The following is a 144179-nucleotide window of genomic DNA, read 5'->3' as shown; positions in this document are numbered from 1 at the left end:
ATGTCGGGTCAAAGCTAAGTACAGGGCTTTTATGTTATATATTTATAGGCTTTAGGCCATATCAATGTGTAATATTTCAATTCCCTGCGACTTGTCCTCAAATCAATGATTTCTCATCAAGCACTCCACAATAAATAATACTATCTCTCATTTTTAATATAAAAATTATTTAACTAATTTGGATAAATTAAGAAAATTAGTTAAGTCAGGTATTTATAATAAATAGCAGTTGATTTTTTAAGCGTGTTTTTCTCTGGATGGAAACCCTTTGCTATGTGTAATGAGCGGGGATAATTCAGAGAATGAATTATAAATTTGAGAGATAAAATGAATTGAAATATTATATTTAGAATCAAATTAAATTCTTAGCTAGTTTTTATATCAAGGATAGAAGATAGTATTGTTTTTAGATTTTTGGGAATAGTGTAATGTGATATAAATTTATTCTTGATAGATAAAAAAATATATTTTCATTAATTCTCATTTAAAATTCAAAAAATTTTCAACTCTATCTCCTTTTAATATACATTATACCTCATATAAACAAAATCAACATAATAATAAATTAAGAGTAAAATTGTACATTCATAGAAAAAATTTCTCTCAGTACCGATAAATAGGACAAAAAAATATTTTTTTTTACTCTATAAATAATACCAGAAGAGTAACAGTACTTGTTTTATTGATTGAAAATAAAAGTACACTTTAACGATGAAGCGGGGAGAGATAGACTTTGGGTCAAAGTTAGATGGGGAGAGAGAGAAACCCCAGCCGTTTGCTCGACTTCTTGAGGAAGCTGTTGTTCTTGTGCACTAGTTTTTCTTGCTCATAATACGGTCTTGTTTATGTAGGAAGCTGTCGGATTAACTTTCTCCACGTGTAAGAAAATGCAGACAATACAAGCTGACATTGTGAGAGCGTGCCTCTTAACTTGGCCTTGTCTTTATGCTTTCCATCTTCAAGTCTTCGCGTATGTTCTTTTGTTTGTGTCTGCCGACCGCAGTGAGGTCCCTTCTTTTGGGCCTTTATTTACTTTGTATTTGTTTTATCCGGCGTAACACAAGTGGGTTGTGCGTGCCTAACCCAAAACAAAACAAAAAGTTGATCTTCCTAATACAATTCGGTAACAGAAGGAGTTTGTGTAGTAAATTAATATTTGAATCCTTACTAGTAGACATACATCTATTTATTGTTTTGAATGGGATTACTTCTACTAGAAGGATAGTTGTACTTAGTTAGAAAAATAAAATACAAGTCACCTTTACTTCAAAAAAAAAATGATAACGAGAAAAATATAAATAAATATTACACAAATAATGTCGTCACTTTTCAATTTTCAAAATTATTGCTTTCCGTCCTCGGCTTGGAACAAGTGACCTGGCATATATGCGACTTAATGTCGCTGTATAAACATAGAACCAGACTGGCTGATATAAGCTCTATTATTTTGGAACCATATATCATGTATGAAATATAGAATATAAAATATATAAAAAAATTACATTAGTGACAAATTATGAAAGTAACAGAGCTAGGGCTTGATAACTGAGACGGCCAGATTGAAAATTAAATATGATGTTGGGGCTAAAATTTATTTTAGAAATCTTTGCAAGTATTGAATCAAAAAAGATGCTTAGTATTATAAGCAAAAAAACAATTTGATTTCAAAGATCAAGTGAAATATTGGAGGTGGGCGATGAGTAAAGTAACCACCCGTATTTACTAGGGTATATAAATAATATGCGTCATTTTAAAAAAAAAAAAACAGATTATTTTTTTTTAACACACAGATCTGCTTTATGAGTCTAATGATCTTCATATAGATATAGGCCCAGAGACATATTAATTATGATCTGCTATACACATTTTCTTCCATATTGGACGGAGAGAGGACAAAAGAAAATTAGGAGCCCAAGCAGATGGTTAAGGATATCTGAAACCACTGGGCTCAGTATTAAGTGGCCCAATTAAGAATGACCAAACAATCAGGGTCATGGCCCAAGACAAATTTTCATCTTAACTGGAATTTTGTTTTTCTTTTTTCAAAATACTTCCAATGTGTGATTTGAATTGCATTAATCTCAATTGAACCATTCTCGATGAGTAATTTTTAACCGTTTTCTATTGGCTAGTTTGAACTTTGAAACTTTTTTTTGCCCAAAAAACTTTGAAACCTTCAATCTAGAATTTGCCGCACGTAAATATGTATACATAAATATTTACATGTATGAATTTTGTTGTTAGTAAAAACAATACAAATCTTTTTCTTTTTAAGTTTGCTGACTTGTAATTGACACATATGTTTTTCTTATTTCAAAAGATATGCCTAACTCCTTTTTATTTTTTGCATGGCATATATTTTTCCAAAAATAGAATTACTTAATGACTTTGATATCTAATTGAAAATAAAATTGTTATAACATGTCATATAGCATAATTTAAGATAAATTAACTCAATATTGCCAAAATTATTTAATATCTTTCATAAAAAGTTAATTAGTGTGATTTATTCAAAATTAGTGAAATATTAACATTATTTTCTCTTTTTTTTTTGGTTGACCTATTGAAACAATTTAAATGGGACTAATTAACTAAAACGAGATGCAACTGCATGTAACATGAAAACAAAGTTATGCAAAATTATGTCACTATTTTTAATCAAACGTGATAAAAAGATAAACTATATACGTGTTCTTTTATTTATATATATATATATATTATATAATAAAACCTTTTGCTGGTCGTTTTCTTTGTTTTGATTAGATTTTTCGTCTGAACTGAAAATTATGGGAGCTCTATCTTCATCATCAAACTACGCACAACCATGATCATAACTTTTCTCCACTTTCCTAAGTTTCTGATTCGTCTAAATTAGACTTTAGATGATATATATGAGTTTATGACACTGAAATCATAGTACGTAGTGGCATGCCAAGAATTGTCGTGCATTATATTTTGTCTTTTATAGCCACCAAACTAGCCATATTTAATTATTTCACTTTCTTCTTCGGTTTTGAAGTCTTGCACTAACTGAAATAATAAGGAATTTGATGATGATTTTTTGTTGGAAGAAAAATCGTACGTACGAGTTTGAAAAGTTTGATTATTTGATTGCTTCCTCCCCACGCATCATCGTGTATATTAATTACAAGGGAATGTCACAATTTGAACGAAGACTATTCATTAGACTTAACCTTCAACATGTGCCCTCCCCAAAATCAAAACTACAACGAATGACTATGACACTGTGTACTTTTTCAAGAAATAGCATGAAAACCTAAACCGGGCCAGACAAGTAAACTAGTTTTTTGACCTGTCTAATTAACACTTTTTGAACAATTCGCCATATTGAATATTATATATATATTTCTTTTATTTTTAAATTTCAAACAAAATCGTTTTGAGTTTTAAAAAATAGAAAAATAGCAACCCATTGTATTTGTACTTAATTATCACTTTTTATTGGATTATGTGTACTTCATATATAAATATCTATTTACTTGTAAATTAAGATATTTTTATTTAAATACTACTCTTTTCAGAGTTATATATGAATATTTTTGCATATTTTAATTAAATTATGTATATTATTTTAAACAACCAGTTTGATCTCGGTTTAACTCTGATTCGAACTACTAACTTTTGAACCGTTGTATCAATAGGTTTGGTTTTACCTTGACTCACGATGTATACATGTGTGTGTATAATTTAAGATAGATTTAATGAGTAAACTACTTTTTATTAATTCCGGTGAGATGGTTATATGTGACTTATATTTTTTGACTAAGTGTAAATATAACAGTCAATTTTTTGTCCTTAAAAAACTGTTAACGGAAAGGGAATGAGTACAGTTAACGCAAAAGAATGTAGAGGGACTAAATTTTGATTAATTTAAGCCTGGTCACCGGCTTTGATCAATAGGTAATTTCTGGTATAAGATTAGCGAGGACTTTGATTTCAATTGAGCTTAATTAGAAGTTGTAAATTACATTCGCTATTTCAAATATCACAATTTAACGGTCAAATAAACAACCGTATATTTATAATATATTTGATTAATTATTATTTAGATGATAGTAATATATTTATATCTGGTTATTGCGGGATTTTTACAATGACAAATTAGATATGTGCCACTTGAATGTGTCCAATTATAAATACATATAATGCAGTTAGCGTGAGTTTAAGTGTATGTTGAACAGTGGCCTGACTTTCAAATTCTGTTTCCTCCTTTTTTTCCTCCAAAATTCAAATGTATTGACTCACTCAAAGTTTCTAGTTGCACTTTCCAATATAGGAAATAGATCAAAACAAACGAGGAATTAATATCCAAAAGAAAGCCCTAATAATAATAATAATAATAATAATAATAATAATAATAATAATAATAATACATCATCCATCAAAGTCTCCTCAGTTCATCACGCTATCAAGTTATCTAATAAGGTGTCTCTGTGTGCATTATATCTATGTCATTAAATAAATAGTGTGTATTTGATATAATTTCTTTGGTTCTTTTTATTGGTCACATAGAGATTATTGTTTTGTCCTTAACAGTTAACACAAATCACTTCATTAAATTTATTATATCAATATATAATTTTATAAATTATTACTTCGTAGACAATTATTTTCTTCAAATATATATATTAAATGAGGATAAAGTTAAAAGGTTAGTAAACTTCAAGGCAGAGTCAATAAGGTTTAAAATTTTTTAATTCTGATAAAATAATTTGTAAATGCCTTATGATTAGAAAAGTATTATAACCAGATATTTCCGCAATTTATTATCTTAGCCATTTTTATTTTCTAGCTTGCAAGTTTGTGATTGAGCGGGAACCGAGAATCAGTTAAATCTCGTTATTACATATATTTTATATTGTAATATTTTATATACTTTCAGTAAAGATAGTAATTTTATTACATGTATATCACTCTTTTTTTGGATAATTTGACAATAAGTTCCCCAAATTTGGACCAATTTTAGAAGAGTACTTGAATTACGTTGGAGATTTCAGGTGGAAATTAGAAATTTGGAAAATTAGAGATTTTAGGGTTGGACCATGGAGAATTGGGGAAGATACTGTTTTGTGTTTCTTGCATCGAAATTTTAACTGGCCAGGAATGTAATTTCAGTTTTCATTGTATAGGACGTTAAAAATTTTGTGAAGAAAAACTAAGAACTTAGGGGGGAAAATTAGATATACAAATTGAGATTATGCTTGAAGGGCAAGTTTGGGAGGACATTAAATCTTGGTTTGGAAATTTATATTCCAATTGGTCAAGGGAAGAATTTCAATCTTCAATGTATGAGGAATTACATTTTTTTGGAAAAATAAAAGTTTGTGTCCCAAAATGGTGACAAAATGAAGGACCCGATTTGAAGCAAAAATCAAAATAAAGATATTGCGGGTCAGTCGGTGTGTCAAATTTGGGTTCCAATTTATCATGGCAGAAAATTTAATTTTCAATACATATACAAATTAAATCATAAATTTTGGAAGGGAAAAAAAACGACGGAATTAATTAAAAAACATTGATTTTCACCCCGATTATCTATTAACATATAGAGATGTTATAAGATGTTTATAGGCTAAGCTTTTATAGCACTTTTTTTGGCCATGGAGATTTTTTAACATCATTTTTTGGGAGATAATAATTCTCTTAAGTTTTCAGTTATATTTACAACTAACTCCCGATTTAGGTAATGTACAAATATATTTTCTAAAATGTTAAATTATGTTAATAAATAATGAATTAATTAATTAATGATAAGAGGGTTAATTGTAAAAATTCAAAATTTTAAAAAAGTTCAAGCAGCTTTATGTACAGTTTAGAAGGTTCAAAACCTCAGACGATTTTGTCAATTGTGCAAAAAGGTAAAACAGCGTGGATACGAATTATTGAGGCCAAATTAATTTGATATGTGACAGGAAAGCTCTACTGCCTCTACACATGACTAGAAGACGAAGCCCACATCGGAATCGTTTAACAAGTCAAAACTCTAAATTAAGAATCAAAACCTCACGTGTTCCCATTTTTTCTTTTTCTTGAGATCACACATGAACCAAGATTAATATTTCATAAACCTGTTCATTATTCACTGAATCCAAACAAAAAGGAAAGAGAAAAAAAGGGTTACATTTACATCTCTATGTATTCACTTATAATAAATGGAATGGTTCAATGAGGACATGACATGATTAGTTGTAATCAACAATAATGTGAATAAGCCGTCAAGTGTCACTTCATTAATAAAGAAAATTAAAGTTGTCAACCAAAAAAAAAAAAAAAAAGTTAACACAAACTTTAAGCAAAAATAATAAATTTGTATTCTTTTAATTCTATTTATAAGATTCTTTTAATATATTTTACACATATTAAGAAAAATTTTAAGCAGCGTTAACTTTTCTTTAAAATATAATAAATTTTTAACTTTATTTTTATTTAATATATACATTTTTAAAAAATAATTATCTACACTATAATAAATAAAAAACAAAATAGTATATTTATACTAAAAGTTAAGTGAGTTGACTTATAAATAGGATAAAAAATTTTCTTTTCTTATCTTATAAATAAATCCGAGGAGTACATAGAACATGATAATTAATGAAGTTATTGTTGTGATTTTGTGAAAGCTTTTGTGGTCGTTTGCCTTCTTTTTCAACAACTAAACAGCGTGTTTATATTCTGAGTATATTCTTTGACTCAATTTATTGCGCTGCGGCTTCATAATTAAATTATATGCCCACAAAGTTTAATTATGTATTAATTATCTATTTATTATAACAACAGTCTTATTCTGTCACTCTCAAACTAGAACACATGTGTATACCTACTGTACCTAATAAATTAATTACCGTGGACATCACCGACGATGAAGCCATATTTTCGAGAGCATTTCGTCCCATGTTCTATGATATTTAATACATTAAAATAGATAACTAATAATTTATATATATTAGAAAAATAATTAAATAATTTATTTATAATAAATATATGTTGGTTTTCTCATAATACCCGTTCTTTAGAATATGAAATGAATAGGATTGTTTGGGAAAATAATCTTAAATTTGTGAGACAATATAAAATAAATTAAAGGCTTAAGAGAATGTGGGGCGTGTACCTTATTTATTTATTCATCTTCGTTCCAGATGATGGTGAGGATGTGCAGTGAATTTATCTAAAATGATGGTAAAGAAATTAAATATGTGGTTACCAATAGATCAAAGGATATTAATTTTTTTTTTCTAAGTGCCATCCAGTTTTTTAAAAGGGCAATACTCACATCAAATTTTTTATACTTATTATGTCGAATTCTCCTATTATATATGGCCATGTGTTCTATTTTTAAAATATTATAATTTAATTATAAACTCACATCAGAAAAAAAATAAATATACTTAGTCATATGTAACTGAAAAATTGGACATAATAGATACAAGGGATTTGATCTCTTTTGAAAATCATATTGGCCTCAGCTGAAAAAATAATACAATAAATTTAATGCTGCATTATATTGTTCCTAGAACTATAAAGTTTTTTTTTTTTCCAAATTCATCCCTGACATTAATTATAGTAGATCCTTGTGAAACGAGTCTAACAATTGCTGCAATGGCTAAAGTAAAAGTTGTTATCTCCATTAAATTATCAGAGAAAAAGCAATGACGATCACATTGCTGTTGCTTTGTTGGTTTACAAGTTCTAATTCACACTTTGAATTTAATGCATTTTAAATTCGTGCGGAAATTAATTAATCCTAAGTCCATAATTTAAGTGTTAAATAATGAAGATAAGTATATCACTTATAATATGCCGATCATAAATAAGTTAACGATTAATTTACTGTTAGATGCATTCTTGCTTTTCAAGGAAAATTCTGATTAAGTGGAACTAAAATTTAGATTGAGATTATAGGAATTGAGATGCATACTTTAATAATGAAAATATTAAAAATAATTACTTAGTTATAGTAAAAAAAAAAAGGCAAAGGAAATTCAAAAAATTGAAATTGCATAAAATAATGGCAAACACGTGACACCTGACATATCTGTCGTTGTCGTCCAATTGGTCCCGCTTTCATTCTTTTTCTAATCAGTTTAGAACACGCACGTTAATCCCTACCTAATTACCAATATAAAATAGCTATGCTTTGAAATTCCGAAAAGCAAAAAAAAAAAAAAATCTTTTTATGATTTATATAAAGCTTCATGTCATGCGCAAAAAATTCGTTTAATGTGGGTCAATATATATATATATAAAACTGGGGGAAATGAGCCTCTTTTTTTTTATTTGTGAGTCGGATATAACTCCCTCCCTCAAATAAAAGCAAGCCACACAATTTAAAAGATATTTATAAAAATTATACAAATAAAAATTTCACATTAACAGTACTATAATTTAGATCCATGATACTCTATTACTCTCTAATATATGCTCCCTCGCGACCAGCAACATGTTATCTGAATGCTGGAAACGCATCAAAATAAATTTTGAAATGGCATTTAAGGTGAAGGCAAAAAAAAAAAAAAAAAGAAAGCACGTGTAAAGAAAATGACTAATCTTCATTTCCAGAAAAAAACCAAAATTTGAGATTTTTTCCCCCAAAAGACATGGTCAAAAATGTCTTATCAGAAAAGTAATCGTACAAATGTATGTAAAGGCCCAGGTCTCGGAGCCAGTCCACTTTACGTTTAGTTATATGCAACATATATCTAATTACGTGCAAATGCCTTTTTATTATGCACACAATTCAAATTAGATTGCAAGCAGTTGAAAAATAATCACACTGCTAATGTGATGATAGGTTGCAATTTAGTCATTAAGCAAATTTCAGATCCGTTATAAACATGACTAACAGACATCAATGATCTCTTCTTCTTCTTCTTTTTTTATAACTCAAAATATTTTCAAATCACTTTAAAGTTGAGACTAATTTTTGTCAGGTCAGGAGTGTTAAGATTAACATTCTCTCAATAAGTGTGTTTTTCAGGATTTAAAATTGTGTTTTCTTTCTTACAGAGTAAAACCGCTTATGATATAGCTTATTGGCCACCAATGCTCTGATTTGTCTTTGTAACAAATAGATCTTTCAGTTCATAGAGACGTAATTTTTTTACTTATAATGGATGCTATAATAATAATTTTTGAAAAAATATTAGTCATTTATTGTGACTTATCCATGAATTCATCTGGCTGCTACACATGACCAAATTGAATTTGCTTCCATAAAATCTTTTTATTGTGAATTTCTTGAAATTTTTGAAAATAGATAAAAAAAATTATATGGTAAAAAAACTGTAGATATGTTTAATTAAGAGCAACGAGCTGAGAGCTTCTACCACTTGCACATACTTCATGTCATGTATCTATATTTGATACAAAGAGATACAACTATATATGCAAAATAATGTCACCGTGTTTATATATACACGTCTAATTATTGATGCCCTTATCATTTATATCTCTCTTTCAATTATTTGTATTTTTAGGGTGTTGCATATATATGAGTGGCCGCCAAAAATCTGACTCTCGCCAGCAACTTATTTGTATATCTATTTGCATACAGAGACCTTTCAATTCATAGACGTGAATTTAGGCTTTGTGGATAATCCTATGATTCAGATAGGTAAGACGAAAATTGAAAAAAAAAAAAAACGGAAAGTTAGTGATGAGGATCTATTCATTAAAGTTGATCAATATATAAAACAAGATATGTAGAGAGAGAGAGAGAGAGAGAGAGTGGCGTAGATCAGGAAGCAGCCTCTGAAATTTCCAGAAAAACGTGAAGCAAAAACATGAAGAAGCGGCCGTGGTGTCATGTATTACGTCTAGTCTTTAATACAAGGTTTTGTTTCACTTTTATTTTGATCTTAATTATAAGATTCCAATCCATTTTATCTCTCATATTTATGTATTCTTTTCCAAGATAGTCTCTCTAATAATAGTAGTTCTAGTCAATAAACTTAATTAGTAATGATATTTTAAGAAAGACAACACCTATTTATTACAAATAATTAATTTAATTTATTTCTTTAATCTCTTCAAATTAGTCAACTAACTCTTATAATTAGGACCGGAAGTAGTACATACATAAAAAAAATATATATATATATGAGGACGATATGCCTACAAAAATTAAAAAAGGGCAAAAAAAAAAAAAACCACAGCAAGACGAGTGAAGACGTGTTTGAAGGAGTGAGAAATACGAACAGTTCTAAAGAGAGAAACGAAGCAGAGAAAGAAAGAAAAGAAAAGTAGTCAATAAATTCAAACCTTTTTACTCTTTTTGTCCTTCGACTTTGGCTCTTCGTAATTTCCCCTCCAGACTTCCATCCTCCATTTTCAAACCTCTCTCCCTTTATAAACACCTCCCTCCCTCCCACGTCTCTCTACCTTCCCTCTTCGTTCACGGCATACTATACGCACAACAACAACAAGTCACAACACACCTCACATCATCGTCTTCTTCAATTCATACAATCCCTTCTGCCAAAAGCCATGCAGCGTCTTCCCGCCAAGCTCTGCCGCAACGTCGTACGCCCCGCCTGCGACGTCTTCATCAACCACCGTGGCATCGACACCAAGAAGAACGTCGCCGGTTTGATCTACCACCACCTCTCCGGCATGGGTGTCCGGTCGTTCCTCGATAGTATGAATATGAAGCCCGGCGACCGGCTCTTTGATCATATTGACAGGGCCATTCGCGGTTGCAAGGTCGGCGTCGCCGTCTTCAGCCCGCGGTACTGCGACTCTTACTTCTGCCTCCACGAGCTCGCTCTTCTCATGGAATCGAAGAAAAAAGTGGTTCCGATCTTCTACGACGTGAAGCCGTCCCAGCTTCAGGTCAGAGACAATGGGACTTGTCCGGCGAAAGAGCTTCAGAGGTTCAGATACGCACTTGAAGAAGCCAAATACACTGTTGGATTGACCTTCGACCCAGTCACAGGGTACGTTCGTTGTTCATTGTTCCTCTTTCATTTCGTGAAATTCACTTAAAATTCAACGAGTATTGATTAAATGAGACTTCTTGCGCTGATTCGGATTTTGTTTTTGATGGGTTTTAGGGACTGGTCGGAATTACTGAAGGATGCTTCAGAAGCGGTGATTACCAACTTGCTGGAGGTTGAAGAAGAACGGAAACGACGCCGTTAGGCAACTGTAACTGTGAACATATACAGAACAGAAAAACACATGGCGGTCGAGGAGTGACAAATTAATTAATTAATTAATTAATTACATAAATTAATCAAATTCGTTATTCTTTGGGAATACATGGGATTAAAAACAAACAGAATATCCCTTGTATTCTTTGTACGTAACATTGCTTACTCATTACTTGGCCTAGATTAGCTTAGTTTAATAATTTAGGCCGGAAAATATCAATTTAATTTGTTGTTTAGACTTTCTGTGGATCAAATTCAATTCGTAGAAAGATCTCAGCACATAATGTTACATTGTTGTGCTCTTTTTTCCCCCTTTTTTCCCTATTCAGTTGTATACTGGGGAATATACGTTACATGTACCACATTCAAATTAATTAATGAATTTTGGTTTCATTTACGTTGCATTAGTTTTTATTCAATTTTGTCTCTGGCTTCTTTATAAGATCCTACAGACTATTTATTGAGAAAATGACAAAAAAAAAAGCTGAAAATTACTAAATCCCAATCAGATTTAGTAACAACATTTTATTTGATGTTGACAACATTGAATTTGCAAATAACAATAAAGTTTTGTTGAAATTTCTTATTTAGTATTTAGTAATTTTCAGCTTTTTTTGGGTCATTGTCCCTATATATTTTACATTCTTCTGGTTCATCAATTAGCCTCGACTGTTCATCATTTTGCATGCATTATGTAAATCTCAATATTTTTGCTAAATAGTATTTATTGAATTAGTGACTTAATTATTATTACTGCGACTAATTCAAGTGCTGATGATTATTAGCAATATGAATAATGTTGAAATCAAATCTTTTGGCCGTAAAGCGAATTAACATTAAATTTTAAATTCTAAAAAGTGATGTTCATTTCTATATATAGCTAACTAAAACAAATTAATTCGCCCAGTATTTGTAACCCTTAAGCCGCCAAGATCAGAACATTCTTATATATATATAATCCCCACCCCCAACCCCAAAAAAGATAAAATAAAAGAAAACACACACACGCAGAAGCAACCATCACAGTTTAAGTTATATATATATCCAAGTTTAATTAATATTAATATGATCAAATATGAGAAGTAGCCATGAAAATTTCAGGAATATAATTAGTAGAGAATGCTTAGAAGGAAAACGAAAGAAACTGTTAACAAATTTCCTTGTTCATACACAGCATGAGCCACAAGTGAACAATAATGCCTACCACACCCACAACAAGAAAACGCCATGTCTCTAATCAGTGCTCCTTAGCTTCACCGCAAAGTACGATATTTACACGTAAATTCTGGGTTGCTTCTTATATTTCCACGCACAAACACACACACTCAAATATATATTTATTTATTTATATGATTAAAGTATTAGCTACATGAAATTTGATACCACTGGAATATCTGTGTGTGTGAGAGAGAGAGAGAGAGAGAGAGAGAGAGAGAGATGGATTAAATTTCAAAAGAGAAAATGAAAGGAAGAAGATGATGATAAATGAAGGCATTTATGTCAATATATGGTTAAACCCGCCGAAGAGTGGAAGAAATTATAAATCTGGCAAGTTTTAATGTGTTGGAAATTTCGCGTCTTCCAACGTTAAGCTGAATTAATTAGTTCCAAGGCAATAAAAAATTAAAGCGCAAAAATCAAAATGACGGAGCCTTGTGATACGCAATAGCAAAATCAAAGAGCCAGGAGAGAGAGAGAGAGAGAGAGGAGGGTTGTGATTTATGAAGCACATGAAGTCATGAACAGAAGAATTTCTTTTTCTTTTTTGGCATACGCGCAAACATAAACCGCAGTTCTATACCCACTAATTAAATCATAATGAATAATAATAATAGTGCTTATTTTGTTATGTACGTTTATGGTTGACCATTTCTGCTTGCGAGTCCTGTCGGTTTGTTTCATGCTTCATCCCCCTGACCGACCACACAATACGAAAATACTCTCTAATTTCTCATCTTCTCAAATTCTCTCCTTCAGCTTAATTTCCAATTATGTATGTGAGCGGCCTACCATCAGTTCAATTTGACTTTTTTATATAATATTAGTAATATTTTTGTTTATTTTTTCCCTCAAAACTACTTACTCGTCAACATCAACATCAAATCTAAACTTTATAAAAACTAAATTCTTCATAATTCGTGAATAATATGTCAACAAAAAAAAGAAGGAAATAAAGTGTAAGCATGTATTGTTTGTACATATATATATTAGTATATATTGTGCATGTATATATGTATGTATCGAATATAAAGATATATGTTCTATATATGCTGTTGAGAAAAATAATGTATCGCCTCCGGTCCTAATTATAAGACCTCATTTATAGACTACAAATGAAGTCTTATAATTAAAATTGGAGGTAACATTTTTATTTATTTTTAAACACTGTGTCTCTATCAATGCAGATACGATTCAAAATCGCATATACATATCAATAATTTATAAATTGATGAATTGTCTAACACCTGACAAAATACATTTTCTTTTCTAGTGAACATAATTTCCAATAGGTTTTATTATATATATTGGTTTGTTGTGAAAATGACAAGCTAGGTCTTATATTTAGGAATGAAGGTAGGATATGTTAATTACCAATAATCATACCTGCCTTTTCTTTTTTAAATTTTATGAATTAATTAACTGGACCTTTATTTGGAGGAACAGAAGAGGCCACTCATTATTAATGAATTTATTGGAAACTTCTTCTAGTCTTTGTTAGTTAAGGCCCTATTGCTCTTGTTTACTTTGTTTCCAATTCCAAATGGACTAATTAAGATCTTGAATTCAATCAAAACCCTTGGATCTTTTTATGATTGCTTTGTAGAACAAATCTTTCGTTACCAAAGAGACAAAGTTGTCCCACTATGTTCCCTCCTCGGGCCCACATGCATCCTCGACACAATCCTAGATTATATTATTAAGAACTCAGCTTAATCAAACATTTAATAATAATCAATGATGGTGATTAAAGTGAAAGTGGCTTAAGCGCCTCATTCTAGAGTTTATCATCATCATCATCATTATTATTGGTGCTAATTTAAAAAAAACTGCAATAAAAGATTCTTATTGATTGGAAACAAATGCTCCAAAATAATAATTTGAGGATAGATATCATTCACCGTGGATCTCTTCAGGACAAAATTAACTTTTTTTGGTTCACTTTTCTTTCGTAAGAAATAAGTATAATAATCAAATGCTTTTAAGTGTTCAAGGTTTACGCGGACAAGCACGTGCCGCTGCTACTTGATTAATTAGGTTCATGTCCTTGTTTATGCTTTTGATTAGGTTTTAATTCATCGTTTTATCTTCTCACTTTTCAGACTGCCTTTTTTTCCCCGTTGCTTTATTTCACAATCTGTTGCGTTTGCACGTGAATCAAGCCCCAAATGCACTAGAAATTAATTAATTGTGGATTTTAGAGATAATTAAAGTCCAGTTTTGCCCTTGAAATATTTTTGAGATTTATTGGGCACCTTAATGGTGATTAAGGGGTGGCGACAATTAACAAGCGTTCAATGATCAGATTACACGTTTATTTCTTGATATGTATTGTTATTGAACGCCAATGACCTTTTTTTTAAAAAATTATAACGCCAATTACCTTAAAATTTGGAATATGACATGTAACTTAGGAATAAAATGAAAATTCAAATAAAGACAACTAAATACGCACCGAGAAAGTTTTAACAAAAAGAATAAGAAATGCATATTGTCGATTTTGTAACGATCTACCTCTTTGTTTTGGCACCACTATGCTTCCTATTATTTCATTATTTGTGGTTTATAGAAACTTCTCACATATCAAGAAGAGGTAAGAATATTAAATAGCTAAAATCTTAAAAATTTGCCCTCATAAAAAAGAGTATTAAATACTCGTATTATTTTTTTTCACTCGTTCTTCACCTGTACTATAATTAATAGGAACAGTATTACAAATGAAGCATTAAAAATGACCAAAATCTTTCTTTACAAGTATCAAAATAATAAGAACCGGAGTGGTATATTTCACAATAAATGTTTGTTATATGTGTGTAGTATATACTCTTACGATCCTTAATATAAAATTTAATTAAGTAATTTGATTAAATTAAGCATGTTAGTTAAATTAGTTAATATGATATATTTTTTCTGAAACACTCTAAGTATCTTTCTTAATTTCTTTTCTTCTTCTCTTACCTGATTGACGGCAGACCTTGGAAAGTTTTAGAATAAGAAGGAATTCGCAATTGTTTAGAAAATATCAATAAGATTAATTTGAAAAAAAAATTAATAGATATTTAAAATAGATATTATATATAGGACTAATATCAGCTCTTTAATTAGATTTAATATTAAGGATTGGAGGAGTATATATAAAATAAAGCGCAAGTCTTTTACTAAAATATAGACTAATCAGAACTAACAAGATCTTTCGCATACTGTTCTTCCCTTGCGAATCAGTCAAAACTGACCAAATGAAATCGGCTGATGAGAGAGACGCATTTTTCAAAACCAATATTTGGGCTTTTATGATTTATATGTATATGTCTTAATTAATTATAATTCCTTTCAACGTTATTTCATGCGCATATGCTTGGATGTTACTTGTAATATTCTTGATACATTAATTAGTCCTTTTTCTTTTTAAATTTCATGGTCTTCATGACAATCCAGTCTATCTCATGTTCAAGCTTCAAACTTGACCCCTCTCTATGGCCATATATATAAATATATGTATGGGTATACGAATTTTGATTCAATATTCAAAGTTATGTTCCTGTATGTACGTAGCTTGGCATTCAAATGTTAGGTGAAACTCCCAGAAATTTTATTTTATTTTTTTATTTTTGTATATATGCGTAATAAAAATAATTCTATAACAGCAGAGCAGGCAAAAATGGACTGTATATATGTGGCTGTTAAATAATTCAATAATTCTTACTACAGAGGACTTGTCAGCACAAAGTGCGAATTTTGAAATTAAATTAAAGCATGTCGAAGTGTCTCACAAGTTCAGAGAATTCATAATTAATGCATTAGTCCATCTAACTAATTTCAAGAGTTTACTATTAATAATATATAACACGCTGTTATTAATAGAATTGACTGTAATGTAAGTAATTAAGAAGGTTTCAAAGTTTACAACAGCAGAGAACTTTATTTTCAGGCATTTCATGCTTCTTTATGATTTGATGTATGCTTAACGGCCTACACATGTGAAACCATTTTTGTTTGTTCAGATGTTTTCAAAATTTATTGCATTTAAGAACCCTAAATTCTAAATATTTGTATTTAAAGATTTTAAATTCAAAAATTCAAAAATATTATATTCAAATGATTTTTTTGGCCAGAATATTGAGATGATCTGATAATTATAAATTTTTTAATTTTTGTATCCTGATGACAGGATTTTGCTTAGAAATTTCATATAAATTAAAAGTCATTACATTAAATCAGCTCTCAAATGTAATTTTCTCTCATGTTTCTCAACATCTCAATTCTTTAATATATGCGTAACGGATTACGTATGTGATGATTGAGAGAAATTTTTTCAAAGCAGTTATAAGGATTTAAATCTTGGGTCATTTTAAAAAATTTTCATATAAATGTCATTTAATTAGCCCGTCAAATGTATAAGTTTCTCTCATGTTCTAAGGCTTCATTGAATGTGCTGAAATATATGTTTCATGGTGGGGCTTGCAAAATAAAGACTCAGTCATTGATTTCAAGAAGTGCATTATCTTGGTCTCTCACTAACCATCAATCTCCACTATACGAACATGATGGAAGATTCCAGACAAAAATATTCAGTAAATTAAAATTTTCGCATTTTGCAAATTTTCATTAAAAATTGCTACAAAATTAAATAAAAAACAGAAGTAGGCTAGAATATGTTTTTATTTCTTATTTTTCAGAGATAACAGTATTTTTCATAACTTTGAAGATTAAATTCATTTTGATCAATTAACTATACCATGGGCACTTGTTTATTTGTCCAAAAGAAAAACAAAATAGTCCGGACAATTTGATTTAGGCTTGTTTGAGCCATTTTGATAATTACTTACAAATAATTATATAAGTCGAGATAAAACTCACATCACATATTTATTTTATATTTCGTAAATCATGATTGAAAAATTATTTTTGAAAGATCCAATTGTTATTTCAAATAAACCCTTCATATATATATATATAATATACTACCTCCGGTCCTAATTATAAGAGCTAGTTGACTAATTTGAGGAGATTAAGCAAGTAAATTAAGTTAGTTATTTGTCCTAAATAGGTGTTGCCTTTCCTAAAATATCCTTGCTAATCAAGTGTATTGACTAGAACTATCATTGTTAGAAGGGTTACTTTAGAAAAAAAAGGTATAAATATAAGAGAAAAAATAGATTGGAGTCTTATATTTAGGACCAAAATAATAGTTAAACAGGATCTTATATTAAGAACCGGAAGTAGTATAAAGTATGTGTCTTTATAGAATAAAATCCCATACTAATTCTAATGAGAGAGAGAGAGAGAGAGAGAGACCAGGGATACTAACCCGCGGCGGAAGACCCTGTAAACGGTATTCGAAGTTAGAGTGTTAGACGACTCTGTTTGATTTGGTAAAGGCCCAATTCTGGCCCAAACCGTGTTTTTTTCCTTTTTGGTTTTTAGTTTCCATTCTCCTATTCCTTACGATGACCAAAACAAAACAAAAAACACGCCACAAAAGAAGCCTGGACTCCTTTGACCAATCAAAAGTTGTCAACAAGCAAATCTCTGTTGGTCTCTCCAATATATTTGACCTTTTGACTTCAACCTGGAAAATTTATGCCCCCTTATTATAATACTTCAAAATTTAACCCTTTGTTTTAAAAAAATAATTCTCTGTTTCTTTTAAAAAAATAATTCTCTGTTTCATCTTTATGGATTTGCAAGAAACAAAGCATGCAGCATGATTATAATCCGCTGACTCATCAGATCCCACAGTGAAAAAGACTGATTTTGTTGTTTTTCTATCTTTCCCTCGTGACTCATGAAACATAAATATATTCTCAGAAAAATGTCGAATAAAATAATTTAAAATAATAAATATTCCATTATCTTCTGTTCAGAAACAATAAAAATAAACACTACTAATTATTAGGAACAATGAATTTGCAAGTCCCTATATCTTTCACCTTATTTTTAATTAGCTTTTTTTTTAATAGTTTTCCCCCTTTTTAATCAGGTTTTTATAATTTCACCTGATTTTTAATTAGATCCTTTTTTTTTTAATCATGTTCTCATAGTTTCACCCGAAGTTCAATCAGGCTATGGAGTAATCTAATTAAATGCAGATTAATTTTTTAATGAAGAGGGGAAAAATTCTTTCTTCATCACACTTTACGAGGAGAAGTGTAGCTGATCTGACTTGCTCAAATTTCCCCTCTCCAATCTAACAAGTAAGATCATTATCATCCACAGAGTTTCAGAAAACTGGTTTCGAAATTCGAACTCACCGTGATGCCAATACAAACAGAGCCAAGAAACAGTGGAAGTCCAAAATAAGCCAAGAAACAGTGAAAGTCCAAAATAATAAGAGTACCTATGTAGCGAAAGGAATGAGAATTATACATTACAAGTTTGTTACTTTGAATCATATATTCAAATCCATTCTTAAAATATCTGATATATACAGAACGAACAATAAGGCACTGCCCTGTCATGTCATGCTAACTAGTAATATTCGATTAATGCCCATATTGGAATGCCTTTTAACCTCTAAAAATGATGATCAACGGTGACTCATTTCCAAGATTCTGAAGCATGAATTAGTAATCAAGCTAAGTATATTGAGGGTTTTCTTTTTTGACTTTTTCCCTTGCTCTCTTGAAAGTATGAGACTTGAGGGCCTCTTCAATGCAGACCACAACTTCTAATATTGGAAAGATACGAAGAAGTAGGAAATCGTCAATAAATGAAATATCCTTTTTCTTGCTCTGCTTTGGCACCATGCTTGGAACCAAGTGAAGCTAGCGCATAAAAGAGCTTGTGAAACTTGATATCAATATGGTCATGTAGCAAGATCCTAACACTCTGCAATATAGTTACAGGAAATGGCTTGTGAGATACTGAACTCTGAATCCCAGAAAATGCAGTCACAAAAAAACAATACTGAGGAAAATATATATGAAAGTTAACCAACCGGTTACTCTCAAGAGGTAGACTCCAAGAAAGTGTCACCAGTGGAAGCATAACCTGCAACGGAAAACCCTTCTCAAAACAAGTGAAGCAAAATATGGGTTACGTTCATCAGAATGATGTCTTCTACCCTCATCTAACAGTCAGTGAGACCCTTGTTTTTACCGTTCTTCTTAGCTTGCCGAATAACCTCTCCAAAGAAGAAAAAGACTCACATGTTGAGGCCATTATGGAAGAGCTTGACCTGACCCATTTTAAGGACACTATAATGGGAGGGCCATCTTTAAGAGTTGTTTCAGGCGGAGAAAGGAAGAGGGTACGTATAGCTCAAGAGCTTTTGACTAACCCAAGTCTGTTACTGGTTGATGAGCCTACTTCAGGTCTTGACTCAACTACAGCCAAAAAGATAGTGTTATCACTGTGTGAGTTAGCAAAAGGTGGAAGGACCATCGTCCTGACTATCCACCAACCTTCTAGCAAGCTATTTTACATGTTTCAGAAGGTTTTGCTGTTATCTGATGGTTATAGCCTTTACTTTGGGAAGAGAGAACATGTGATGGATTACTTCTCCAACATTGGATATGTAGCCATGAATCCTTCGAATTTCATACTTGATCTAGCAAATGATAAGTATATTTCAAATTTTTAACCATGGAAGGATGTTTTCTTTCTTCAACTAGATTTAGTCTACAATGACAGATATCCAAGTCAATCATGAATATACATGTAAACTTGATAGAGATAGGTTTTACTGAAGTGGACTACTTGGGGAAATGAACATTGAAATTAAGCTTAACCTTTGCTGGTTCAAGAATTTTGCATTAAGAGGAAGCTTCTGAGTAATTTGAGGCCATCTAAGATTATTATCTATAACTTCCAAGGTATATCTTGGGGGTATCATAACGAGGATACAAGAGGTGTAAAACAAGCATTGTTATCAGCTTAACCTTAGCCACCAAGTGAAGATGGAACTTCGAGAGAGTTCAATAGATAATAGATATAGCCAATGGTGCACAGCTTTGTGGCAGCAGTTCACTGTGTTACTAGTAAGAGGATTCAAGGAAAGAAGGCATGAGTCCTTTTCAGTCCTCAAAATCTGCCAAATCTTGGCCATTTCTCTAGTTTCAGGCCTTCTTTGGTGTGACTCCAGATTTCATAAATGCGAGATCAGGTATTCTGATGCAACCCCTTTCCATTTCCATATTGCACACCACAACATTTTTGTCTTCTAACAACATCTAGAAACTATAGCCAAAGAGTCAAAAACTCTGGGTGCCTGTTACTTGTTCTGTATGGCAATACAATTTTTAGGTCGTCTACGTAATATTGAATCAGTAAAGTAGTTTGGCATATTAACTCTGTTCTTGTGCAGGTCTCACTGCTATTCTTTTATATCCAGTTCTGTGGATTCTACCCCATGGCTCATTTCATCTTTACTTTTCCTCGTGATCATGATATGCTAATAAAGGAAAGGTCTTCACGCATGTACAGACTCTCATCTTACTTCATGGCTTTCAATATCGTGGACCTTCCAATGTAGCTATCCCTCCCAGGAACTTTTGTTACTATCACTTATTGGATGGGAGGGCTAAAAGTGAATGCCATGATCATCTTCCACACTCTAACTGTGCCTCTTCTCTATGTATTGGTAGCATAAGGTCTTGGACTAGCCATGGGTTCACTGGTTTATAATGAGAGGGCTGCTGCAACAGTTGGGATGACCCTATTTGTTCGCGCCAGTGGCTTCTATGTTCAGAACATACCTTTGATTTTTGTTTGGATAAAGAACAAATTTCAAGCTCTTACTAGGGTCACCAGTCAAGAATAGTGGAACTTACCCTTGCGGAGGACCTGGTGATGATGTGACCTCTTTAGTTGGAAGCAATCTGTGATTAAGCATGCAGGTCTCTGGATAAGCAAGGTCTTTGTATTGTGATCTCAACTACTCTTTCTTCCTTGTTCTATAGCAAGAAGTGAGTCCAGAAGTTTTGGTGTTGGATTCCCAGAAAAACTCAGATTAAATGATGAAGAGGATTCAAGAAGTAATTAATTGGTATCCGCAGATTAAAAAAGCTGTACGGTTCTATCTCTAAATATTACAGGCCAGTGAGTAGTGAAACTATATTACGAAACTCTCCCCAGTACCATGGTGACAGATTTGAGTGTGGTGACTGAAGATGTGAGAGAAACTGATTTTCGTTAACTCTTTAAAGGAATTTCTTCTGAACAACGGAACAAGCAATATTCAGATGTCAAACTGAGGCATTTATACAGGGTGAAGTAAACTAATATACGTAGTTCAACCCCTTCTTGTTGATTCTTTTAAGAGTTCTCGCTTGCACAACTCAGCATGTATATATACTATTTCCGTTACTTAACATAAGAACTAGTTTGACTTTTAATTTAGTTTTAAATATAAGACCCCAATTCATTTTGTCTTTTTATATTTATTCATTTTTCTCAAGGTAATCATTGTAGTAGTTGCACATGTTAAATATTTCCCGTTAACACATATGATTAATAAAGATATTTTAGAAAAGATAATACTTATTTATTACAATTAACTAACTTAGAACAAGGCTTTTTTCGAATAAACCAATTCATTTGGACCCTGCGGATCCACTCTTTTTCCTATTCAAATATCAGCCTTTTGTCTCAGGAAGAGGATTGTAACATGAGAGAAGTAAGGAGGTCAACCTCTTTCAAATATACAACATAGATTCTGGCAATGCAATGTGGTTAGACTCTCATGTCGATCCGAATGAATCATCCTTTCCACGGAGGTAAATCTTTGCCTGTTAGGCAAGAGGATAGCAAGTTACTAATTTTTTTAATATATTCAAATTAGTCAATTAGCTTTTATATTAAAGACAAAAGGTAGTATAATATATATATATATATATATATATAGTGACAGATAAGAGCTTGCCCATTATCAGTTAAAATTTAGAAGGGCCTTTGAATATATACAGAAAATGATGAAAGACACATGTTAGATCGGTTTGAAATATAATAAATTTTGTCAAAGACAAGTATCACTCTTTTTCAAAGTAGGCATTTAGCCTAATTTCGTCTTGTCATTAAGGCTATATATGCTTGCATAACACATGGTCCTCCACGGAGTTTTCTGTCAACAATCACAATAAGTCTCTCCCAGGTAATATTAATATATCATTTAAAGCTAATAATATATACATCTCGGTTCTTTCTAGCATTAGTATCAGAATATATGAATTTAATAATTCAAAGGACGCCAATAATATATATAAGAAGCTAGTATTTGTATCCCTAATAAGTTCCATCAACATGTGGCCAATGATGCGTTAACGTCACCGCTTAAAAGAGATTTGGTAGGAGGCTAAGTTAATAAGAAATGTCATATATAACTTGAGTGCAAAACCAATTTGTACATCTACATAATACATTATTGAAAAAATAACATATGGCCTCTCCTTTTAGTATTTTGTTGATTGTGATGGGAGTAATTAATAATATTGGAAAAATTATATTTATAATCCCAATGATGTCACACAATTTGAATCAAAAGATTTAAAATATAAGACCAATTTAATGTTTAATTTTGTAAGAATTTCAGGGAAATTATTAAAAATTTTAAAATATCTGGGTGTTATCTCTGATGAGATTATTCCTCCTTACAACTAATTATGATTTAATATATAATTAAAGGTTTTTATGGGATTTTCTATATTTTATGTTATATATATAGATGTCAAAACTATTTGCAATACTATTGGGTTTAAGCATGTGAGTATGGTGAGATAAGAGATGGCTTATATGACTCATTGGAATTTATATGTCAAACTAACAAAAATTAAGGTTATGCCAAATATGAATAGCTCTTCTAATTCGTCCACATCCTTGCAGAGAAAATTAGAGAGAAAAAAAACGTTGGAGAATCTGATATGATATATCATTTTATTCAACAAATGAAGAAAAAGGAAAATGATGTATCAATAATATTATTGCGGGATGAGGAGTATCCGATAACTTTGTATGCCAAGGAATTGTTCTCTCTTTTTGGTTAAATTACAAGAGAGATTGAGATCCACTTGGAAAAGTACTGGAATTCAGGACTATAATTACATTTTCAAAAAATGCATAATGTTGACAAGCGCCAAAAAAAAATGTAACCTCACATGTTTTCTATACCATTTTTTAACAATAAATTTAATTAAAAAAATTTTGTTGAGCCCAAAGTATCCATCAATGGTAACAGTAACTAATCTTCTCACACTATAGATTTCTTCAAGGAGCTTTAGTGCTAGAACTTAAGGGTTTATGATGATCAACATTTCAACATTAACTCCCTAATTAATCAGCAACACAGTTTTTTTATATAATATTCATTTCAGAACCTCCACTAATAAGTTTGTAATCATAATATGAAAATTGTGTTGATTTGTATTCATCTAAATACAGAAAACAAAAGAAAAGAAGAAGAAGAAGAAGGGTTGAATTAATATTATACCATATATATATATATATACACGGATATAAAAGTTAATCAGATGAGATATTACTTTGATGGCAGAGTGGTTGGGCACTGATTCGAGATTAAACCCAAGTGGTGGCGGTAATTGCATTTCTCTACAAAGTAATCCTCTCAACTTTTGTTTCTCATTCTATTTCCGGAGAAAAAATAATTAATTGCTAATTAATTAGGCTTCTTCAATTAGCATATCGGCGTTAAAAATATCATGAAATTATTGTTGATAATACACACGCGCATATACACTTAACTTTAGTATTTTTTTCCTTAACAAAATAATGTAGATCATTGAGATTAAAGCACATGGATTACGCGTTAATATTATCTGGACAACTAAACAAGAAAGATTATCACCCAACTCTTAGTTTGGCACTTGGGGTTATGTCCACTTAATTTTCATGAGTCATACCAGTCAAATTAAATCCAAACACTTACCATTTAACGTGGACAATTGGTTACAAAGGCACTGAGTACAACATACATCTTCAAGTAGTATTTTACCTCAACTTTTCCTGAATTTAATTAACAGTATATGTATATTTATTTCCTGTTTCATGTCCAAGCACTAAGAAATCAGATTTACAATCATTAATTATTTGATGGGAAAAAAAAAGAGTTGAGGCTAGAGAAGTTTTATTAATAGTTACTGAAACACACTAACAATTTAATCAGTTTTTGTCTCTTAATTAGGGAAATGGATTTACAGAAAAGAATTATATATGCGATGAAAATTTTCACATAATCTTATTCTACTCCATGAAAATTATCCATATATGTATAATGACTCGTTAAGAACAAATTGTGTCATATATCCATTACTTCCGATTCTAATGCATAATGTTGACAAGCCAAACAAATGTAACGTAACCTCACATGTTTTCTATACCATTTTTTAACAATAAATTTAATAAAAAAAATTTTGTTGAGGCCCGATGGTAACAGTAACTAATCCTCTGGCACTGTAGATTTCTTCAAGTAGCTTTAGTGCTAAAGCTTAAGGGTTTATGACGATCAACAATTCAACATTAACTCCCTAATTAATCAACAACACAGTTTTTTTTATATAATATTCATTTCAGAACCTCCATTAATAAGTTTGTAATCATAATATGAAAGTTGTGTTGATTTGTATTCATCTAAATACAGAAAACAAAACAAGAAGAAGAAGAAGAAAGGTTGAATTAATATCATACCATATGAATATAAAAGTTAATAAGATGAGATATTACATTGATGGCAGAGTGGTTGGGCACCAATTCGAGATTAAACCCAAGTGGTGGCGCTACTTGCATTTCTCTACAAAGTAATCCTCTCAACTTGTGTTTCTCATTCTATTTCCGAAGAAAAAAATAATTAATTGCTAATTAATTAGGCTTCTTCAATTAGCATATCCGCTTTAAAAATATCATGAAATTATTGTTGATAATACACACGCGCACATACACTTAAATTTAAGTATTTTTTTCTTAACAAAATAATGCAGATCATTGAGATTAAGGCACATGGATTACGCGTTAATATTATCTGGACAACTAAACAACAAAGATTATCACCCAACTCTTAGTTTAGTTTGGCACTTGGGGTTATGTCCACTTAATTTGCATTCAATATATTTTTTTCATGAGTCATACTAGTCAAATTAAATCCAAACACTTACCGCTTCCGGTTCTTAATATAAAACTTTATTTGACTTTTATTTGATCCTAAATATAAGACCCCAATCTACTTTGTCTCTAATATTTATACATTTTTTCTAAGGTAGTCCTTCTAATAATAATAGTTATAGCCAACACATTTGGTTATCAAGGATATTTTAGGAAAGACAACATCTATTTATTACAAATAACTAACTTAACTTATTTTTTAATCTCCTTAAATTGGTCAACTAGTTTTTATAATTAGGACCGGATGTAGTACCATTTAACGTGGACAATTGGTTACAAAGGCACTGAGTATAACATACATCTTCAAGTAGTATTTCACCTAAACTTTTCCTGAATTTAATTACATGTATATTTATTTCCTGTTTCACGTCCAAGTACTAGGAAATCAGATTTACAATCATTAATTATTTGAGAAAAAAAGAAAAGAGCTAAGGGCCTGTTTGGGTGACTCCCAAAACCATGGTTTGGGTGGAATGTCACCCAAACTGCATCAATTTTGATGCCATAATCTGAAACCATGGTTTGGGCCAAAACCATGGTTTTCAGGAGAAGTGAATCCATTCTGCTTCTGGCTCAAATTGGAGAGTATGATTGTGCCTGTCAGAGTAAATTTTAACAATAATATGACTTTAACATCTCTCAATTAATTTTTTATAAACATATTAATCTTATATCTTGTAAATATATATACACATATTAATTATTCATTAATTATATTATCTTATGTATTATTAATTATGTTAGTAAAAAATATATTATTAACATTTTATTCTTCAAATTAAAATATATCATAAAATCTATCTTTTATGTAATTATCATATTAACTTATGTCTTTTTTAGTAATTTGTATATATAAAAAGTGCTTCTGATAACAACTATCCAAACACTCTCACTTTTCATAATTACTTTTTTACAACATCTATTCTTCACAGAATCTATTCTCCCCATAATCTATTATCCAGAAGTTATTCTCCAAATCATGGTTTGGTTTCATCCAAACATCCCCTTAATTAGTTTTTGTCTCTTAATTAGGGAAATGAATTTACAGAAGAGAATTATATATGCGATGAAAATTTTCACATAATCTTATTCTACTCCATGAAAATTATCCATATATGTATAATGACTCGTTAAGAACAAATTGTGTCATATATCCATTACTTCCAATTTTAAATATAAGATTTAATTTGTAGTGTAAATTGTATTATGTCTATAGTGGGTGTATGTATATAAATAGAATTTGATGTGACATTTTGATAAATCTCAACTGTATTATGAATTGTAAGTGCAAATACAAGTTCTCATTGTTGGAAGACTCTCTAGACACGTCACGTTATTATCCTTAAATCATCAAGTTGACACTTAATTAATAATGTAATGTATGAAAGATACACACACATATATGAAATAAAAGGATACTAAAATTCTGATTTTTATCAACTGAACATAAATGCACGCTCTTGAATTGATTCATTAATTTGACGAAACAAAGACAAGAAAAGGAACCAAAGTAATAAAAAGGCTGATAATTATTCACCCATTATACTCCTCCGGTCCTAATTATAAGACCCAATTGACTTATTTGAGGATATTAAGGAAGTAAGTTAAGTTGGTTATTTATAATAAATAAGTGTTGTCATTCCTAAAATATCCTTGCTAATTAAGTATATTGGCTAAAACTATCATTACTAGAAGGATTATCTTGGAAAAAAATGTATAATATAAGAGACAAAATGGATTAGGGTCTTATAATTAGGACCAAATAAAAAGTTAAAAAGGGTCTTATAATAAGGACCGGAGGAGTATATATTTATATATATGTATATCATCGTACTCATCAAAATATGATAGTGAAACCTTACATCATCCACCCGCCATATATATCCTTCAATTAGTTTCTTGCCCTCTAATCATCCACGTCCTTCCAGACAAATAATATAGGCCCCGCAAGTTTTGACTTTTGCAAATCAAGCCAAATAACGCGCACGTGCCGTCCATCTTCCCTCTTTTTAATTAGGGAAAATTTCACTGTAGGACCGCAGAAGACAATTAATTTCAAAGAGCCTCCAAAACTTTCTGAAACTTCACTGCAGGACCAAGGGGGCAAACTGATATTAATTCCACAAAGAAAATGACGCTATTGCCCCTCATAATACTTATTGCAGGGTGACATGTAAATGGACTAATTTCAATTGTAAATAAAGGTATGTATCCTGCAAATTGACTAGTTCCACTTGCAAATGGGCTTTCTCACACTTATTCACTCACAGGCACCTTTTTCAGGTGAATGAGGTGATATGTAAATGGACTAATTCTAATTGTAAATAAATGTATGTATGTTACAAATTGACTAATTCCACTTGCAAATGGGTGTTCCCACACTTGTTCACTCACGGAGACCTTTTTTAGGTGAAGGAAGTGACATGTAAATGGATTAATTCCAGTTGTAAATAAATATATGTATGTTGCAAATTGTCTAATCCCACTTGCAAATGGGCTGTCCTACACTTGTTCACCCAGAAACATTTTTCAGGTGAAGAAGGTAATATGTAAATGGACTAATTTTAATTGTAAATATATCTATGCATGTTGTAAATTATCTAACCTCACTTGCAAATGGGTTCTCCTATACTTGTTCACATGAGGGGCAATATGGTCATTTTCTTTGTGGAATTAACATCAGTTTGCCCCCTTGGTCCTGTAGTGAAATTTCAGAAAGTTTTAGGGACTCTTTAAAATTAATTATCTTCTGCGGTCCTTCAGTAAAATTTTCCCTTTTAATTAATTTTGTTTGTTCGAAGTCTTACTGTTACATTTTAGTGATTATATTACCTATGGTGTGAGACAAAATAGTAATTTTCTCGTTTCTATGCACCCTCTTAAGTAAATTAATTCAGGAAATAAGGATCAGGGTCATCATATTTATATAATGATTTCGGTTTCGAGAATCTTATGATTAATGTAATATTTTATTAGTTATCTTTTTTATTTTTTCTTTTTGGAAGCGTTTTTTTGGTTGTTGGATCTATCTTGATTTCGCCGAACTTTTGAGAATGACGTGCAACTCGTGGGAAGTTTTTTTTTTTTTTAAAGAGAGAAAAAAAAAAAAAGTTGTGTGCGCTCTCCGTTTTGTGATGAAAGCGCGTTGTGTGTGAGTCAGGAATGTGTGTGCATGTATGTATGAAAAGCGTGACATCAAAAGCGAAATAGGCAGTTCCCAAATTAAGCTCACAGCCCTCCCACAATCCCAGGGCCCCACTCCATCCTCATTCTTCTTGCGATCCTGTGGTCCCCCTGACGCGTGTCACATGATCCTTCCTCTCTTTCCCACGTGTCACCTTCCGCTGCAGTACATTTATCCCTCCCCCGCCCCCAACCTCCTCTCTCCCTCAACTCTTCCCTTACTCGCACAGGGAGGCTTCGATTTTCAATTCCACAGGTAAGGAAGAGAAATTTTAAAAAAAAAAATTGAGAAAGAAGAGTTTTTGTGTGTGCATGAGAGATTGATTGGATATATAGATTGGTGAAGCTTGGTGGTGGAAGTTATGGATAGCACCGATTCATCTTCAGGGTGTCAGCATCCTCAGCTTCCTCCTGGTTTCCGATTCCATCCCACCGACGAAGAGCTCGTCGTTCACTACCTCAAGCGAAAAGCCGCCTCTGCTCCGCTTCCCGTCGCCATCATTGCCGACGTCGATCTCTACAAGTTCGATCCCTGGGAGCTTCCCGGTAATCTCTTTCACCACACCCCATTTCTTCTTTAATTTCCTTTCCGCTCGTCAATACCCACTCCGTAAATTTTACAGGTAAGGCGGCGTTTGGGGAGCAAGAGTGGTACTTCTTCAGCCCGAGAGATCGGAAGTATCCAAATGGAGCGAGGCCAAACAGGGCAGCCACTTCGGGGTATTGGAAGGCCACCGGAACGGACAAGCCGATATTGTCGTCGGACGGACGAAACCAGAAAGTCGGGGTGAAGAAAGCTCTGGTTTTCTACGGCGGGAAGCCTCCAAAAGGCGTTAAAACCAACTGGATCATGCATGAATATAGGCTCACCGACAACAATTCTTACAGGAATTCTACCCCTAAGCCTCCTCCTCTGCCTTCCGATCCTGCGTCACAATCGACCAAGAAAAACTCCTTAAGGGTACTATAGTTTTATCTCTGAGGGTTACATATATGTGTACGTGTTTGGTCTTCGTTTTTCTGACAAGGATTTGTGATTCTGGAATGTTTCTGGTTTTGTTTTGTAGCTTGACAATTGGGTTTTGTGTCGGATATACAAGAAAAACAACAGTAATATGAATACTAGTCTGCAGAGGCCGCCATTGATGGAGCAGGAGAGGGAGATTTGCATGGAGGCTATGCTTCCCACCATATCAAGTTTATCAATGGTTAATAATACTGCTAACGCCGCTCACCAAATCTCCAACCCTCCATTAGGACTCGAGAATGATGACACCTTGTTCGATGGAATTCTGGGCATCGGCGGCGGCGGCGGCGGTGATCCTCATGATAATCACCACTTGTTGTCGTCAAACTCATCAAAGGCCAATAGTTTCCCTCCTGTGAAACGACCCCTCCCATCGCCGTTTTGGAACGAGACCACGGCTGGGTCTCCGTCAGGGTCGTCTTCGTCAAGCAAGAGATTCCATGGCGATCTTAACAGAACTGGGGTGACTAGTACCACTACCTCAGCTGACGACAACAGTTCCTTCATTTCTCTGCTAAGCCAGCTTCCTCCTCAGAATACGGCGACGTTTCATCACCCAAATGCCCTTCTGGGCTCCGTCGGCGACGGTGTTTTGAGGCCGCAATTTCAACTCCCAAGCCTGAATTGGACCTCATAATAATGTGCTTCCCCTTTAAGGTTGCCGCCATTAATGTTGGTATGTTATTCATGAATAATTAGTTCCTCTTTTCACTGTAACCATAAGAAAAGGAAGAGACGACTCTATATAATATATTAATACACACACATACATACATATATATATATATATATATATATATATATAAAATCTTAAATCCTTGTGCGAGCCCTTTTAATTGGTTGCTGTCTGTGGAAGCAACAATATTGTCAAATTTCATGAAAATGTCAACAGCATGTCTAAAGCAGTATGGGGTTTTGACTATAAATAAATTAGTTGCAGCACAAAATGAAGATGAAACTGAAAGCTCTTTCCTAATTAAAGATCTAAAGTACATGAAATTGGAATCAGATTTGCTTAAATCGTATAGTTTACATAAGTGGGAATCTTTTCATGGCTCTACTTCTACGGAGGCCACCATATCAATTGTCAGAAATGAATATTTCGGCTGTGTGTTTTCGGAACAACACAGATTGTTGCTCTTTTAATCCATTTTACGAATTACAAATTAATTCTGATATTTAAAAATTTTTCGATATTTAACAATGTCAAATAAAAATCGATATTTTTAAAAAGGCCTCATTTAAAACAATATTTCATTAGATTTTAACCCTTTTTTAAGGTTGTAATGGAAGTCTTTTTTTCAAATTTTATTTGAAGTATCTGACAAAGAACTTGACTTTCCTTTTTTTTTTTTAAATATATAAGAAACCATATCGATTCAGCTTCCCTTGAAAAGGCCGAAAATGAAATCATGTTAAAAATCTACTCTCATTTAAAATTCAACAATAATATTCAAATCATCGTAATGATTAATATAGAAAATGATAATTAAAATTTTTAGCCAGCTGGTTAATTAATTAGTTGAAACTAGATGGTCGATGGGTGACGACAAAGATTATTAAAGATGTCAAAACTTTTTATGCGAAGTGGGGGGTATGGTTTAGAAATCAAAATAAAAATGATTAGCAGAAAAGATTTTAGGTGTTGTGAAGAAGGAAAAGGAACGTAATACACACACACACGAGATGAAAAGAATACTATTCCGTCCCTAATTACAAGAACCTTTTGGCTAAATTGTGCTTTTTAAGAAAACAGTTAAAATTAGTTAAAAGCAATCGATATATAACAAATGTAATTTTTTCCCAAATATACCCCTAATAAATGTAAGAGAATAATAATGAGATAAATAAAGAGAGAATGTATGGAGAGAGAATTACATGAGAATTTACTAGGGGTAAAATAGGTAATAATACATTAAATGTTCAGACAAACTCAAAAGAGACCTTATAAAAAGAGACAAATCCATTCAAAAAAAAAAGATCTTATAATTAGGGACAGAGAGAGTAAGGGATTAGTGGGGAATTAATGGCTCAGCTTTGGATGGAATGAGGCATGAGTAGTAATTGGGAATCATAATCAATCCAAGTTTTGATTATAAAAAAATGAATGAATGAAAGCACGTTAGATTTTATAATGAGAAATTTTGTACGATGAGGTTTAATGTATCGCCATCGTATTGGCTCTCAAGAAAGCACCCATGTTGTCGTCGCCTTATCTTCTTCGTTGAAAATTAAGTGCTTCCCTCTTATGTATCGCCGAATTATTGGCTCCCACCAAACCCTCATAACCTTTGCAAATTAGAGGCAATGCCAGCACTAAATATGAGCAATTCTCTCAGTAATGATTCGAGTTTTTATTTGGTTCATCATATTATAAGGGAATAACTCCTTCTGCTAGACCCAGCTTCCATTAGTTATATTCTTTACTTCTAAGACAATTTAGTTTATGTAATGGAAACATCAAATTAATTTATGGACAAGTTTTTAAAATTTATGTTGATGATTGTGACAATTATATGTATTGCTTTTAATGCTTTAATTTTGTGATGAAATTGTCATGGTCATTGTATGAGGGGGAAAAAGCACAAGATGTTTGAACACAGGGAATTATAGCTTTAAAAAAGACATGGTTCTATTTGTTAATTATAATTAACTAATTTATTTAACTTTATTAATCTATACAAATTAATTAAGTAGCTCTTATAGTTAAGGATAAACATGTTTTAATTTTTTTAAAACATTCTAACATAATAAAATAAAATGGACATAAAAGAATAAATTAAACAATTAGGTACGGAACTTGAAAAGACTGAAATTTTAATAGGGAGTCAAATCATATTATTATATTGCAAGTAGAGGCCGTGCTGAGAATGAAACTATGTGCTGAATATAGGACCCATATGAAGTAGTTAATTAGTGAGGCAACAGATGGATTGTATAGAATTATATCGATGATGAAACTAGGGCATAATTAATCAATTACATACATAATCTGGATAAGAACTGAGAGTGAGAGTTCCCACGTAAATAATGGTTTTGCCCAGGCTGACTTACTATGGGACCTTAATTATATATATACGTGTGTGTATGACTCATCATCATTAGGATAGAACTTGACTCAAACCTAATTAATTAGTTAGACTCCTTAGTTGATAAGCACTTAGCCTCCTTTTCCAGAATCAAAACAAACAGCTTTCTAAAAGAGTTGTTTTCATCAACGTTGTCATCTAGAATAACTTCGTCATCACATATATCGATTTTAAATACCACTCCTTGTCATCTTCGTTCGTCCCTTGTACCTGAATAATTATAATAATAATAACAATAAAAATAATAATAATAGTAATAGTAGTAGTAATAATAATAAGTCGGAGAATGAGAGTATGTGTGATTTAATATCTTTTGAGTTATATATGTCTATGCCTATCTCTTTTATAACTTAAATAAAAATAACTTCTAATAGATAATTTTAAAGATTTAGATTTGGATTCTTCTTTAACCTTTATTTATAAATGTTTTATATAATAATTTTACAAGAGAATGACTTAAATCATTGAAAACGCATTATGAATTTGGTCTGATCAGTGGCGATGATTGCAAGAGGTTGCTTTGTTTCAATGCGGTGAGTGATAGCGATTGGCTTATAATTTGGTGCTCAATATTTATAATAGACAAGTTCGTCTTCATTTTCTTAAATTAAATAAAATTTAACATTTTTTATGTTGACAAAAAAATATAATAATACTGATAACGAGCTTTGCGTTATCGTTAATATTTTATAATATCCCACTTTGCAGAAGGCCCCTTTCTCCGTAAATTAGTTTTGTTATATTCATATATTTATACATTCGGGCAAAAAAGACAGAACGATATAGTATTAAATTCGCATTTAATGTTTATATCAATTTTTATTTTCATTTTTTTGGTACATTAATTTTTTGTATATAAAAATAGAGGATGCAAATCACAGATTTTTCATCCTACTCCTCCGGTCCTTAGGATCAAATTCTTAAGTTGGTTTTGGTCCTAAATATAATACTTATTTTTCATATTTATTAATTTTCTCTAAATTACCCCTATGGATACTCTTTCAACTATAATCAAGTAGAAGATGGAGAGGGGTATTAAGAAAGATGATTATGGTGTTTTAAGAAAAATGTGTTATTTTTCTTATAATTAACTAACTTATCTAACTTTCTTAATTTAATCAAATTAGTTAAATAGATCTTATATTAAGGACCGGAGGAGTATTATATATCCCCTTCCTTCTGTTGAAGATTTGAAATCTCTCTCCAACCTGAAGATTTGAAATCTCTCTCCAACCATGGATAGAAGAGAAAATCAGTCCAAAAAGAAAATGGATAGAAGGGAAAAGAACAGAATCAACAGATAACTGGGCGAGGAGTTCACAACAAAATAACGGGCCAGTAGATGACATGGGAATCCCTATCTGGGCCCATATGGGCCTGGGTTGATATGATCCGTATTGTAATGGGCTCCTCCAAATCGAGACCAACAACGAAAAATGTGCGTGTGTCAGCTAGTGTATTGAAAACACGAGAGAGGAGGTTGTTTATATAGCAAAGGGGCTACTTAGTTGATTAGGAAATATCAAAGCAAAGGACATTTAGGGAAAAAAAATTAATCTCTTAGACAGAGAATTTTAATATTAAGGATGATATGGGGAATGTCTTGTAATAAGAATAAGATGTAGTAATTTTTTTCCCCTAATAATACCATTGACACCAATTTTTGTTGAGTGATTATAGTGGAGAGAACGAAGAATTAAAAGAAATTAATAAGATTGGGTTACAACTTATTACATTTAATTAAGGGTATTTTCTCAGAAGAAATGCAAATTGTAAAAACATTAACCAATTTTTTAGCTAATTCTTTTACCTGTAGAAATAGTTGCTTGCTACCCCAACGGGTTTGATTAGGCTGGGCCCAAGAACAAAGAAAACATGAACTACAAAAATAAATTGGTCCCTTCTTTTTGAGCTGAAAATTAGTCCCTTCTAATTGCAAGAGTGAATAGAGCCATTTAATTTGGTGCTAATTAAATACAAGATCAAAATTTACTTTATTTTTAAAATTTATAACTTTTGTCTTAAAGCTCTTCCTATCAATTACAATAATTTACGTATGTTAAAGGATTTTGTTCATTGAAGTGATATATATCTTCCAATACGAACAATAGAAAGACGTATTTTAAAAAAATCAACACATTGTTTTACAAATAACTAATTAATTTTTTTAATTAATCCCTGTAAATTATACTCCTGCATCTAGAATTGAATAGAATAAATAATGAATAGATATGAAACATAGTGGCGCCAAGCTAGGCTGTGAGTACGGCATATTGGCTTGCTTAAGGTTTGCAAATGTCCCTCATTTTTCATTTCTCAATCTCTGCCCATATTTTCTTAATAATCTATATAAATAAAACTGATTCAGATTAATATAATTTTTGGTCTTCAAATCTATCTTAATTTTGGATTCGGTCTCTCAAATTTCAAATAATAGGTTCTGATCCTCAAAAAACAAAATGGTTAAAATTTTTATTAAATTATATAGATGAATGTTCTAAATAAAAAGAAATTTGAGAGATCAAAACTAAAATAAAAACAAATTTGAGAGACCAAAAATTATATTTATTATTTATGAATTATAAAACCTAGTAGTTGATAAGTCATATAGACGGAAGTGCGCAAGTTTCAAAATCTTTTGTCGCTTACGATGTTTGCGTCTCATTTCACCGTGCTAAAATGCAAATGCTACTTTTGCCGTTGCAGAAACGGCTGGGACATCTGATTGCATCCACACCACCAGCCCACAGACAACAATGGTGCGTGCATGCATGCATTATGTCCTTTTCGCAGTATTAATGTTAGCAGTACTACTTCAGTCCTGATAATTTACATTATAAAATAGGTCTTATATTTAGAACCGAAAAAGTACTATTTCTGGAGATTAATATAAGAATTAATTGGGACTTAGATTTGATATTAAATATAAAATTGTAATCTTCTTTATCTCTTAAATTTATGATTTTTTCGTCATAATATCCTATTGATTGTAAATGGTTAGTTTTTACCATCAAGATATAGTTTCGATCCATATGATTAAAGCTTGGTTAAAAAACAAAAAAATCCATATGATTAAAGAGAGTAATCTAGGGAAGTCATCACACATTTTTTTAGACATAACTAATTTTTTTAATATTCTCAAATTGGTTTTCAAGCTCTTGTGTCAAAAAACAAAAGTAGTATATTACCTCCGATCCTTAATATAAGATTTTGTTTGACTTTTATTTTGGTCCTAAATATAAGACCCCAATTCACTTTGTCTCTAATATTTATATATTTTTTTCAAGATGGTCCTTCTAACAATGATAATTCTAGCTAATACACTTGATTAGTAAGGATATTTTACAAAAAACAATACTTATTTATTACAAATAACTAACTTAACTTTTTTTCTTAATTTTCTTAAATTAGTCAACTAGCTCTTATAATTAGGACCAGAAGTAGTATATTTTATAATTTGTTCTTTCAATTTTTTTTTTCATTTACACGTACAACTCGAACGCAACAATTCTCCTAAGAATAGCATTAAAGATTTGTTGGTATTAGAAAGTGATCATACTTGATTAACTGGCAGCAAAGCATGGCGTCGGTGGTTTTTAAACAAAACATCAATTCATATTTGATTATTTAGGTTTCGATTGGAATTTGAATTCAGTTGAAGAGTTTTTTTTTTTTTTTTTGTGGGTTAAGACCATTCTAATGGCCGGCTCTCTTTCTTCAAATTATTTTTTTATATACAACTTTGTGGTACAGCAAATTATAAAAGTTAGTCGCTTAGTTGATAATTAAGTCATGCACATGCTTCAAAATGTTTTGTCACTTAACGATAATTGTCTCTCATGATGTCATTGTGCCCGAAGAAAGAAACGGCTGTGAGATTATTTGATTGCATCCATGCCAGGAACGATTTCAGATAATTAAATAAATTACTTCAAAATATTTATATTTATTATTTTTTTAAAACTAATTTAATTGACTGACTTATAAATTGATATACTCCTTCGGTCCTAAATATAAGACTCATTTAACTAATTTGATTATATTAAGGAAGTTAGATAAGTTAGTTAATTATAAGAAATGTGACACGTTTTTCCTAAAATACCATAATCATCTTTCTTAATACCCCATCTTCCTCTTCTACTTGATTATGATTGAGAGAGTATCTATAAGGGTAATTTAGAGAAAATTGAAAAATATGATAAATGGGTCTTATATTTAGGACCAAAACCAACTCAACAATTGGGTTCTATATTAAGGACCGGAGGAGTACAATCTAATAACGAATATGTATAAGCATTTTTCGAGAGATCATCTTATAATTAATTCAGTTATTTAGCTTATTTAATCTTTTCAAATTGGTTAACCGTGTTTTTATATTGAGAATATTTTTTTTAATGTGCATGTAAATACACAACTTATGACAAGATATATACTAATCACAAACTATAAATGTTAAAGTTGATTTCTTAGAGAGAAAAATTGACTGGCAATAAAAATTTGAATTTACTATTTCTAGTATTAAACCAAATTGGCTCAGAGTATAGCATGTAGTATTATTTATTGGTTGTTTATTATTAATGTTATATCAGGAGTGATTAAATCCTTAAACTTTTATATTGGGACCACATGAAAGAGGTCCATATCTATTGCAGCTTGTCGAATTGGTGGCCATAGAAATGTATAAATATGGTGGGACAACTGATTACTACTAAAGAAGGCAAACTGGCAAAATGCTACTACCTGGTGCCAACGTGGATCACGGAAATTATCCATTACTTAATATGATCAATGTGGGACTATTAAATGAGGGACAATAACAGCAGACAACAACATTTTATAATAATCAATACTCCTCTTTATTAAAACCGTAGTCTTGATTTAAGAAATTAAATTGTGATATAAAAATTGTGTGAATTCTTTTTTGTTCACAAACCCAAAAAAAAAAATCAATACTCTTTGCTTTTCTTGTAGTTGTAGTGTGAAAGCAAAATGGTTATTACCACAGAAGCGGGCTAACCTACTAGTATTCGTACTACGGATGTGTTGAGTTGTCGGTCCATGTTCTTAGTTGGCCTCTAAGTTTAATGTTTTTATGTTTTCAGGTTATAAAAATGCATTGACTTACTCTTAAAACATGTGCTACAATTTTTTATTTAATTATGTTTAATGAATTTTTATTAGGAATTCATAAAAAATTATTTTTTGAATATGGTAACTTAAGGATATTAATAGTTATAATTTCAATTACTTGAATTTGAAATATATTCAAATAAAATTGTTGTCTTTTTTTATATTTTAATTATTTAATTGTATGCTATTAATGCTAATCTGTTAATATAAGTAAACTTTTATGACGTTATGATCCGAGTTTATATCCTCATTACAAGCTTATAACTCATGAGTTTGATAATGTTGGATGGTTTAGCTCTAACCTACCTAAGGAAAGGATCAAATTAACACATTTTCTTTAAAGTAAATTGAAATTGCTATAGCTACCGCTGGAGTTCACTGCAGTTAATGATCAAGTTGATGTTGGAGAATTTTTTTTATTGCCAGATATAAAATCACAATTCATTTTACTTTTTAAATTTATAATTTTTCTCGAGTTATCTTTATTATTCCATGCACTTGAATTATCAACAGGTTGATTAAGTGAAAGAGGTTACTTGTCCATAATGCGACTAATCAAGGATAGGAGAATTTATAATGTTTTCAGGATTGTTTCAAAATTACATATATGTCTATTAAACTTAGATTTCACAATTTTTTGCCTCAGTTCTGAAATTTAAAATTTCGAAACTTGAATTATTATTTTTTTCAGAAATTAAGCACACGCAGCTATCACCCCATCAAATCTACCTATAACAATTATACTATTTCACCAGGAAAAAATTAAAATAAGAAAATTATACTATGATCAACGTCACTATGCTTCATCCCCTTGCGTCAAATTACCACCCCATTCTCCCGTCAAATATATATATATGTATATATATATATATTTTTTTCCATTTTTTGCACACACATACAGCATCTCTCTGTCTTTCTGGTTGCTATTTCAGGGTTATAAATTAAACCTGAGGATTTAGCCAAAAACACATATTTATGACACAATTATGGAGGAAGTCTTGGAGGGCTTGTTATTATTAGTTAGGGATTGATTTTAGTTAGTCTTTTTTTTTTGGTCAGGATTTTAGTTAGTCTAGATTCAATTTAATTTTTTAATGTTTTAAACTTTTTTATTCTAATAGATTCATATAATTTAAAATAAAGATGATCTCATAATTAACAATTCTTAAAAAAATAAATTTATTATTAAAAAATTGAAAATTAAAATTTTTAAATCTGAATTTTCTTTATTATATCTGAATTGTCCAAATTTCACTACAACATTAATGAGCACACGGTGTTTATTAGTGTAGTTTCAATTATGAAACCATGATATTTTTGGCAATTTAACATGATTTGTAAACAAGAAATTTATTATTGAAAATAAAAAATAGCGTGTGATTTATCAGATTTAACAATGTATATTTATATTTATACAGTCTTCAATTCCCAATGAATATATGATGTGTTTGCATGCTTTGCAAAAAAATATTTACTAAGAAAAGGCATCAAAAGTAAATAATATATGAAATTATTGATGGATTTGATTCTTCAGAATCACCAAATACGTTTCCTAGTCAAAAGAATCAATCTCAATACATCACTCCTATATGGCTATATTAATTTTAAGAAATAAAAGGTGAAATAATGATATCTATCTAAATATATCGTTTCGAAAATATCTTTGAAATCTTGAAGAGGTATGCTCTTTTAAATTACATTATTACTCAGATCAAATATTTTTAAATAATGATATCATTCCCTTTTTTCTTTAAATATAAGTAACATTTGCAAGTTGTTTTAGATTTTTGTGACAAATTTTCTATTTTGTCCTATTAATTACTTATTTTAATATTTAATATATTTATTATCTTATTTTTCAAATTATTATCTCTCTTCATCACATATTTTCTCTCTTTCATAATTCTCTCCATTAAAAGAATTTTCTGATTCTCTTTCTTGTACCCTCTCCCCATAAATAAAGCATATTTTGAAAAAAAAAAACTTTCAATTTCTACACATTCATTGTTTTTAAGTAATTTTAGCTAACTTTTTAATCTAGGTGATTGAGTCCAATATTGCTTATAAAAAGAGACCGAGGGAGTATTTCGTAAATCTCAATTAAAAAGATACTATTTAAAGATATTACTGCCATTTCAAAATAGCCCTTGGCCATAGGGTTATTTAAAAGCAGTTTTTTAATTATAATTTATAAAATATAAGACAAGTACTAAGCTGATAGTAAGTTTATGTATCTGAGGAGAAGTTTGGTTTCAAACCCCGGTTCGAACAGGAGAAGTACGCCATGCTAATGTGCCTTGGATGATCCACATTTCAAGGTCAGATGCTGATGAGCACGTTGAACTATCCATGTAGCTAAGAATCCTCACAGTCCGGCACTATCTTATAGACACACTATCATCAAAATAACATTTTGTGAATAGTAATAAAATTGTTACTTTTAGGCAAATCTTATATGTGTTTTGGGACTGCCAAAAAATCTATGTATATGCACACAAATTTAATTTTGTTCGTGTTTGTGTTATGTGTGTAAATTAAAATTGAGGTCATTGCATACGTACGTACGTATTTAAACGAGTGAATGCAGAATTGAACGATGTGACACGAACCCGTATAATTTAATGACTATACGCTGAGTCATTGCCTTCTATTTTGCGACATATCAGACGCGTATCGTCTTCACCTAATTTGCCAATTTAGTTAGTTCATTGCACTAATTTAATTGTCAATTATCAATTTTGAATTTCTTCCATCTCAAAGTTTTTAATTTAGAGTCATAAGTCTACATGGTTAGCCCCATCCATACGCGTCAAACTTTTACATCATACGTACATACAGATTTAAATTCTTTTTTTCTTTTCCTTTTTTACACATGCATCATCTTTTTTTTTTTTTGGTTGCTATTTTAGCGTTCTAAATTAAACCTGAGGATTTAGCTCAAAAACACATATTTATGACATAGTTATGGAGCAAGTCTTGGAAGGCTTGTTATTAATTAGGGATTGATTTTAGTTAGTCTAGATTCAATTTTTTTTTTGTGTTTTAAACGTTTTTATTTTAATAGATTCATATAGTTTAAAATAAAGATAATATCATGATTAGAAATTCTTAAAAAGAATAAATTTATTATTAAAGATAAAAAATTAAAATTTTAAATATGAACTATCCATATTAGATATGAATAGCCCAGATTTCACTACTACAGTGAAGCACACAGTGATTATCACTGTGGTTTCAATTATGAAACCGTGATACTTTTGGCAATTTAACATGATTTGTAAACAAGAAATTTGTTACTGAAAATAAAAAATAACTTGTGATTTATCAGATTTAACAGTATATATTTATATTTATACAGTCTTGCCCAATGAATATATGACGTGTTTGCTTTGCAAAAATTATTCACTAAGAAAAGGGATCAAGAGGTAAACGATATATGAAATTATTGATGGATAGTTACTCAGAATCACTAAATACGTTTGCTAGTCACAGGAATCAAAGTTAGAATCTCAATCCATCACTCCTATATGGCTATATTAATTTTAAGAAATAAAGATGAAATAATGATATCTATCTAAATATATCGTTTCGTAACTATCTTTGAAATCTTGAACAGGTGTGCTCTTTTAAACAAGGTATTAAAACTGCACCGGCAATTGAACTGGTCAAGGTACTAGTGGGTCAAAGATTCACGAATCAGACCAGAGTCAAACCAGGAGTCAAACTGATGAGAAATAAAAAACAATAAAAAATAATTTCAATTTTCACTAAGAACTAGAGATCAATTTAATATCTTGAATCACTAATAAAATAATTATATACTTACAATTTCTTATAATATCACACTATTAAAATAACTAAATATTCATTGCAACAAAATATCAAAATAAACATATGATAATAAAATATTCTTCCTTATAGTTATTTAATCACTAAGTTCTAATTATCAATAGCTTTAAAAAAAATCATCAAAATAATTTTTTTAAAGAAAAAAGCAACCAGGTTAACCCACCAAACCCGGTGGGTTACCTGGGTTATTATCGGTTTGCCTTGGGTTGATCTGGGTCACACCGAGTTGGTTCATTTCCAGATTAAATGCTTGGCTGGACTTGTTATCAAGCCGCTTCACCGGTTCCCGGTCTGAACCGGCAGATTTGGTCCAGGTTTCAATACATGGCTTTTAAATTAAATTATTACTCACATCAAATATTTTTAAGAAAGGGGTTAGAGAACGTTTCTAGTAATCCATTCATTTCAATTTGGGAGCTACAATCGCTATTTATAAATTTAAGTTTGTGATATTTTCAATTTAACCTTCTTAACAAAAGTTACAAGGAAAAATCCCAATAAAATCTGGTTAGACTACTTAAATTTAAATTAATTTCTACACTTTTAATAAATTCTTGATTAGGCTATGAGGCCTGATTTAGAATTTTTTTGGTGTTGTTAAATGACTAAAATAATCTCCTTTGACTAAAAATAAAAATTGATTATTTTACTCCTCTCAAATAATATCTTATCTCTTATGATTATTTTTAGGACACAAAAAAACATAAGTCATTTTATCGTGGTTAAAATTTGTATGCATAATTAAAAGCTTAAAAAATATTCCAATAAAATATTTTAAAGTACATTATAACATTATAAGTACTCTTTAGCTAAATCTTTTGTATTTTCATTTAAAGGTTTTAGTTATATATACAAATTTAAATACTATGAAATTACTTATATATATTTTTTAGTCCTAAAAAATAATCACAAGAGATAATTAGATTGAATAAAATAATTAATTTTTCTTTTTAATCAAAGAGGTTATTTTGGTCATTCAATGATCATCTAAAAATCTCTAATAAGGCTTCATAGCTAAATTAGAAATTTGATAAAAGTGTATGCCTGAATTTAGATTTAAGTATTTTAGTTAGATTTAATTGGGATTCTCCCAAATTGCAAATATGATCCCAATTTTTACATATTAATTTCAATACAATTACATCCATCAACCTTATAAAGTTTTAATTTCAAATAGGTTACTTTATTTATGCTTAATTAAAAAATATACAGCCATACATTGTCAATATTTACACGCATCTCCTCAAATGTTGAGTTTTATTTCAAAAATTAATGTTTTACATGATAATAAATAAATATTCAGTTAGAAATAATATTTTTAATCTGACGTGCATATGACCACAAAGACACGTCATTCCAACAAAATTCTGGTTTGGCTTATATAATAAAAAACGTATGAAAGCGTATTATCCACCACAAAAAAAAAAAAAAACGTTTGAAAAAGAATCCAATTTGTTTTGTTCTCTCCCGCAGGTCTTATCCAGTGTGCTGGAGCCAACCCGTACTACCCCTCCCGAAAAAGCCGGTGCTTCGGTTGACCTGCACCATGCACGTATTGTGATATAATCATCAATATTAATGTCAACAATAACAACAACAATAATAATATACTTCAGAAAAAAAATGTGTTAAGTACTTTTCTTTAATTTTGTGTAATTCATTTTTAGCTACATGTTGAAGAAGAATTATACCGATTGGTAATAGGTTACACTTGAGTTTTATCATCAATAATATTAAATTGAAGGCAAGGATGATCGATTAACTTAATTCTCCAAGGTATGTAGGGAATATGCACTCCAGATTCGATATTGGCCACCTAATTAATTAAACCAGGCTGGTTCAAACTGGACACAATTTATCTAAGTTCAGCCTAATCAATTAAACCAGGGTGGTTCAAATTGGACGCAATTTATCTTAGTTCGATGTATACATTGTGAATTCATTGAAACTGTCAACCTCATTTTGCACAAGCACACCCATAACCATCCGCTTATCGATCAGCTACATTGTAAGGTATACAGTATCTGAACAGTTACCTTATATCATGTTTGCAAAAAAGAAAAAAAGAAAAAAAAAAAGAAAACTAGTATGAGTAGACAAAAACTAGGTCACTATATACAGTAGTTGAACAGCTACCTTGTATCATGTCCAAAGGCCCACTTGTGAATTATGATCATGTAGTTGATAAGTCATGCCCCACAAGTTTGAAGTATCAAAATTTTTTCTTACCTCATCTAGATCTACATTAAATGTGTATTGTTGCAGAAACGGCTCTAAGCATGAAGGTACAAAACAAAGGCAAAAAGTCACACAAACAGAAATATGTCACAACAAATTAAACCAAGACAAATATAGTTTTTATTTTACCTATTAAGATACACATACCTATATTTTATAATAAAAATAAAATCAAATAAATGAAGGAATAATATTGAAATAAAATATAAGAAGACTTGGAAATGAGATGTTCAGGGCTTTTTTGCCACCTTGCTTCGTTTTATTTTGCTACTTAACATCACAAGCCTTAACATCACAACGTCCCCAGACTAATCCGGATGGAGTAATCCAAAAAAAAAAAAAAGAATGTTTTGGCTACAAGTCTCATAGCATTTATTATTATTATTAGGGCTAGAATTTTCTCAATCCAGCCCACCAGGGGAGACTTGTGGACCGAATTTGCCAACTCACCTTCTTTTTTTTTTTTGCAAAAATAAAAATTGACTCATTTTAAATTTTTAAGTAAACTGAAATTGCTATCCATACAGTCATAATTTACAGCTGAAATAGAAATAAATGACCAAAAACTCGTTTTTTCCAACAAAAATGATAATCTGCAACATGTAAATATAATCACACAATCATACATAATAATCTGCAACGTATAAATATAATCACACAATCATACATAGTAATTCGGGTTTTATGATTTGGTGATGAATTATTAAATCAAGGGAGGGAAACACAACCACGCGATGGAAAGATGTAGCTATCTAGGAATTTTCCTACGAAATTTCTCCCAGACGCAAAAAATTGGAGTACACACTGGAGATGGTCCTTCTTCTTCCGGGTTTCCTGTAGTCCTTAGTCCTACATGTTTCATGAAAGTTTCCTTTTTCTCTGTCTCAAATAAAAAATACTTTGAAAAGTTGTTCCGTTACATCAATTATTTTTTGTTTTCATTTCTTTCCTTATCAGTTTGCAATTGGCGTAACTGATAAAGATAATTGTAAAAGCTGTTGAAATTGTTTGCCAGATACAATAATCTAATTAATATAAGAGTTTGGTAATTATTTTAGAAAGATTAATGGTTCGTTTGGAATAGCTTATAAGCAATTTTTTTACTTACAGATACAAAGTAAGTATGTGAAAAAAATTTGGTCGCGACTTACGTGAAATATGTTTATAAGTGCTTATAATTGTGATCCCAAATAAATCCTAAAAAAAATAGTTAATCTAGTTATTTATAAAAAAAACTAAATGTTGTGTTTCTAAAATAGTCTATTTTATTATTTGCATTGAATTTTGAAGAAAACTTTCTTAAAATTTATAAATATAGAAGATAGAATAGATTGAAATATTATATTTATAACCAAATTCAATTCATCATTTAACTTATATATTAAGGATCATAGAGAATATTGTGTGTGTGAGATAGTTAAAAAAACATATTTTGCGGATAAGAGTGAGTACAACCCTTCTTTTTTTTTTTTTTTTTGCCTTCTCCCTCTCTTTATACGGCATGCTTGCTAGTGCCTAGTTTTCTCATTTAAACCTAAGTCAAGGTCAAATACTAATTAATCAAAATTATAAATAGTTGCTTTTCCCAATTTCCACGTCCAGAGACACAAATTATAGTCTTTGTCAAACTAATCCACACGGGTGGTGCGTCAGATTCCGTACGAACGTAAAACACGAGGCAATGTTACAGTGACTTTCATGCAAAATACTATAAATAAAGTAGTTCGCTTCGTGAACTTATCACAGCAACAAAGACAATATCATTTCACATTGCTTTCTTCTTCCCTCTCATTATCACATCTATTGATTTCAAGTTCAATGATGGATTCCTCTTTATCCGGCGTGATGAATCGCAGAGCCCAAAAGATTAAGGGGACGATGTTCTCACCAAACTTTGATCCTTACTCGTTTGTGAGCCCTTCTGCGTACGACACTGCATGGTTAGCTATGATCCCTGATTCTTTTTCTGATGAATCTGATGATCAAAGTTCGAAGCCCAAGTTCAGGAATTGCTTGAACTGGCTGATGAACAATCAGAAAGAACAAGGGTTCTGGGGAGACTGTGATGCATTTGGCAACCCCACCATTGAAGCCCTTCCTGCAACTCTTGCTTCCATTGTTGCCCTCAAAATGTGGAATTCTGGACCGCTGCTTGTAGATAAAGGTATCCCAAGCATTTTTGGTTTATCCATACTTTTTTTTCCCTTCTTATCTATTTATAGATGTAAGATCTGATTAGCAAGATATGCTGCTATTTATAAGTTCTGAATAATGCCGCTCGTTTTTCAGATTCATGTAACGCAAGTAGATTATACTAGTTTATATATATACATATATAAAGACATCAATCTCTTATATTTTGATATCTGCAAGAAATTATTATATATATAAATATAATATTTAGACAAAAATAGAGCGAATAAGTCTTAATACATAAACTCTCTCCATCCCTAAATATATTACATAGTTGCTAATATGTAGTTTAAAGGATCTGACAATGAACTACTGGCTTCTCCGATTTCGGTTAAATTAAGATTTGACAACGAACTATTGGCTTCTTCGGTTTCAGGCTTGTCATTTATTGAAGCAAATGCTGAGAAACTACTGAAGGACGTGAAAAGCTATTGTCCTCATTGGCTTGCCATTGTTCTACCTGCCATGCTTGAGCTTGCAGAGACAAATGGTTTACATGACGTCCTCCCAGAATCAGTGAACGAGACAATATCGTACATCTTTAGCTGTCGGCAAAAGTTTATTAACAAGTACTCTTTTTATCGTATATGATTTCACACACACGCACGAATCTTTTTATAAGTTTTTTTCAATTTGAAGAATTCACTAAAAGAACCTTGTGGTTGAATGAAAATGCAGGGAGAGGCTTGTGGGACACCATTTCCCTCCACTGTTGTTATATCTTGAAGCTTTGCCTCCGTCATTTGCCATAAGCACAGAAGAGATATCAAAAAACTTGAGTGTTGATGGATCATTATTCCAATCACCTTCTGCTACAGCAAAAGCATTTATAGTTACAGGAAAGAAAGAGTGCCTCGTTTACTTGCAGTCTTTAGCTCAAAGATGCCCCAATGGAGGTTCCCGATTATTTTTTAATAATTAATAACCAAACCAACTTTCTATTATATTTCTTTTCGATCTTTACAAATAATTGGATTTAACTGGTATAGTTCCACAAACATTTCCCATGGATGAGGACCTCATAAAGCTGTGCATGGTGAATCAGATAGAGAAGTTAGGCTTGGCTCAGTATTTTGTAGACGAGATCAAAGTGACCTTGGCTCAAATTAACAAGTAAAATCTCACCCCAAGATCAATAAGATATAAATAATTGTCGCTACCAATGGGTATACATAACAGATAAGCTTCCTACTTGATTTGATTTGCAGGAATTTCGTAGATCCAGAATCGTGGGTGAGATCACACAATATGATTGCATCACAACTTCACAAAGACTCTCTGGCATTTCAGCTTCTTCGGATGCACGGATATAAAGTATCGCCATGTACGTCATTATATAATATATAGATTGATTAATTATTTTGATATATGGCTAATTGCTGACTAATTGACCTCCGTCACAGGGTTTTATTTTGTAATTACTTATTAACTTTTTTTTCCCACCTAATTAATTATTACTGCAGTAAGCTTTTGCTGGTTTTTACATAACAAAGAGATCCGAGGTCATGTAGAGAAACATCCTGAGTATTTCACATTTGCGATGATAAGTGTGTACAGAGCCACAGACGTTATCTTCTGTGGAGAGGATCAACTTGAGGAAGCAAGGTCCTTTGCTTGGAAACAGCTTGAGAAAATGACTTCCGCTGATAGAGACCACCGGCCACAGGTCAAACTGTCAACGTTCCCATGGATATAGAATATCTAAGATTGCCAGAAAGTATTTTAACGTTGTCTATAATAATCATATGAGGTCTTATCACTATCAACTAATGAAATAACCGACAGGTCAAACTGTCAACATCGCCAGTCACACATCTCATCTGGATCTTGGTGAGATGTGTATGGTGCATGTCTCTTAAAATGTGCCCCAAATCCGCCCATTCGTACTCATTGTATGTACCAGGTTTCTTTCGGAAAAGACATTGACTATTCGCACTTTTATTTTGTTTGCCTTGTAGATTGAGCACGAGTTGAATCTTCCATGGCTTGCTCGCCTGGATCATTTGGAACATCGAAAGTTTATAGAAGAGAATGAAGCCAATGCTCTGTGGAAAGGAAAGGCCTCATATAATAGGTATTTGATTTGTTCACTCTGTTCTTCTTATAATTTCTGCTAATAAAATAAAGATAATTCGTTTTGTTTGCTTTCCATATGAAATTGAATGATTGGCTTATATACTCTGGCGGCTATTCTCTTATATACGCAGAATGTCATGCGTTTGCAGCGACGAACTGCTACAACTTGCTGCGCAAGACTTTGAGTTAGGCAATCGCTGTTCAAAAATGAGTTGGAGGAGCTGAAAAGGTTTTCTTCTTCTTTTTTTTTTTTTAAAGACCACACGAATACAAACTTTCATAATTGCTTCATCTTAGCACTAATAATTAGTATGTAATTAATTAATAGGTGGTCTGAAGACTTTGGCTTGAGAAGTATGGGATTTGGCAGAGAGAAAACCATATACTGTTACTTCGCTGTTGCTGCAGCCACCGCATCGTCTCTACCCCATGATTCTTGGGTCAGAATGTTAGTTGCAAAAAGTGCCATCATCGTCACTGTAGCTGATGATTTCTTTGACATGGAAGCTTCTCTTCCTGAACTCGAATACCTCGTAGATGCAATAGGAAGGTAAAACCCAATTAAAAAAGAAGAAGAAGTGGGTGTCTTTTTTTTTTTGGGAGACCATAACTATCAGTTTTGACTAAAAAAGTGTTCTTTTTACTGATTAATTCATATATACTTTATAGATGGGATAGTGGGGGCTTAAGCAGCCACAGCAAGGTAATATTCGAAGCTCTTGATGATCTTATGAGTGAAGCTGCTCAAAGATATCGTCAACAAGAAGGATCTGATATAACTAGTAATCTCCGACAGATAGTAAGTTACATAAATCAATGAGTCAATTTTAAGAGTTTAATATCCAGCTGAATCGAGGAGCAAAACATAACATATCTCATTGTGTTAATTAATGAAATCTGTAAAGTGGTGCGAAACATTTAGTTCGTGGCTGGAGGAAGCAAAGTGGAGCAGAAACGGACAGACACCCTCCATTGATGATTATATTAAGACTGGCATGATCTCCATTGCCGTACACACCATTGTTCTTCCAGCAGCTTTGTGCTTTCTGAAGCCCAATTTACCTATTGACAAGCTCAGGCCACCCAATTACGAAACCATAACAAAATTGCTTATGGTTATTTGTCGTTTGTTGAATGATTTACAAAGCTACCAGGTAATTTAAAAAAACCGTATTTATATAGCCAATTTGAGGGAACCTAGCTAACACATTGCTACTGACTTGCTGTATAAGTGCAGAAGGAAAAGATGGAGGGGAAAGTGAACTCTGTTCTGATAAACTTGATCGAGAATCCTGAAGTGGATATAGAAGATTCAATAGCTTTTGTGAGAGAGATAATAGGGAAAAAGAAGAAAGAGTTCATGGAGCATGTTCTAATGGATGAAATGTGTGATTGGCCTAAGCCTCTCAAGCAATTTCATCTGTCATGCTTGAAAGCCTTTCAGATGTTCTTCAACTCGAGCAATAGTTATGACTCAAACACAGACCTGCTGGAAGATATTGATAAAGCAATCTATCTTCCTTTGAGCAGAAATTCGTTGAAGAAGCACATCAACGTTGAAACTGTTCATTCGGGGCTAAACAAGAAATATGCAACAATAAAGTTAAACTCCAACCTCAAATGGCGTCGTAGATCCAAGTGCTTAAGAGTTGTTGCTAACCAAGTTCCTCAGTATACCTTCAGAAATGGAATATTTGGGATGGCACCAAAACTGGTGGGAGGCTTCATATAGAGAAGGCTAAACAAAGTTGCATATCATGTGTGTCTATATATCATGTGTGCCCATATCTGATATATATTTGTGTACTTGCTTATCAGCATATGCATAAACGTACGTTCTTGGGAAGTGATGTGTTGTCATTTTTTTCTGTGCTAGACAAAGTTGAAGTATGGATTATACTTGAGATAAGGTGTGAAGGTGTATATTTTAAATTTTAACTAGTTATGGAGATAAATCTGTATTGTGAGTTTTAGCCATGTACTTGCAATGTAAATATAATAATTACCGACTTACCGTTGTCAATTGGGTTTAATTTCATGAGAATTGATATATGTATATATATATTTCATCTATCTTTTGTTTGGAAAACGGCTATGGGCTTTCCTTTGGCTAATTCCAAGATTCAAAAGCTGATGAATTTCATTCCCGCCGCCTCTCCTCTCTGCTTCTTTCTCCTTCCTCGTAATAAAGACTTGTTCTCAAAATTGAAGCCATATAAATTCCAAGTCCATGTATATGGGATACTCAAGACGTCCTGCTAGCATGCTAGTTCTATATAATTATGGGCCAAAATCTTCTTATATGAAGTTACAAAACCTATATATATAGTCATCCGCTCCATATAAATATATATATGTATGTAATTATGGATCAGTGTTGGGTCTTATTTAGTTTCTGGCGGGGACTGTCCGAGCAGAAAGGAGGAGAAGAATGCAAGCGAACCGCTTGGTTTGAAACTAGGCACATCATGTCCAGCTCCTCGAAATGTGGCAAAAGTAAGCCCCTCGTATTCTTGAAACCACCCGCTTACCTGTTCCAACCACACAAACAAGCCCATGTCAATTAATTATGAAATACTATATCCAGTCCTTGATATAAGAGTTCGTTTGACTTTATTTTGATCCTAAATATAAGACCTTATTATATTTATTCATTTTTTCCCATGATAATCCTTGTAATAATAGTAATTATAGCCAATACACTTGATTAGTAAGGATACTTTAGAAAAGACAACACCTATTTATTACAAATGACTAACTTAACTAATTTTCTTAATCCACTCAAATTAGTTAACTAGCTCTCATGTTAAGGGCACAAGGAAGTAGTTTATATATATATGAATAGCATATGGTAATTAATTACTCCTGATATTCTCAAGGTTAATCACCTCTTTCTCGTGATACCATGGTCTCCATGGCTTGGTGATACGCAAATTCAGAGTGCTTAAGCTGTATCTTGTGGACAGTACCGGCACTCTACCATCGGTGTCTCCGCTGAGGCATAGATTTTGATCCAAGAAATATAGAAAATGTCTAAGAGTGGGACCCATATATGCAAGATATTATGTTTATCAACTCTAAACAGTAAACACCACCACCTTTAAGAGTAATTATTAGTTACCTGTAAACCCAGATTCTAAGTCCTGCCGAAATAAGCTTCTTGTAAATTGGGATAACAGATGGCTTTGAATCTTCCCAGTTGTTGAATATCTTGTAGCTGCATGCATGTAATAATTACAGTATTATATCTAATAAACGATAATAGCATGGGAAAAGAAAGTGATCATCAATTATTAGAGGAACAGCATATTTTATATACTTGCAAATACTCCAATTCTTAAGGCTATGACCATCGCTGGCATGAAGCGCCTTCTGAACATCTGGTCTGTTATAGAAAGCTGTGGCATAATCATCCAAACATGGATCGAAACCACCCATGATCCTAGGCATCTGCTCAAGCAAATCCACTTGAGCTTTTAAAACTGGTCCGCATGTTTTTAAAATCTGACAAGTAATAATCTCTAGACAGTAGATATAGAAAAAGTTGATGGCCTATTTAAAAATTTTTCTTCACTCACCATTTTCAATGTGCGCTTATAACTCATGACGCTTTTTGTAGATTGATCATTGGAACGAGCAGCAGTGGCAAAGCAGACAGGAGTATAGAGACTATACATATCAATCTTGTGGTACTGAGCAAGCAATTCATCCACAGCATCACAACAAGTTTGGTTAATCCATGGGTTACTGCTTTTGAAGTCACAACTTTCTCTGATTTCTCTGTGTGTCTCATCTGATATCACGGCGTGGCTCCAAGCATAATCCACAATACCCATCCAATCCTCAGCGTCAGATGTTTCTGGATTACCCAGCTGTCAACAAATAATATACATATTTTAGTACTTTTGACAAATTACGCCTCTGAAAAAGTCCATAAGATTTAAGATTTTTCTTGAAAGAAAATAATGATGAAATGTGGAAACTTTGCCTTGCAATTTAGAACTCAAGCTAGTTTGATTGTGTTAGTGGGATGTGATGTGTGCGTAACAGATATAATATTTAAAACCTACATATAGGAACTATACTAACAGTCATGTATCTCTTAAAGAAAGATTCCTTTTGCTTTAGCTTATGTTAATTAGCTAGCACCTGACTAGCCAGAGAATACTTTTCAAATTATGTAGGACCATACCAGGATACCCTTAAGATCAATATGAAGCGAAGGGTCCATATTCCTATCAACGATGAGCTCAGCAAGCTCAGGAACATACTTTCCTGAAAATATATTCCATTAATTATCAGATAATCCACATATATCAAACTTAAGAAAATGAGTGTTGCGTAGTTTAAAGATTTCAATGTAGATAAATATATATACCTGCATAACTCTCTCCTGCTATGTAAAATGTCCTGGTTCTGTAAGATGGAAACTTGAGAAACCACTTGTGCAGAAAATTGTAAGCATCATTCGCTGTCTCAGAGACAAATGAAATGTCAACCTTCATTAATTAGAAGTGAATGATAAGACGGAAGCTTAATTAATGGACGGAACAAAATATGTAATGTTAAGGTTAATTGATTTGTAACCTGTTAAGTCATCTCCGAGATGTTCATAATCACTGGTTGTGTTTGAGTAGGAAAAGCCGACACCAACAGGAGATTCCACGAATAAAACATTGGCTTCTGCATCAACACACACGTCAAGAATACTCAGCAGCACCAAATGTTAATAATTGTTGTGGGGACAAATAATGGAGCACTATATACAATAATTAACAACGTGGTGCATCATCAGAATTTTACATGGAAAGTAGTGAGATGGGTCTGCACCAGAAAGTGTGAATTGTGTTAATTATGTTGTGTGTGTGGTGGTCCTCACAAGTCATAATACCTCTGTTCCATGAGAAGTTATTATATTTAAGACCCTGGCCATCACTGTCCACTAAAAAAGGACCAATCTCCTGCGTTGCTCCATATCCCACAGAAGAGCACCCAGGTCCTGCAACAAAAAGGCATCTTGTCACCTCAGCCAAGAACACACATGAGAAAAAGCAACCAACGAGTCTCTCTTTAAGGAAAAGCATCTTTGTCATTATGTTTTCTTAATTTGGTCTATTAGTTCGGCTCTAACTCTGATTCGAACTCCAATCTCTAGCCAGAGACACAACTCCAATACTGTTACGCCTCGCATATCTCATGTGACATGATTATCACGAAAAGAGAGGGATATGATATTATCTCTTTCTTCACGAGACTATATATGACGGGGCGATCCAAATCTGGGGCAAGAAAAAGGATTAATGAAGGACTACCTCTTACCTCCATTAAGCCAAAGGACTAAGGGTTTCTCCTGAGGGTTGGTGATGGCCTCGTAGAACCAGTAAAAGAGTGCTCTTCCATTAGTTTCGTTCACAGTGACATAGCCAGCAAAGTGCTGGAAATCTGCATGAGGCTGACCAGGAAAGCTGGTTACAAGATCCTCGTTATTATTATCCCCAGAACTCATTTTCCTTCCAGGATGATATTGCCTGTGCCTCGAACATGCAACATGCTTCGCACATATTAGCCCAAGAACAATAGCCAATGTGCAGAAAATTTTCACTTTTAATAGAATATCCATATTACAAGTCTCAGAGAGAGACACTTGGATTACTAGATGTTAAGAACCAGAGGCCTGCGTGCCCTTTTTATACTGAAAATTTGCTTCCACTGTACCCCATTGTGGGTAGAAGATTTATAAAAGTAGATTTGGATAAGAATCCTACCTGGCAATTCTCTCTCTCTCTCTATCGATCTCTATCTCTCTCTTCTGTTTGTTCAAATGCTGTGACATCTGTCACGAATGTTAGGTAACTTCTAGATCAGTTCCTGCATGAACATGATTTGTGTAGTGGAGTTTTCCAATTGTGTTATCACATGAATATATATATATATATATATATATAATATGATTTTAGGAAACGTTTTACCTTCAACCGGGGGAAAAAAAAAATTCGTGTTTACACATTCGTTGAACCGTTCAGGGCAGAGAAATTTAAAGTTATTCGGACCGAATATGATACGATTGATTGTCCTCTCCCTATACTGCTCAAGATTCGTTTAGACTTGGATAAGAACTGCCCACATATACGTGTGTGTAAGTCCATTATGTATAAAACAGATTTATACAGATTATTAGTGGAATAGTATGTAAGTATGTTTATAAATGTTTTCTAACAATAAGACCTGCAAAAATCTTATACTAAGCTGATAAGATCTTAGAACTTAACTTACCCAAAACTTTTTGGCACTAAAAAACAAGGAATTATTTTTTTAGTATTTGAATATAATAGTGCTGCCACAGTTTGAATTTTGAAACTAAACAAAAATTTAGAACCACCCTTATATTTCAAATCCTGAGAAGTAATAGATGAAATGTTTTGATTTTTTATGGGAAACACTTCAAAAGATATGAAATATAAGAGAACTAGGAGAAGGTCTTGAAAAAGAAAAATCTAAATCTATGATGAATACTTAATAGTAAAAACTAATGTTGTGGTTATATATATCGTCATCCATCTTTTATTTCTGTATTATTATTATTATTATTATTATTATTATTATTATTCGGCAATCAATTCCGTCAAATGATTTTCAAAATATTCTTTGCCTTCTTACATTTCCCCCCCTAAATTTTGCAGCTTAATTACATGGTGTAGGAAACAGCGTTTAATTATGGGGGACAAGCCCGTCGATATATACTAGAGTGAGTGAGTGAGAGAATTATTCATATGTTCCATTGTTGAGAATAGGATCGATCCTAAAACAATTTTTAAAGCTCAGACTCAATCATGATTTTTTGTAATTCTTTTTTTAGATGCAATGCAACTAGGTTTCTTTTTCATTGCCATTTAAATTTAATACAAAAAATTAGTTTCCTGCCTTTTCAAAATGGAACTCAATGCATAGATAAGATCCTGAATTTGTCCGTCTCTAGGCTATTGCTTAAAGTGAAGTTGGGGACTCAATGATTTGCAGATATATAAATATATATATTTATATAATCAGCTTTTTTATTATTATTGTTGTTGTTTCATGATATACTGTGGATCCTAGGAAAGCAAAGCTAGGCGGCTATTTATTATATATATCCATACCAACCAAAAGAAAATTAGAAGCACGTTAGTTTTGATAATAATTACTATTAAAAAAAGTATTATTTGAAAAGTCTAATTATCCTATGCGTCAGCTTTATTATAAGTCCTACGTTAAAAAACCTCACAAAAAAGGTGGGGTTTATGAATTTAAAAAGTTGTTCTTTTCATCAAGCTTTCTTGTAAAATGGGCTCTCTTGCATTTGTGTTCATGGCACCGTTAATTAGCTCAAATAACAATAGTAGGCTGCCACTTTTTCCCCCAACATTCGAAGCAGAAAATCTTCCCAGAGAGCATATAATAATAAATTTAATTAAATTAGAAAAAATTTCTTTAATTTCATGTCATGTATATGTGCGCGCGCTGTTTAACTTGTAAACTTGATAATGAACTTCGTATGATTTAAGGGGGCAAATAATGAAAAAGACAAATAATGAAAAAGACAAATAAGTTAACAGGGTATGCAATATATATCTTTGGTGGATTAATTTGACAGCCATATCCTGCTGTTGAATGGAGATAAGTGCAATGGAAATAGTATATATTCCAAATTAATTAAACTGGTAGTTTATCCTAAAAAAGTATGTAAAAAAACAGAGACTTAACTTTAACTACTGATTTCTTGTCTCTTTCATTTATTTAATTAAAGAATCTCATCATCACAAAGTGGAAAGGTGGAGTTTTTGTGGCGAACCTTGTGCGTTATGACTCTTCAACCTGAATCCAATATATATATATATATTGGAATAATTGATAACCCATTTGTGTTTTCTCTTTTTTTTTTTTCTTTTTTGATATAACTCAAAGTACCCTTAAGTTATTTTGGCTTGAGACTAATCTTTATCGGGTTGGGAGCGTTAATGTTAAAACCTTCCCAACTAATGCGCTTTTTAGGATTTGAATTTATGTTTTTCTTTTTATAGGGTGAGATTACTTACCATTTCGCCTAACAGATTATTGTTATCCATTTGTTTTTTCTATATATATATGTAATGATAATTAAGAATCCCTAGTTTTCTAAATATTATTTGTAATAGGACGGATGTAATTTTAATTTTAATTTAACTTCAGAAATGCCTTCGCGGAGTTTCAAATCAAAATTAAATTATCTTCCCATGACTGATTTAAAAATTTACACTTTTTATCTATCCATACAAATTATGCATTATTCTTAAACAAGAAAGACAAACAAATTCTAAGAGGAGATGTTGCTCTTATCAAGAGACCCGAGGTACTACAGTGAGTAGTCATCATTATCTTGAAATTATTCTTTTTCTGACCATTTTCTCTCTCTCTCTCTCTCTCTCTTTTTCTTTTCTTATCTGAATAATAATTCGTATATAACTTCCAAAAGTAGTCTTTAATTCTATTTGAAGGTCACTAAATAATCTTTTAGAAAATTCAAAAAGAAAATATTTGTTCAACTTATTCTGATTAATTATCTTGTGCGTTAAGCTGAATGGGCTCATAGATCATTGCTTCTTTTGCAATATTTAAGGTAAAATTCCAACTTTCTTTTTTAAATGAGAATATTAATTAATGAAGTGTATATATGGTGAGCAATTAACACGATCCACAAGGAGACACGTTTTCATTTTGCCACATGAAACATTGAATCTGGTCATTTTTCAGGAGTCTTCTGAGTACAGTAATTTAATTTGGTTGTTACATGAGATCATTTGATTGGCTTAATTCATCTTCTTTAATTTGTCTAATCCATATATACATTGTTTTGGAAACACAAACAATGATAGAGAATGAACGTGGCACTAACTGTGCATGGATCAGAATCTGCATTGACCACATACGTGTGTGTATGTAGTGGCCAAATCAGATCAGCCTCTCATCGTTGTGCTCACATTATTATCATCTTAATTGATCACACATTAGACTATATAAATTTCCACCCACTTACTTACAATTAAATTAAACTTTTTATATGTCGGAATATTTAGTTGAATTTGGATCCGTTGACTAATTATTTAGATAAAAAGAAACATCTAAAAATATTGACAAAGTTGGGATGTCCATTGTGAGCCCTTGATAGTTGAATATAATGTTATTGGTTCAAATGCTACCTAGAGGAAGAGGGTCAAATAAGTAATTATAAATTGCTTGCCGACACATGCCCATTAATAAGGTTTCAATCCAGTTCCTAACTTAAAAGACTGATGAAAGTTTCGTTACCGTTTTTATTCTTCTGATTATAACAAAAATTAAACCCCACTTAAGAACATGTGTTGCCCATTTAACCTACCAAAAATATTGTGAGAGAGGGCATTATTCACTACAAAAAAACAGACTTTAGGCAACGACTTTCGGCGGCAACAAAAAAAGTCGCCGCTAGAAGTTTGCCATTGAAACCAAGACTTTCAGCGGCGACTTTTTTGGTCGCCGCCGAAAGTTGCCATTGAAACCAAGGCTTTCAGCGGCGACTTTTTTGGTCGCCGCCGAAAGTGGACCTTCAGCGGCGACTTTTTTTGTTGCCACTGAAAGTTCGCCATTGAAACCAAGACTTTCAGCGGCGACTTTTTTTGTCGCCGCTGAAAGTGGACCTTCAGCAGCGACTTTTTTTGTCGCTGCTGAAAGTATAATATAATAATATATATTTTATTTTACAATATTAATAAACAAATTCAATCTGGCTCAGCGGCAAGAAGGTTGGACACGAAAGGAGGCGGTCACGAGTTCGAATCTGGAAGAAGACACATTTATGTGGCCGCCGATGGCGATGACGTGGAGGTCGACGGTGATGACGTGGTGGCCGGAGACGATGACGTGGCACCGACGGCGATGACGTGGCATTGGTAAAGCCAATTCTTCTTCTTACTTCAGCGGCGACAAAAAGTCGCCGCAGAAAACACTTTCGGCGGCGACATTTGTCGCCGCCGAAAGTGTTTTCTGCGGCGACATTTGTCGCCGCCGAAAGTGTTTTCTGCGGCGACATTTGTCGCCGCCGAAAGTGTTTTCTACGGCGACTTTTTTGTCGCCACTGACGCCGCTGAAAGTGTTTTCGGCGGCAACACTAGTCGCCGCTGAAACTTCTAAAAGTCGCCGCTAAAAGTATCTTTTAGCGGCGACCTTTTTAGTCGCCACTGAAAGTTTTCAGCCACAGCTGCTATGGCAACGACTTTTCAACGGCGACTTGTCGCCGCAAAAAACTTTCGGCGGCGACTTTTGTACTTTCAGCGGCGACTTTTGTCGCCGCTGAAAGTCAATTTTTTTTGTAGTGATTGATCATTAATTGGCTGAAGTATAGAACTTAAAAATCGATATAAAATGCAAGGATATACAAATAAATAAATAGTAAAGGATTAAATTTTCTTATAAGGGTGACTCAAAAAGTTCACTAGAAGTAGCCAGCATTAGTCACACTACTGCTCACTAATTAACAAAATGTGGCCCAAAAAAAAGGTCAATAGTCTATAATAGACTATAGGTTTTGTCACCAAAAGAACAATCGATAGTCAACAAAAGACAAAAGTAATTGATATTTTTTTTGACCTGACAAAAGTAATTGGTGGTAGAAATTCTTTTTAGTTGTAATAAAATAAAACTTTTGAAAAACTCGTAGACTGGGATACAGCTGATAACTCTATAAAGAAGGTTGCCAAGTTCCAATACTTATACTGCAGAGGTCAACAGGAAGTCTCAGTTATTCTAGAATGGCTTAAAAATAATATCAACTTTTTGTTGTGTTACAATTTGTTACCAATCCGTAACTATTAATCTATTATTATTACTCTGTTTCTTTTATATTTTTACTTTTTTTTTCAGTTCCCATTTTTTTTTAATTTCTTTAACTAAATCCCACTCTATTTGGTTTTCTTATAAACTAATACATAAATTTTTCCATGTGATATTGCAATACAACCACCTTTTTTCAAATAAAACTTCTAAGGTACATGTATTTATGTACTTAAAATGGGGATAACAAAAGTATGAACATAAAAAAAAAAAATCACATTTCAATCTGTGATTATTGATCATCTTTTTTTAAAAAAAAATTCAAAATTATATACATTTTGCAGAACTGCAGTGGTTCTAATCTTAAAGACAGAATCGCAGAAATTTGTGGGTTTTTTTTTAATAAATTGTTTCATATTAAACCTGCGTTTGTTTCTTTCTTTTGTTCTTTTTTTTTTCGCTTGTTTTTTCACATGATTATCTATACGTCCCTCTTCACTGTTCACCGGCTTATAGTCCATCTTTAACAACCCACTAGCATATTAGTACTTTTTTTTTTTCAAGCCGAAGCTAGGATATTAGTACTAGCCAAAAGGCAAGAATAAAATATAAAAGCAATCTGGAATTTCATGTTTTCACTTCTGTTCATGCTAAGTAAATAATTAAGGATATAACTCAATTGAGTAGACTTTATTTTGAATCGAGCTTCACATCTTTGACTGGCGCAATTTTAAACATGTCACATTTTGCGTGTATCTCTTAAATTCCAAAATTCTCAAATTTTGTTTTGAAAGTTCACACTAGCCATAGAAAGTGATCCAGCCCGTCACAAAAGGGATGGCCCACAAGGAGCGTGGGTTGAAATTTTCTTAACCTGCCACCCTTTTAGTGGTGGGTTGATGAGCCGAATGGGCCCACCTTCTTTATTTTTTATTTTGAATAAATATAATCTTTACTTCTTTAAATTTTTTCTTATTTTGGTTTTAGTCTCTCAAGTTTTAAATCATAGGTTTTGGTCTTTTAAAAGGCAAAATAGTCATTGTTTTTATTAGATTATAGATACTAATATTATAAGTGAAAAGAAATTTGAGGGACCAAAACCTATAATTTGAAATTTCAGGGATTAAAACCAAAATGAGAGCAAACTTAAAGGGTCAAAAATTATATTAACCTTTTTATTTTTTATTTTTAATTCAATAATGAGACGTGTAACTATTTTTTATGATAATGATAAATATAATTTATTGCGTAAAACATATCAATTAAAATAATATTCTTTCCAATCATAAATATGAAATCTAGACAAGGAGTTTACTTTCTTCACACACACAAACATATATGTATATATGTATATAAAAGACCTCAATCCATTTTCTTTTTCAAATTCATAATTATTTTTTAAGAATATCCTCATTAATTGCACATATTAAAGAGTTTTTATTAAGAAAGAATTACAATGAGATCTCAAGAAAAAAAATTACCGGTAAGTCTCAATAACAAGTGAGCAATTGTCATTTTCTATATTGAAGCTTGTCTTTGCAGGCTGCTTTGTTGTCATTGAAACTTTTTAATAATTATATTCTTTCATTGGGATTTCATGACCATTCTCCCCTTTATCAATGTGAGTTTCAACATATATGATTGAAGAAAGTGCTTTAGAAAAATTAACACATATTTGTTATAAATAACTAATTTAATTTTTTTAATATTAAAAAATTAGTTATCTAATTCTTATATATTATAAGCATCAAGATAATATACACACACACATCTATATGAACATGTGGCCTCATCTACAGTCAGCTCAGGGGTAAAAAATAGTGGCGTATTTATGTTGTTGTTTTTTCTTCAATTCTTTGTCACTGGTCATTTCTTGCACATGCTTTGTTTATGCAATTTTTCTTTTCTTTCTTTCTTTTTAATTAAGCCAACGTCACTAGGCAACAACTTCGCGTGCTGCATATATAGTGGCTGACATGTAAATGTAAAATTACTCGTGTATAGGCACTTGAGTCCCATCCATATTCTTGTTTTCTATTTTTTATAATACACGGGTACGTCCTTATGACTTGTCACATAATTTTTTTTAAACATATTTTAGTCTAAGATTATCATCTGTAAGTATGCTAATCAATATAACTAGGTATTCAAAAAACCATTAATTATTGTCTAGAGAATGAAAATTGAAAAACATACAAAAATTTTTTAATGTAATTAAAATGAGGTTTTAATCGAATTAAGGTTCAAGTGATCATAAAAGATCCTCATTTCATTATATAGTCTTCATTAGCTCCCTTGATTGTCTATTACCAAACAGCTGGCTATATATATAACCATTCAATTTTTGTCTCCCATCGAGGAAATAACAAAAACTATATACCACATTGATTTTATGGGGACACTTATTATATTTGGTTTTGTCGCTCTTCATATATATAGGATACACAAGACGTCCTACTAGCTAGCATGCTAGTGCTACTTTTATATATATATATATATATATATATATAATAGGGCCAAAATCTTCTTTATATGAAGTTACAAAACCCCATATATATATATATATATATATAATATGAAACATTGTAGAGAGAGTGTTATTTAGTAGAAGGTGGTGATTGTCCAAGCAGAAAGGAAGAGAAGAGTGCGAGTGAATTGCTTGGTTTGAAGCAAGGCACTGCATGTCCCGCTCCTCGAAACGTTGCAAATGTCAGCCCCTCGTGCTCTTGAAACCACCCGCTTACCTGTTCGTTTATTCCAATCACAATTTAATATAGATTGATCAACAAACTAATTACTCTTCATTCTTCATTATTAATAATATGTATGAACAAAGAAAGACATCATAGTAACATCTTTTAAGGTTCATATATTTTACCTCGTTCTCGTGATACCATGGTGTCCATGGCTTGGTGATACGCAAATTCAGAGTGCTTAAGCTGTATCTTGTGGACAGCACTGGCACTCTCCCATCTGTGTCTCCACTGAACCATAGAGTTTGATCCAACAAATATAGAAAATGTCAACATTCCTAAGTTGTCTGGGTGTGCTATATATATATATATATATATCAACTTTGAAACAGTAGACACCACATTTAATTACTAGACAGTAGTCATACTTACCTGTAAACCCAGATTCTAAGTCCTGCCGAGATAAGCTTCTTGTAAATAGGGATCATAGATGGCTTTGAATCTCCCCAGCCGTTGAACATCTTGTCACTGCATGTGAATTTTTATTAATTATATGCTATGGGGGGGGGGGGAAAAGGTGAATTATCAGCGGAACAGTATTTTATAATTACTTGCAAATGCTCCAATTCTTAAGACTGTGACCATCACTGGCATGAAGTGCCTTCTGAACATCCGGTCTGTTATAGAAAGTTCTCGCATAATCATCCAGACATGGATCGTAACCACCCATGATCCTAGGCATCTGCTCAACCAAATCCATTAGATAGATCTGTTACAACTCTTACAACTAAAACATCCTAAGACAAATGGATTTCCAAAACACATGCGTGAAGAATTTCTTATATATACTCACCATTTTGGACGAACGTTTATATTTCATGACGCGTTGTCGGCCTTGGAGGGATTGATCATCATTGGAGCGAGCAGTACTGGCAAAGCAGACAGAGGTATATATGCTATAGATGTCAATCTTGCCGTACTGTGAGAAAACTTCATCCACAGCATCACAACAGGTTTTGTTCTTCCATGGGTCACTACTTTTGAAGTCACAGCTTTCTCTGATTAGAACGTAAGTTTCATCAGAAACCACAGCGTGGCTCCAAGCATAATCCACAATACCCATCCAGTCCTCAGCATCAGATGTTTCCGGATTCCCAAGCTGCCAAAAAGGAAATTATTCAACAAAGTTTCAAGTACACCTTTTTTCCATTGAAGTGCCAGTTATCAATTGACAATACACAGGAAATTTTTTGAAAGAATATTTGTTTTGAGCGGTTAAAATTTGTTGATAGAGAATTGGATTGTTTACTTTTTTTTCTTGAAAGGAAACAATGAAATGTGGAGAATTATTTGCGTTAGTGGGATTTGATGTGTGTGATAGATATTATAGTGTTCAAAACCTACACATAGGAACTTAAACGACAGACTTGCGTGTCCACGTACAAGGCAAATATTCTTGCTAAAGAAGGATTCCTGTGTATAGGGTTGTGTTAATTATAAAAAATTTATGCCAAGCATTTGGCTAGCTGGAGAATGCTTTTCAAATTATGTAGGACCATACCAGGATACCCTTAAGATCAATGTGAAGGTAAGGGTCCTTGTTCCTATCAACGATGAGCTCAGCAAGCTCAGGTACATACTTCCCTGAAAATATATCCACATGGACATTCCATTATCAAATAGTCTTAGGTAAATCAACAACTAAGAAACAAGAGTGCTACTGTTTAAAGATCTTGCAGATAAATATACCTGCATAACTCTCTCCTGCTATGTAAAATGTCCTGGTTCTGTAAGATGGAAACTTGAGAAACCACTTGTGCAGAAAATTGTAAGCATCGTTAGCTGTTACAGAGAATAGAAAAAGCAGCCTTTATTAAAAACACAATATTAAAATTAAAGTTTAATGGCTGCCATTAGATAAGTAACATAAACGTTACAAGTGTTTATAACCTGTGAAGTCATCTCCAATATGTTCATAATCGCTGGTTGTGTTTGAGTAGGAAAAGCCGACACCAACAGGAGATTCCAAGAATAAAACATTGGCTTCTGCATCATCACACTCATAACATTAACAAATATTGTGGGGACAAACAATGGAGCACTATATATACCATAATTATTGTGGTTCATCATCACCAGAATTTTATATTTCCTAGATTGTAGTGAGATGGGTTTGCACCAGAAAGTGAGCGAGTGTGTGTGCGTGTGTGTATGTCTTGGTCTGGTTTGTGGTCCTCATAAGTAGTCATATACCTCTGTTCCATGAGAAGTTATTAAATCTAAGACCCTGCCCATTAGTGTCCACCAAAAAAGGACCAATCTCCTGTGTTGCTCCATATCCCACTGAAGAGCACCCAGGACCTGCAACAAAAGAACATTTTGTCACCTTAGCCAAGAACACACATAACAAAAGCAGATAATGAAAACTGTAGTATGTTTCAGACTATGAAAAGGAAGATAATGAAAGCTATGACAGTTACAAAATTGGCCTTTTCATTTCGTTTTCATTATTGTTTTATTATCTTGGCTTTAAAATTATTCAGATCCCAACTCACATCTTTCAATTCTCAGAGACAACTAAAATAGTGTTGAGCCACTCATTTGTATATATCTCATGTGACATGACTGTCACGAAAAGAGACATATATGCTTATCTCTTTCTTCACGCAACTATGACATTACATGAGAGGAACCAAATCTGAGGAAAAAGAAGAAAAAGATTAATGAAGTACTAACACCCTGCAGCTTACACACGTACACACACTTACCTCCATTAAGCCAAAGCACCAAGGGTTTTTCTTGAGGATTCGTGATGGCCTCATAAAACCAGTAAAAGAGTGCTCTTCCGTTAGTTTCATTCACTGTGACATAGCCAGCAAAGTGCCTGAAATCTGCATGAGGCTGACCAGGCAAGTCGGTCACAAGATCTTCATTACTAACCCCAGAACTCAGTTTCCTCCCATGACCACCCTTATAATATTGCCTGTGTCTCGAAGATACAACAGGCTTCGCACATAATAGAACAAGTACAAGAGCCAATCTGCAGAAAATTTTCATTTTTAATGGAGTATCCATACTAGCTACGAGTCAGAAAGAGAGAGGCTTAGCTTGGATACCACTGGATGGGAAAACTAAAGACCTGCATGCACCTTTTATACTGAAAATTTGCTTCCACTGTACCCCATCGTGGGTAGAAAATAAAGGAAAGTGGATTAGGATAAGAGTACTACCTGGCAACTCTCTCTCTCTCTCTGCGCCTTTGGTTCAAAACGCAGTGACGTTTGTGATGAATGTTAGGTAGCCTCTAGATCATTTCCTGCATGAACATGAACAGTGAGCGGCACTTCCAATTAATAGTGACAACTTGGGTGGTTGATTGGTGCAGTCACATGAATAAATTATATGATGATTTTTGGAAACGTTTTACTTCTTTGGGTGTTCCATAAAATTATTCGTGTGGATACATTTGGTTCAACTTTTATCCATCCAGTGCAAAGAAAATCAAAAGTTATTCGTACTAAATCCGATATGATTGATTGTCCTCTTCTTCTTTCCCTACCCCTTCGTATATATTCGTTATAATTCAGAGATAAGAATTCCACATAATATAATTACAGCTTGCTAGTTTTTCGAATATATGATAGTGCTATCCACAGATTGAAACGAACTCAAAAAAAAAAAAAAAAAAAAAAAGGAACCACCCATATAACAAGTCCTGAGAAGATGACACTTATAATAGATTAATTTTTTTTGTCTCTTTTTTATGGGAAATATTTGAAAAGATATTAAATAGAGTTTATAAGAGAGAATAAAGGGATGGGTGAGAAGACCTTGGTAATTAAATTAATGTTCTGTTCCTGCTAAGTCTTTATATCGTCATCCATCTTTTTGTTTCTCAATTTTATTATTTTTTTCTTTAATTAATTCCCTTAAAAGATTTTCAAAATATTCTTTACTTTTTAATTTTGCAATTAATTCTATGGTGTAGGAAATAGTTCATAATAATATAATGGACAGACTAATCACTATGAGAGATAGAGAGTTTATCGGGTCTATTTATACTAGTATAAAACAATTTCAGCTTTCAGAAGCATTCTTATCCTTCTTCTCTTTTAAGATTTGGAGATATAGACATATTGTATAAACGTATATACAAGTCTCAACAAAAATATTGAAAAAAAAAAGGTTTTATTGAGTTGAAGCATTAGAGAGTTGACTAGCTCAAAGAGCACAATTATGTAGAAATGCTAATATTATTTATGTTTGGTTCTTCTAACAACAAGAGAGTTAAATTCATACCTTTCATTCACGAAAAAAAAAAAATTCATACCTTTCATACATAGAAAAGTTGTTTTGCCCAAATAATTGCTAATGGGTGCTTTTATGCATCAAATGAAATAATTAAGCACATTCTCTCACAAACACACCGAGAAGGAGGGATTTTCCGCCCATAAATATTCAGTAATAGTAGCATAGAATTAAAAAAAAAAAAACATATACAGAACTATGTTCAAAAGTGCAGCATAATAGATATAATCGTCAGGCTTCTTCTTTTTTATGAAGAAGATTTCGATACTTCGCCTTGTATACTTAATATGTACTTTTGCCCAATCAAATCAAAACAAATGGATTTTAAAGTGTTAACAATATTACTAATAACAAGAGTTTGTTATAGAATAAATAGTATATGAAACAAGCACATTAAGTACGTAAGGCTAATTAGTATATAATTTTCTCCCTTTTTGATTTGCAAAGTAGATCAATCTACAATTAATAAATTATAGAGTTATATTCATATTATTTAATCAAGTTGTCTCTAGGATTGTATTCATGATGGATGGCCATTGCGGTCTATGTAGTCCATATATAATCTACACTTCCATATATATATATATATATATATATATGCTTAATGCAGCTTAAGGAAAAATAAATTAAGATAACAAAAAAAAGCTGCATAAGATTATTGCAAATTATCAGGGAGAAATTGATGGATAACTAGTTGGTCATTCTAGCTGAAATATATTTTTACAAACCAGTTTATCAGTAATTTTTATATAGGTTAGAGAATTTATATATACTTGATCCAGTCATTAACCTTTTACTAATATAGTGTTAACTTATTGTTAAATTTTAGAAAAGAATGAAAATTCTGATTCCTCTATGCCATAGCTCTTATCTTCTCCGTTTCGCAAGCAAAACACTGAGGAACCTTATCTTCCTCCTTCAACCGGCAAGCCTCTGAGAACTCATTCCGTTAGTGCATAATTAAAGGTGATATTGTTTGGGGTACAAATTGATTCCATATTGGTTTTTTATTACAAGTGAAGAGAACTTTTAAAAAATCAAAACTAATTTGCTCTTAGTACTCATTCTAAATAAGGTTAGGGCATAATTAATATTTTTATCAAAAGAGGTTAAAAGGAGACATATATTTAGTGGGGAACATCTCGTTTTGCATATTAGCGGGTGACGAATGACAATCAATATATATCATGTATTGATACATCAATATATATATATATATATATCTGTATATAATAAAAAGAAAGAATACACACAACTTTCTAAAATTCTCGTTCTTTACATTTATAATTTCTCGTTCTTTACATTTATAATCACATAAACTAATTAATTTGCTTTTCCTGTTAATTAAACTTTTCTCATACTTAGTGAAGGGACGTCAGAATCTTATAATTTTAATATAAACGTAATTTGTTGGCAAAAAAAATATATAAACGTAATTATAGTTGCCACCGGCCTTTATTGAATGGATCTCACTGTATGGATTAGTGTCGAAACAACATCTTAAAGTCAAGTGAAGTTGGCTAATAATAGATTGGATTGGATTTGCATATATCCATAGAAGAAATCAATCTTTCTACTACTTTTATTATTTATTATTATTTCAAGATATTCTGTATATATCAACCAAAACAGAAAATGCGATATATGTTAAATGTATTGTTTGAAATTTCTTCGTTTTGTGCGTTAAGTCTAATCGACAAAACCACGCGAAGTAGCTCACAAGTAGGAGCAGTAGGCCATGATTTAGCAAATGGATGAGAAATCTCTACAACGTCAATGAAATCAAAAGGCACTTTGTCGAGAGAATATGTTGTCACTATATATAAAATTATTTACATTACAATTCAAAATTTATGATTACGCGTGAACAGAACTTTGTAAGAAAAGACAAATAACGTTACAGGGAATGCAATATGTATATGGTGCATTTGACCATGTTATATATGCTGTAGAGAGGACAAAGCAATGTGCATAGTATATATTCCAAATTAATTAAATTGGTTGTTTACCCTTGAAATAATATGTCACGAAAAGGGAGAAAAAGAGTTAACTATTGCTTTTTGTCTTTAATTTATTTAATTAAAGAATCTCATCATCACAAGGTGGAAAAAGGTGGAGTTTTGTGGCGAACCTTGTGCGTTGTGACTCTTCAACCCCAAATAATAAGTGCTCTCACAAATATTGGACCCATTAATTAATCATCAATTCATGTTTTCATTATATCTATGATCACAACGATAGATATACAACTTTCCATATATATATATACACATATATACACTCATATTTTGATTAATATCTATATGGAATGGGGTGGTGGAAGTCATCATCGGTTTTTTAATATTATGTATATATGACTGATTTTAAAAACGTACGCTTTCATATCCATATGATGTATTTAAAATATTGTTTTTTAAAAAATACATATTCTTAGAGGCGAAATTCCTTCAAGAGAGCTATGTACTCAAATGAGTGGAGACCATTATCTTGTAATTATTCTTTCTCATTGTTTTTTTTTTTGTTCCTTTTCCCATCTGAATAATAAGTCACTCTCTAAAAGTGTATAATGCAGTCTCTCTGTTTCTAAGTCGGAAAACAATTTTTTAAATTTAGGAAAAAAAAATCATTTGCCGAACTTATTCTGATAAGAGACATTTAGAATAATCTTACGCGAGACTTTCTTGATTCTTACCGGTTGTCATTGGTTCACGCTAATTTTCTTTTTTAAAAATTAAGAACCCCATAATCAGATGATCGAAGAAGCAATTATTGTGTTCAGTAAGTAAACACTTATGTCTTTTACCAACATCATTATTGCGTTTGACCCGGCCATCTTTCGTTTTATTGTTGCAATAGATAGATCCTTTTTGTTATCGTAAGTCTAAATGAATTTCTTATTTAATTCAAATGTAAGATTAAATTTAATTACAAATATAAGAAAACAAAATAAGCTACTCATTTATCTCTAAAAACCAAGGCCAAATTAATTAATAATTAAGCCCCAGATTTATAAACATTAACCAAACCAATTCGTGTCTTTCAAAAATGATCTTCACAAACACTGCTAGATAGGTGATATAACTAATATTATATTGGATTACTCATATTGCTTAGATTCATGTATATGCTTTCTACTAAACCCGACAAAAAGCCCCTAACCCTAAGCTTAATTATTCAACCTAGCACATTACTTGGCCAAATAGATGTCCACCTATATAAATATGTATACTTGTTTTAGTATATTAATAGCTTTTCCATCTGATTTGTCTTATGATTCAGCACCACTAAGCATCATCATAAATATCACCATCACATTATAATAGTACTATCTCTGGTCTAATTATAAGATATCGTTTACAGACTATAAATAAGAATTTATAATTAGGACCGGCAGTGATATTATTTAAATTAAATAAATTTCAACTTTTATTGCTGTGTCCACGAAAAGACACGTCATCTTGAGTATAGAGTATTGGCTTTCTAATCAGGTCAGAGCTAGCTAGTACAGTAATAATCAGGTTTTGATGGTGAGATTGATAGATTGATACTGGCTTCATCTTCTTTGTCTCCACTTTTAATTTCTTCGACTTTTATGGTGTGTTCAAAGTTTAACAATAACTTAGATCAAGCCCTATAATTAGAGCCAAACTTGTAGGATAAAGCGCACTTTCTAGTAAGAGATAGGGTTAGGATCGGTTTTACTAAGAAAGCTTAGCGTCTGTCAAATCAGTGTCAAATTAATCAGAATTTATTTGAAAGTGAAGGCCATATATGCACATTGGGAATAAGTTCAACAACCGTGCTTGAATAATGAAACTTGTTGATTGGCCCATAAAGGTTTTTTTCTTTTGGCCTGAAATTGCCTATAAAGGTTGACTCATCATAACCTGAAAATATGTGATTTCAAGGTCTGCTAATAATATGAGCACCTATTCAATAAATAATGATTACTAATATGGAAGAATTTTTATAAATACTATGAGTTATAAGATCTATATTACCTGCGTTCTAAAAATTAAACTCCTAGACATGATTTACCAAAAACTTTCATTTACTGCACCAATAGTCGATGATTCGTTTACTTATTTTATTGTGTGTGTGTGTGTGTTTAAGACTTAATTCATAATTAAACAACTCAATACAAAAAGCTAATCTAACTAAAAATATTGATCATTTACTCTCATTTTCCTGAGAGAGGAGATTAGCTTTTACTGTGTGTAACAAAATACTCTAATCTATTATATTCTCATCATGTTTTACATATATGTGTGAACATAGAGCGGGTTAAATCAATTGAGTGGCCTTGGCTGGTGCTTCCGGATAAAAATACTTATTCATAATCGTAGGTTACATATAAAATTTAGAGAGGAAGTATTCCAGTGATGGCCACAAGTAGCCTCTTATCCAGGCTTTAAAAACTTACTTTATCACTTGCCTACCACTTTCCTTTTCAGCAATGTATCTGATGCCTCATCCTCCACTTCTAAATATAAAAGTTAGATAACTATTAATTTGCATATATTAAGAAAATTAGTTACATGAATTATTTGTAAAAAAAATTATATTTGTTTCCCAAGAATATCTGTTTTAATCACTTGCATTGGAAATTACTCTTTCATCACAAAATTAATAGAAAGAGTTAACGAAAAAAAAAGATTATAAATTTGGAAGATAAAATAAATTCACATCTTACATTTAGGATCAAAACAATCCATCCTGTTAATAAGCTCCTACATTTAAAGACTGGAAGGAGTATATTTATAAATCAATTCGTGTCAGTGATATATATCTTCAAACAATTTAGCAGTAGCACTATGACCTATATATATAAGTCACTTCTAATATATTTCAATAGAATCAAGAAAAATTTTATAATTCATTGATTATATCCTATTTAAAAGTTTGATAAGTTTTCAACTTTACCCCTACTAAACATACATATTTTAAAAATTAAATAACATGCACTAACATTTTATGAGGAGTAAAAGAAGAAACCAGTTCACGTACTACTTTGATGGGCGACAACCCAATCCTTGGAACATACTACAACCTCAGATGGAGATGCGGAAATAGTACTTCAAGATCCATTACGTGTCCAAAATCTCTTGTTAAAGAATTCTAGATTCATAGGAAGGAAGCTTAATCAGTACGAATCATAATTTTACTTCTATGATTGATCAATACTTTGAGCATATATAATGCTATCCCAGACTTCTGCTATTTTTATATGCCTTTCTTCCTCTTTTTCCTTATTCCATGACCCAAACAGGGAGAATACACATTACCCTGCGATTTTGAATCAGAAAATAGATTTCATTAATATCCTAGCTCATTACTTTACCTTCAGCTATTTGAATAATTGGTCTCAATTCGGGAGGAAGAACTAGTGGTAGACATAAAACCATGCATCCATTCTGGTTCTATATTTATTCAAATAAAATGCAAATCAGTGGGAAAAAATAATAACATGCCTTATAATTATGACAAAAATACTTCTTTTCTTTAATTTTTTTCTATCCTCTTATAAATAGGACAGGATGATATAAAATTAAAATAAGACAAATATATCTACACCCACGATTGTTTCTTGTAAGAACCTAGGGCATTCAATCTCTATAACTAAGGTATCCATAGAATATATGTTTAAAAAACATATGATTCCAACGGCAAATATGAAATCAACCAATTAATTGCTTCATGAGAAAGTAGGCACCTGAGCACTACTACTTAAGATTGTGACATGAAATTGAGGGGAAAATATATATTATTATTGTTGGGATGTCTCTTTTTGAGTGGTTGTCTGACCCATTTGAAACACAAAAGAATGATTATCAGAGAATTTTTAATGAATGAATGTGGCACACACTGTGCGTGCGGACATCTGCATTGACCACAGGGACATATGGTGGGCGACATTAAATCAGATATGCGTCAAGTTCACATTAATTATTATTTTAATTAATCAACTTGATTAGCATTAGTAGCTTTCATAATAATTTATATTTGTAATTGATTACACTTCAGACTACAACCTGATTAAAATTCATCCTTTTCAATTACAGATTGAGGGGTTGAACACACAAGAATTATGCCACATGTCCAACCTAATGTATATTCAAAAGAATTATTATTTACTGTAGCACTTTGAATTTTAAGTAATTTTATCCAGTAATGATTATGATTACTACCCCAACATTGATTCCTAGCGACTTTAAGAGACCTTTCTAAAAAGGAATGATCACTAAATAGGATTTTAGTGATTGAATTGTTGAAGCTAATAAGAGCTAATTTGGTCAATGATAATCTTCAACTAGATTGAATTACATATTCTCGTGGGAGTCTCCTGTCCTAATAATAAGTATTTCCTTTTTATCTCTCTTAAATTTAAGGTTGCGAGTTTGATTATTCCTCCATAAGTACGAAGTATGATGAGTGTTTAAATTTCTTTCATCGAATGAATGAATGATGATTAAAAAAAAATGAATTACATATTCTCACGATATCTGTATAGCTTGTAAACCACAAAAAATAAAGAAAAAATGGCAAATAAAGACCCTCAATACATGAAATTGCGATTTGGGACCCTGAATTTGGAAAATGGCTTCAAAGGACCCAGTCCCAAATTGCAAATATGAAATGATGGTAAAATGTCCAAAATGTCCACCTGTTTTTTTTCTCTTTCTTCCTCTCCAGATCTTCTTCCCTTTCCTTCTTTTCCTCTCTCTCTTCGTCCTTCTCTTTCCTTTGGTTCTATCATAATTATTTAACACACCACATGTGTTCCAAGCTTGTGATTGGGAACAAGTATGATGATTGTATTTCGGTGGCTAAATCAACTAAGGTGTGGGATGTGAGGAACAAACAATCTCTAATTATAGTGCTAAATGAATAAAGTTCTTGCCTTATATGTGGAATTTAATGGTTTCTTGTTCATATGATATGATAGTTTGCATGTGGGATTTCATGGTTAAGGATGCACTTGTGAGTAGATATGATCATTATAGTGCATTTGCTAATGGTGTTGATATGAGCATGCTTCTTGAGGGGCTTATGACAGTTCTGATGTTATAGTTTTATACATTGGGAGGAAATGAGAGGTGAAATTAATGATGAAAGATGTTAATGGCAAATGACAGGTTTCCATTAGGTTTTCATACTTTTTCTGTTAAAATGACTGAATTTCCACATTTATTTACAAAACGACAAGTTCGTAATAGAAAATGAGTTAAAATGACAAGTTCCTATAAGATTTTTATACATTTTCATACATTTTCTGTTGGAATTACAATTTGCACATTTCTGACGGCAACCACTTCTGATAAACACAAAATGACAAGTTCACAGTAGTGAATGATAAGTTAAGTATGGCAAATGACAAGTTCCCATAATGCTTTCATACTTTTTCTGCTGGAATCACAATTTGCACATTTCTGATAGCAACCACTTCTGATAAATAGTAAATGACAAGTTTACTATGGCCAATGACAAGTTAAGTATGGCCAATGATAAGTTCCATCAGGTTTTCATACATTTTCATACTTTTTTTGTTGGAATTACAATTTGCACATTTCTGACAGTAAACACTTCTGATAAACACGAAATGACGAGTTCACTATGGCCAATGACAAGTTCCCATAAGCTTTTCATATATTTTCATACTTTTTCTGCTGAGATTACCATTTGCACATTTCTGATAGCAACCACTTCTAATAAACAATAAATGACAAGTTCACAATAGCGAATGACAAGTTAAGTATGTAAAATGACAAGTTTCGACAACATTTTCATACAATTGTAAATTTCTCTACTGAAATAACAATGTGCAAATTTCTTACAGCAACCACTTCTGATAAACAGTAAATGACAAGTCCATAATAGCGAATGACAAGTTAAGTATGTAAAATGACAAGTTCCCATAACGTTTTCATACAATTGTAAATTTCTCTACTGAAATAACAATGTGCAGATTTCTGACAGTAACTATTTCTGATAAATAGTAAATGACAAGTTCATTATGGCGAATGACAAGTATAGTATGTAAAATGATAAGTTTCATAACATTTTCATACAATTGTAAATTTCTCTGCTGAAATAACAATGTGCAAATTTTTGGCAGTAACCATATCTGATAAACAGTAAATGACAAGTTCATAATAGCGAATGACAAGTTAAGTATGTAAAATAAGAAGTTCCCATAACATTTTCATACCATTGTAAATTTCTCTGCTAAAATAATAATGTGCAGATTTCTAACAGTAACCACTCTGATTAACATCTTTCATCATCAACTTCACATCTCATTTTCTCCTAATGTATAAAACTATAGCATCAGAACTATCATAAGCCCCTCAAGAAGCATGCTCATATCAACACCAGCGGCAAATGCACTACGATGATCATATCTACTCACAAGTGCATCCTCAACCATGAAATCCCACAAGCTAATTGTCGTATCATATAAACAAAAAACCATCAAATTCCACGTATAAGGCAAGAACTTTATTCATTTAGCACTGTATTTAGAGCTCGTTTGTTCCTTACATCCCACACCTTAATCGATTTGGCCACTGAAATGCAATCATCATACTTGTTCTCAATCACAAGCTTGCAACACATGTGGGTGTTAAATAATTATGATAGAACTAGAGGAAAGAGAAGGACGAAGAGAGAGAGGAAAAGAAGAAGGAAAGGGAAGAAGATATGGAGAGGAAGAAAGAGAGAAAAAACAGAAGGGCATTTTAGATATTTCACTATCATTTCATATTTGCAATCTGGGAATAGTCCTCTGAAACCATTTTCCAAATTCAGGGTCTCAAATCGCAATTTCACATATTTATGGTCTTTATTTGCTATTTTTTCAAAAATAAATAACGATAAGTGAAATTACCTTCTATGTACAGCATAAATCATTACTTATTTGAACAATTGAAGTTTATGCGCATATTTGAATCAAAGAAATAAATAAAGCTCTTTGCTGCGATACTGATCATTCATTGGCAGATATATATATATATATAGTTATTAATTAATGTGAAAGCTTAAGATAGTGGAATAGAATGATATCTAATTTCTAAGGTGGTGTGAGTGTGTGACTCAAAAAAGTTCTAGAAGCTAATAGTTAGCATTCATCAATAGTCAACAAAAGACCAAGATACATAGAGATTAGAAGGTGCTTCTTGGATTGTAATTGTATAGATTTAATCAGAATAATTTAAATACAAGTTTTTATATGCGGTTTTTACTTCAAACGTTTATTTATTGGATGAAAATAAAAAATATTTTTTTATGTTGCACGAGTTCTTTCAAATAAAAAAAAACAAATAAAAAGTAACCTTGCACAACTTAAAGGAAGAAGCAATACAAACCCAGGCGGAGAATGATCTCATTTTTTACTATATAAATTGTGTAATTCTCTAAAGAAGTTTCAACAACCCAAAGCAACAATGATTGTTATACATATCCACAAAGCCATCGAAATTGACCTACTTCTTCTCTTCATGTCTCAACCCTATCAACTATTGTTCCTATAGTGAATTTTCTCTAAATTTTTTCTTCCAATTTAATTTATAATATGTAGAGTATTTAATTTTTTTCTATTTTGCCCTTAATTGGTTTATAATTAAATATCATGAATAGTTAAAATCTTTTTCACTTCTTTAATGAGCTAACTTTCATTATTTAACTTAACTATTCTTCTTAGTTTATGGACAGGTTAAACTAGACTACTCGTATTAAAAACTGGAGAAATATATTTTTGATGAAATGTATGACAAGTGCCACTCGTTCTATAAATCATAAACCCTCCTTGGTTTAACATCTTTTTCCTCCGCAAACCACTATTCTTGCCCAGTTGCAGAGGAAATAATAATAAAGTAATATTTTCAACTTTCATATATTTTTTTAAACTTGCAGAACTTCATTCTAAGTAAGAACGTAGACTTTATTATTGGCATCAAAATCCTGTATATCGAGTTACACGTCTTTGGCTCGAAATCCTCCAATTTTTTTTTCCTTTGTGATTTAGAAAAAGTGGACCCAGTCAGAAGTGTACCTGCATAATTTTAGGTATACCATTTTCTTTGCATCATGTGTTATGAAAAAAAATACTACCTCTACTCCTTAATATGAGAGTTAGGACATAAAATTTAGTTATAAATATAAGACTTCAATATATTTTATCTCTCATATTTATTTTTTTTCAAAGTGATATATAGTTAGTAAGGATATTTTAAGAAAGATAATATCTTTTTACTACAAGTAACTATCTTAATTAATTTTTTTAATCCATTTAAATTACTCAGCTTGTCACGTTGAAATCATTATATTAGGCTCCTACTGTCCTGCACGCTGCCTTTGTTTTTTTTTTTTGGGCCTATTATGTTACAAAACCAATCCAAACAATTTTTCCCCTTATAGACACGGCGTAAGGTCCAATCAATAAATACAACGCATAGCATAACGAGCTGACCCAGTGACCCACCTGAGTCAAAGGAATTCGTACGCGTCGACTCAGTGCAAAAGTCACGCGGCAAGAATCCAGGTCCAACACATGATTTGTGGACGCAATCTGCTGCACAGAAACAGGATAGCCGGACATAGCCCATCGCTTCCACGCCCTCCAACAATGGAGGAACGTCAAAATCTGCTTCAAGCTTACCCTCACTACTGGGGCTTCACTCCCGAGCAAGACTTCTACGCTCAACAGGGAATCTCATCTTCTTCATCGTCCTTCACCACTCCCAGAGGCCTCTCCCTCTTCACGCGTTCATGGCTTCCCCTCACCCCTCCACGCGCCGTCGTCTTCATGGTCCACGGTTACGGCAACGACATCAGCTGGACTTTCCAAGCCACCCCAATCTTCCTCGCTCAGATGGGTTTCGCCTGTTTCGCTCTCGACCTCCAAGGCCATGGCCGATCTCAAGGCCTCAAGGCCTTCGTTCCTAACGTCGATCTCGTTGTCCAGGACTGCCTCTCCTTCTTCGGATCCGTCAAGCAAGACCCGAACTTTCAGGGCCTGCCCCGTTTCCTCTACGGCGAGTCCATGGGCGGCGCGATCTGCCTCCTCATCCATTTGGCCGATCCAAAAGGGTTCGACGGAGCCATACTCGTCGCACCCATGTGCAAAATCTCCGACGAGGTCAGACCCAGATGGCCAATTCCTCAGATTCTTACTTTTCTTGCGAGATTTTTCCCCACTTTGCCTATTGTTCCCGCCCCTGATCTCTTGTACAAGTCCGTGAAAGTAGATCACAAGAAAGTCATCGCAGGCATGAATCCGATGAGGTATAGGGGAAAACCCAGATTAGGGACCGTGGTGGAGCTTTTGAGGGTCACTGATTATTTGAGCCAAAGGTTGTATGATGTGAACATTCCATTTATTGTGTTACATGGGAGCGCAGATATTGTAACAGACCCAAACGTGAGTCGAGAATTGTTCGAAGTGGCAAGGAGTGAAGATAAGAGAATAGAGGTGTACGAAGGGATGATGCATTCTCTACTGTTCGGGGAGACTGATGAGAATGTAGAAATTGTTCGCAATGACATCGTCTCGTGGCTGAATGATCGATGCGACAGGACAATAACAATTGATTAAAAAGATGGGTTTGTTTGATCGATTGATCATATTGTTTTTATTTTGACTGATTATTGTTTCTTTGATCTCTCCAGCACCAAATTTGGTGCCTGTGGTGAAATTATTATCCGATGGCATATACATATTGGAACCCCACTTTGAATTAAGCTTTTGCAATGAGAATCGTTATGGCGGATTATGTTTCTTCAATTTGGGGGGGGGGGGGGATGAGGGGATGTGTTCTGAGAGTTTGCAGGGCGATGGAGAAGGAGAATCATACGATACTTTCGTTTCGGGTTCGCAGGTTAACGAATGACGAGGTCTATTGGTGGCAGGGGAATGTAAAGATCGGATTCGATGCACTGAATTTCGGTTAAATAGATAAATAAATAATCGATCCACTGAAGTGGACAAATATTATTGGACTAACGCAGGAAATGCCTGACAGTGGGCCTCTCAGCTCTGGCTTTGTCCTCGTATTATATGGAGCGCAATGTTTCGCAAAAGTTGCAACCATTCCGAGAAAGAAGATGTTTGGTCCAAAAATCTAGTAAAGAATTTTACATGGAGAAAAATAACCCGAACAAAGAGACAAGTACCCATGCTAACAGTACCTCTCGAATATAATTATTTTTAATAGAAAAATACCTGTACGGGAAAATACAATGATTGGTTCTCATAATTTACCTTCATTTTGCTTTTGGTCCCTGAAGTTTTAAACCAGAGCTTTTGGTCCCTCAAGTTTGTTTCGTTTAAAACCGTTAGTCCCTCTAATTTAAAAAGGATTTGGTGTTTGTGTTACGGTGTTAATTATGCTAACGTGTCTTTTGACATTGTTTAATTCGCTGACATGGCATGTTGACTAGGCAACAAGACTTAGTGATTAGTTTGCCAACTTGGATTTGTGATTTTAAAAAACAAGAAAAAACAAAACAATACCCACACTTGAAACAAAACGCACATGCATGATTGAGTGGGAAAAAAAAAAAAAACAAAGACGGTTAAAGGCTGAAGGAAAAAAGAAGAAAACACTAGGTCAAGTTGGACCCACAACTGGAGAAGCCTTACGTGGCCGTCACTGATGCAGTTGATGCCGACGACCGTGGGAGAAGGTCAATGAAGGTCACAGGAGCATTGTCGTCTGCATTTCATTTTGTTGAAAGGTAAGGATTCTTCTTGTTAGTTTGTTCGAAAAGAGCATGAGCAATGGTCTGTTGTGGTGTGCTCTTTGAATGCTTTGTTTTTATTATTATTGGTTCTATAATCAATAGAGCTTCGATGCTATGTTTTTTTGTGGTTTGTTCTTTGATGATTAGTTTTTCTTATTAGTTTTATATTATAGATGGCATATAGAAAGTAAAGAGATGATTGATTTTTGTGGTTCTTCCATATCTTGTACAATGATAAAATATGCTTTGTTTTAGTAAATGACAATAGCAAAATTCATGATTGGATTCTTTGGTTATCGTATATGCTTTGTCTTTTTTTTTAAAAAAATAATCATGGGTTTGCTATGCGTACATGTTCTGGACTGAAATTACATGTTAGTGACAAATTTAATCTATAGACTTTGGGTTTTCATTGAGTCACTATCATTCTTTTCTATTTAATAAATATTTTGGACTGAAATCGTGGGTGATGCTATTTTGAAATTTGTGACAATGGCTTGCCTTACCTGGAATCTTCTTGCTTTCTACACTCAAGTGATCATCATATGAAAAAAAAAAAAAAACAGTAAGCAATCTCTTGATAAAATATTAATATTTGTTGTCTCATCATATTATTTTTTATGTATTACTGTGGAGAAGAATATTGTTTACCCCGATTGTTCACTCCTGTATGTCAAACAATACAAAATAACATAAAATTCTTTACCCCAGTTGCTCACTCAAATTATTACATGAAGATGTAATCCACAAACCTTATAATTTGGGCACTTCACAAACCTCCTACCATAATTTTGCTTTGCCCATGAAGTCAAAATTATAACCTCATCTCCACATTTACATCGTTCACCACCCCTCTGGGCTACCATTCTACCCATGGTGTTCGATGAGGAACTTCTAGTAGAAGCCATGAAATTTCACTGCACATAAAATAAAATTATATACAAGGTTGAAGATAGAGAAGAAGATGAGAGTGCAGACAAAATCAAAGGCTGTAGATTGGGAGAAAATGAAAACGATTTACCTTTCAAATAAAGTCTCGAATGCTCTTTAACCTTCATCGGACCCCCTTTGCATTCACCGCATATTCTTTGACCTTTGCTGAATCTTCTCTGCCTTCTCTAACACTCTGCCCAGCACCGATGCCCAACTTTCCCTTCTCCTTTTTCTTCTTAACCTCAACTAAGATCTCTCCTGATGCCCCAGCCTTCCCTTTTCCTTCGTGCCCTGTGTGTGTTTTACATTCACCTCTGTTTTTTTTAATAAACAATTTTCAGGTCCAGGTCACCCACCCATATAATCACAAATTTATTTTTACAAAAAGGACTTCCAAGTCATAAGTCCATATAGCATGCCTCGTCAGCAAATTAAACGATGTTAAAAGACACGTCAGCATAATTAACACCGTTAACACAAACACCAAGTCCTTTTTAAACTAGAGGGACTAACAGTTTTAAATAGAAAAAACTTCAAGGACCAAAAACTCCGGTTTAAAATTTCAGGGACTAAAAGCAAAATAGAGATAAATTATGAAGACTAATCGTTGTATTAACCCAATAAAAAAATATTTAGAAGAAATTGTCTTGAGGAAAAAAGCATGTAGATATTTGGGCGATAGGATATACATTTATATAATTCATTAAACTAATAATTTAACTCCTCCATTTTTCACTTCAATTTGCTCCATAGGCGAGTTTGTTCCACTAGAATTTTAATAATCTCTTCTTTTCGATTTAATTTTCTAACATTACTTTGTATTTTTCATAACTTATTTACAAAATATGATAATTTTCATAAATACCATATCACATGATAATTTCCTCAAGTATTAATTTACTAATCCATTATTTATTTTAAAAAAACACCACGACAGATTTGTCATCCAAAAACATGCATAATTTCAATAAATTGTTTCTTCAAGTATTTATGAGCCCCAAAAATAAAATCCTAAAAATTCACATTCTGAAACTGCTAGATATATATGACGCTAAATTTTTCTATATAAATAATATGATATGATATGATATTGATTGATGACAGATTGTGAGGCGGATACATGGGCCACACCCACCAGGCAAGGGTTTGAAATTTAAACATACGGCTCAATAAAAACACAAACAAACAAACAGAAGAGCGAGTAGACTAATCATTATGAGAAAGACTAAACCTTCTATTATTTACAAGAAAAATCTGAGAATCTATCTGCCTTCCTGTCTGCAACTGCTCCTAGTCCCCATCCTATACAAATGTATGAGACTAAACCAAAATTTCCAGGTAAAAGAATGAATCATCTCAACCAAAATATAATGGCAATACATTTAATCTTTTCATGTCAAACGTCACCAGAACCCCCGTGGTTACTGTCAGTATTGGTTAGCAAATGTCCTGTTTGTTGTTTCCTGACTTCTGCAGCCACCAACAGCCAACCCCCTTTTTGGAGAGAAAATCCAAAAACAAATTTGTATCTGTACGAATGTATGTGCCTAATCACATCATGAACAAGTATTTTAAATCATCCACTGTGAGGCGACTTTGACGACCGCCAGTTTCATCTTCTCCAAACGCAGATGCAACCATCTTCCGCTTCTTTTGCTGCAAGGTACATTAAATAGTTTTTTTCCGCATGAGCAACGAGCAAAATCCACACGTCTGAAACAGTAGACTAGATAACACTGGTGTATCAACTAAAGTGCTGACTACAATAACATAGAACTCATATTCCTGCACCACCACTTTCTTCTAATTACATAAAACCAGAACAATCAACTTGCAGTGCAAGAGGCGTCTGAATTTTCCTTTTATGTTTATTAAAATAAGTTAAAAAAAAAGTCAGAACAAAGTGGGGGAACTACAGAACCCAAACCGAATAGTAAACAATGATAAAAGAATCTGCTCTTAAAACGTGTATTGATGATTGATGGTTTAAGAAATTCAAAAATTCTTGCAATACCTGTAGAGCTAAAATCCGATCTTCAACTGTATCTCTCACAGTCAACCGTAAAACAGTCACAGGGCGAGTCTGCCCAATTCGATGCGCTCTGTCAATTGCTTGATCTTCTGTTGTTGGATTCCACCATAGATCAAGCAAAAGTACATGGCAGGCAGCTACCATGTTGAGGCCGAGGCTTGCAGCTTTCAAAGACATAATCATAACTGTTACCTGCCAGATAAAGTGCCCAAGATAAATAAGACATGGGAGATCTATAACTTAAAATCATGCAATCAAGGGACCTAAGATTTCACAAACCTCTGGGAGAGTATTGAAATCTTTAACGGCTTTATCCCTAGCAACAACCGACATTGTGCCATCAAGCCTCCTATACTGAATTGAAGAATTCTTAAGACATGCTTCAAGCAAATCCAACATCCTTGTCCACTGAGAAAATACAATAGCTTTCTCTCTAACAATTGAATCATTGGAGCTTCCATCCGACATATTTTGACTCTCAGGAAAATCCTTGAAAGATTTCACCTCGTTGGCGTCAGAGGAATTCCCATGGCTGTCACTATGTTCATCAGAATTAGTCTGCATTGAAATACTTTTTGATGCATTAACCTGTGGCTTACACAATGAGTTCAACACCTCAAGAGCAGCCTTAATTTTTGAAGAATCAATTGGCTGACTCTGAGAACAAGGCTCATAACCCTCCACTTCAGAACCAGAGCAATCAACCAAACTATTACTAGCCTGGTCAGAAAGAGAGCAGTTCAATGCGGCTCTGGAGAACACCGAAGACATACTCAATTGAGCTTTGCAATTTGTAGTAGGGCACTGGTTGTCATCACCAGTGAGATGTTCAGAAATGCACTGGTTACAAAAGACATGACCACAAGATGAAACAACTGCCTCTTCAGGAGGATCCTGTTGAGCAAGAAATGGTAAGAGAAGGGTACAAAAGCAATAGTTCTTAAGATATTTGGTCAAAAAAATAAGATGGTAATTATGATGTGACAGACTTCCATTCCTTAGAACTTGACAGCCTATCATAGCAAGGAATGATAGCATGACTCATACTTCAACCATACTCTCTGCATTTCCCTCCAAAAACAAATAATTAACAAGTAAAAACAAAAAACCCTTTCCATTTCCACTCCTACTGACTACCTTTCACCTTACATCTCTCCTCCCAGGTGCCAACTAAGAGATCACCACAAATCCAACAAACTTGCATGCAAGCAAATAAAGATCGGGGCGGAATCAGTTATATTCATCTACAAATACAACTGAAAAATCCATGTGTGATGTGTGTGAAATGGTGGTCAATACGTACATTACAGATGCCACAAATAGCCAAGGAAGCCTCCAAACAGTTGAAAAGTGATGTTCGTTTTTCCCAAGGAAGTTTCTTTGCCATCTCAACTGAAGATCTCCATAGAGAGTTAGAATTGTAGCGCTTAACAAGCAGAGGATGATCACAAGCTTGTCGAAGACGTAAAAGCATCAACAGAATGTTGACATAATTTTCCTTAACAGTTCCAGCATTAGCATATTCCTGACATGACATGCCAAAAATGCAATTTAAGATAGTTTAAAGCCAAAAAATGCAACCACTGGCATATTGTTGGGTATTAATAGCTTTTTCTTAGATTTGAAGGGAATTAAAAAAAAAATCACCAAAAAAGGGGGAAAATATGCACACATGCACACAAATAAAAGGATTAGAGAAAAAGGGGGAAAACATGCACAGATCCATGTCAATCAAAATCTGTCCCAAAAATGATCAAACCTGAAACTGTGCACGAGAATCAGCCTCCAGTCTGGAATAGAAATCACGCTCCTCTCTTGAAAAATCCACTTTTTTCAGCTGCACATACTTAGGTGGCAGTGTAATAATAGGTTCTCCATCAAGAAGTGTGCCTAGCAAATGATAACCATGATATGGTTAGAAGCATAATTCAAAGTTCAAACTAAGCCACCAATGATCATAAAATTAAATGAGTTCATGCAATATGCAGTAGCAGGGGGCTGTGGACTCTTACTATTCGCTTGAAATTGAAGAAAATTATGTTCATGCATACTACAGAATCATGTATCCCAACTCCAGAATCAACAGTCTAAGCTTTTAATTAGGCACATCGCCCAACCACTACAAAAACTAAAATAAACCTTCCTGAGCCTATGCCTAACTTATCTGCTATCAGATTTGGAGCATATAACACAAACTTCGAAAGTAAATAACATACTAAATAGAAAGGTAGATTTTACAACAGAACTGAGAGAACAGACTAAGGGAATCAATGAAAACAGTGCATTATCGCCTAGCTGTGAAGTTCTTGGATCTAACCTTTTGTCCTGCGTAACATTATTGTCTTCAAGACAGCTTGTAGCTTTCTATACCCTCTGTTTGGATTTCTGTTTATTGGAATCTTAATAGTAGAACAGAATGTATTATAGATAGCATAAGGGTCATATCTGAGAAATCTAAAATAACTATAAAGATCATCAATAGCATTCTGGATAGGAGTTCCAGACAAGCACCATCTTCGCTTTGCACGAAGACCCCAGCAGGCCCTTGCAACTTGAGTTCTGTGGTTCTTTATACTCTGGGCCTCATCCAAGACAACTCTAAACCATGCCACCTTTGCTAAAGGGCGAGCAGAAACCTCAAGCAAAGCATGGTCTAATCCCTTCTTGCCACTTCTACTAGAAGAAGGGCATTTCCTCTTCTTACTAGGTGGTAGACCAGCATGAACATCAGATTTTCCTTTCTCTTCTTCATCTTTGTCAACCAGAGGCTGCTTAGGTACCTCCATGCTGACAATTGAATAAGTTGTCAGAACAACATCATACTTGGCCAGCATATACGGATCTTTGGTTCGGTTGCTTCCATGGTACACTAGCACAGAGAGATTTGCTTTGCTGGTTACCTTATTTTGCAACTCTTCAGCCCATTGCCGCAGGACACTGGTGGGACAAACAATAAGCGTTCCTGCAGATGGCCTTCCCTTTGTTTGCATCAACAAATTCTTGTTTTCGATTGGACTTACACTGGGCCTGTCTTCCTTCACTCCACCACCCTCGGCAAGGACATCATCATCGACATCCAAATTCAGAGTTTCTAATTCACCCTTTTGTGGATTTTGGCAAGCTATAAGTGCTGGAGGTCTTTCCTTCAGTATCAAAGCAATAGTCGACACCGTTTTTCCAAGTCCCTAAAAGAATAGAATTTTTAGGAAAACCAAAAAGAAGAAGAAATTACAAACAGAGCTCTTACCTGATCATCTGCAAGGATTCCCCCTGAGCAGTATAAACTTGATGTTTCCTTTTGAACCATCCATGACAAAGCAATTCTCTGATCAGAACAAGTAGATAACAACTACAATTAGACATAAAACACATGGGTATACAAATTAAACAAGTCACTGAAACATCATAAAAGATTAGGCCCATCAGACTAATAAACTGAAACTCTGTAGTCACACAACTAAAAAAATATCACTTTGAAAAACAAATGACTGAGATTTTAATTTGTTGAGAACAATATTTAACCCCAGGAACAAAAATTATCTTAGTTTCTGATACATATGTATGGCTAACGGTATCGTAGAAAGTGTAGAAATATTAGGGAAGGAGAGGAGAAAGACTAGGAAGATAGAGTCAGAGGAGAAGAAAGAAAGAGAGAGGGAGATACTGAACTTTATACTTCATCAAAGAAAACTACAACAACTGAACAATTAGATAGTCCCCCTAATATACATATAAGAAGAACACATATATGTCCTCTTGATTAACAACTAACTACCTAGGATCCTAACTAACCTAACTACCCGTGGCTCATAGAATTAGCATACCACATAATAATATTTATGTTATATATTCCGTGGCTCATAGGATTAGTGCGCCACCCCTTAACCCTTCAACTGGCACATTTAATATTTATGATTTACATATCATGTATATATGGATTATATTTTCATTCAATAAAAAATATATGAAATATTAGAAATAGAAATCATAACCCATAGGAGTGAAAGATGACAACTTTGATACCTCCCATCTTTACAACAAGGGAGTGATCAAACTCACATTAGCTGAGTCAAAAAATATTGACAGTATTATAGACATGATTCAATCATTTAGTACATAACATTATTGGTTAGATCAGATCCAGACATCAAGACTCTGGTCCAACTTCGTTTCAGTATTGAAGTTGCTGCAGAACAAGCATTAAAAAGAATATTCATGAAGAGCCACATCAAAAAGAGGGAAAAAGAACTTTCAAAGCAACCTGATGTCTTAATAGAGGAACAGCCATCAATCCATCTGGAGGTATAACTTCTGACTTTGGCTGAGATAAATCCTGCAGCGGACATCAGAATTTATTCAATCGGTTTCAATTGCAGGCAACAGAGTACGTCTTTTTCTAGTTGGGGTCAACATACAAGTCTGTTAAACTTGACATTAAAGGAAGCATGGAAGTCTTCACACAAGGCCACATGAACAAACAAGTGTAATGCTTTGGACAAGACATGTCAAATGCTTATGAGCTCCTAATGCTATATCCACACAATGCACAAGGGACTCAAAGGCGTACAGAATTATGAATGGAAGATAGCAAGTGGTCAAGCATATATAAAGAAATTGAGCTTGCCACTCAGTCATGGAATCATATAATGTTAGTTCAGGTTCTGATATATGTGATCAAGGTAACCTTAGTTCAAACTTATAAATTCATGAGATTCCCACCAAGCTCAAACGTTGTGTTTCTACTGAAATGGAGACAGCTTTTAAACTTCACCAATCATGAAGCATTCAAAAGAAACAAACGATTACAAGCACAAATGTAAAACTGAACTTGTACAATAAAATACAATGATAACATGATAAAGGAGACCCAATAAAAATTGTAAACATTAGCATTTTAAAAACTGCTTGCAATTTGCACAGAAATCTTCAAAGTAGCAAGATTTTTTTCTTATGGAGAAAAGCAACCATAAGATCATTATCTAACAAGGTAAACTTAATATTGATGTGTCAATAACCTAAAGCATGGTATAAATTGCAATGCGTCTCCATTGCTTCATCTCTTTAAAAAAAAAAAATTAATATCATAAACACAACAATTTGAAGTCATGATTACCACATATTAATATTAATCCTAAGAAGTTTTACCACATATTAATATTAATCTTAAGAAGTTATGTGCACTGCACAAAGAGTTATGCTAATCCTGAACGTAAAAATGGTTACCTGTAGTGCAGCTCGTAATACATATTGCTCATCAAAGGCCTTCGACCTTGTGCTTCGTGACATGCAAGGTTGTGAATCACCATATGGAGAGTACTGTGATATCTTATGAGAATTCCAATGGTCTGTCGACCGATTCACTGGTGCAGGATGACTAATGCTTTCAATCACACAGACATCAGAGTCATCATCCTCAACATGGGATTTCTCTAAAAAATTACTGTGAACCAACTCAGCGCCAGCTTTTGAAATGTGAGAATCAAAATTCCTACACTGAATCATTTTTTCCTCCCCTTCATTCTTAACATAACCAAACTGCTCCTCAGTGCCAATTGATGCCTGGGTATAGGGCAAAGATTTGTTTAAGGCTTGTCTATTCAAATTAGCTGTGTCTCTTAAAAATTTACAACCAGTACCATCAATCATTCCTTGATAATGATGTATGTTGGATAATACATCAGCGTCTTTAGCCTCGCACTCTAACAAATTAAGACCATAATTTCCCATGGAAGGAAAAGCACTATTTAACTGATTCATCTCTAGGCCTCCTTTTAATTGATTCATCTCTTGGCCTCCATTAAACTCAGAGTAATTTTCAAAAAGAGAGTTCTGGTAAGGTGTAATCGGTTGATCTCTTTCACCTTTGACACGAGCTACTTGCTCTTCACATGGATAGTATGAAACATTACCAGGAAAAAATGAAGAAAATTCACTATCTGCTGATAAGAATTGATTATCTTGAAAAGAAATCCCACCAGTAGAACTGGAATGCATGTTACTACTCACACGTGAGGCATCAGCCACATATTCCATGTTTTCACCCTTCACATTATCAAGTATTTCTTGATTTGGCCAAAACTGAGAGCCAGAGACATTAGGCAAATAAGAAGCAAGTGACAAGTCAGAAGGTAGAAGTCTATCATCGGTACCCTTATAACCATGCAAGGATGAAAAGTAGTCACGAGAATCACCAAGAGCATTGAAGCCTCGGCAAATAGTAGAATTGGTTGATGTTCCAATATGTGAGCCTCCATTAGCATCCATGAATGACATTTCAAAAGACGTACACGAGTCAGATTCCGGCTGCCCAGAAACTCCTTCACACATATCTTCATCAAAAGCTCCATATTGTGCAAAACTTACGTCACTATTCTCAATCATAGGGCTGTAAGAAGCATCTGCAAGTAGAAAATAAAATCAGACGGGACCCCATTTTAAATCAACAATGGTCAAAATTCAAAACCCCAAACCACATTGAAAACCACACATACATTCAGACTTAACGTCCTCTCCCACATGCTTGAGTTGGCTTTCCTTTTTTTCCTTCCAGAGAGGATTCAAGTTCAAATTATCCCCACAAACCGATGTATTGTTGAAATGTGGCTCGGGAGCACTAGGTTCCAAAGATTGGGCTGGCACCTCACATCCTGAAGTTCCTTCCCTTTCTGTGTAGCAAATCTCGTTACTTCCATCCAGAGGATCCAACTGCTGAAAACCATCAGGGACAGCATGAGAGGAGGAGCAAGTCTGTGAAGGAGGTCCTTGATTTTCATGATCACAGCAAAGCATGGAATTTCCTGAAAAGTCGGATAATACAAATGAGGTCTCGACCATAGATTATGCATGAAAGCTAGGCGGAGAAGAGCATAGGACTGAACCCAAAATATAAAATTCAGAATGCAGAACAGAAGAGATAACTTCTTCCAACACCTGGGACCCCATTGTAGAGGCCTAACAAATAAGACAGAAGCAATCCAATGTGAATAAAAGCAATCATACATTAAATTCAGGAGACGGCCTAACCAAAGATATCGACTTCTATTGAATGACCAATAAATTTGAAGAGCAATATAAAAGCAGAAAGGGCCAAAAAGACATTAAAGTCCACATACCGCTTTGAAGCTGAAAATTATCGTGGATGCTGGATTCGCCAGGTGAGACATTTTTTAATGAAAAACCCTCCAGACTACTCTGCATTGTGATGTGCATAAAATTATTACGGAAAATATTAGCACTGAGAAATCTTATTTCATACAAGGAACATTAAGCAATCTAAGCTATGATTGCCCATTCCAAAGCAACTCAGACCACAAGAAATTAAAGAATGAAGAATTACAATAGATGGTAGGTAGGGACAGAGCAATCGAACTCAGGAGTCTAATCTTAGCGCATAGAAGTACAACAAAATCAGTAGGCATTTACCAAGGAGTTTAACTTGTAGCACAGAAACAGGCCAGTGGTTATTTTGGATTAAAAGAAACTTATCTCATCAAAATAACAGCATCAAAATTTTGTTTAATGTCAAAGGCAGTGCGAGGTAAACACGTTATTCCGTCCCCACTCCACAGGAAGTCACAAGTCATAACTAATTAAGTGGTATTTCTTTGACAACCACCATTACATTTATTCTAATTTTAGTTCAATTTGTTATACTACTTAAGTTTAACACTATATCAGAAACATTACTCCTTTCTTTCTTATTAGTTTCCAAAGATGTATTATTTATGATAGAAAATCCTTGTTTTTTACAGGAGGACTTGCGTTAGTGAAGTTGATTTACTTCAAAAAGGGAAGATTCTGGCGATAATCTAAGTTCTACTCAGTGCCAAAAATTACAAAGGAATCGTGCATAATAGTCACACGACTTTACGATAAATATCAGCAAGAATAATCAAGCATTAAATTCCCAGGCAGATGCGACTGCGATCTTTGAGAAACTGAAAACTAAAATTATAGGAAAACCGATGTTGCCCAGAAGAAAACGTATAAGCGAGGCATCCTGAAACCAATGAGTATATGTACAGACTGGTATGCAACACAGAATACTGAAGCCTAGTTTCGAGAGTTCTTAGGGAAGCAATCCTACATATCTACATGACACTTGCAAGGTTGAATACCACTACCAGGCTGCTGTGCAAATCCGAATTCTCAATAATCTCATCTCACAGCAATAGAATTTGGAATTCTTCGGACTTAATTACAAAGAAGGAACACCCAATCAAAGCTCCGATAACCAATAACACAATCCAGTCTGTTCCAATGAAAGTGACAAACCAATTCGAAGCCCTACCTCCGAAGGATCACAATCCTCATCAAGGACATTCAAAACGGTGTCAAGATCTATAAACAACTTATCATCAGCATCAGCATCTCCGTCAACCAGGTCCGAGTAATCGAACCCCTCGTCCGCCATCACCAACACCGGCAGGAAAAAAGAAACCTCAAATTCTGTCCGAGCAGAAACCCTAGCTAGATTTCAAACTTCAAGAGAGCAAAACAGAAACAAAAGAGCAGCCCCTAAAGTAAAGCGTGCCCGTTCCGATTCCGCCGGTCCAAAAGCAGCAGCGACAGTTCCAATCTCATTCGCATAGGGAGAAAATTCGGGGGCCAAAACGACAGAGAAACGGAAATCTCGACGCCAATTTCTTAGAAGGTTCGTGATGCGACTTTCGCCTCCCGTATTGAAGAGGTAAACCGTAAAAGCTAGAGAGGACAAAGTCGTGGCTCGTGAGGAATGTGGTGGCGTAGGTTTAAATAGGGTTTGGATTTGTAGGGAGGGGGGGCGTAGGTTAATAAATTGTGCCCCAACCTTTTTATATGATTGGCCCTTTGCAAATTGCGATCTCTGATTTTAAGTTATTTACGCGCGGGACGGAGAAAGAGAGGCCTCTACGACGTCGTTTTATCGAAATGCGGGTCCTTTTCAGCCATATCACGTTTTGTTTTTTATTATTTGCGAAGCTGACCAATGGAAGCCAAGAGGTGTCGTGACTCTTCACGCCACCCATCGGCGCCTGCTTTTATTAATCCTATCATAATCTTATTAGTTAAATTAATTAATCCATTCCTTCCTCGTTATTAGCATTAAGACATAGAAGATGAGCGTTCCTAAACTACTGTGTGAAATGATTTTTTAAACTCTAGGAAGAATTAATACTTTGTTACTTAAAATTACCCTCATCGGTAAAGAAAACCCTTTTGTCATAAAAAAAAAACTTTTACCGCATCCGATTCTTAACACAGGAGAATTAGATAAATCATTTGAAAATATTAAAAAAAATTAGTTAAATATATTATCTAGTTTATATATTTGAAACCGGAAGTACTAGTTGAGTTGCCTTCTTTTTAAATATAAAAACGGGGTATTGTTGATTATTATTGCCATTGACATCATCCCCTGCATCTAGCCAAACGGCTCTCACTCCACATTCCATTGAATATATCTATATGTATCTATATGTATCGCTATATATGCAGCTTTCCTCGTGAAGAAAATGCTAATGCTAAACCCTGAAGATAGAGAAAATTTTAAGACAGAGACAATTAAAATCTAATTTAGGTAAATTTAACTTATACAAAACTCTATTTTTTTCTATGTATAAGTATCTTTTCTATTAGAAATAATTTTATTCGAAATTCTGTCATACACTAAATATGAACATCTCTCTTCGTAAAAATTCGAATTTTTGTTCGTTAAACACATTTAACATGTTTCATAACATAATATACTAACTTTGTCCTAATTATAACTATAAACGAGATCTTATAATTAAAACTGAAGTTAGTATCTTGTTTATGATGTTAATTCCTTTCAAATTAGTTAGTAATTATAAAACTCACTGGCATTGAAAATAATTTGGATATTTTATAAAAAGCAATTAATTTTATTAATTTATGTAAATTTGTTGTTAGGCACGTGTAGTAAGGAGTGTTAGGTGGTAATAGTAGGAGTGAGAAGGATGGAAGATAAAAGGGAGGAGTTGAGATTCGATGGGAACAAAAGGAAATGGGAAACACGGGAATCACGGGGAGGTGACGTGAAGGCTAAGGAAGAAGATGGTAATAGGAAAGAGAATGGGAATTGGGGTGGAGAAAAGCACTTTACGAGGCAGAGTGGGAAACTTCGTGGTGTATTGTTTGTTGGCCTTTAGCCCTTTAAATGACTTTCTTCGTGGGACAGTGCGACTCAACTCTTTGGGAACCGTTTCATTCAGGAAAAAAAAGGAGGAAGGGAAAAAAAATTTTAATAAACTCATTTTAAAAAATTTAAAAAGTAAGGTTAAAAGTTTTTAATTAATTTTTATTGCTGTTTTATCTTATATATTATCTTCATTAAAAATTTAAAATTTCACTTTTCTTATTTTGAAATCAAACTCATTATCGAAGAAATATCAGGAGAATGGATGGGAGGGATTTTAATGAAAGAGAAAAAGTTTTAATATTACTTTGTTTGATTTAAAAATAGGAAGAAGGAATGATAAGATTTTTTTATACGGACAACTTTACTTTTTTTTTATTTAAATTGTTTTTTGTTTCAAATTGAATAAATATAATTATAATACATAATTAATAATTAATATATATCCCATAGTATATATAATTATATTATATTTATAATCTGTATGCAATTATAATTACTATTCAGCCTTTTCATTAATGAAGACAACCTCTTCTTTGGCCTGTAATTTTCTGACAGTAACAGCTCCATATCCCTCTTAGCTTCCACGATTAAATTCTCTTTTCCCATTTCATCAATTAGTTCAAAAGCTACCTCATCATTTTGATTCATCCCTGGATTAAAGGGCTGAATATTTGTTGCCTCCTTCGCGAATTGGAGCAAACAATCGTAATAGATTAGCAGCAAAGGATGCTGACCATGGCCGCCGTAGCCCTCCGCCTCTTCTTCCACAACTTCATTCCGGGGGACTGGGACGCCTCTTGCCTTTAGCAACGTCTTATCAGCGATGGCTCAGATGTGTCGCGCATGCGCAGTGAGTTTCTGGTGGCCACCATGAGATGAGGAAAGGCAAGAGGCAAGGCAGAAACAATGATGAAGAAATGGTTAAAGTTGTAATGGGTAAAATTGGTATTTTGAAAAAATAACGAGGACAATTTAGTCAGTTCAATTTTTTCCCATCTCTTTAAAAAAAAAGCCCACTTTTGTGAAAGATGATGAGGGGAGCACAAGACAAAGAATTTTACCTTCCTTCCCTTCAATTTTTCCAACCAAGCATATTTATCACATCCCCTCTCCCCTCCTTTTCTCCACTCCACTCAAAAAAACTCCAATCAAACACCATCTTAAAGGAAGTGCAGGCGATGCTAACGCGGCACTACTATTCACATGTCATGTTAGTATTAGCGCTGCTGTCTCATAATATAAGTCATTTGTGCGAAATATTTTGGTTCTACGCGTAATTTTTTTTTTGTCCTTTTTTGCCTGTCTACTCGTAAGTTACTTATAGTATATTTAGTGTTTGTTTTTCAATTTTGTTCTTATTTAGTGCTCATTAAAAAAAATAATGGAGAGATATGAGAATAATTTATAAACATAAAGAAGGGGAGAAAACTTTAATAAAAATCAAATCAAATTTTTTTATTAATTTAATATATTCCTTGGCATGCAAGAATATACCATAAGTGACTTGTATTAGGAATTCCTATATTTTTTTTATAAGTTACTCCTGAAAAATTATGTCAGCTGAAGAAAAAAAATCTATCTACCGGTAATATTTTATACATAATTTGATTAATTTCCAACGTGTTTTATAAAAACTATGAACAGTTTTAAATTTGATTAGCTCTGTTTTAAAATTTAATAATTTGTTTTTTTTTTTGTCTAATGTATACACTTCCTAAGACAAAACAATCGTGTTGAAAATTTAATGTAATAATTTATAAATAATATCCAAAAAAAATCTTTATCCTATAAAAGTGGTCCAAACATCGTTCAACTGTTACATTAAAATAGTGGGGTCATAGCGTGATTTAAATAAAAATTGAAAATTGAGCTAGATCATGGCTCATAAAATTGCAGTTTATTAAAGTTTTTATAATGTATGTATAGAGGCTTTTATGTTATACTCCTCCGGTCTTTTATAGATCCTAATTGTTGAGTTGGTTTTGGTTCTAAATATAAAATCCACTTCTCATATTTATTAGTTTTCTCTAAATTACCCCTATGGATATTCCCTCAACCATAATCAAGTAGAAGATGGAGAAGGAGTATTAAGAAAGATGATTATGGTGTTTTAGGAAAAAATATGTCATATTTTTTATAATTAACTAACTTCCTTAACTTAATCAAATTAGTTAAATGAGTCTTACATTAAAGACTGGAGGAGTACTAGTATACTCATAGAGAAAAACAAAAAAAAAGTGTAAAGGCTTTTTTGTAACTGAAAAACCATCGTGATGTAGAAGCAATTCTAAATATGCACAAAACTTTTGGTGAAAAAAAATAAAAAGCACAAAACATAAAAACATATTCAACTAAATATCCTTTTCGATATGGAAAACAGGATACTTCATCTGATATCAAGCATAAGGCATTAATCCCTATATTTCACTTTAACACGCCAATCATATTAGTTAAAACTGGTTAAGATAATTTAATTTATAACAAAACATACTTTTTTTTTTCAGGTTCCTCCTTGACTAATGGTTGACATTTTCTCCTGGTCAATCGCAGATTTCTCTCTCATGTTTTGAACAGTGACAGGAATCCTAAGAAAATGTATTTAATGACCAAAAAGATAGCTTAAACCACCAAAACAACTCAACAGCTACCCTATACTTAAAATTAAGATCAAGGCATACTTTTAATACTCTAAATTTATAGTATACTCCTTCAATCCTTAATATAAGACCCATTTAACTAATTTGATTATATTAAGGAAGTTAAGTAAGTTAGTTAATTATAAGAAATATGACACGTTTTTTCTAAAATACCATAACCATCTTTCTTAATACCCCTCTCCCTCTTCTACTTGATTATGGTTGATTGAGTATCCATATGGGTAATTTAGAGAAAATTGATAAATATGAGAAATGGATTTTATATTTATGATCAAAATTAACTCAACAATCAGGTCCTATATCAAGGACAGGAGGAGTACTAAGTTTAATTTGGTTTCTTCACTATAAAAAAATGATTTTAGAAGTTTAATTTGGTTTCTTAACTATAAAAAAAATAGTTTTAATCCTTTAATCCTAAACTCATTAACAAAATACATACTTCTACACCTCTTAATGTAAGAACTATTTCACTAATTTGATTAGATTAAGAAAGTTAGGTAAGTTTGTTAATTATTAAAAATATGACATGTTTTTCTAAAATACTATAATCTTATTCCTTAATATCTTACCCCATTTCCTACTTGATTATGTTTGAGTGCGTTTCAATATGAGTAATTTAGAAAAAATTAATAAATATGATAACTAGGTCTTGTATTTATGACCAAAATCAATTTAATAATTAGGTCTTATATTAAGAATAATAGAGTATTATATATTGAGATATTGAATGTTAATAAAATATACTTAAATATAAGCATATTAAGTTAATTTTAAAACAACCATGATTGTCATAAAAATATCATTTAAGAGTATGCTTTAAAATTAAGGAACCAAATCAAAGGCTTGTATAAAATTGAATGACCAAACGTATGTTTTTTGCCTAAAATTAAAAAGAGTATGTCACTCGTGACTCTTAAAAAAAAAAATAGATTGGTATAAGTTTAATAAGAAAAAGTAGCATCCAATCCAACACGCCTTGATATTATTTCTCAGCAATATCTAACAAGCTAATCTTATATATGGTGCATTTAACACTCTGATATTAATTTTCTGATGTTTTTAACATCCTAATTTTATTTATATATATATATTTAGTAGATTTCAATAAAAATTTTATAAATTAACTGCAAAAGGGAGGAAAAAGCGTAAAAGGAAATTATAGAGTACGTGTTTCTGTTTATACCATTGGATATTGGATGGATGGATTGAGCCTCAAAATTTTTTTGCTGACATGGGCCTCAATGTAGCAAAACTATCGCTCGCCCAGGCCTAGTCTAGTGAACCCGTAGGGAAATGTGGTGAATCCGAACCGACCCTCCAAATATCGCCCCATAGCCGAGGTCCAAAAACTCAAGATTACATTCCGTACGAACTGCGAGCCTGAGGAGATCGCCGGGACACTGGGAACCGAGCCACAGTTCTGCGCCGTTAACTGTCGCGTTTAGCAGTGCAAGTCAAGACTCCATTCTCTAGGTGCCACTTCCCGCGTAAATATTCGCAGGAATCTCCCGGAAAATTTATTGCGGTAAATTCCACTATACTTCACTATGTGGATCGCTTGCGGAAAAAATTTCCCCCTTTTTGTAATTAGGGCTTTAGGATGGATTCGGTTAGTGTAGGTGTTTAAATAATCTGAAGGATTATATTTTTGGTAATGTAATAGTTTTGATTTCGAATTATTGATAATTTCGAATTATTGATGCTATCCTATTATGGATTGATGAACTGCAACTTGCCGTTCCTCTGGATTTGCAGGAAGATCGGCTTGGGATTCGATGGGTATTAAGCAGGTGAGCTGATGTCACTGTTCTGGATTGTGATTCGTCAGCTTGCAGAATCTGAGGCAATGGTATTTCATTTTCCCCCTTAATTTACTTATATCATCAGTCCATGCTTAATTTATTTATATATGACCTCATTGAAGATATTGGCATAGTTCCACAAAATTCCACCGTCAGGTCGAATATCTGTACATGATGCTAATGCCTAATAGCTATATTTTATAAATAATTTTATAAAGATTGGTTAGACTTTAGACTTCATCTTTTCGCCCCAAAGAAAGACTTTAGACTTCATCTATTTTTAATGCGTGCGTCAATTTCTCCTGCGAGATGAAAGTTACCTTAAATAAATTGACTTTGTCTTTGCTTGTTACTGTAAAAGGATAGAACGGAGGATGATGTTCTTTTTGGAGTTGCATTTAGTGTTCCTGCTGAAGTATGATCCATTTAACTTAATTGCCGACTGCTGACAGGCATATTGCATGAAACTTCCATTGAGGCAACAATTTGATGGATAATATTGTGCTTTTTAATAAGAAAAAACTTATTATGTGCAGGCTACATCGAAGAAGGTGATAACAAGAGAAGAGTGGGAGAAGAAACTCAATGACGTGAAAATTAGGAAAGAAGACATGAATAAATTGGTGATGAATTTTCTGGTCACGGAGGGTTATGTTGAAGCTGCCGAAAAATTCCGAATGGAGTCTGGAACTGAACGTATCCTCAAATAATTGATTATCTTCTTCATGCTCATTCAATTTCTTATTTTGTTCACTAGAAGCCATGCTGTCTCTAATATTCTGCTGTCATTCTCCTTATAGATATTAGCAGATATAGATCTTACAACCATTACTGATCGCATGGCTGTTAAGAAGGCTGTGCAAAGTGGTAATGTGGAAGATGCTATTGAGAAAGTAAATGACTTGAATCCAGAGGTAAGCTGCCATTTTTTTATGGCTCATGCAGCTGCCAGTATTCTCTTTTTCGGTTTTGGTTGACTCCATCTGTGTGTGGGGTGTGTGTGTGTGTGTGTGTGTGTGTTGTATTAACTTTTCTTTCTTGATGTCCTTTATCTTGAACTAAAAATGATTTCTTTGAATATACTGCTCTGAAATTTTACGTTGGGGGTTTCAACAAGCTGTATAGCAGTATGGTTATTAACGTGAGCGGCGGGCATGGATTATCTTCTGTAATTCGCACATATTTACAGAGCCATAGCTGTTGTTTATATGCAACCAAAGTTTCTAGTAAGAGTTTAACTTGCTGTATTTGTTTCTTGCTGATAAACAGTTTTATATTTTCAAGTGTTTCTCATTTTCTTTAAAAAAATAAAATAAAATTGGGTGGGGCATCTTATAAAAGGACATTTTATTTTCATCATAGCATCGATTCAGCAGTATTCTACTCATAATGGTCTTGCGCATCTTTTCGTGTTCTTGACATTTTTTCTAAAGCTGATTCTGGATATTGTAATTCTGTGCAGATACTGGATACAAACCCCCAATTGTTTTTCCATCTCCAACAGCAACGACTGATAGAACTAATCAGGAATGGAAAAGTAGAGGAAGCTTTAGAATTTGCCCAGGAGGAACTTGCACCAAGAGGGGAGGAGAATGTAAATTTCATTCGTTCACTTTTTGTTTGGTTTCATTCATTGAACACTGACTTTTTTTTGCACTGATAATTTACTCTGTTTGCCGATTGAAAATAGTGATAAATGCCATATATTTTTATCATCATGGAATATTCTGTTTCATGTTCCCGTTTGATGATCTTGATGCTTATACTTGCCCAACGTTTTTACTCTTATCAGCAAAGCTTTTTGGAAGAGTTAGAGAGGACTGTTGCTCTCCTTGCCTTTGAAGATGTCTCAAACTGTCCTGTTGGAGAGCTTCTTGACGTATCTCAACGTCTAAAGACAGCAAGTGAGGTGAATGCGGCCATACTTACTAGCCAGAGTCATGAAAAAGGTTTGTGTTCACTGCAGTAATCTGTTTTGGACCATAAGATTGGCTTGGTAATGTAACTTTGATCCAATTTCCAGTTTTGCAAATTTTGGTTACCCGACAATTGCTTCTATGTGTTTTTTTACCATTTGCTTCTGTGTTTACCGAGTTTCACAAACCTAAATTCTAAGGGAATATGGAGATAATTACTTAGGGTCCGTTTGGCAAGGAGACCAATTTAAATGAATGTGATGGTATGGCCATCATCTAATTTTGTTTGGTAAATCATGTAAACCAATTTTTTGATTTTGATTTTTAAATTAAACAAAAATAATATCAAAAATATCAAAACCCCCCTCAATGGGTGGTGGTGATGAAGGGCAGCGGCCAGTGGAGGGAAAGAGCCTTTTGACCAGGATTACATTGATGTTATCATCTTTTATCCCAATTTTGGGTAAAAAGGATTACAAGAGTTGATTAATCAAGCTTTACAACGTACTGTAAACTGCTATCACATGAAAACACAACCGACGTACCAAGCTTTTATATTGCATTATTTCTTGATGCATTTGACCAAGCTGGCCTCTAGGTGTTTATCATTCATTCATGATAACTTGGTTTTCCTCCTCATTTCGGATATCAGATAATGTGGGTTTAGGATACTTGGAGATAAGATTTGGCTATAATTGTTAGCAATGGATCGTGTATTACTAATTCTTAAATAATTTACAATTGGCATCCACTTTTACATGAAGAATCTGACTAAATCGCAGCTAGCAGTGAGATGTAATTTGATTTTATCAATGATCAATTTGTTTGCACATTGCACATGATGCCATTTGAATCGTGGTTTACATCCCTCACGCAAGGGTAATGGTGCAAACGTAAGGAGATGTCTATTTATGATGATGGTGGATAACAAACAAACGTAAAGGTGAAATATTGGACTAAAACACATTATGTGTTTACTTATACTTCGGTGGTCAATTTTGCCGTTATAACTAGTGTGCACTTTTCCAATTGGGCTCTCTTAACTGAAGTTTGCTGCAGTTTGTATTTTTTATTGTGTTTTGCTGAAGAGGGATTGTTTTTCTGGCGTTACACGGAATCAACTGCCTGTGCTATTTTTTATTCTTTTGGGGAGAACCTTTTCCAAATGTTGTAAAATTTGTTTGATTTGTGACATTAGATCCTAAACTCCCAAGCTTGTTGAAGATGCTGATATGGGCTCAAAACCAGCTGGATGAGAAAGCTGCATATCCTCGCATAAAGGATTTATCCACGGCTACGTTAGAAGACCCTGCAGTTTGAACGCTGAAGACCTGGCAATCGCTGTCTGGAGCATCTAGGGTTCTAGATGGAAATGGTGAGGTCGTTGGCTTGAAAAATGATGTATGTACTTTTATTCAAAGATGGTTCTGCAAAAAATTGGTGTCTGTTTTCTCATAGATAGCTGTTTCAGTGGGTTTATATCCTTGTACAAAAGATTGCCCAATTGCCCATACATTGATTAATTCTTTCTTTCAAGTCAGCGATCCATGAGGAATTCTGTCGCATGTTAATATCTATCCTGCTGAAAGTTGCCTGAAGCTGATGCCTACGTTCTTTCTTTGCATTTTTTGGGTGATGGGTGTTTCGTTCATGATCTTATGATTGTTAAAAGTAAAATACAAGTGTTTGGATAAAATTTTAGGAAATTATGATTTTGACCTTCAAAATTGACTTTTATGAGGATCCAAGCCCACCCTGAATTGGTGGTAAGCGCTAAATTAAAAAAAAAAATCTGTTTATTGAAATATTAATATTAATTGCTCATGTTTACTTGTGATTTTTAAATCAATAAACGTGAAGGATGGGGAACTTTTTTTTTTTTTACCAAAGAAGGATGGGGATTAAAAGAATAAAATTTCATGCACATTTTTATATTTATATGAAGTTTTCTTCTGCGCTACTGATGGCACGTTTAGTTTAATTTCAACTATGATGCCTTTGGCGGATTCAATATAATCATGATTGCAATAAATCAGGTAATTCTTCAAACCTTTATGGATCAATATCTAAATATGTGTACCCTTTATAAATTGATATTTGAATTATACCCTTCATTTCCAGCCTTCATATGGTAAAAATATCATTTGAGAATTATTTTTATTTTATCTAAATAAAATAGAAATTTCATTCCATAACTTCTTAATAGAATATCAAACAAATACTTAATGATTATTTCAATACATTATCAAACGGCATTTCAGCAGAATACCGAAATTCATTAATAGTGAAGCAACTTACAACCAAAAGATTTAGGGTCAGTTTAGAATAGCTTATAAGTAGTTTTTAATCGTGATTTATAGAATACAAGATAAATATGTGAAAAAAGTTTTATCTCAATTTATATAAAATGTGCTTATAAGTGATCTTTATCGTTATCTCAAACAGGCCCATTAGACTCCTTTGTCAAAATCCACCTCAGTTATTCTTGGTGGAGGTTGACACCTTCCATTTTATGGGAGGTTTCGACCAAGCTTCAAGTTCAACTATCTTCACAAGTTAAGGCCTGAGGGTATTTTTGAGGGGGAAAAAAAGAGTTTAGTTACGCTGTATATGTATTGAAACTTATATTTAAAGACAAACAAGATTTTGAAATTAATGGTGTGTTTGAAAACCCCATGAACAATTAAAATAAAAGGTGTTTTCAAATAAATTGGGACAAAATGTCTCTATAATCTATTTTATAAGTTTTAATTAGGGATTTATCTAAATATTTAATATACTTTTTTTATTTTTATTCTTCATTATTTATTCTCTTTTTCTTTTGCCCTACCTCTTATCACATTTTTTAAACTTTTTTTTATTTTTCTCATATATTATATGGGCATATTTAAAAGTAAAATTATATTTCTAACATATTTATTACTTTTAATTAATTTTAACTACTTATTCATATTTGTAAATTAGTTATTTAAAAGTTATAATAAGAATAAAAAGAAGTATATTTATTTTATGACCCCATAAAATTATTTTTAAAAAATAACATTTATATTTAATGTTAATAGCGTCCAACCTGGCATGGTCAAACGAGCCCGTGAAGAAAGAAGCAGAATCAAAATCAAATTCCAAATGCTACCTGGGAGTCCAAGTCACGAATCATATTGAAGTAAAGAGATCTCCGGAACCTCGTTCTCCAAAATCTACCTTGTTCCTGCTACTCTCACTCTTTGTCAAATCACCTTTTTCCAAGTATTACTTCCTGGAAAAATAATAACAAGAGTCTCCCGCTAAACATTCCACGGTAAATTCAACTGTCTTTTCACTTCTTGGATCGCTTGCTGATTTTTACCCCTTTTGTAATTGTAACTAGGGTGTTCCGTGTGGTTGGTGAGTCTATCTGTTTGATTAATAAGAAGGACGCAATTTTCGAAATGTAATGGTTTTAAATTTCGAATAATTTGATGCGGTCATATTATAGATTTGCGAACTGTAACTTGCTGTTCTTTTGGACTTGTCGGGAGATAGGTTTGAGATTCGATGAGTCTTAAGCAGGTGCGCTGATGTCACCGCCGGTTCTGTTTCGTCGGCTTGCAACATCCAAGGCAATGGTACCCCCCCCCCCCCCAAAAAAAAAAGTGTTTGCATCAGAATTTACTGTTTCAATTAAACGGGGCTGACAGCATTTTAATATGCGTGCGCTCTGGATTTGGCATGGGAGAATTCCGTGATCATGTCGAATAACTGCAAATGATCTTGTGTGCTTGTCGCATTCTTTACACAATTTCAGAAAGATAGTTTACACTTCATCTGCTTTGTATGTCGGTTTCTCCTACAAATTGAAAGTCGCCTTAGATAAATTGAAGAGATACATTTATAGATGTGCTGATGACTGTTTTGATACTTCCCTTGCTTGTTACTATCTTAGACAACAAAATGACAGAGGGAAGAATGCTGTTCCTTGTGGAGTCAATTCCTGTCTTCCTGCTGTTGCATCTAGAGTAATTGTCTGCAAGCATACTGCATGAAACCGGGCTAGAGTTAACAATTTGATGTCATACTAATGTGCTTTCAAAAAAGAATACAAAAAAAATAAACTAATTTATGCACAGGCTACTTCAAAGAAAGTGATGACAAGAGAAGAGTGGGAGAAGAAACTTAATGACGTGAAGATCAGGAAAGAAGACATGAATAAATTGGTGATGAATTTCCTCGTCACGGAGGGCTATGTTGAAGCTGCTGAGAAATTCCGATTGGAGTCTGGAACTGAACGTATCCTTGAATAAATGTATTTTCTCATCCTCAGTCAACTTCTTAATTTATTCCCTTTAAACTATGCTGTCTCCAATATCCTTCTGCCATTCTCCTTATAGATATTTAGCAGATATAGATCTTGCAACCATTACTGATCGCATGGCCGTTAAGAAGGCTGTGCAAAGTGGTAATGTGGAGGACGCAATTGAGAAAGTAAATGACTTGAATCCAGAGGTAGGCTGCCATTTCCTCATGGACCATGCAGCCCCTTGTACTCTCTTCATGTTTTCTGGTGATTTTGTATGTGTCTGTGACTGTGAGTGACTAAGTGAGCGACTCTGTATGTGTTACTGAAGCAGAGAGAGGGAGAAGGAGGGAGGTCGAATGAAGGAAAATCAAGTTTAAGGAAACAATTTGTTTTCGATATATTTGTTATTTCTGTAAATACCCTTTTTCTGAAGTAAAAAATTATTCCCTTTGACGTAATGCTTCAAACTATTTATGTTACGGGGTAAATTACTTGTCCTCAACCATATTATGCAAGCAGGCATTTATTTCTGAGCGTAAACAGTGGCGTAAATGCTTGAACATAGCATTAACTTCTTAAAGATAATAAGCTGGTCTTGAAGGAAGAGTAACGATTAACTGATATGGCAATACTTCAGGACAATTTTATTACTGTGGAAGTGAAGAAGCCAGATAAAAAATTTTGAGGGCTTATCCTTTGGATGTTTCTAAGGTTTCATCAAGTTGCAGAGCAACATAAGGGGCTTGCAAGGGATTCCTTGTATGGTTTCATGCATCTTGGCAGAGCTGTAGTGCTTGTTCTTGTTCCGCTTTAATTTCTAACTGAGTTTAACTAACTGTTTTTCAGTTTTGATTTGCCATTTTTGCTTTTCTTTCTGAGAAATGGTCTTTTATCTTCTTTTAATCTTTTCTCTTCCTCTTTAAAATCACGGGGACTATAGTATAAAAGGACACTTTTGCACTCGCAAAGAGTAAACACGTGCATTCATCAGTACTGTTATCAAAATGGTTTTATGCCCCTTTGCATGTTATTATTAACTGTCCTTAAGCTGAATATGCATTTTCTAATTCTGTGCAGATACTGGATACGAATCCCCAATTGTTTTTCCACCTGCAACAGCAAAGGCTGATAGAACTGATTAGGAATGGAAAAGTTGAAGAGGCTTTAGAGTTTGCTCAAGAGGAGCTTGCACCAAGGGGGGAGGAGAATGTAATTGGCATCTATTATATTTTTTTGGTTTCTTTTGTTCGATCAGTGGTTCCTAGTTCTATGAATAAAATAGCTTATATCTTTGGATTTTTTCAACTTCAGCTAAATTGTAATTTTTCTCAAAAAATGATAAAGAATTGTTTGGCACTAAAAACCTGGACTGGCCCTGTTAAAACCCTAGGGTCAAATGGGGCCGGGCCAGAATAAGCCTATTTTGAAATGATACGTGATTTATTGCCTGGCCCTATTTATCTTTTAGGGGTGAATGGACCAGCCTTAAAAGATTACTAGCTTTTTTGACAGCTTTAGATTTTTGCACTGTTTATTTACTTTGTTTGCCTGATATTTGGAAACATGTCTAACTGCATCAAATATTTTTTCGGGGGGTAAATTCTGTACAATGAATTGCGTAGACTTGATGTACTTGCCTGCAATTCTGATTCCTGATTTCCTGTCAGCAAAGCTTTTTGGAAGAGTTGGAGAGGACTGTTGCACTTTTTGCCTTCGAAGACGTCTCTAACTGCCCTGTTGGAGAGCTTCTTGACATATCACAGCGTCTGAAGAGAGCTAGTGAGGTGAATGCGGCCATACTTACGAGCCAGAGTCATGAAAAAGGTTTGCTTTTAGATCTAATGTCTAGATTCACACATTTTGTTTGCCATACACCTTGTCTATGTTAAATTTATCACCTACCAAACTGTAAATCTAGATTTAGTTAGCTAGTGGGCTATATGTTAAATATGGGAAGATGATTGACCTACGTCAGATTTTCCCAAGCAATCTAAATTTAGTCAACGCGTGTTTGTTTACAGTAAATCTATGATGATTGAGTTTCTGTAAGATGGATTTAAATTCAGAGTTTATAAGCGATTACAACAAATGTAAAGGTAAAATAATGCGTTCAAATACTGTATATGTACGTGCGGTTGGTTGGTTGATTCTGGATCACTGAAACTTAAGTAGTGCTTTCCTATCGGGCTATCTGTAAGGTTTTGCACGAGCACGAGTTTGCATATTGACTATATTCTACGAAAGATGGATTGCTTCTCAAGTTTTGCACGAACTAAACTCAGTTTGCCTAATTTTGTGTTATTAACTTGGGAACAATTTCCGGAATCTACTAACATTTTTTTGATTTGGTTACATCAGATCCTAAACTTCCAAGCTTGCTGAAGATGCTAATATGGGCTCAAAACCAGCTGGATGAGAAAGCTGCTTATCCTCGCATAAAGGATCTATCCACCGCCACCTTAGAAGACCCTGCTGTTTGAAGCATTTGGGCTTTTAGGGGAAAATTGTTAGGTGATCGACGGGGAAAAAGCAATGTCTGTACTTTAATCCAAACGTGGTCCTACTAAAATGGGGTGTCCTGTTTCTCCTAGATGGCTGACTCAGTGGTGTTAAATGTTATACGGTTGTACAAAAGATTGTGAATACATTAAATTGATTCTTTCCTTGAAGTTGCCGATAGTTGAGGATTTCCGTTGCGTATTAATGTCTCTCTGAGGAGCCCTAATAAATGAAGCCCTTGAGCTGATTCCAACCGTTTCATCTAATTGTCATCAGCCAAACCAAGTCACATCATACAGTAGTACTACATTGGTAGGTTAACTCAGTTCATGTACATAAGCAAGTTGGTTAAGACAAACAAATCAGCATATCATACATATTTATTATGTTCGTTAGCCTCATTAATGAAATTGCTTTTATTTCCCCGGTAAAAAGATGAACCAACATTGTTAGTACCGCCCTGATACTGGAATACAATAACCCAAGCAATTTATTCTGCATCTTTACACGGTGATTTTTAGTCCACTGAAAGCTGTTGAGAATTGTCAAAACTCGGGTTTCAATAATAGAGTGATCCAACAAAAAGCTAAAAAGACCCTTGTACTCAAAATGAAAAAGAAGGCAATGGAGAAGTACTTGAGAGGCAAAAACAGACTCAGAACAAAATGCTTGAATGATCATGAAGTCCTATCGTTCTTTTTGGTGGCAAGGTGGGGAAAATACACAGTGGGGAAGCAGTAAACAGAAAGTTAAAGAAGAAAAAGGAAAAAAGATGATGGGCTTTTACAGCTTTAATGCCCTAAAATTTGTCCCAGACGACATAAACCCAGGTCGTGTTGTTGGCATCAGTGTACAATCCCAGAACTCGCGCGTCTCTGAGCATCTTCATCTTCTTGGTTCCATCTTCAAAATTGTTACTCAAACAACCATCATCGAAGTTAAGAGCATAACTGGAAGGATCATACTGAAACCTGAGCTGTTTCTTGTGGGAAGCCCCATCTTTGAGAGCCTTCTTGAGCTTAGCTATCAGTCTGCAGAACAGACTCTTGCATCGCTTCTTGTCGAAGTAATTCGGCCATTCCAAGGTTCCCAGGAAACCCATTTTTTGCAGAATGGTGAGAGAATTGGAGATTACGAGAATTTGAAGAAGAAGAAAGGTGCGAAGTGAAGTGTAGGAGAAAAAGGTGGGGGTTTTCAAAGAAGACCCGCAGACATGGCTGCAATGTCTACTTTTTTGATCTGTGGAGCCACATTGGGATGCTAAAATTCCATGGGCAGAAGAAGATGGTGGGGGCTGTGGCCGCTCAGAGAGAGAGAGAGAGAGAGAGAGAGAGAGAGAGTAACGGATTTGTGTGTTTTTTACGCCTTCTTAAATGAACCCTCACTCACCCAAATTCTCTCCTCTAATCTCTCTCCGTTAGTTCCCATTTCTCTAACTTATTCCCTTTCTCTCTGCATAACATAATAAATAAATAAATAAAATTAATTTTTATAGTCAACTATATTTTCTTTTTGTTGAATACAAATAATAAATGTTGTTGAGTAACTTTAATGGGAATATATTTAAAAAAATATATCAACATTTATGGAATTCCACTTTTCACGCATTAAAAGGATGGATCATGTTGTTTTTCAACTGAACCTGAGTTCCATTCCGGTTCAGATAGAAAGGGGTAATTACTTCCTTTGGGAACTATTTCTACATTTGAGCCTGTTGTAAAATATTCTATTATATTCGCATATGCTTCGCAAAATTATCATTTTCTTTTCCAGAAAAAAATAAAATAAAATCAATTCTTGGTAATATGTATATGTAGATATGTGCAAAACCCCAACATTATTAAAAGTTGATGAGTAGGAATTATTTTTCTTATTGCTAAGTTTGTAGCTCTTATTTTGAAATATAAGGCACTGTCTCATCTACATTGAATTTTTATAGGCATGATATTTGAAATATGATATCTAAGAAGGAGTTGGACTAGTATCTGTTGACAAAAAATAGTAGAAAAATATTAAGGAGAATACTCAATGAATCTACTGAATTGGACTTTTTGACAAACAATTTATCAGAAGGTTTTGCCTATGATAAAGTGTAATGGTGTTGTATAATTCATGTAACCAATCTCATTTAGTATGATAAGGCTTGTTATTATTGTATACTAATATTGGTTTTTTATTTTTAAAAATAAAACATAAAACCTAATACTTTTTTGGATCTTAATATAAGACCTAATTAGGAAGTTGATATTGGTATTATATACAAAACTTACTTTACATATTTATCAATTTTTTCACACATTAACGTTATTGATATTTTCCCAACAATCTATTTAAATTAATTAACTAGATCTTATATTAAGGATCGGAGTAGGATAATTTTTTATAATTTATTCTTTTTGTTTATACATGTGATTAGGTTATTCAGAGCACGTCCTTGTTTGCAATAAAAGAGGCAAATTAAAGCGACTGAGCCTAAACCATGAGGCATACCCAGTTTAAACAAAGGACACAATCCTCTTTCCTCATTAGCAGAGAGAGAGTGAATCAAAAGAATAAAAAGAATGAGATACAAATGAGAGAAAGGTCCAAAACCCTGCAGAAAAAGAAAGGGAAGCGAAACAGTTAATGATGGATGATGATACCATGATCAATCAAATCACAAGGTTTTCCCCTTTTTACTCCAACCTCTTGTTGTACTGCACAGCCCAAACCAGAACGCCATATTGGTTCAAGTATTCTTTTCCTCTTTCCCTTCTACCTTCACCTTGTGCTCTTCTGTTCTCTTCTGATACATACATATATATCAGTGAAACTAATTTTCTCTCTCTCAACCTTTTTATCTTTTTTAATTTGTTTGCCGTGTGTTCATGTCAAGAAGGCTTTTTGACTTTAGCTCTTCCTACATATACCTACGCATATATATATATATATATATATATATATATATATTCTGAATTCTGAATAATTCTGGCAATGCACTTTTGTCTCATTCATGGAGCTCGTATTCTCGTGTTCCAGCTTTGCTTTGCTTATCTGCTTCTCCCTCCTCTCGTATGTGACTTGTCATTCTTCTCAGAATCCAACGCCTTATCTGCTGCCTCTGTTCTGTCGTACTCATGTGTCTAATTTCAGTAGTGCATAGATTTTTATGTGTGTTTGCCTCTTTGACGGGGTCTCACACACACACACACGAATAGTATCAATTTATGATTAGATGAATTTCATTTAGACTAGTATGGCATGTTTGACGCAAGGTTTAAACAAGTCGGTTCTTGTTTGGCTTAACATCGGCAGAAATGACTTTTATATCCAAACTGATTTCTGAATTGAGGTTGGAGTAAAAGTGATTAATGTACATAAGCTTACTCAAAAACCATGTCAGATATCTTTTTTTTTCCCCCTCCAACTGAATTCTGAGACTTCTATGTTTGGATTATTTTTCCACTCAACCACGTTTGGTACTATAAGCTAAGCAATTTGGATCAGTTTTTGGCCAGCCTTACTTACGCAGCCAGCTGATTTTTGAAGCAAGTCTTGTTTTGTCTTGTGGTTCATGTTGTGTCATTGTTATGATTGAGATTATATTCTGACCACATGCTAATGAATGAAAGAATGAGTTGGAAGGCGGTGGGGGCAAGTAGTAAAAACAGTAAGCGGAAGCAGAGATGAAGGGAGAGTCATAATTCTGCCGTGCATCGATCAAGGCCACATCACTATCACTCATAGCTGCACTTTCTACGGCTTTATATATATATATTTGTTTGTAGTTTGATAGTGGTTGGTCATTGTGTGAGGTGTGGCCTGCTCTGAGAAGGGTAACCCCACAATCACTCACCATTCATTGGCGTCTTCTTCTTCTTCATCTTCTTAGTTCGTCTCTCTGGTTGGTGCATGCATATACCCCTTAGCTTCAATTCATTTTTGAATTCCCAATTGATCTGCCCTGTTGTTTTCACTTATCTCCCCACATTCTCTTTGTTCTTTTCTCCTTCTTCTTCCCACCAGCTAGCTTGGGACCAACTTCCCTAAATGCTGTATTTACATTTCTTCAGTATCATTCTCATTCTTCCTATCAGTATTTGTAAGACCAGTTTGTTAATATCCTCTCAGCACTCTTCTGCTCTATTCTAGTAGGCAAAAACCAAAAAGTACTCTTTCCTTTTTCTTTTTTGCCAATAGACTTGGAACTTAGTGCTATGAAAATTCCCTTAATTATATTCCACCTATACTCTCCAGTCCTTATTTGAAAAAAAAAACTCTACTCACTCACGGTGAAGCTGAAATTTAAGAAAGGAGGGAGGCTGAGATTAAAAACACGTGATAGAAAATTTGTATAAACTTTGAATAAAAGAGAAAATACAAGATAGTAATTAATTATATAATATGAAGAAAAGATTAAAAACTGGAGGGGGTGATGGCAGACTCTATTCTTAATCAAATCATGGAACCTGGACCCCCCCCCCAAAAAAAAGGTAATGCTCCCTTTAATAACATGTCTTGCTCCAAATGACTTTCATGATTTCATCCTTACCAAGTGTGGTTGCTTCCTTTACTGGAAAATTTACTAGTCAGGACCATAACATTAAATCCTTCATTTTTAAAATAAATAAAGGACCTTATATTTCACACGCATTTAAAAAACTTGGTGTGGTACAAATATAATCAATGTCGTCCTCTCATATATATATATATATATATATATATGTATGTATATATATTGCACCACGTAAAGTAATTTGAAATCTTTTGGAACCTTCTTGTTGGTTGAATTGCCTCTTAAGGCCTGACAAATAGGTTTTGGAATGCAACCACTTGCTTTCGCTCAGTCCAGATGGTCCACATGGCGGTTGGACCATGGGCTTCTAATTGCACACCTTTAACCCAAAAATCTCACTGCTCTCTCGTCACCAACTCCCTACTTGCCAAACCAACAGGAATTAGGCCAGTGAAAGTGACTAGTCTTTACAACATGATGAATTAAAGTTTAAATTTTTACTGTGAGAAGTGCTTACATTTAATACCTAATAGTGTCTCGAATAGGATTGTCTTCAATAAGAGGATACTTATGCTTTAACAAAAAAAAAAACTCCCTACTCGCTACTCTACTTGGTTTTGACAACATTAGTCTGGCAAATAACAACAAATTATTTTAAAATTTTCTTATTTAACATTTAATGATTTTAAATTTTTTCTTGTGAGAGTCTCTCTTTATATTAAGAATCAGAGTTAGTATGAATAAAGCATCCATAGTACTATGGGCCAATTTTTTGTGGCACAACCACAGTATAAACTATTACTGGCTACTCTCTTCCATCTTAAATATAAAAGGTAGATAATTATTAATTAATTTATACAAAAATATTTTAAAAATTAATTGATTTGGCTATTTAAAAAAAATGTATGTTAGTTTTCATAATATCTAAAAATTACTCATATTAGTTGAATTATTGGTGTGTGCAATCAATAGAAATCGTTGGGGGAAAAAAACATAGATTAAGACATTACATTTAGGATAAAATAGCCGAAGGAGTATTTCATATTTGAGCATTGTAGTTAAGGTTGGTTCTGGTGAATGTATCTCTTTTAATTAGGACAACTATTACTGGCAATTATTAATTCAGATTTGAGCACGTTAATCCCAAATAGGGCATCTCTCACTAACATTATTTTTTCAATATACCGGATTTTTTTGTCATTTGTCAGAATCAAACATGATCTTCAATAAGGAAAAATTTAAGTACTTCTTTCACATTACTAATTATGTACTACGTGAATGGAAGGCCTGCGTGCTTGCAGCTTACTTTGCATGTATGGTACTACCTCCGGTATTATTTAATATATAAGAGTTAGATAATTAATTAATAAATATTAAAAAAATTAGTTAAATTATTTATTTATAATAAATTGGTGTTATCCTTCTTATTAATCATGTACGTTAGAATTACTATTTGAGATAAAGCTTTTAACATGTGCAATTATGGGGATTATTTTAAGAAAAAAATAAATAAATATAGGAAACAAAATGAATCAAAATCTTATATTTACGATCAAATTGAATTCTCAAGTAACTTTTATAGTAAGGATCGGATATAACATTAATAGTATAGGGAAAAGACTAAAGCATGTGAGTAAAATACTCATTTTCCTAAAATCAGATCAAAATTTGTTTGAGATTGCAAAAAGATTGCAGCATAGGACAAAGACTAATTAAAGCATGTGATTAATAAAATAAAAGGGATTAATTAATATGTTAATACTTCTTGGGTAAGCAAAACCTACACATGCTTAGAGCCTAACTAGCTTTGTGTGTGTTTTCTGAATGAGAAACAATCTTGTCTTTTATTATTTAAATAAATTAAAGTGTGATCGAAAGATCCACATGTGTTCCTATAGTATCATGCATTAAAATCTTATTAGGATTTGCTTCTCTTTATCTTTTTCAGAATCTTTCCTCTCGCAGTGTGTTTCCCTTGGATCAGTACTCTCTTTTTCTTTCTTGGTTAGTGTGTTTTCAAAATGGCCTGCAAATGCAATGCACCATAATTTCAATATATAGCTTCTTCGTTTTTCCTTTTTGATCATAGATATAAACAAGTTTCTTTTAATGTCTCTGTCCAGTAAATGGAATAAAAAGGAGAGCCTATATTTTCATATTTTATTGCAATATAATTATATGGCGTGCATAATTAAACTGGGATAGGAGGATCAAACCCTAATTAAAGACAATGTTCTTAATTGGAGAGCTTCGATAATCATGATCTATATCCATTCATGATGCCATGTTAGGCTAAAAAGTTTGCTTAGGTCTGCGGCACATTTTAATCCTATGAATGAATTATTTAGTACATAAGTGTTGAAATATAACTGAACACTTCATAAAAAAACATTAAAATTATAATAAACACCTTCAGCACAGTAATTTTATGTTTTAATGAAGCAATAATTCACGGAGTAAAAGACTTATATTTTCAAATATCTTAATCATCATTCATTAATAAATTGATGATACATTGAGTGATAACCAAATGAATGAATCGTGCAGGACCATTTTTACTCAATAAATTATAAGAAAGTTCATCCCCAAACAGAAAGAAAAGTACAGTTACACAGCAACTATACTCTGTACGTGTGTGTGTGTGTGTGTAATTTTATGATCTTGGTGTAATTTCGCCATTAAAGTTTTTGTTCTTGGGGCTGAAATATCGCTATTAAAGTGTTCGATTTCATAAAACTTGATCGATTAAAAAAATAAATCTAAGTTACCATAATAAGTGTTAAAATGAAAGTCTTGATTTAATAATATCTCAAACAGGATCATACTATTATGCAAGAGTGACATGACAAGAAAAAAGTGATAAAATGTGGTTGATTCATGAGTTGGAGAAAAGAAAATAGAGTACACAACAACACAGTATAGATTAACTCACAGTGGAGCCATCAATTAGTTCAGGTGATGTGTCTGCAAACACACACACACAATGACAATAACAAGAACTGAAGTTTGTGTGGCTAAGAGTTGTGAACATGGGGAGATCCCATAAATGATAAAGGTTGGGGAAGAAGGGACATGGATGATCTGATAGGAAGCTTTGGAATGAAGTTGATGGAGTAAGCAAATAATAATGGAACACTTTCCCACACAACATTGGAAACCCTACTTTTCTCAACTTTGGCCTCCCAACCAAACGCACTTCACCTAACTATGCCTCCATTTTTGCCCCCTCTCTATCACAGAGGAACTGAAGCAGCTGAAAGCCTACGTTATGACAGCTATCCAACCCGGGCTTGACAGCTCAGCTAGGGACGGACACGTGGATGCCTCCCCACCAATGAGACTGACGAGCTGCATGCATGCTGCCAGGCAGATATATAACTGTGCTGTAAGCTTTGTTGGAGAATTGAAAAGGGCATATATCTATGAAGAAGAAAGATAGAAAGAAAGAAACATGTGGGAGTAGTTTGTGTTTGAGGCTTGGACTACATTGAAGTGACTTCTCATGTTAATTCACAATGTGTGTGTATTATTCAACAATCCACATGCACTTGTCTACCTTTGTCAGCTGCCAAATTAGAAACGAACAGCTAACTTCTTCAATTAATGTTTTCCACCCTTCATTTTTAATCTCAAGAAGTTAAATGCTAGCAATGGAATATGAACTTGTTATGATATGAAACCATATTATTTATTAACTAAACATGTTTCTTTTAATGGTATAATCTTGTTACTTAACAAGTTACACCTCAGGAATTTTTAACATTTCATTTTGATTAATGGATTAAAATCACAAATCTCAATGTTCATATTTGGAAGTTGAGACCGTCGTATTCAATATATGATGCGCGCGCGCACACACATCGATCAATAATCTTTATGCTTTAGTAAGAGAGAACTTTCCCCCCTTTCTTTTTCTGTACTTATTGATGTTTATCTCCAATCAGATGCAAAGTGTTCGCAAATCATGCATATCTTTAGCTCAATATTCAAGCACATTCTTGTCTCCAGAAACCCTAATTTTTTTTATTAATAAAGTCACATACAAAAGCACATGTTTCTCAACTTTATAACTGGTCCTTTAATAAGTTCTCTATAAAAGTTTTGCTTTCTAGGATTAGTACTATTTCCCCTTAACTATTAATGACCATTAAAACTCAGCTTTTAATCAGTGCTTAATGTCAATTAAACAAACAATGTCCCACCACAACTTACTCAAAGCGGAAAAATCCAAAACTGTAAAGAACCTCTCTACAAAATCTAGGCAAGAAGCCCATATGTTGAAGAAAAGACTAGTTACCTTCAGGTGGGCCCAAGACAAACATGGGCCCCACCCACTCTCATGTGTAGGCTCGAACACAAACTCATGAGGCCCATAAAGAGGCCCTATTAGGAATCAAAGCCCAGAAAGGAGCCGAGAGGTATTCCAGTGTGGTCAACCATTCAAAAAGCGTTTTATTGCCATCATAAAAAGAAGAGAAAGTAAAGCGACGAGCCGAAAAAAGAGAGAGAGCCGGTTGGTGGGTTCACGTGAGCCGTGGGGCCCAGTTGGTAGAGCACGAGCCACCCTGACCGTATGGGCCCCACACTACTCTGACCACACTGTACGGTGTTGCTTCACAGCCACTGGGTCACGCAAAGTGGTGATTCGCACGTGCGAGATGCTCCTTTTGCAATATCTGAGCCTGATGACTTCTTTGACGGGTTGACCACGTTGGAACGAGATGGACGGGTTAGATTTCTTTACATGAAAGATCATGACCGTTAAATTAGAGACAATGCCGAGGGCCACACTGTTGGGTTAGGATCTGAAAAGGCCGACACGAGGAGAGAGAGGAGGGGGATGCAGCGTGAACAGAGTTTTTTTTTTCCCCCTTTTTTAAAGAAATTTTAAAGCTGTTATTGTTTTTGTTTTTGTGGTGTTTTTAGTATCTTTTGTCCTCAGGAAATGCCGACCGGTTCCTCGTGCCACGTTGGCGGATAGGACGAATGAGTGTGGATTCGACACGTGTCAACATGACACGGGATTACAGGTACAGACACCTAAACAGCAAGCACGTGCTTTCTTTTTCTTTTCTTTTTTTAAAAAATCATCTAATTTTGTGAAGATATAAATAATGACAAGATAGATAGATTGACGACTTGTGAAAATAGTGGTAGTTGATCACATTATAAAATATTTATGATAAGATAGATAGAGTGATGACGTGGGAACATTGTCGCAATTAACTCGGTTTTGTTGTCTCTTGCATCAAAATATCAAAATTCAAAGTATAACATTTAAGAAGGGTTTAAATAAAAACTAAATTATAATTTTAAAAATAATTTTATGATTTATAAAATAAATATGTGAATAAAATTTTATGTCAATTCTCGTAAAAACACTCTTAAAAAATATTTTTGTAAGCCACCAAAGACCTCATTAGTTCATTTGGCTTACGTTTACGTAGGTTAAACTGCGGTGCAGCAAGAGCTGAGAGAGGAAGTGGAGCCCATCAACGTTATTAGCGCGCCCAGTGGGGCCCAATCCTCCCGGGACCCCAAGTTGGAATGGGACCCCCTTACGAGCCCTCACCACGCCCAAAATCCAAGGTAGTATATTTCCCTTGTACAGTTATGTTCTTGTCATTCTTCTTTTCTTTTCTTTTCTTTTGGGATGTAAAACGAAAATCACCTCAAGACGATGGTTATTACTTGCTTGGTTGAATAGCACTTAGCATATTTTAAACTGAGAAAATCTTATTTAGTCTTACTATTATATAAACATTTTAAATATAAGATCTCAATTTATTTTATTTTTTAAAATATTTTTATTGATTATAAAGTATTTTTAACCAAAGCATAATTTCAATATATATGATTGAATAAGAGAAACTTAAAGATGTCAGCACACATTTGTTATAAATAACTAACTTAATTAATTTTTTCAATCTACTCAAATTAATCATCTAGCTCTTATATTAAGAAACTTTCTTTAATATAAGAGCTAGATGATTACTTTGAGTAGATTGAAAAAATTAATTAAGTTAATTATTTATAATAAATAAGTGTTGTCTTTTTTAAAATAGTTTAGTAATCATGTGTATTAGCTAGACCTACCATGTGATAATACTTTTAACACGTGCAACTACTATAAAAATTATCTTAAAAAATATATAAACATAGGAAACCAAGTGGATAGGAGTCTTATTTTAGAATCAAATTAAAAGTCAAACTAACTTTTACATTAAAGTTTGAAGGTATTACCTCCAGTCCTTAATATAAGACCTTGTTTGACTTTTATTTTAGTCCTAAATGTAAGACCTCAGTTTACTTTGTCTCTCGTATTTATATATTTTTTTCAAAAGTAGTCTTTCTAATAATAGTAGTTCTAACCAATACACTTGATTAGCAAGGATATTTTAGAAAAGATAACACCTATTTAGGACAAATAACTAACTCAATTTACTTTCTTAATCTTCTCAAATTAATTAACTAGCTCTTATAATTAGGAGCGGAGGTAGTAGAACTTTTTAAAACATGCCAAGGCTTCAAATATAATCCATAAAATTCAGATAAAATAAATAAGGGCATGAGGGGCTTTTTATTTAAGGGGAAGCTAAAATGAAACACGAGTGTAATAATACCTCCAATCCTTAATATATAATTAGTTAACTAATTTGAATAGATTAAAAAAATTAATTAAGTTAGTTATTTACAGTAAATAGATGTTGTCTTTTTTAAAATATTTTTACTAATCAAGTGTATTAATTAGAACTACCATTATTAGAAATATTATCTTAAAAAATAAATAAATATGAGAGATAAAACAGATTAGAATCTTATATTTAGAATCAAAATAAAAATTAAATGAACTCTTATATGAAAAGTCTAAGCTGATATTTAAGTGATGACCGTGATTGCCAAATCAGCCACAAAGTGCTGATTAAAAGTTTGCCCAGTTTTTACTAGACATTCACTTTTAAATTATTGATTAATATATAAAAAAAGCATCTTTTTTTTTTAATTTCCTTTTTTTCCCCAAGTGGAAGCATTTTTCCGGGCCATCTCTTGTTCCCCTCCTCCATGCAAATTTCAATGATTCAGAAATTGATTGGACATGCAAAATGTTATTTTCCATTAATCCAAAAGCAAAATATTAGGCCCCTCTTATCTCAATATTACACATCAACTGCAAAAATTAAAAAAAAAATACTTTCCTTAACCAATTTTAAAGCGACCCGCATTATAATTTTAGTATGTTTCAATTAAATTATATTAGTACAAAATACCTCCAAATGCGATAATCAAACAAGTTTTTTTTTTAAATGCATCACATAAATTTTAAAATTTTAAGTTACATCACTCATAACTTTTACATGATATACTTTGCTAACAATTTCATTTTGCACATATTGATATGTTGATTTTCGTTTAACAGGTTTAGCATAGATAATTAATCAAACAGTATTTTAAGTAACATAATGAAACACCATCGTCAATATCTAGAACGTTGTGGCTTATTTCTTAAATTTAACGTCATCCAAACCTAAATTGTGTGTGTGTGTGTGTGTTTTTTTTTTTTTTGGGGTTTTCTTATAAAAACGTAGCCAATCCACGACCGGCGTATTATTTATTTTATGTTTTGTCGGAGAATTAAGAGAGGCACTGGATTCTTAGATTGCACATAAAATTAAAAAATTAAAATATAGTTTCTTCAAAAAAAAAAATTCTAACAATAAGAAAGGCTCGGTAAGATGTTTTTCATGATACTGTTCTTTTTTCTAACACTCATATTCTTAAAACACCGATAATCAAAATAAAGGAAAGTTTAGAAATGACGCAAGTAAAAGGTCAAAAGTTAACAGTCAAAGAGTTTTCTGCGCTAGTGAGGTAAGGCCAAGCCCAAGAATTCATCCAAATTCCAAAGCTTCATCCATTTTACCCCCTTCGGCTGATCTCACGCTAGCGCCCATGCTCCTATCTCTCTCTCCCCCCCAAAAAAAGGGCCCTTAATTTTCAAGTTTAAGTACTCCAAAGAGCTTCGGTAATGGCGTAAAGCCTTAACCCCTGCAACACTCCACTCCTGCTCTCCTAGTACCACTGCACCAGTCTAAACACTGTCTTCTCTCCGCACCTTCCCTGCTAATTTTTCCACTCTACGCTACTACTATGGTCAAAAGCTGCTAACTTTAGCCGCAACAATGGTGGTCGAGGACCATAGCTATGTTGGCTGGCCGCCCATTGAGGCTCCTCTCACAGTTCCCAGAGACGAACATTGGAGCAGCTTCGACAGTTCTGTCAATGCCGTGTCGTTTGGCTTTGTAGCCACCGCCATTCTCATTTCTATGTTCTTGATTATGGCTATCTTCGAGAGATTCCTCAGACCCGCCTCGCCGGCGTCGCCGTCTCTTCCTGGTAGCCGGAGCAGAGGGGACATTGAGTCACAGCCGATGGGGAAGCTCGGTTTCCCATCCCCTAAAGTGAGTGAATCGTTTTAGATTTTGAGTTTTTAGCTTGCTAAAGCTTTTTCCTTTTTAGTTAGTCCTTTCTTTTTCAGTTTAGGTTCTCCTGAACTTAACTGGGAAATGCGAGATGGTCTTTCTTCCCTATGGAAATTCTGCATGCTTTGTTTAGCTTGAAATGATAATTTGGGTGGTTACTTTCGTTTCTGAGGAAGTGATAACTATCTCTGACAAAAGGTCTTTTTGCTTTTATTTTTTTTAAATGTTTATGGGATGCTTGCTTGTTCTTGAAATCTTCAGGTGTTTAAATGCCGCTATCATGAATTGCTTCAGTTATCTGCTCCCAATTTATTAGATATTGGATCTGTAAAGAAAATTATGTTACTTGCTCTGTTCCTCTTCCCAATGTATTTTCTCTGAGGTTCATGTCTCATTCAATTCTGTTCTTCGATTTATATCTCCATCTTCTCGGTTTTCTCTTTTCCTGTTTCATTTGCTCTCATTCTGCTCAAACACAAAATGGCATTCCTCTGTACATGTGGATCCCCTCTTCAATTGGCCAAACTTCGGTACGCGTGTGTCTGTATATAATTTTTATTTATTGATCTATTGATTGATGATGATTGATTTGGTTTACGAAAGGTACAACCTTCCCGACCAAATACCATACTCGCTTAATTATTAAAAAAGGAGGTGAACAATGTTAAATCCGAATGGCGTCTGAAAACCTCAGAATTTTCCTTTTTGTGATTTTTTTATGGAAATTGAATCTGAGATAGAGTTCTACCCCAACCCCACCAAATTTTTTTAACTTCATTCTCATCTTCATTTACACGTTCTGCCAAAATCTTTCATTATGAGCAAACTGTGCTGTCTTCAGTCATCAGATGATGGTCCTTCCTTGGAGTTTTCTAATGAATGATTGGTCTCTACCTCTCATCTCTAGCCATCAGTCTTAGGTCTTTTATATGAACATCTTTGCATCGAGTCCCACCATTGTCCTCATTGTCCCTCCCTCCCGTCACTTCCAGTCTTTAATGATATCGTGCATGGCCTGTGTCTGTGGTCGGAGACAGATGGTCAACCTTTCAAGCCATGTCTTGTTTTAGTTTCTTCTTATCTTACAAACATTAATTGTCTACCTCTACCATGCTAGTTGCTAATAGATAAAGTGTGAATGACATTTTAATATTCAAAATTTTAATGCAGTATCCTATGATGAGCCACTGCTCTCCAACCAATTGTGGTGTCTACCTCATGCCAGTCTTTTATGGGGACATAGTAGGCCCACTTACTTATTCAACCTCAGTGTTTAATAAGAGGATTGATCCATAGCCTATAGCATTCATGATTCTCTGGTATTGGTCTTGAATGAAAAAGTTCTTTAATTCCATGAGGAAGGAATTTCATAGTTTAATTTTTTGGCATTTAGATTACATTAAGTATCTTTTTATGGTGTTAATGGAATACAGAATATATTATTTGGGGAAAAGCTTATTTTACTTGGGATTCTGAAAGGGGTTCCTTTATTGTTTATGGTTGTGGTGCTACTCAGAGAAACCATGGTGGACAAAATTTTCTGTTAGCAGAATTAATGTAACATCAAAGACAGTCGCATTTTACTGAGAGGGAATGCCTGAAGGCTAGTGACATAGAAATTAATATTTTAATACTTCGCTATCCATGGGAAATGATTTCAGAACAGCTTCAAATCAGGGTGTTTCAGGTCACTAGTTATCAAAGGGAAAGTGTATTTATTAGAAAGCAAGTGAAGGGGATTTTAAGTGTACACCAAGGGAAGGATCTAAATTAAACTATACTACTCCATCCGGTCCTTTTTTTAAGAGCCTGAAATTTGAATTGTCTGGTCCTTTTTGTAAGATTTCACTTGTGGTTGTCTCCCATTTTTGCCCCTAATTACATATTGCATTAATTAAAAGGTTGGCAAGTTGCTATGTTACATTCTCTTTCATATTCTCTCTCTCTTACTTGCCCCTTGTAAATAAGGGTATGCTTGGAAAGGACCGGAGGGAGATCTGTAAATAAGGGTAAATAAGGGGAGATTTGTAAAAAGGACCGGAGGGAGTACTTTTTTCTTCCCTTGGTCACTCTTGGCTAAACACTTGGTGAATGGCGAAATGTTTCAGGGGCAAGTCAATATCTGGTATGACAGTTTCACAAATTGGAAGCTCTCTACATTTCTCATTGGCAAATTTAATCTTATTCTGATCTGAGCAAAGTGAACCGGGAGAATATTCTGTGGATCTTGTAAACCTACGTGTGTCAGGCCTTTCGTTTTGTTGTTAATTGTGTTACGATGGGACAAATTCATTTGTTCGGTTCGTCTTAAAATCAATAATCTCCTGACATTACTTACAAGGTATGCTTCATCAACTCATTTAGTTTCCTTTTATGTTGCAGATGAGTGTATATTCCAGTGGGGTTTCAGTTCTGATGCCTGGAGATGAGATTCCTAGATTCATCGCCCACCCGGCTCCAATGCCATGTTGCCCTGAACGAGTCCTGTGGCCTTCCCACGATCATAATAAACCGTCATCTTGTTCCCCTTCCAACCCCATCTCTAGTATTAACCAAGTATGAACCGGAGAAACAAGAATTGATGAAGCGTCTCTGAAGACAAAGAAACAAGAATCGGGACTGTTCTTGAGGTTTTAATTATATTTTCACTCGGAGCAGTGCCTCTTCATAGCATGTAAATAGCACTTGGAGTAGGGAAAACTGGGTTTGACAATGAGGCTATCAAGTTGAAAGATCAAATTATGTCTCATTCTTGGAGTAGGGAAAACTGGGTTTGACAATGAGGCTATCAAGTTGAAAGATCAAATTATGTCTCATTCTTGTTCATGATCATGGAATTGAAAAATGAGATTTAAGTGGTTTATCCATAATGTAATTCTTGCCTGTCAAAATTGTAAGCCTTGTAAAAACGAATCAATTTGTGGCCTTCTAACTTCTACTCTGGGAGGTGTGAACTCGTTTCTGGATTGAAGTTCATCACAAAAGACCATCGGTCTAGTCTTTTCTTTGCTTGCATATTCATTCACACGCCACCATCTTTCATTTGACCATATACCGCCCTTTGTTAATTTCTCTTGTCAGTCTCGATCAAGAATCCTACAGTTCCATTACCAAATGCTGAATGTAGATGATCTACGAGCCTCAATGCCCAACTTTCTCCAGATTTTGACTCTGGGCGTGTGGGATTTTGACTTGAGGATCAGCAGTGGCCTATAAGGAAGCAAACGTGGGCTCAGCCAAGGTGATAACGCTAGACTTTAATGGTGACCGGTAAGGATGGGCCGCCGATGCAAATCTAGACATGAATCGGACTTAAATCTAAGAAGCAAGAGGCTAGCCCCAAAAAACAAAAAAAATCTAAACAGCAGGAGTGATTATGGCTTGTGAGATAATTTCTGATTTTTTTTTTTTCATCAGCCGAATCCATACAAGGTCGCTCTACCTCATTTGTATTGTATTGTTTATGTCCCTCAGTGTAGTAGGCTCCCACCTTTCAAATTATCAACTTTTTTTTATCAGCATGCACTATTGATCCTGAGCTTAGAAGAGTGGAAATTCTCAACTGATACAAAGAAGTATCGTTTAATATTGTTCCTAAATTGCTATTTTCAGAACAGTCCAATGGGAGCAAACGTTTCTGTTCAAATAAAAGTACATTTAAGTATAGGCCCTTTACTAGTACTAGCAAAAGCAACACAAAGTGCTTCTTCCACTGACATTTTATTAGTCAAAATTCCAAATCCCTATGGAAAAAATTTCAATTGTAGCCGGAACCTGTGATACGTTTTGAATTTCAGTGTGGTAGTGGAAGATGTTGAGGAATCGCAGAGCTTTTAAATAACGCCAAAACAACCTGTATATATGTAGTGTCCACAAAAAGATCTCATATGAGGTTTTATCTTCCCTGGGTTGAATTTTGAACTCTTAAGCTTTGAGCCATGGGACATTCTTTCTCTCTCTCTCTTTACGACCTGTGAAACAATCCAAAATAACATATATGGTATTAACACCATGGATAGAAGCCTACAAGGAGAAAAGGACCATCAATGGTATTATTATAAAATTAGTGGACCACTATCTGTGATCTCTTTCCCCACTCAAGTAACGGCTACGTTGTGAATTTTCCCTCCATCTCTCAACCAAATCAAGTACATGCAGACATAAGCTACCGTAATATTGAGTTTTCCTTCCATATTTGCTGAAAATAACAATAAATTTGGTTCAATAACTTGAAGCGACATCACAAGTGGAGTTAATAGGGGGTGAAAATTCTCTCCTAACTGACAGTTCAAATAGTCTGTCATAAGATATATTTGTGTATCACACACGGGTGAAGCCACAAATGGGTAAATAATTGAATTTAATGTTTCTACCTTTAAAATCATTCAACAACGCATGAAGGAGACTTTTAACCTCACAAATTTACCCTGTCCACTCTCTCATCATCAGAGCACGAATTTTCCTCCGCATAAAGAACTTCACTACAGTTACTCCATTATCTTATTCTTCTTCCTACTGAACTAATAATTGCAACGATTCAATAGCATTTCATTGGTCCCTGAAAGACGAGTTTCTTGGTACACAGAGAATCCTATATGGCAGAAACGAAATCTTCCCTAACCTGGCAAGCGCTGCATTAGAAGGAATCTTGTTGCAGGAGAGAAAACAGAGCAATGATATGGTAAAATAATAATAACAGGTCAATTCTTTTTGGCTTAACTACAATCAGTTACGTATTCCAATATCCAAAAGTTCATATCAGGACAAATCGTTGAGATACTCGTTTCGTTGTTTTGGGCTTGAGGCCTTGCCCTAGCCTTACCCCCTCTTCTATGTCCTACCACATGACCTTTGACTTAGAAATATTTACACCCTCCTAGTGCATTAACTGCAAAATATTTCAGTACAGAAATTATTATTCGGTATACGACATGTCGTTCAGACTCTGCTCACCAACTCTCCGGCTGGCAATGGCGAGCCACAACCTGCATTATCGCAAACTCGCAATGGGGTGATTTTTCAGAGAAATATGAAGCATTCCAGTGACACAAGAGGGTTTTCCAGTGATTCGTTCGCCGACGCAGACGGCCATTTGCCTTCTGTTCCGGAATGTTCCTTTCTCCGGCCGCCATTCTCTGGTGTGGGGGTTCTGGCTCGTGCAGGGGACTGATTTGGTCTTCTCTTCGATGGGCTCCGACCCACGATGGATCTAGTGGCTCCGTTGTCTGTACGCATGGCAGGTGACCTCGATCTCCGAGAGGAGTTCTCGCCTGCGTCCCGCCAGCGAGGCTCGCCCCTCATTCCTCTGTTGCCCATTGTTTGACTCCGAACTAGTTGGTCTCTGCTTGGAGTTTGCCTCGCCGACCCGATATTCCTCCGACCCGGGGATTGCTCCGGCCTCCTGGTCGGTGATTTGCCCACCGTCTTATCCCTTCTATCGCCGGAAAAGGATCGATTTTTCCGCATTTTTGCCGGCGACGAGCTGACCCTTTGGCGGATTTCGTCGTCGTCTTCTTTCCTGTCAGCTGTTGTAGTGGTCGACATCATGCTCTCGCTCAAGCTGCAAGCCTCCGAAACCTCAGAGATCTCTTCTTCCTTTTTGATGGGCGAGGGCACCTTGTTGATCTTGCTGCTCACTTCTGGAAACTTGTGGAATTCAGGTTTCTGAGGCGACTTTTGAGGCTCCAAGTTGGCAATTTGGGGCCTCCATTTGTGGGTTTCGGGGAGAACTTCCTTGACAGTCTCCTCTTCAGGGGGTGCTCTGTTTTCTGAAACTTTGGCAGAGGAAGAAGAATTAGATCTCGGTGGCGCCTGGTTCTTGAGGACGACAGAATTCTGGTGTTTTGGTGGTGATGAAGCTGAGGATAGATCTCTGTGCGTACTCACACAGCAACCCATGTGGATTCTTCCGGAGTTGAAGCTCTTGAGAAATGGAAAGAGTGGGAGGAGGAAGCAGGCGTAGGGATTCTATGAAGGAAGGGACATTTTGCAGGTGGAGGGAAAGAGAAGGTTAGATAATTTGGCGCTAGACTGTGAGGAGTGGAGTTATAGAGGGGAAGAAGGACACAGAGAAGAGAAGTGAAAGGAAGACGCGGGTAGTTGAAAGAGAGTGAATTTGTTGGCGTCAACGAGAGGCATTTATTTTAGATCTCCGAGTTGAGCAGTCACGCAAGTATTTGGAGACGCATTCATTTTTGCCTGTAAATTGATCAAAAGGGTACCAGTACAAAAGAGAGGCGCAGCGGTAAATTATTGTGATGCAAATTATATTAATAGTATTATTTCCATGGATTTTCTCTCGTCTTAAATATAAAGTAGAATTAACTAATTTAACAGTTCTTAAGGAGTGATACATAATAATGTTGTTAAATTTGTTTTAAAAGAAGAAGAAGAAGAAGGTGTCACTCTTTAGTTTTACCCAAATTAATGATCACAATAATAGTTATCCAGAATCACTTTTTTTTTAAAACACTATGGGGTTTTTGGATATAACTAAACCATGGTTTGGAGAATAGCTTCTGGAGAATAAATTTTAGGGAGAATAGATTTTTTGAAGAATAGATTTTGTGAAAAAGTGATTCTAAGAAGTGAAAGTGTTTGGATAGTTGTTACCAGAAGCACTTTTTACATGTACAAATTACTAAAAAAAGTATAAGTTAATATGATAATTACAGAAAAAATATATTTTATGATATATTTTAATTTGAAGGAATAAAATTGTTAATAATATATTTTTTATTAACATAATTAATAATACATAAGATAATATAATTAATAAATAATTAATATGTATATATATTTATAAGATATAAGATTAAATATATTTATAAAAAATATGTTTATAAAAAAACAACAAGATACATATCCTATAGGCTCTCACACTTTCTCTTTTTTTTCCAAAAGCAAAAAAATTTTACTTTTCCCAAAACCATGGTTTTGGTTTTTTTAAGGGTGTTTGGGTGATTTTTTCCCAAACCATGATGTGGGTTATTACCCAAACACCCCCTATAAAAAAGATTATAAACATTAGCTACCGCGCCTTTCTCTTTATTTTTAAGGCTAAGAGGTGTTTGAGATATGCAAAAATAATTATTTTCTGTTTTATAAGACAGAATTTTTCTCAATTCTCACATAGCAAAAATACTTCTCTTAAATGTGGACATGGAATTGAAGGCGAGGATTAGGGAGAGGCCCATCATTGAGAGGGTGGAAGTAATCACAAAGGGCGGCGGCTGTTAATGACACAAGACCGATCCGTCACATGTAAACAGGAAATGGCAAATTTTATCTTCCTTACAATAAATTATTAAGCAAAAAAATGAAAGAAGATAATGACATCATTAATCATCAACAAAGAGATGCAATAAACCCTCTATGATTACCCGAATCATTTCTTAAAGGAGGATAGCCAACAATCCAATATTATTAAGATGAATGAGAGAGACCCAAGTTATCTTCTCTTTCTTTGGTGGGAATTTCACATCTTACACACTAAACACATATCAAATTAGATCTTTTATATAGATGTATCTTAACTAGCTAGTAAAACTTAATATCTCTGCCATAACTTTGAATTGTTTGTACTCATCCTTTTAATTTAAAAAAAGAAAAAGAAGAAAGGAAATAGATTACATCCCCACACATTTTTTTCTGTTGAATTGCACCATTCGACCACAGAATTACGCCCGTGAAGTATAATTTGCGTGTTGTGTAGGTAAGTAAAATACAGAAGTAAGGGGTCAGCATATCTAAGAAATAAAATATCAACCCATGTCATATTACATAGAAGTAAAATGAAATTAAAACACAACTATATAACAATTATACATAAGTATTTGAATAGAAACCAAATCAGAATTTTAAAAATGATTTTATGATATACAAAATAAATATGCAAAAAAACTTTATTATGGTTTATATGAAAATACTTTTTAGAAGTGCTTTTTATCATCCCAAACACCTCTGTATATATATTAAATCCAATCAAAGAGACAAGTTTACAAAATTCTGTCTTTGAATAAAGACACAAATTATCCAAATAAAATGAAGTGTAGACAATGAAGAAAACTCAGGCTGCAGCCATCAAGCTCCAAATCCAAATCCCTTAACACTGTCCTTACCTCTTTGTTACTCAGAAGTCAGAATGCTACTCCTCTCACTTTCTGGGCCATTGCTTGCAGAGAATGAGCTTCACCACAAAATTAGCTAGATGGGTTGCTAGTTAAGCCAAGCTGCGACTTTGATCTAAAAACACCAAAATCCAAGATATCACTGTCGAAAATTTATTTCTGACCTCATTTGTCTGGTGTTGCTATATATTTACAACCAAACTTCATGCTATGAATTAATAGCTATACATATCAATCCATGACTAAGAAATTTGCAGTGTTTTGAAACAATTTAGCCAGATAATGTTAAGTCTTTTTAAAAAATAAATTATTCACCAGTTTTTTTGTCATACATATAATGTTGAACTAATCGCCTACTCAGAAGAATATTGTTTTTTTAACCAACTGCTCAATCATGCGAGGTTCTGAGATACCTTAAAAACCTTATCTTTTTGTGTGCTGAAAGGTAACATGGAAGCTGGAACAATTATGTACACACACACACACACACACACATATTTGTTGGCACAATATATGCATACATATACATATATATATATATATATTGGTTTCTAGTGTATGTTTGCCATTTGACAGCCATGTGATACCCTGCAAGTAGGGATATGTGGTTTTTCTTTATTACCAATCATGCATAATAAAAAATATATATAAATATACTGGTGTAGTGCATGGTCAAGTGTCTATACTATATTATATAATGTTGGTGGTGGACGAAATGGAAGATGACGAGGAAGAAGGATCTGCTAGGTTTGATGCCATGAAGGAAGCATTCTGTTTAAAAACAATCTTTTAGAACTTGGAACCATACGTGCAGAGAGAGAGAAATAAACAAACAGAGAAAATATTCTTGCACAGTAGAGTAGTGAAAATCAAGAACTCTGAAATTTACGGGCGAGTACTTATTCAGGGGCTTGCTGCGGCATTATTATTCCCAGTGAGTTTTAAAAAAAAAAAATGGTGAGGAAGAAAAAGATGCGCTTTGCTCGTACCTTCGATGACAGAATAAATCATTTCTAACGTCTTCTTCTGAGCAAGCATTCTTTTTTTTTCCCCGCTCTCCATGTTCTCAGCCTTAGGCTCCATGCACGGCCATGTCGTTTTATTAATTTCACCCCATAGTTTCTTACCACATATTTATCTTCTATCTTATTTATAAACTATAAATAGGATCTTATAATTAGAATAGAAAGTACTTCTCTGATTCTTAATATAAGACCTAATTGCAGAGTTGATTTTGGTTCTAAATATAAAATCTATTTATTATATTTATCAATTTTACCCAAATCATCCCTATTGATACTCCATCAACCATAATCAAGTATGAGGGGGAGGAAGGATATAATGAAGATGATTAAGGTATTTTAGGAAAAACATATCATATTTATTATAGTTAACTAACCCACATAACTTTCTTAATCTAATCAAATTAGTTAAACAGGTCTTATATTAAGGATCGGATGAGCAGTAGTTTCTTACCATTCAAAATATTACTGTATTTGGATCTGATTTTGACCCTCACCCGCATTGCACATAAAGTAGTTGTAATCTAAATAATATTATGCCTCTCCCATTAATATAATATAAAAGGTATCTAGGGGTTAGATTTAGTTTGATTTTAAATAGAAGACCTCAGTTTATTTTATAATATTTTTTCAAAACATCGTTGTTAGCTGTGTATGTTAGGAAGATTTTCATCAAGATGTAAATGCAAGTGATTGGAGATGATAGTTTAGAAAAACTAACAGATACATATGTTATAAGTAATTGATTTAATTAACGTTATTAATATTTATAAATTTATTATCCAGCTCTCATATGGGCAATACGAGTTAGTACAAGCCATTTGTCAGATCAGGGTGAAGAACAACAGTACTAACCAATTTGGATGCAACCATTTAATTGCTTCGTGATGAGTTTGCATCAAGAAATCAAATTACCAAAGAAACAAAAAGACCACATTACTATGAAGTGTCATAGGTTGCATTATTAGCCATTAATCTGTGAGGGGGCATGTCCCTCATAAATGGGGGGTGGGTCACACTTCTGCATGGCACTTGTCATTATTTAATGTTCAATTAGTCATTTTTACTTTCATGGTATCTGAATTGAACACGGCCACCTGCTGGCAAAAACAAAAAATTGAACACTGCCGTCTCTAAAGGCATAATTACCATGCTCATGTCGTATGACTCTGACCGATAATTAAACCCAAGCTGAAGAATTAATAATGATAAGATTCTACTGTCTTCGCTTGAACCCCTCAGTAAATAATTATTCATTTAAGACTTACTGAAAAAAGTACAGCCCCGGCATTAAGTTACCTCGAATTTAGCAAACAATAAGACTAATGCACGGCACATCATTTATACCACTCCACTCCTATCATTTGTAGAAGCTTTGGTCATAAATATATTATTTGTAGTATTTTAATGCTTATTTTTTAATTTTATCTTTATTTAATTGTTACTTCTTCCGTTTCTTATTATAAGAGACGAATAACTGAATTACATTAATAAAAAAATAGTTAAAATTAGTTAAAAACAATCAATGTGTAAAAAATATAATTTTTTTTTCAAAAATGCTCTCATTAATAAGGAGAGAGAGCATGAGAGAGAACAATTAAATTATTGAAAGAAAGAGAAGTGGGAGGGAGAGAGAGTGTGAGTTGGAGACAATAAATATGGGTAAAATAGAAAATCAACACAAAAAAATAGAGACAACTTTTAAGTGTCTCTTATATATAGGAACATACCATAAGCATCAATGTCTCTTATAATAAGGAACGGAAGGAGTATTAGAAAAGGACAAAAAAGAAAAAGATACGAGAATAATTTGTAAACATAAAAAGAGATAAAACTTTAATAAGAGTAAAATTAAAATAAATTAATTTAATATTTTTATGCAAAAATATGTTACAAATGACTTGCATCAAAAATCATAGTGATAAACTGTTTTCAAAATTATAGGAACTTGAGAAGCTTGGTGAAGTGGGACATATAAAACAAAGAATTAAAAAAAATTATAAAACAAGTTTTAGAGGTTATCATTCTCCACTATAAAAATTGTCATTATAAACTGTTTTAGTTGTTATTAGAATTTTTTAGTAATTATTTCTCTTCTTTGTAATTCTCCCTCAACTAATTAACTAAAATCCATTTATTGCTCTTTGCATTATTAATCAAATTATACAAAGACTCAGGAGAAAAATTAATCATGGAGAATTAGTGGGACAATTTATATATCCTTTGTTTGATAAAAGTAAAGTCAGCATGCAACAAAAGGTATAATCCAGCGTCCATTATTTTTCGCTCTCATATCCCACTCATCCTCCAATTTATATTTGTTTGTTTAGCACCGTAATTATTTTAAAATTTTGTGCACATGATGTGATTAAAAGTAATGAACTTTTAATTAACTCTTATGTACAAAGGGGAATATATTCTCTATTTCTGGTGCAAATAAAAAAATACGCACAATTCAAGCTGTTTGTGTTTGTATTTAATTTAAACAGTGTTTTAAGTAATAATAATAATTTTTTGAATATTTTTTAAAATTAGTTTTGTTTATGTATTTAATATTTGTTAAATAATAATAATAGTAATGCTGGTTAAACTTAAATCTAAAAATGACGGTGCTGCTAGATGGAGGAATGGAAGCTGGTGAGCTGTGTTGAGTCTTAATGAGATACTAAATCCAGTCAATGCCATTGCAAAGGTTTACAGTGACACAGTCCACTGATGTAGGCAGCCATTAAAGGCCTTGATAATGACCAGATAACCAGGGCATCCATCTACCCTGCTCTATTTAGCACCAAAAATAAGTGATATATAGTCCATCACATTTTTCCTTTCTTTTTTTGAAAAAAAAAAAGAGGTTTTGTATTAAATTTTATACATAAGACTCTTGTTTCCCTCGCCATTAATTAAAATATTTTTAATTACACTTTTTTTTAGGGTAGTTTTAAATGGTTTTGATCAAGATACGATCGTATCAGTACTAATGCATAAGTTAAATTAATAATGATAATTGAGGAATTAGGAAAGCATATATAGAAGTATGGCATTAATAGTGTATGAGTTGAGAGCTCAGCATCAAGCAGTCATGACTTATGAGAGCGTTTGGTGACTCTTTTCCTTTTCGTTTACGGCACTGGAACACTCTATGGGACCCCTTGATATGTGCTGCAGTCCCAAATTAAATCTGCACGTAACTTCATATTAATATCAATCTAATTACACTTAATTAATTCTCAGCTTTGATTAAATATTTCCATGCTCACCACTCTCAAATCTTCATTGTAGTGATTACAACAATTAATTGTTCCTCACTCTGACAGGTGAAAGACTTTTCAAATTCCAACTAAAAACTAAAACAGAGGGAGAGAGAAGGGTGGGTTACCGCAATGAAGCCTAAATTTGAATCGTGGAATCTAATTGGCTGGTTTATTATTATTATTTTTTGGTACAAGAAATTTCAGGGAGTGTTTGGATAGAAGCCAAACCATGGTTTCAAAAGTGCTTTTACAGTTTACAAAATAAATATATGGAGAAGTTTGTCTCATTTTGCGAAAAAGTACTTTTCAAAAGTAATTTTGAAGGTTGCCAAACACCCCTTTAAACTGGTTCGGACTCAATCCAAGCTAAAAGTAAAGCGTTTGAATGGTTCCTTCTAAGTGATACTAATGTTGTGCAGGACGAACTTATGTTCTGCCCTCAGGTGTTAATCTAGACGCTCTCATTCTAGGATGCCCGCCAAGAACCATGACGGGGAATCGAACTCTCTCTTTTTGAGTAAGAGAGCGTAGTTCCTACGGCTGAACCCATAAACGATGGGTTAATTGGCTGGTTTAGGTAGTTGGGATGATGATTAAAATTGTTTGGGTCAAAATAGAGAGGAGGATTATAATTGGGCCGGCCTCATCAGAAACTATTTTGGGCAGATTCTTGGGGCAGATTGAGTTAGGCCCAAGCACAACTGTTTGCATTTGGTCTCTATGGGTGGGAAGTAAAAGTGGAAAACAAATAACAAGAGTTGGATCTGGTAAAAAAAACTCGTCCTCCACAAAATAGTGAATTAATATTTAAATTTTTATTGAAAGAGGTACCCACTTTCAGACTCAACAATACTTTGAATATGATTACTTCTAATAAAAAGGTATCTATGTCTATAAAAGTGCAAAACAAATTTCCCCTTGTTCTGAGACAATTTGGTCACCCGTCACACCACTCAGTCAAAAAAAGTTAATTCAAATGGCTCTATCAGTTGGATGGGTAAATGATGATTAAATAAAATAGTTTTTTTTTTTTGCCAACGGATTAAATAAAATACTTAATCATCAAAAAATAGTTACTGTGGGACAATTGTGAAAGAATTATATATAAACAACTAGATAGAAAAATTAGCGTCTCACATAATATTGAGCATTTTACCGTACTGTTTTTTCAATTTGTCTCACATAACAACTTTATTTCATAATCATAGAAAATTTTTAATATTTTATTGTTTTAATCTTATTTGCGATTATAAATTAATTTGTTAACTTGATATTATGTAAAGATACGTACAATTATTATCTTCTCATTCTTTTTAAAAATATTGACCATCTAATTATATATTCTTTTAGCGAAAATGCTCATTTTAAAATTTCGTTTTTCAAATTTTTACTTTTGACGGAGCTTGTTATGTTGGGCTCAACTTGCGGCTGGGTCATCCCTGGTGTTCATGGGGCGGAGGTCAGGCTGACCGAGTAGCCCATCCTGACCCACGATACTTCCAATTTAAATACTCTTCTAATTTTTAATATAAAATCTATTTAATTAATTTAATTATATTAATAAAATTAAGTAAGTTAGTTAATTATAAAAATACGACATGTTTTTTTATAAATACTATGATTATTTTTTCTTGATATCCTCCCTCTCTCTTCTACTTGATTATGGTTGAGAGAGTATCCATAGAGATAATTTAAAAAAAATTGATAAATATGATAAATAAGTCTTATATTTATGATCAAAATCAACTTAACAATTAGGTCCTATATTAAGGATTGGAGGAGGATAACTTTTTTTTTTGTCCAATTAATAAGGAGTTAGCTCCCGCTATTGGTATGATAATTCTATTAGTAGGTGATATGTAAATACTTTTTTAAGTACTTTTTGAACCTAGAAGCATACCCTAGTTTTTGTGAGCATCTGAGATCTAACTTGCCTATGTTTTTTTTAAAATAAAAAAAGGACCTTGAGATGTATTTATGATGTAAAATGCAGTGTAATTTCTACTTTTCTTTTTGCCACATCAGTGCAATTTCTACTGCATACACTATGATGTATTTTATACAACAAAATGTATTATGGAATTTAAATTTAATTTTAAACAATTCAAGGTCGAGTCAATTCTATTAATTGTCCACCGACCACGGTTAGATGACTTAAAAACACACCCTCACACACATACGTGCACGTGCAAGTGCAAATTAAACAAATACTACGTTAGATAGATTTTAAAACAACGTGTAATATAACAACGATATTAAAATGGTTGCCAGATGCGAACGACGCTTTCGGTGGCTGCAGATAATGGCTTTCAAGTTAGTTGAATTTGATCGATGAATAACAAAATTAACAACCACCATATATTGACTTGTGTAGAAAAGCAACATACTAACAACGTTCATAATAAGTTTGGAATATTTAGATGAAATGTACGAGATCACCAAGACATGCCTTTTACATAATTCTTCCTATGAGGTAATATTTAATCTTAAATATAACATTTTAATCTCTTTTATTTTTTATATTTATTATTTTTTAAAACTAATTTACTTATGGGGTAAACCCACTTAAAGGTTTGGAATTTGAGTGCACCTTAGAGAAATCATGTTATGTTTATCCTAAAATGTAAGCTTTACACAATCCTAAAAATGAGTTAAAATAGATTAAAGACCCTAAATATATATAAAAAAATGTAACTTATTTTGTTAAAATATTTTTATTTACGGAGACAGCGAATGAAAAAAGTGAGTAGAAAAAAAAGAGGTGACGAGTTGAGGGGGGAAAAAACAGAGAGAGGCATATAATTAATTATAAAAAATATATTAAGTCACTAGGCAAATCCACACCCTTTCAAGACTTAAAGTTCATGCTACCTTCGGTTCTTAATATAAAATTTTTTTTGATTTTATTTTGATTATAAATATAATATTCCAATCCATTTTATCTATCATATTTATATAATTTTTTTATAAGATAGTCTTTCTAATAATTGTAGTTTTAGCCAACACACTTGATTAGCAAAGATATTTAGGAAAGACAACACTTATTTATTACAAATAATTAACTTAACTTATTTTTTTAATCTTTTTAAATTAATTAATTAACTCTTATAATTAGAATAGGAGGTAATATTTTGAACAGGAGCAAGTAAGAAAAAAATGAGCCGGTAATAAGTAAAAGAATTACTCCCTCCGTTCCTTATTATAAGAGACAAATAACCGAATTACGTTGATCAAAAAAACAGTTAAAATTAGTTAAGAACAATTAATGTGTAAAAAGTATAAATTTTTTTCCAAAAATGCCCTCATTAATAAGGAGAGAGAGCATGAGAGAGAACAATAATAAATTCTTAAAAGAAAGAGAAGTGGGAAGGAGAGAGAGTGTGAGTTGGAGACAATAAATATGGGTAAAATAGGAAATCAACACAAAAAAGTAGAGACAACTTTTAAATGTCTCTTATATTTTGGAACATGCTATAACCATCAAATGTCTCTTATAATAAGGAACGGAGGGAGTATTATTTAAAAAAACATGTCATATTAAAATGGTTAGAAGGGTTTGTAACACGGACCAAAAGTACTAATAGGAAGAGTCAAATCGTACAAGCTACGGGCGAAGCACATGATCATGTGGTGAACGGTATTACAGGAATTAGGATCGTATTGCACTGTCAGAGAGGATGCATTATTAAAGTTTTTGAAATTTAAAGGTCCGGAGCCAGAAAGTACATTGAAGATTCATCATGCACGCACATTGAAAACGACAACACCCCATTTTCCTTTTCCAACATCAACAAACGACAACTCACAAGCTTGCTTCCTTGCACATAATATATGGTACGACACTGCGCCCTTCTCTGTTCAAATACAACTGAATAATTCCGAACTACTCCCTCCGGTTCGTTAATATTATATTAGAGCCTTGACAATAATTTTAAATAAGAAAAATTATTAAAAAAATAATCAAAATAGAAAAAATATAAATAGAGACCTGTTATAATATTAATATGTAGTTTGACAATAATTTTGTAAGTGAGTCCTTATGTGCAATTTTTTAATTTCAGCGGTCTTTTTTTGGGGATTTTTTCTCTTTTAAAATAAGATTTTAATTTATTTTATTTCTCATATTTATTTATTTTTATAAGTTAGTCATTATAAATATGGTAATTCTAGCCAATACACTTAATTAATAAAGATATTTTAGGCAAAGACAACATGTATTTATTACAAATAGCTAATTTAACTAGTTTTCTCAATTTACTCAAATTAGTCAACTAGTTCTTATATTAAGAACCGGAGATAGTAGTTCGTAAAATATAATATTTAATTTTAAATATAATAATTCGAGTTATTTTGTTTTTTAATTTATAATATTTTAAATCATTTCTATTAATTACATATATCACTAATTAAAAGAGTTTACATCAATAAAGGTAATGGAAGAGGGTATTTTAAGAAAATCAATAAATATTTTTTTACAAATAATTAATTTGAATAATCTTTTTAAAATTTATGAGTCAGTAATGAAGCTGTTATATTTAAAATGGAAAGAAGTATTATTTTATACACAAAAGGGCAAGCTATGTTTTTTGGGTAATAAAGTGGGAATCATTTTTTTTTAGCTACGCAATCTTTATAAAGCATTTATAAGGTATTTTCATATTATATCTATATGTACTCCTTCGGTGTTTAATATAGGACATAACTGTTGAGTTGGTTTTGATCTTAAATATAAGACCCATTTTTTATATTTATCAATTTTTTTTTTAAATTACCCATATGAATACTCATTCAAACATAATCAAGTAAAAGAGGTAAAGGGATATTAAGAAAGATGATTATGATATTTTAGAAAAAACGTGTCACATTTCTTATAATCAACTAATTTACTTAATTTTTTTTAATCTAATTAAATTAGTTAAATGAATTTTATATTAAGAAGTGGATGAGTATATTTTTTTATTAGAGTTTAATTTACTGAGCATAAGTACGGGGAAAATTTTGCCGCCTTGTTTGATCTTTCGGCCTGTGTCCCTGTTCGGAGGACATCATGGCTTTGTCATTAGAATTTCATATACTACCTCCGGTCCTAATTATAAAACCCAATTGACTAATTTGAGGAGATTAAAGAAGTAAGTTAAGTCAGTTATTTGTAACAAATAAGTGTTGTCATTCCTAAAATATCCTTGCTAATTAAGTGTGTTGGTTAGAACTATCATTATTAGAAGGATTATCTTGGGAAAAAAATGTATAAATATGAGAGACAAAATGGATTGGGGTCTTATAATTAGGACCAAACTAAAAGTCAAATGGGGTCTTATATTAAGGACCGGAGGTAGTATATATATAATATCCCATGTGATTTGTCATCATGGATGCTTTTGTAATTATTATTAAAAGAAAAATATCCAAGACAAATACGTGGAATTTATAAAAGTTTATGGCACATTCGCAACACGCTACACACTTCAATAATGTGATGTGTCTCCTTGATGCCATGCCATATGCTTGGTTTTAGAAAGTGACTTAGAAAAATTTTGAAATAAGGGAATGTTTAGAAGCCAAATCACGGTTTTAAAAATAATTTTATGATATACGAAACAAATATGTGAGAGGAGTCTTATCTCAATTTGTGTGAAGATACTTTTTAAAAATGTTTTTTCTGTCATCCAAACACCCAGTCCGGCGAATTAAAAACAGGTGTAGTTAGAGTTTTAATATTCATATTTAATAAATATTCCAATTAAATTAAAGTTTATGAGAGACATTAATCAAATATATATACCCACAGGGAAGAGTCAAATTGATTAATTATAGGCGACTAGTTAATCACGATGATTAATAACCGATTAAATTAGAATGCAGTTGATATGTGGCCATCCATATTGTTGAAACACAGGTGAATGATTGAAATAAAGCAAAGCACAAACTTTCCTTTCTAAGCTTCTGTCTGCATTAAATAATGAAAAATTAAACATGAAGAAATTAAACGCGTGATTATAGTTAAAGGAATATCCTAATGTTTGATACTGGTCAATTTCCTACCTTATGTACTCCCTTCCAATTTGTTACTTCATTCTACTCATTTGACCCATTGACTCAAGGAATAATACTCCCTTCCGTGAGTATTACAATTGTTCCCTGACACTTCTATTAATTACACATCATTACGTCATTTTATTGTTAATGGACCTGATTATGTAACTAATACCTCTTTTAATCAACTTATAAATTAGGTATAAACAGAAAAAATCTAGAACAAAAGTAGGTATGAACACCCCGGAAGAAGTAACTCTAGTATTATTTACAATATTTCGTTTGTAGACTATAAATAAAGTTTTATAATTATGATCAGAGATAGTATAAAACATCAATTTATTTTGTTTTCAATATTTATTCATGTTACTTTTAAGTAATTTCTATAATAATTACACATGTCAACGAGTTTAGTTTTAATATACATGATTAATAGATATATTTTAAGAAATATAATATTTATTTATTACAAATAACTGATTTAAATATTTATTTATTACAAATAACTGATTTAACTAGTTTTCTTAATATTCAGAAATTAGTTGTAAAATGGTATGTATTAATTTCAAAAATCAAATCCACAATGTTAAAGCAGATGTGATTGTATACGTTAATTAAAGCATCCCTTGGGTTATTTAAGTGAAGCTTGCTAGTTTAATGCGGTCTTTAATTTGATTATATATAAGCAATTAAAGAAAGCCAGATAATCTGAAACCCATTATGTTAATTTTTTTTAATTAAAAATAACTTTAGATCCTTTCAAGTTTGGCGTGAATAAAGTTCATTTTACTCAAGCAGATAAATTAGTTGACCTGATGCAAGCACCACCAACTCAGCAAAAATATTAAAAGAAAAAGAAATGACCCTCATTTAAAGGGAACTATGAAGACCTGCTAAGCGCCAGCAAGTTTCGGTGTGTCCATGTAGTCTTTATTATCATGATTAATAACATTTATTATTTTTAAAATAATAAATTAATAATTAATATTATTGTAATTTAAATTAGGTAGAATTATTCAAATTTAATTTATATGATTTTTTTGGCAGAATAATTTATATTATTAAATAATTAATGAATATTATGTGGCCATACAAGGAAGTACTGTGGCCGCAACTGACACGTCAACAAGACAAGAAGGAGGGTTTTATGTAATTTCGGGCGGACAACCGCAAGAATCCAGGGGCATTTTGGTCTGAGCGAGGAACAGGGAAAGGAGTGTATTTGATACATGTCAGAAATCTGGATTTCCAGCGGCTTCATTCTTTTTATGTCAAGCAGCAATAAAAAGGCCCTCACAAAAGAGGAAGAAAGGACTCACCATGCTTTTCTTTTGCTTCCTGTGAAAGGAAAAACATTTTTCAATGTTGAATCGGAATTATTCTTTCGTCCTAACGTCCGTTTCCATGTGAAATTTCCTCATTTTCTTTACCTTCTTCTTTTTCTGAATCCCAGTTGCAGTCGCAGAGTGGCAGCAGTTATATATATTTTTATTTTATTTTGAAGTAAAACCAAGTCGTAATCATCACTTCGTCGCCCGGAAGGAATCTTCGTTTCAGAATCGGAAGCTGGCTTCTGATTTCTCCAAGCAAAGATGGCTAAGCGAGGATACAAACTACGTATCCTGTTTATTTGAGGATAAAGCATTATTTGAGAGAAAATGCTCAGCAGGAACTGCTTCTGCTTTACTAATCTTGAAATTGAACTGGTTTTTGTGTCTTATTTGGTGAGACCATCGTTACCAGTAGCTCTTTCTATTGAAATCTGGCAGAACTGGTCGAAACCGCAAACTCTTCCCCCCCCCCCCCCCAAAATTTCGGTTTTCTGTTTTGTGAAGATAAGGGATGCTCCTTCGGTTTTCGAAACAAATTTGATGCAAAATGAAAATGTAGGAAGCTCTCGAAGCAAAATGGAAATTATGACGAAGTCAAAAGTGTAGGTCTTGCTCTATGCTTGTTTGCTGGGAAATCGGGGCAGATAGGAATGTAATCTTAGCTTTTATTTTTCATTCTTGTTTAGATGATTTAGATCAACTGAAGCATTTTGGAAATCTAGGGAAAATATTCGAATTAACGTGTTATATCCATGCTTTTTCTTTCCCTCCCATTTTATTGTTGGTTCGACATATTCTGGTCTTGCTTCTTTTTTTTTTCCTCTCTCCTTTTCTTTTTTAATCTTGATTAGTCTGTTGATGACTCTGTTGAGTATAGATGTTTGTTTATTTGATAATGTCCTTTCCTAAGCTAAACAACTACAGAGGAATTTGTGGCCCATTCAGCGAACGTCAATTGTCTAAGTATTGGGAAGAAGGCACGTCGGCTTTTTCTTACAGGAGGGGATGATCACAAGGTCAATCTATGGACGATTGGCAAGCCAACTTCTTTAATGGTTAGTTTGATTTCAAATTTTGTTGTCTAGACATACGGCTACTGCAGGGTCAAAAGCCCTTGAAGGATAACTTTTTTTTTGTTTGTGTTTGTTTGTTTGTTTTTTTTTGGCCGCTAAAGCCCTTGATGGAAGTTCTATTTCTGATATGCACTTTATAGCGGTTTGGGAGTTATATTTTGTATGTGACTGAAGAATGCCCTCTCAGGTTCATATTAAATACTAAGCCTAAATCTGTACCTCATCTCACGTGATGCTATCTATACAGCGTGATGAAAAGCGTGTTTCCTTGTATAGTTTTTGCTCTATTGACATTCATTATGAAGTCAATTTAAGGCTGGAAATTTCTACCATAGTTGCTCATGGAAACCGTTCGTTTGGGCATTTCTTCTGATTGGATGTTAATCATGGTATAGGACTACTGTTTGATGGAAGCAATGCCAACTATGACTCTGACCTAATAATTCCGTCTAATGAAAATATTTGCAGAGCCTGTGTGGTCACACTAGTCCAGTTGAATCTGTGGCTTTTGATTCAGCAGAAGCGTTAGTTCTTGCTGGGGCATCAAGTGGAGGAATAAAGCTCTGGGATTTGGAAGAAGCAAAGAGTAAGTGAATGACCGTGAGCTGAAGTTTTGGGCAATATATTGTATAGTTTTGTTATTTGGGGAGCTCAGATTTGACAGTAGGGAAGAATTGGCTTAACATAAACTTAGAAGTTTTGTCTGTTTCCACTTATAATACATGCCAGATAATCTACATTACATGCATCACCTTATAGGTGAATTAAGGAGTGCTGTTATCGCTTTGAGGTCTCGGTTTTTCAAATTGAGAACTACTATAGGATTTGTGTTTCAAAATTTAACAATAAGCTCCTAATAGACCTGCTTCTATCCTCGAAGTATAGTGGTTCGCACTCTTACTGGACACAGATCCAACTGCACAGCCGTTGAGTTTCATCCGTTTGGTGAGTTTTTTGCATCTGGCTCCATGGATACTAACCTCAGGATTTGGGATATACGGAAAAAAGGATGCATTCACACATACAGGGGTCATAGCCGAGGTGTTAGTACTATCAAATTTACTCCAGATGGCCGATGGGTAGTTTCTGGTGGATTTGATAATGCTGTGAAGGTAGCTATGTGAATTCATTGTCGTATTGCGCGCAATTTCTTTGGCCTTGTTATGTTTTTACATTTTATTTTAACGTTTGTTAAAATAATGAGCCTATGGATCTACCTCACCATTGCACAGGTGTGGGATCTAACTGCTGGAAAGCTCTTGCATGACTTCGGGTTCCATGAAGGACATATTAGGTCCATAGATTTCCATCCACTTGAGTTTCTTCTAGCTACAGGTGAGTTAGTGACTCAGTGAACTTGGAGCAGTTTGGTGGGGTAGAAGCATATTCTGTTGCATACATGCAGTATCTTTGTAAGGATTTCTTGTTGAACAATGACTAGCTGCATCTATGGGGTAGTTCCATATAAGAAATTTTTTTGACACGTATATCATGAGAAATTGAAATTCTAGGGTGCGTTGCGTGCATGTTCAAGCAACCTGCAATGTCTCAACTTTCTACCCATTCTGATTGGCAGGCTGCAGGCCCTCTGCATTCAGATTAAATTTGGGCTGATGCGTGTAAATACATGCAATGTACCCAGGAATTTCTTTAATATCATCTTTAGTGCTAAATGGAAATAAATAAATTGCCTTGTATTATTGGTCAAAATTAATTAAAACTCATGCAATTTTAGTACATAGAGCATGCTGCTTTTGGCTCACTTGGGGGGTTGGGGGAAGGAGAGTAGCACATCAATAGGGGTTTCCTATTCCTACTCATGTTTGGGTCCATTGACCCCCCTACACATGGTGATTACAATTCTAAATGTATTGAAAGGGTAAGAAACATAATGTATAATAAATTAAAATTACATTTTGTAGGTTCAGCAGACAGAACAGTGAAATTCTGGGATTTAGAATCGTTTGAAATGATTGGATCTGCTCGATGTGAGGTATTTAATGTTTCTGATTTTCATTTTCTACTGTTTAAGAAGAACAAGTTTTGTTCAGTTTATGTTTATGCATTCATATTTGCTTCTTTCATGTCCTTTCTTCTGAAGATCTATTTCAGTTGCATACCACTTGTATGAAAACTCATTGGTAACTTTAGCAACGAGGCATAATTCTTGACAGTTTTTACCATTGAGCCATCATGTTGTTAGTTTTTTGGGCCGACCATCACATTGTTGTTGGTTATTGATGAGTTTGGGTGAAAATTACTAGTGTGTGGCCAACAACATGCTCTATTTTTTTTATTCTTCAAGCCTGTATGCTTACCCAAGTGCAAGCACATGCACAAGCACTTTAGTTATGTGTGCACGTGCGTGCGTGCGTAAAATAGGGAAAATTTAGTCTCACACATGAAAGTTATTCTTCTCTTATTCAAACTAAACTAATTACTTTCTACAGGCTACAGGAGTACGCTCAATAGCTTTCCATCCTGATGGAAGGGCTCTGTTTGCTGGGCTTGAGGATGGTTTAAAGGTACAGATTGTTGTGATGATAAGATTATGTAGTAATGCAGCAGTTGGGAGGGAACACAAACATAATTTGTGATGCCTATATGTTCCAGGTGTATTCATGGGAGCCTGTAATATGTCATGACACTGTTGATATGGGGTGGACCACTCTTGGTGACCTCTGTATTCATGATGGGAAACTTTTGGGTTGCTCGTACTACAGAAATTCTATTGGAGTCTGGGCTGCAGATATATCAGTAGGATCCACTATGACTTTTTTTTTTCCCAAATGGGTGCAACACGATTTTTTTATTTATAATTTTTTGAGTAGCTCAGAATGAATTTCTTCATACTCAGTAACTTGATGGCAAGATGACATCAATAACTTCTAAACATGATGGCATAATTTGTATATTGTTTATGCCAATAGCGAAGATGAGGTTTAAGTTTATGCAGAACTGAATAGGAACCAAGAACAACTAATTAAAGCTCTTAATTCGTTTTGATTTAATAACAATTCTAAAATCCTTATGACATTACATGCCTTGTATACCGCCACTCAAATTAGTTTGCATTGATCAAGTGAATATAAAGTAGGAATAAGAGATACCAAAAGACTTTAAAATTCAAAAGGATCGATAAACAAACAATAAATCCCCAATCCAAGACAATGATTCCCAAATTACAAATTAAAAAGATGTCATAAATGGATATTAATATCATCTGCTCTTACGGCATTAAAGGTGATATGACTGTGGCAACTGGCAAGCATTATAATCTTTCGAGATTGTCAAGTAACCTTATTGATGTGTGAAATGAAGAATGGGAAAAAGAGTAATGTGGGTAATTATCTGTAAATCAAGAATCAAGAGGCTTATTGTTATTTCCTTTTTAGTTTTGGCATGCTTGATATTAGGGATTATCTCTGTTATAGTTTCATTTTTTGTTTTCAGCATATGTGTTGTGGTTTATTTTATGATCCTCGGGGCTGTAGATTTTGACGATCTTAATTGATGAAATAAAATATCAGAATTTTTCTCCCTCCCCCATCCCCCTCTTCTCTCCCTAATTCTTTCTCCCTTCTCTGCCATTTTCTATGCTTGTCCTATGTCAGTGTGTTATTTTCTTGGTTTTGTAACTTTCCTCCGTCATTATTTTGAGCATAGTTTTTTATATATTAGTTTATTGAGCCATATGGCACTGGTTTGGAACCCAAGAATAAAGGTGGTGTGGATCAGAAGCTCAGTTTTCAGGAGAATCAACCAGAGAAAGTGGAGATGGATGTAGGACCAACTTCTGGGTTGCACTTTATGTCTCCTGACAGTGAACCGAAAGAGATAAAGAACATATATATCGATTGTAAGTTGCCTATATTTTGTCTTCCCTAAGTCACACTTTTAAACTCCTTCTGCCTTTCCTTTTCCCCCTTATCTTTCTATTTGATAAACCCAACTTGTATTAATCTTCTGATACTTCAAAATTACCTATTTTATCTTGATGCCGTGTACGAACTGCATCCCTGCATGTTTTAAGGTTTGTTGAAGGAATAATTTGATATAATATTTGGTTTTGTTAGAAATTTTACTTGCAAAATATGGTTTTTTACATCCTGATCACCTAACAGATGAATTTATAAGATGCTGCTTTCATTGTATCAAATCTTTTTATTTGGGGTGAAGGATTCTACTTATAACTATCTAGAGACTTAAGTTGGAAGTTTAATTTACTCACTAGCATTCACGAAGGATTTGGCATGATGAATGCAGATCCCAGTTATTTGTAATTCTTAATTCTCAATACATTCCAAATTCTTGATCTAATAAAATTCTTTTCTTCCTCGTTAAGCTTCTGGAGGGAAACCTGTTTCCTTACAGAGATCGGCCTCTTCCAATTCTCCAAAAGTTGATCTCATGGAAGATTCCAAGGAAATTTGTAATTTGGGAATGCTGAAGCAGAGTCCTACAACTGGAGTTCACACAAAATCAAATGAACAAGCACATAGGAAGTCTTTCTTTGTGCCAAACATTGTACCTCGGGACATTTCTGGTGGTAATGACCCAGCTAAAACTGGGAAAGAAGCTATCAATTTTTCAAGGACAAAACCTGGGATGCTACTCAAGCCGACTCATATACGGAGAGCATCTACTGGAATAAGTGATGCAGAAAAATTTTCAACAGATGTGGGTTCTGGAACTTTTGAGAATACGACAAGTAAATTAGACAATGTAGAAGATCTTAACAAGCTGCGATCTAAAGATGAAGTCAAAGATTCTTGTGAAGACAAATATCCTATCAAGAGCGTAGCAGACAAATTTGACAAGGCTTTTTCTCCACACAAACTCTCTGAACAGGATTCACGTAAGTTCTTGGTATTACATTAGAACAGGTCGACTGCTCCTATCCATGTCATTATTATCTTACCTTATCCTATTTACTTCTCTCTTCCTACACACATACACATCGTAAGTTTATTGTTACATGACATAATTGTCTAAAACTATTTCTCTTGTTAATTTGATAACTGGTTATTACCATGACCCGAGCTTATATTTCTTTCTAATTTCTATGAATTTTTTCTACTAATCTATTAATTTCTATGAAATATTTTATTTTATTAATTGATAATCAATAAAATAATAACGTTAATTAAATAATTATTAATATTTAATAAAAATAGAAAAATATTTTTTTAGTGAGTTGCTACCCTGATATGGTGATATTTGTTTCTTGTGGCTGGCTTCAATTTTCTGTTGAAAAATTTTAAAAAA

At 33.3% G+C, this 144179-nt stretch overlaps 14 protein-coding genes across 18 annotated transcripts in view; 9 read left to right on the top strand and 5 right to left on the bottom strand.

Annotated features, from left to right (window-relative positions):
• Positions 1–867, top strand: part of LOC114732389 (TMV resistance protein N-like) — a 2203-nt gene extending 1336 nt beyond the window's left edge. The window contains exon 2 of the mRNA XM_028919672.1: positions 852–867. Coding sequence (XP_028775505.1) covers positions 852–867 — 16 coding nt within the window. The remainder of the gene's footprint in view (positions 1–851) is intronic.
• Positions 868–10503: 9636 nt separating this feature from the next.
• On the top strand, positions 10504–11157 carry LOC114732388 (TMV resistance protein N-like). Its single transcript, XM_028919671.1, has 2 exons — positions 10504–10952; positions 11070–11157. The coding sequence occupies exons 1-2, from the start codon at positions 10504–10506 to the stop codon at positions 11155–11157; spliced, it is 537 nt and encodes a 178-aa protein (XP_028775504.1).
• Positions 11158–19234: 8077 nt separating this feature from the next.
• Positions 19235–19968, top strand: LOC114732386 (ABC transporter G family member 9-like). Its single transcript, XM_028919670.1, has 2 exons — positions 19235–19241; positions 19340–19968. Exons 1-2 carry the CDS (start codon positions 19235–19237, stop codon positions 19966–19968), a joined length of 636 nt encoding a protein of 211 aa, XP_028775503.1.
• An 8960-nt stretch (positions 19969–28928) lies between these two features.
• LOC114732422 (NAC transcription factor 25-like) lies at positions 28929–30470 on the top strand. Its single transcript, XM_028919700.1, has 3 exons — positions 28929–29222; positions 29300–29637; positions 29744–30470. Exons 1-3 carry the CDS (start codon positions 29039–29041, stop codon positions 30338–30340), a joined length of 1119 nt encoding a protein of 372 aa, XP_028775533.1. The 5' UTR covers positions 28929–29038; the 3' UTR covers positions 30341–30470.
• Positions 30471–45830: 15360 nt separating this feature from the next.
• LOC114732385 ((E,E)-geranyllinalool synthase-like) lies at positions 45831–50010 on the top strand. Its single transcript, XM_028919669.1, is given in 13 exon segments — positions 45831–46173; positions 46579–46771; positions 46881–47098; positions 47192–47315; positions 47411–47526; positions 47666–47868; positions 48161–48276; positions 48410–48462; positions 48465–48507; positions 48607–48828; positions 48948–49077; positions 49184–49432; positions 49516–50010. Coding segments are annotated over 13 exon segments (2505 nt in total).
• A 652-nt stretch (positions 50011–50662) lies between these two features.
• Positions 50663–53898, bottom strand: LOC114732383 (serine carboxypeptidase-like 31). Its single transcript, XM_028919667.1, has 10 exons — positions 53598–53898; positions 53170–53277; positions 52866–52961; positions 52657–52749; positions 52471–52553; positions 51857–52150; positions 51598–51728; positions 51400–51495; positions 51167–51272; positions 50663–50809 (listed from the first exon to the last, which is right to left on the bottom strand). Exons 1-10 carry the CDS (start codon positions 53896–53898, stop codon positions 50663–50665), a joined length of 1455 nt encoding a protein of 484 aa, XP_028775500.1.
• A 7506-nt stretch (positions 53899–61404) lies between these two features.
• LOC114732425 (serine carboxypeptidase-like 31) lies at positions 61405–64869 on the bottom strand. The gene is made up of 10 exons (XM_028919707.1): positions 64561–64869; positions 64046–64153; positions 63743–63838; positions 63542–63634; positions 63354–63436; positions 62646–62951; positions 62404–62534; positions 62225–62320; positions 61978–62083; positions 61405–61843 (listed from the first exon to the last, which is right to left on the bottom strand). Exons 1-10 carry the CDS (start codon positions 64865–64867, stop codon positions 61697–61699), a joined length of 1473 nt encoding a protein of 490 aa, XP_028775540.1. The 5' UTR covers positions 64868–64869; the 3' UTR covers positions 61405–61696.
• Positions 64870–76504: 11635 nt separating this feature from the next.
• Positions 76505–77878, top strand: LOC114732418 (caffeoylshikimate esterase). The gene has a single exon (XM_028919698.1). The coding sequence runs from the start codon at positions 76650–76652 to the stop codon at positions 77691–77693; it is 1044 nt and encodes a 347-aa protein (XP_028775531.1). The 5' UTR covers positions 76505–76649; the 3' UTR covers positions 77694–77878.
• Positions 77879–80919: 3041 nt separating this feature from the next.
• On the bottom strand, positions 80920–90518 carry LOC114732423 (helicase-like transcription factor CHR28). Its single transcript, XM_028919701.1, has 12 exons — positions 90097–90518; positions 88919–88997; positions 88298–88603; positions 87030–88204; positions 86068–86139; positions 85054–85131; positions 84124–84991; positions 83566–83696; positions 83110–83331; positions 82086–82700; positions 81789–81998; positions 80920–81430 (listed from the first exon to the last, which is right to left on the bottom strand). The coding sequence occupies exons 1-12, from the start codon at positions 90217–90219 to the stop codon at positions 81326–81328; spliced, it is 3984 nt and encodes a 1327-aa protein (XP_028775534.1). The 5' UTR covers positions 90220–90518; the 3' UTR covers positions 80920–81325.
• A 5454-nt stretch (positions 90519–95972) lies between these two features.
• Positions 95973–105273, top strand: LOC114732424 (protein GID8 homolog). Of its 5 annotated transcripts, none has more exons than XM_028919703.1 (7): positions 95973–96129; positions 96360–96453; positions 96943–97102; positions 97217–97320; positions 97869–98000; positions 98199–98355; positions 99521–99897. In XM_028919703.1, the coding sequence occupies exons 2-7, from the start codon at positions 96403–96405 to the stop codon at positions 99640–99642; spliced, it is 726 nt and encodes a 241-aa protein (XP_028775536.1). In that variant the 5' UTR covers positions 95973–96129; positions 96360–96402; the 3' UTR covers positions 99643–99897. The 5 variants fall into 5 exon arrangements, with proteins under 5 accessions (XP_028775536.1, XP_028775535.1, XP_028775537.1 ...); XM_028919702.1 differs by having other exon boundaries at positions 95974–96129; positions 97214–97320; XM_028919704.1 differs by lacking the exons at positions 95973–96129; positions 96360–96453; positions 96943–97102; ... (2 more) ...; positions 98199–98355; positions 99521–99897 and adding exons at positions 101463–101620; positions 101845–101927; positions 102429–102588; ... (2 more) ...; positions 104266–104422; positions 104957–105273.
• A 289-nt stretch (positions 105274–105562) lies between these two features.
• LOC114732431 (uncharacterized) lies at positions 105563–106390 on the bottom strand. The gene has a single exon (XM_028919711.1). It carries the CDS (start codon positions 106197–106199, stop codon positions 105897–105899), a length of 303 nt encoding a protein of 100 aa, XP_028775544.1. The 5' UTR covers positions 106200–106390; the 3' UTR covers positions 105563–105896.
• An 11228-nt stretch (positions 106391–117618) lies between these two features.
• LOC114732427 (uncharacterized protein At5g65660) lies at positions 117619–120816 on the top strand. The gene is made up of 2 exons (XM_028919709.1): positions 117619–118051; positions 120455–120816. The coding sequence occupies exons 1-2, from the start codon at positions 117773–117775 to the stop codon at positions 120632–120634; spliced, it is 459 nt and encodes a 152-aa protein (XP_028775542.1). The 5' UTR covers positions 117619–117772; the 3' UTR covers positions 120635–120816.
• A 2275-nt stretch (positions 120817–123091) lies between these two features.
• LOC114732414 (serine/arginine repetitive matrix protein 1) lies at positions 123092–123970 on the bottom strand. Its single transcript, XM_028919695.1, has one exon. The coding sequence runs from the start codon at positions 123968–123970 to the stop codon at positions 123092–123094; it is 879 nt and encodes a 292-aa protein (XP_028775528.1).
• Positions 123971–137784: 13814 nt separating this feature from the next.
• The window catches only part of LOC114732428 (katanin p80 WD40 repeat-containing subunit B1 homolog), a 7177-nt gene continuing 782 nt past the window's right edge, over positions 137785–144179 (top strand). Inside the window, 10 exon segments of the mRNA XM_028919710.1 lie at positions 137785–138124; positions 138763–138893; positions 139380–139497; positions 139797–140023; positions 140144–140246; positions 140834–140904; positions 141362–141436; positions 141525–141668; positions 142593–142770; positions 143257–143769. Coding sequence (XP_028775543.1) covers positions 138100–138124; positions 138763–138893; positions 139380–139497; positions 139797–140023; positions 140144–140246; positions 140834–140904; positions 141362–141436; positions 141525–141668; positions 142593–142770; positions 143257–143769 — 1585 coding nt within the window. The 5' untranslated portion in view covers positions 137785–138099.

This window comes from Neltuma alba, unplaced genomic scaffold (assembly GCF_004799145.2).
Source record: "Neltuma alba isolate B1F8T4 unplaced genomic scaffold, ASM479914v2 tig00012910_pilon, whole genome shotgun sequence".
NCBI classification, from domain to species: domain Eukaryota; kingdom Viridiplantae; phylum Streptophyta; class Magnoliopsida; order Fabales; family Fabaceae; genus Neltuma; species Neltuma alba.
The sequence above is the reverse complement of the archived record's forward strand: the minus strand, read 5'-3'. Positions and strand labels throughout refer to the sequence as shown.

Coding starts and splice junctions, on each gene's coding strand:
- LOC114732423 (XM_028919701.1), bottom strand. CDS start 90,219: ATGGCGGACGAGGGGTTCGATTACTCGGACCTGGTTGACGGAGATGCT. Junction 88,604..88,918: donor TAATTTTCAGCTTCAAAGCG/GTATGTGGACTT, acceptor CCGACTTTTCAG/GAAATTCCATGCTTTGCTGT. Junction 81,431..81,788: donor ATCGGATTTTAGCTCTACAG/GTATTGCAAGAA, acceptor TGTACCTTGCAG/CAAAAGAAGCGGAAGATGGT.
- LOC114732383 (XM_028919667.1), bottom strand. CDS start 53,898: ATGGATATTCTATTAAAAGTGAAAATTTTCTGCACATTGGCTATTGTT. Junction 52,750..52,865: donor TCTCGGAGATGACTTAACAG/GTTACAAATCAA, acceptor TCTCTGAGACAG/CGAATGATGCTTACAATTTT. Junction 52,554..52,656: donor AGCAGGAGAGAGTTATGCAG/GTATATATATTT, acceptor ATATATTTTCAG/GAAAGTATGTTCCTGAGCTT.
- LOC114732388 (XM_028919671.1), top strand. CDS start 10,504: ATGCAGCGTCTTCCCGCCAAGCTCTGCCGCAACGTCGTACGCCCCGCC. Junction 10,953..11,069: donor ACCTTCGACCCAGTCACAGG/GTACGTTCGTTG, acceptor GATGGGTTTTAG/GGACTGGTCGGAATTACTGA.
- LOC114732422 (XM_028919700.1), top strand. CDS start 29,039: ATGGATAGCACCGATTCATCTTCAGGGTGTCAGCATCCTCAGCTTCCT. Junction 29,223..29,299: donor CGATCCCTGGGAGCTTCCCG/GTAATCTCTTTC, acceptor TAAATTTTACAG/GTAAGGCGGCGTTTGGGGAG. Junction 29,638..29,743: donor CCAAGAAAAACTCCTTAAGG/GTACTATAGTTT, acceptor TTTGTTTTGTAG/CTTGACAATTGGGTTTTGTG.
- LOC114732427 (XM_028919709.1), top strand. CDS start 117,773: ATGGTGGTCGAGGACCATAGCTATGTTGGCTGGCCGCCCATTGAGGCT. Junction 118,052..120,454: donor TCGGTTTCCCATCCCCTAAA/GTGAGTGAATCG, acceptor TTTATGTTGCAG/ATGAGTGTATATTCCAGTGG.
- LOC114732424 (XM_028919702.1), top strand. CDS start 96,403: ATGTCACTGTTCTGGATTGTGATTCGTCAGCTTGCAGAATCTGAGGCA. Junction 96,454..96,942: donor TTGCAGAATCTGAGGCAATG/GTATTTCATTTT, acceptor TATTATGTGCAG/GCTACATCGAAGAAGGTGAT. Junction 97,103..97,213: donor AATGGAGTCTGGAACTGAAC/GTATCCTCAAAT, acceptor TATAGATATTAG/CAGATATAGATCTTACAACC.
- LOC114732425 (XM_028919707.1), bottom strand. CDS start 64,867: ATGGATACTCCATTAAAAATGAAAATTTTCTGCAGATTGGCTCTTGTA. Junction 63,437..63,541: donor AGCAGGAGAGAGTTATGCAG/GTATATTTATCT, acceptor ATATATTTTCAG/GGAAGTATGTACCTGAGCTT. Junction 62,084..62,224: donor CTTAGAATCTGGGTTTACAG/GTAAGTATGACT, acceptor TCTATGGTTCAG/TGGAGACACAGATGGGAGAG.
- LOC114732418 (XM_028919698.1), top strand. CDS start 76,650: ATGATTTGTGGACGCAATCTGCTGCACAGAAACAGGATAGCCGGACAT.
- LOC114732414 (XM_028919695.1), bottom strand. CDS start 123,970: ATGGGTTGCTGTGTGAGTACGCACAGAGATCTATCCTCAGCTTCATCA.
- LOC114732431 (XM_028919711.1), bottom strand. CDS start 106,199: ATGGGTTTCCTGGGAACCTTGGAATGGCCGAATTACTTCGACAAGAAG.